Source organism: Mercenaria mercenaria, chromosome 18, assembly GCF_021730395.1.
Source record: "Mercenaria mercenaria strain notata chromosome 18, MADL_Memer_1, whole genome shotgun sequence".
Taxonomy (NCBI): domain Eukaryota; kingdom Metazoa; phylum Mollusca; class Bivalvia; order Venerida; family Veneridae; genus Mercenaria; species Mercenaria mercenaria.
In genome coordinates, this window is record NC_069378.1 from 41,186,439 (window position 1) to 41,319,386 (window position 132,948).

Here is a 132,948-nt window from a genome sequence, read left to right on the forward strand (position 1 = left end):
AGAGAAAAAATAAGAAAAGCTACAAATCGGGATATGTATACTGAAATTTATAAGCCAATTACTGAAAAAATAGAAAGTCAAAAAGAACAATTATCAAGTCAGTTAAAAGCATTACCTGGAATAAAACAACAATTAGCGTTACTTCCAAAAAGTATATCAGAAGATCTGACACAAGGTATTGCTGAATTAACTAAAGGAATGCAAGATGAATCTAAAAAGCAACAAGTTTTAAAACCGACTCCCTATACACCAATAGATTGGGGAGATGAACCTGTCGGATGGGTTCCTCAAGATGAACTTAAAAGATTAGAAGATTACGGAAGAGAAAAGATGGGAATAACTGAAACATCTGATGATACAACTGAAGAATTTGGGGCAAATTTAGATATAAATATCGATAAAGATATAATATCAAAATATGAATTGCCCACATTATCAGAGTTAGCAATAAGCAAAGATAAAAACGATTGGATAAAAACAAGAAAAGAGGTTACCAAGAAATTAAAGGGCTTTACTTATGATATAAATAAATATAGTAAAGAAAAACCAGATGAAATAGTTGAATTTACAAATGCAGAACCTATGGCTGCAGGTGAGTATGTTTCGGAGTTAGAATTATACAGAGAAAATTTTAAAAGATATGGTGAACGCTTATCAAAATTGATTAATGACTCAGAGGTATTTGGAAAAGGAATAAGATATCATAACCCATATAAAGTTTTACCAAATGGACAATATGGTAATTTAATTATTAACTTAAATAAACTTTATGGTCAAAACAAATTAATTGCTAAGGATAGAATAACTGGAAAAGAAGTCATTAACACTAAAGTTGATGATGATTTAATTGATTTAATTAATAAAAGATATAACAATAATAAAAAACATTCAATTCATTCAAGAAAAATATTTAAAGAATTAACAGAAAAGTCAGGATTACCTATCAATAAAAGATCTATGAAATTTAAAAAAGTAATTAGGGGACAAGGTTATGACGTTTGTCCATGTAATCCAAAAGAATTGGTTAATGACTTAGAGTTAATTTGTGGTTCAATTAATGCTGGAAATAATAATGAAGAACTAAAAAATGAAGGTATTAGAATAATTGATGAACTATTAAAAATGAAAACATTGTTACCAGAACAACATGAAAAGTTATATAAAAATTATTTTTCTTGAATTTAAACTTTAATAATTATATAAATGGAACAAAAAATAGTATTAAGTTCTGAAACAGTTAAAGATAATAAAAATACTCCGAGTGATTTTACAATCAGATTTAGTCGTTCTTTAATTTTAGTTAAAAATAAAACTTACGTTGTTGGTTTGGATAGTATTAACACTATGACCTACTCTTGGCATAATATTAGTGATGAATATGACAATAAAAGAATTCGTTATCATAATGGTAAGGATTGGAAAGATATTATATTTACAAATGGTTCTTACAGTTACACAGATATTAATAATTATATTAGGGAAACATTAAATAAGTAATGATGATTTTGAATTTAATAAATCAGAAATTGCTCCAATAAGTTTGGAATTTGATTTAAGTAGTTTTAAGATTTTGATTTCAATTACAGATAATTTTAAGTTGGATTTGGAAATATCAAATTTCCATACATTGCTTGGATTTGAGAAAAAAAATGGAAAATACTGCATGGGAACTAAAACACCAAATATAACTAACTCTGTGGATACAATTTACATTCATTGTGATCTTATTGATAATTCACTTGTTGATGGTAATTTCAGTGATATTATCTATGCTTTAAGTACTGCAGATTTAACAAGAGCTTATCCATTTACAAAAGAACCACAAAGAGTTGGATATTCTGAAATTAATAAATATATTATAAATTCAATTAGAATATATATTACAGATGTATTTGGTAGAATAATTAATTTTAATGAGGTTGAAACAAGTTTTACACTAATTTTAAAAGAAATTAATTAAAACTAAAGTTTTAAAACTTTTATTATGAAATTATAAATTTTAGTTTTATATAATGTACAAGAAAGTTTATGACAAAAATAAAGGAATATTTATTTATGTTGATGCTCACACAGGAGAAGAAATCATACACGGGACAGGTATCTTTGACACTTTAACGAAATTGCTTTCAAGCGGAGTTGCATCTTCAATTAGCACAGCTGGAAAAAAAGCTTTGGAAACAGCAGGAAAAGCAGCACTTGAAAGTGGAACAAAAAAGGTTGGAACAGAAGTTGGAAATTTAGCTGCAGCTAAAATTGTTGAAAAACTTAAAAAGAAACCTGCTCCAGCAGTTGGTAATTTAATTGCTAAGGAATTACAAGAAAAGAATAATAGTAAAAATAATGATAATGAGGAGGATATTCATATGAGAATAAATAGAATATTGTCAGGATCTGGAACTTTAGCTCGTGCTGGAACTTCAGCTCAACAAAAACGTATTAACAGATTAATTTATAAAAAATAAAATAAAAACTAAAGTTTTAACTTTAATAAAAAATAAAATAAAAAATAAAATAAAAACTAAAATAAAAAATAAAGTTTTAACTTTAATAAAAAAATAAAATAATATATAATATATACATGTTTAGAACAAAAGAATATTGTGAAAGATACGAACTAACTCCTATTCAATTAGATACAGCTTTAATATCTGTCTTGGGAAATAATGTTAAGCAACAAAAAAACGGATATCATTTTACAATTAATGATAGAAGCTCATATTTTGATTGGTTTAATGGTTATTTTGAAGTAAGTTTTAAAGAAAATAAGCTTGCTAATGGTAATAATTACGGTGATGGAGATCAAATTGCTCTAATTAATAATGCAGCTTCATTAATTGATCAATTAGTGGTTAAACAAAATGGAAAAATTGTTTATGATTGTAATAATTTATACAAAGTAATAAATGTAAAGAGTTTGGTTGAACTATCTGAAGATTATGCAAAATCAACTGGAACAAATGAGTTTATTTATTTAGATACTACTGCTACTGCTGCCGCTGATAATAATTCGGGTTTTGCTTCTAGGAAGTTATTAATCCAAGGTGGTAATGAGGTAAATGCTAAAATTCCATTAAATAATTATTCATTTTTTCAGGGTTTAGAAACTAATATTTTACCTCCAAGTCAAATTCAAATAACACTGCAGCTGACAGATGATGATGAATTAATTTTAGAGCTAATGTGCTGATCCAGGTAGGGTAATTGTAACAAAATTAATTCTATGGGTTCCACGTTTAATTTTTAATGAATTTGGGTTTGATCTAATTACTACTGAAAGATTTAAAAAAGCAAGATGTCATACCTTGGGGAAATGGTGACGCAATCACTGATACACGACAGACGAACATAACTTTTAGAATAACAGCTGGTGTAACAAAACCACAACATGTATTTGTTTATTTACAACGACCTGATAAAAGTAATGCACAAAGACAGAATCCACATTTATTAGATACATTTAAAGTTGATGCAGCAGATGATAATGTTTGTATTTTGAGCTCTTGTCGTCTTGAAGTTGGTAATGGTGTTTTTTATCCAGAAACAGAATACACAAGTATATCAAGAATATATGATGATGTAATTAATTATTATTATAAACAAAATAATAAGACTACCGGAAGTCTGCTAAATAGATCAAATTTTCAAAGTTTGTTTGGATTTGTTCATTTTAACTTGGAATATAAAAAGGAAGTAACTACAGATGACCCTAAGCATATTACATTAAGAGCTAAATTAAATATTCCACCAGCAGCCAATATTCGTGTTTACGCAATTGTATTGTATGAAGAAACAGTTGAAATAAATACTATTGGAAATGAACTGTTATTGTTTAAATAAAAAAAAATATAAATTATATAATGTCATCAAATTATATTGAATATAAAGTTAACCTTACAGATGGACAAAAGAAAAATTTAGGCCCGAGCCTACAACAACAAAACTCCATATAATTTTAGATTAAAACAATGAACAATTACATGGAAACTTCCCTTTACTATTAACAAAAACACAAATTAATCAAATTAAAAAAGCTGTTGCAAATAAGAAGGGATTAGAAATTACAATTTCAAAGAAACAAATGTCCAGTCAAGGTCAAAATGGTGGATTTTTAGGAGCTTTGGCTGGTTTGTTAGGAAAAACAATTCTTCCAATGGCAGCAAAAATAGCTCCAAAAATATTAGCCCCTTTAGGCATTGGAGCCCTTTCTGGACTAGCCAGTACTGGTGTTAGTAAAATACTTGGAAATGGTATGATTTCGGTAGCTAATGAAAAGAGAAATATGATATCACCATATCTTACACCTAATCAAAGAAAGCAACTAGTAGGATCTGGAGTGATTAAATTAACACAAAAACAAAAACAAGACGGTGGGTTTTTAGGTATGTTGGCTGCTAGTCTAGGAATACCTTTGATTACATCTTTGTTAAGTGGAAAAGGTCTACAGATTGATTCACAACGAAGACCTTACAGACGAATTCCTATAGTAAAAAAAAAATAAAATTTATAAACAAACCAATATCTAACTTTGAAATTGAACAATGGGTAAAACAATTAAAAATTAAAAACTTTAGGGGTGTATTTAGTAGAAATAATTTATTAAAATTAAAAGAAAAGGACGAGTGTGGAATTATAAATTTGGATGACTCTGTTGGTCCTGGAACACATTGGGTTTGTTACTTAAATAATATGTATTTCGATCCATTTGGACTTCCTCCACCAAAAGAAGTAATTCAGTATATACCAAATGTAAAATACAACAATGTTCAATATCAAGACAAAACAAGTATGCTTTGCGGATATTATTGTTTATTTTTCATTAAAATGTTACAAGACAGAGTACCGTTGTATGATTTATTGTATAAAATACTAAAAATTAATAATCAAAGAGTAAATGAACAAACTATTATAAATTATTTTAACCAATAAGGACATTTATTTAACTGGAATAATTAATATAATGGGAATATTCAATAATATAAATGAAAAAGTAAATAAAATAGAAAGATGGACGTCAGTCCCTGAGAGCTGGAAGCTCACACAAATTAAAAGAAAACCTCCATTGTTTTTAACATGTTATACCCAAGATACTGATAGTGGATTATTTCAATGGAAAACTGTAAATGCTAGTCCTGGTTTAGTTCAAAATGGTAATAATGTAAGAATTAATTTTAATTGCATCTTAATTATTCTTGTTGATGCAATTAAATTAGATAAAGGAGAAGCTAAATTACAACTAAAAAATAAAGAAAATGTAATTCTTCAAAGTTATAATGTAAAAAATAACAGAAAAAATGAATCTATTTCTATTAATTATGCAAATGAATTTAAAATAAATGATGTTATTTATATTAATTCTTTAAACGTTATGAATATTCAGTTAACAATTTATGGTTCTATAATTTAAGTTTTAATTTAAGTTTTAATTTAAGAGTTAATTTAAGTTTTAATTTAAGAATAAGCTAATGTATCAATACCATTATCAAGAATATATCTTTTATCGTCATAACATGATAAAGATGTTTTATTTATAACATAACTGGAAAGATTGTGTTTATTAGAACGAATAACTTTTAAAGGTGTGATTACTTTGGGTTGAATTAAACAAAGTATCTTTATAATTTTTATGAACTATTTTGTTTTCTTAACAACAAGTTTTTTAATTCCTTTACATTTTTTAATATTAACTTCGTTTTCTAATAAATATGAATACATTTTACTTCTTAATCCGACAAATTCAACAATGGGAATGCCGGCAAGCTTCATCTTTAAATTTTCCAATTACTTTTTTATTATTATAAAAATAAAATTTGAATTACTATCGTAATCACTATTATCAAATAAATCTTTGTTTCCTTATAAAAATCCTCATATGCATCTTTGGTTTTTATTTCATAACATAATGAATCAGTGTCAGTAAACAATAATTTACAATTACCCTCGTACTTTTCCTTAATGTAATTATAATGAAAATCATACATTAAATATTTTGATAAATCTAGAATACACATTCCAACATAACAAGGTCTGTTTAATAACAAACTTTCTTTTATTCTATGAATACCAAAAAGGTTAGAGTTAAACAAACGTTGAACTAACAAATGAAGTTTGGCTATGTATTTTAATAAAATATTTTCATCATGTGTTTAATTTAATATTAACCCTCTTACGTAAATTCTCCATCGTCTTAAACCCAAATACAGAATTGTTCATTAACTTAAAAAAGTCCTTTTCAAATGAATTTTTTGCTTTAGATCTTTTTTGAGTATTAAAATCAATATACTTTTTTAACCAAGGACTTTCGTCAAAAGTTAATATTTTATGTATTTTTGTTACTTTTAACCCTAATTGTGTATATAGTTCAAGATTTTTATAATGAACTACATAATTTTGTTTTTTCTTAAAGTTGGAAGTAATTTTTTTACATTACTTTTTCCTATTTCAAATTCTGTTTTAATAGGGAATCGATCTTACCGATTTTCGTCGCGAATCCCACTACGGTAACATACGAGGGTATCCAAACAACACATACTATCCAAATAAAAAAATATGGAGTTCCGGTTTAGACCATGGGTGTGCGACGACCCCGATGAAATTCGGGATATCACGGTCTTCGTAAATGTTAATAAGCGTCCGTCAGATCAGTAGGCGAAACGCAATATCCGCACAATAAGATGTCTGCGACCCGAAAGAATATTCAAAGTAAGCTGTTAATTTTGTTGCGTCAGAAGCTAATCAGCCGGTAACGTGACTACACTGATATAATTTGTAATACAAACATGCTTTATTCAATACTGAGTAGCATTTTTAAACGGCGACATTTTGAACATTTTTATAGCGAGCTCGAAGAGCAGGCCCGAAGGGCCTGCTCGAGAATCGAGCTTTACGGTAACGCAAGTATACTTCCACACTTGGTGATGGATTTGAAAAGTTTCGTCGGAAGTTCTTAAAAAGCGCACCCTAACGGATAGGTGCTCACAGGAAGTACTTCTTTCCGGAGTGAATACAGAACTTCATTCAATTGCTAAAAAATATTCATCACTTAACAATAATGAAAGAATGCTTTCCAGTTGTTTGAAAAAAAATATTATTTTCATTTAAAAGATCAAGCATCGGCCAGAAAATGGTTAAAATGTCATTAATAAGCAGAAAGAAACGGGAACGCGGTAATGACGTCACCGTGACACCGGCTTCCCATAATTTTTGCAACGTATGATATTCACTGTTACAGGTATGGTGACACTAAATGTAGACTTTTCAAGTGAATGGGTTCTCCTGAATTCTTGTGAGTAGGGAATAGTTTCTGTGTGACAAATAAATGAGGCATAACATTTTTAGCTAAATCCGATTTCTTTGAGCACGCTTTGAGGCTTTGCCTTATTTCATATTATTTAGAGTGAGAGGGATACACGTTACACTGTAAATACCGAACATGAGCAATAATTATTTTATTAAAGCAATTTATTACGTTTTTGTGATCTAAATTGATTATATATGTTGAAAAACTAGTGCATGCCAAAAATAATTAAAATTAAAACATATTTATGCTTTTATTTTTTATAAAAAAGAAAACTGCCGATCTGGCTCATCTCCGTGAACAGACTGGTAAATACCAAACATGAGCGATTATTGTTTTATTTAAGCAGTATTGTATGTTTACTTTATTTAGACTAATTATTAATGCTAAAATACTAATGCAAACCAAAAATAATTGAAATTAAACCATATATATGCTTTTATTTTTTATAAAAAATAAAACTAACGATCTGACACATGTCCGTGTACAGACCAGTAAATACCAAACATGAGCGATTATTTTTTTATTTAAGCAGTTTTTCATGTTTTCTTTATTTAGACTAATTATTAATGCTAAAATACAAATGCATACCAAAAATAATTGAAATTAAACCAGATATATGCTTTTATTTTTTATAAAAAATAAAACTGCCGATCTGGCTCATGTCCGTGTACAGACCAGTAAATACCAAACATGAGCGATTATTTTTTTATTTAAGCAGTTTTTCATTTTTCTTTATTTAGACTAATTATTAATGCTAAAATACTAATGCATACCAAAAATAATTGAAATTAAACCAGATATATGCTTTTATTTTTTATAAAAAATAAAACTGCCGATCTGGCTCATGTCCGTGTACAGACCAGTAAATACCAAACATGAGCGATTATTTTTTTATTTAAGCAGTATTTCATGTTTTCTTTATTTAGACTAATTATTAATGCTAAAATACTAATGCAAACCAAAAATATTTAAAATCCAAACATAATTATGGTTTTAATTTATATAAAATAGAAAACTGAGAATCTGATTCATGTCCGTGAACAGATCGGTAAATACCAAACATGAGTGATATTTTTTTCTATTAAACTGACGATCTGACACATGTCCGTGTACAGACTTGTAAATTCCAAACATGAGATTATTATTTTATTTAAACTGTATTTCATGTTTTCTTTACTTAGATTAGGTAGTGCTTTTAATATATATATATATAATAGAAAACTGACGATCTGCCTCATGTTCGTGACTGGTAAATACCAAACATGAGCGATTACTACTAAACTAAAGCAATACTTTATATGTTTGTGAAATGATTATAAAGAATAAGAAACAAATACAAACCCAAAATGTACAACATTTAGCATGTTTTAGGGCAATTACTGGTGATTTGAATTGAATAATAATGCTGAAATACTAGTGCATGTCATTTTTCATGTAGGGATATTAAATTAATTATTTAATTACGACTTTTAGTTTATAGGAAATAGAGAACTTATCTAAACTATAAAACTTGCTATATTTTCAGTGTTCACAAACATGACCCGTTTACTGAAATGAAAACACCGTACATGACATGAGTAAGTATGACCAGCCGCTGGTTTCACACATTGAAAATGTAGGATTTCTCATTTCAAAATAATACTGATTAATGAATTATATTGCGAAGTAGATTTTTCTACGGAAGTATCGGCTTGATATTTACATCAAATTCTAAATGAAATATTGTGTTTAATCCAATTACCCGTGTAACTGCTAGTGCTAATTGGATTATAACACCTTTCGAAATTTCTTAATCAGACACATGCCGTCCGTGTTTGAGGTCAAATTTGTTACCGGTAATCATTTTTGATAGGGCTGATTGGATTATAAAACATATTTTAATTGCAGTTGATTGAGAAACTAATTCCCTAGCGGTTAACTTTGATTAAAAATAGTGACAAGCGGCTCATTTGATGTAATTTTTCACATTACGTTGGTTTGTTTTTAAGTAATACATAATTGCAATCGCTCAATTAAATGGTAAGTATATATTTCGTCTTCGTTATGAATTTGCCTTCCAGTTCTGGAAATGATAGATCATTCTTTCAAAATGCCTAAATATCCTTGTTATGTGTGTTCGGATAATTGTGATGACTTCTGTATCTACTGTGAGGTAAGTTAATTAGTTTGGTTTTTTTTGTTTTTTTTTAATTGTGATTTTTGATATCTTGCTATATGTACTTGATGCGCGTTAAAACATTGATAAAAACACAAACGGGAATGTTGAAGCTTCTGAAGTTTATTAAAGAGCTAATAGGATTATTTCAATACAAAAGCATTGCTGAATTTATATTATTACACGCATAAAACATAAAATTAATGATATTTGGTGATATACACTAACAGTGTTCTGTCTTTTTGAATGCTTTCAACACCTCATGCTTGAATATCTTCATTCCTCCTTGTCTATTTCCTGGATGTACTAAGTCCAAATCATTATGTCTCGGATAGATCAGTCTTTTACCAATTTGCACAAAATCACGTGCAAAATATTTCTTTAACTTTTTGTTCACAGATCTTCTGTATACGTTGAACAATTTGTGATTTAAACCAGTCCACTTTGGAAAATTTCCTCTCTCCACTATACTTGCAACAAATACGCGTTCCACTCCACAGTTATACAGTTCTTCTACAATGTTGATAATATTCAGATATATATCATGGGGGTTGCATGAATCTGTGATATCGTTCCCTCCTAGATTGATGAAGACATATCTGAAATGTAAGAAAAATAAAATGTAAGAGACGTTTTAATATAAGTACATATATATACTGAATTGAATAGAACAGTTTTTTATTCGTTTTATATATATTTAGATATATGATTAACACATTTTAATACAAGTACATATATATACTGAATTGAATAGAACAGTTTTATTATTCGTTTTATATATATTTAGATGTATGATATATGATTAACACTTTAAATAATTTGGTAAATAATACACAGTGTACTATTAATTAATTGATTAGTTTGTCCTTTATACATGCAATATCAGTTCCTCGGTATTTATACTGATATTGGTACGTTTATATTATTATTTGTGACTCTTCATTGACTTTGAGGACACAAAGTTGTATATACACTTATTGTAAATAAAGTCATGTAGAAACGGCATGTAGAAACGGCTAACTTACCTCGGTTTGTATGTCTTTAAGCTCTCAAACATCCCCTCGAACTTTCTGTTTGTTGCCATTCCAGGAACACCAAAGAACATATGAGGTTTACTAATTTCTAATTTACCATGTGTGAAATATTTCAATCTGGAAATATAGCTATCACCGAAGACTGCGTAATGACACATGTGGAATTATTTCTGTGATGATTTGGCAAAAATTCTCTCTTTTAAATGAAATATAAGTCAAGACATTGTTTACTCCAGTGTGTCAGCTCTGATTAATTGTCATAAGACAGCGTGTTGTTTATTGCACCTATACGCCGTGTCAAATTATCGATACGACAAGGCACTTAAAGACTGTTTACACGGGTTGTATTTAATTAGCAAACTATTATTTAATTAAACAATTCACATCGAAATAGTTTTTAAATTCGTATTTACAAGAATGTCGTAAACTGCCGGCAATCTAAAATGAAATATGTGACTATATTTATATTATTTAACTGTAGACAATTTTTTGTTATTTCATTGACTTATCAAAATAGCCGTAAATCAAATATATATTTACCGATTGAATTTTTCGCGCAGTCACGAACCTTTAATGTTTTACAGGCCTCAGCAAATGGTCTTCCAAAGTTGGTGAAAGCTGCTGAGCGCGAGAAAATGTTCATCAAAAATGTTCCATTTGACATCACCTTGCATACAGAGTTCACGAATCATGCTCAAGACCAGAATGCTAATACACTTCTCACATACTTTCACGCAAACGACAAAGCCGCACTTCACAGCACTCCAGATGGTGATTGCTTCTTTAACTCAGTTTCAACTTTGATAAATGGTGACGAAAGTCGTAGTACAGAACTCAGATACAGATGTTGTCTAGAAATGGTTCTCAAGAAATCGCAGATTATGTTACACTCTCAGTATAAACGATTGACTGTTCTCTGTCCTACAATTGAACAAGATTGTATCAACTGTGCGCGCCCGGGTACAAACTCGTCAATGCACATGTTTATCGCAATGTCACGTCTACTAAATCTCCCCATAAAAGTACTCTATCCAGCAGTCAACGGTACCAAGAATTATAACTTCAGAGTGATGAATACACTATTGAGACCACCATTCGCAGATCCTGAGAAGGGGACATTACATCTTATGTGGACAAGTATAAGATTACCAGTAAGTCCACCAACCACAAGTAACCCTTGGAATCCTAACCACATAGTTCCTTTGGTTGAAAATGTAGCAAAGGGTCCGGTACATCAAATGCGTGATTTCTTCAGTATGAAAGATGACGTAAAACAAGAACCTGTACCTTCAATCGCCTCTTCGACGAAGTATCGTCATCTCATCCATGAAATCATTGACGATACTGAAACTGAAAAAATGGAACCAACAACACGTGAAAAAATTCCTAGAAACAGAACAAGAAATCAACAAAACAAAAAAACTAGAAAAGTAGCTTCTAAGAACCACTGGACAGCAAAGTAGGTGATAAAAAATTCAAACCGTATTTCAGCGACAGGCTACTACCGGTGTTAAAATCACAAGTGATCGAGCCGTGTAATAAAGGCAAAATAGAACGCGGTTGGACTAACAACAATTGCGAGTCCGCAAATCACATTTTGAAGTCCGCCACAGGCTGGAAGCAGACAGACCTTCCCAAATTTATTAACTTATTTAATGACATTGTGAAGGAGAAAACTTAGAGAGATGCCGTGCGATATGCGGTAGAGGGGACTTCAGACTTCACGATACATTTACGCATCACCAAACAGATATAGACAAATGGTCAAACATGTCCGAAGAAACTAGGAGCAACAGGGAGAAAAAGTTTCTCTCGGACAAAGGAAGGTCTCATCCGAAAATGGTGACATCAACAAATGGAAACCGGACAGTACTGAACACTCCTAATGCGGGGAAGAAGCCAAACCAAACAAAACGAAAAAGATCAGAAAGGTCCCGTACACCGTCAGCAAAGCGAGTGTTGTTAGCCTAAAAATGTACCACAAAAACAAAATAGTATGTTATTGCTCATGTTTGGTATTTGCTATATTTACAAGTCATGTTTGGTATTTACAATATTTACAAGTCATGTTCGTTGCCATATACAAAGTGTTGTTAACTTAAAAAATATAAATACATTGTACATTGTTAATGAATTTCTACCACAAAACAAAATAGTATGTTATATCTCATGTTTGGTATTTACAATACTTACAAGTCATGTTTGGTATTTACAATACTTACAAGTCATGTTCGTTGGCATAAACAAAATAGTATGTTATATCCCATGTTTGGTATTTGCTACATTTACAAGTCAACAGATTGTTGTTAAATTAAAAAATGTAAATACATTGTACATCAGTTTCTACCACAAAAACAAAATAGTATGTTATATCTCATGTTTGGTATTTACAATACTTACAAGTCATGTTTGGTATTTGCTATATTTACAAGTCATGTTTGGTATTTGCTATATTTACAAGTCATGTTTGGTATTTACAAGTCATGTTCGTTGGCATAAACAGATTGTTGTTAACTTAAAAAATGAAAATACATTGCACATTGTTAATCAATTTCAACCACAAAAACAAAATAGTATGTTATATCTCATGTTTGGTATTTGCTATATTTACAAGTCAACAGATTGTTGTTAAATTAAAAAATGTAAATACATTGTACATCAGTTTCTACCACACAAACAAAATAGTATGTTATATCTCATGTTTGGTATTTGCTATATTTACAAGTCATGTTTGGTATTTACTATATTCACAAGTCATGTTTGGTATTTACACGTCATGTTCGTTAGCATAAACAGAGTGTTGTTAGCTTAAAAATGTAAATACACTGTACATTGTTGAAATATGAAATATGTTTTCAAGTTAAAAAAATACTAAAAAAATGAAAAAAAAAAAAATAAATAAAAAAAAAAAAAAAAAAATGAAAAAAAAAAAATAAAAAAGAAAAACAAAAAGAAAAAAAAAAGAAAAAAATACGGGCCATGGTGAGAGTTCCTCCTCGTGGTGTGGCCTGGATATTACATTTTGCATTGTATTTCGTACATGAAAGAAATAAAAGTAAAATGTAATAACTGAACGCTCTCATAATACATTCTGTCTGGCTGTTAAACCTGTTTTTTTTTTTTTCGTATATCTCTGTCTTTACACGGCAACCTGCAATAATCCTATAGAAAATGTGTGCAGAAATCTTTATTAATAAGTAAATTAATTGCAGACAAAAACAATACATTAATCATCGGTGGTCTTGAATCTAATATATTTTATCATTATTATTTAATAGCGCTTTTTGCTCATGTTCGGTATTTACAAGTCAGTTCACGAACATGAATCATGTTCGTTGGCATAAATCAGATAGCCTATACTGTATTCTATATACCTTAATATGATTGAATTTAATACATTTTTGGCATGTACACGTTTTTTAATATTAATAATCATTTTAAACCAAAAACAAATAATATATTGGTTTAATAGAAAAAATATCACTCATGTTTGGTATTTACCAATCTGTTCACGGACATGATTCAGATTCTCAGTTTTCTATTTTATATAAATTAAAACCATAATTATGATTGGATTTTAAATATTTTTGGTTTGCATTAGTATTTTAGCATAAATAATTACTCTAAACAAAGAAAACATGAAATACTGCTTAAATAAAAAAATAATCGCCCATGTTTGGTATTTACCAGTCTGTTCACGGACATGAGCCAGATCGGCAGTTTTCTTTTTTATAAAAAATAAAAGCATAAATATGTTTTAATTTTATTTATTTTTTGCATGCACTAGTTTTTCAGCATATATAATCAATTTAGATCACAAAAACATAATAAATTGCTTTAATAAAATAATTATCGCTCATGTTCGGTGTTTACCAGTCATGTCCGCGGACATGACTCATGTTCGGTATTTAGACATACCCCTGTTACACTGGCTCCGACATTTTGAAAATATGAGGAAACAAAAACATTCTCCAACGAGTTCTTCAGCTCGGGGAATGAGAGAATAGATTCACCTTTGTGTCGCTTTTCAGATCGTATTTTAATTCCTTTCCGGTACTTTAGTTTCTTTGAACTTCTCTGTTTCTAAACCTATATTGAATTTTTAAAATTAAAAAATCCGTGGTTTTACTTGCAGGCATGACTGATTAATGGAATTATTTTACTTTTATATAGAATATGGACGGCACTCCAGTACAGCATGTGCATGGTTGGACCTGTTGACATTTTTAGAAACGTGAGTAACTAACTTCCCATTGTATAATAATAATGTAAACAAACACCCCACCCATAAAAAGCATAGAAATTCCTTATTTTTTACATTTTTGTTTATTCATCAATTTGAAATGGGCCTTCTAGATTATTTTTTTCTTAAGGTTCGTTGCATGTATACACAGTAATTAAGTTGAGCTTATGATTCTGCCGATAAGCAGTGCTCGGCCTAAGTAAGTATAGGGAATCGGATCGGCTTATAAAAAAAAATATAGATTTTAAACAGGCTAGTAACATTGCCTGATCGAGCTTTCGACATAAAAACTAACATTTTTTGAAAAATAGTAAAGATATTTCTTTCAAACTTGGTTCATCTGTTCATATGACACAAATAAATATATATAAAAATAAAAATATCTTGGTTGCCTTCAGTTTTGGTAGAATTATTTCCCCTTTTCAGATTTTTATGATGCATAATTTTTGAAGTCCAAAAAAGTTATGTGTTAATGCATTACATTAATATGCTATTGGCGTTTGTTTCGTATATTCCACACTCATTTGACACCGTGCAAATTGTCAACAGTCGGGATAGCGTTGATAAGCGCAACTTGGCGCAGACATGCAATTCGGCTCGATCTTTCTTTGGAATATATGTAATACTGTTTACATGTCATACTGATACAACCACATTTTAAAATAAATTTGTATTGATACGTCCACATTTTAAGATAAAGTCATATCTGATCCCTAACAAGTTCGTAATTACAAAAATACAGCCCTTATCTGGAGTTCTGAAGCTTGCTCGATTGTTGATCAGAATCATGTCTGTAAAATTATGAAGGAATTGAATTCAAACTGTTCCATAAATGCAAGAATTTAAGAGTTAGTCAGAACCATAATCATGCAGAAGATGTAATTACTTTCCAGGGTTTTTTTGGGGCCGTTTTTATAGCCGTTATTTGGCTATATTCCCAATGCCAAAAAGTATGTGTTTTTCCCAAAATGAGTGCAAAAATTACCAATCTACATTCTGAAAAAAAATTCATCAAAATTGCACAAATATTGACCAAATTATAGACAATTTTGTGGTGGAAGTATGTTAAATAGGTTGTACAATGTGAAACAAGTGTATGAGAAAGTGCTTAAACACATCTTTACTATATCCTATGGGACTAAATATTTCCCAATTTGGAACATTTATGCGTCAAAATTCCTAATTTTGGGGGTATAGGCTATGTTCCCAAATTAGCTAGAAAAAACCCTGCTTTCACAAATCACGGGGCTCAAATTTTGGACTCGCTAAATGCAAGTCAATTTCATGGAATGCAAGTTAAGATAAAAATTTCACACAGTTTATTTTGCAAATACAAATAATAGTCAAAATTGTTGCGGTTTTTGTTAATGTTTGTAGATTCGCTTTTATTTGAGGATAACAGAAAAACACAACATCTTTTTTGGTTAGCCATTTTTTGTTGAATGGATTACTGATTATAAAGAAATGTAGAGGTCTATCTTATAATTAAATCTAGAACGCAGGCTATTTTACTAATTTGTACATGTATACAGTTGAATCACTATTTATAATATTAGGTACGAAAATTTGCCTTGCCGTAGTTTCAGCCAGTAGTTAAGTTACGCCATCAATGATGCATTCCGAATTACTTTGAAGGTCATTTTGAGTTATTATAACGCACAAAATTGTACGCCAAGGAAAACCGTGCAAACAATATTGATGTTCTAGCATGATTTTTTAGGATATTCTAACATTCTTAATTGAAAGTCTAAATTTGCAAGTAGATTTCAGATTTAGCAACAAGAAAAAAAAGCTACATGCTAAAATTTGCAGTATGTTGGTCAAAAAAGTTAAATTTGAGCTCTGCAAATGCAAACTGAAGCCGCTCACATTACTTTTTGGTCCGATGCATTCAGTTCCTGTTCTCCTAGGAATCCCTAGTCGAGCATGTCCCAAACAATAATAATGAGCCATGCCATGAGAAAACCAACATAGTGGGTTTGCAACCAGCATGGATCCAGACCAGCCTGTGCATCCGCACAGTCTGGTCAGGCTCCATGCTGTTCGCTTTCAAAGCCTATTGGAATTAGAGAAACTGTTAACGAACAGCATGGATTCTGACCAGACTGCGCGGATGCGCAGGCTGGTCTGGATCCATGCTGGTCGCAAACCCACTATGTTGGTTTTCTCATGGCACGGCTCATATGATGAAGTATTTTGAGGGTATGAGCTAGACCAGTTGTTTTATGGTTCAAAATTCAGCTTTAAGTTCAGGCATGTGAAATTGGTGTCAGGCTTGGAAAATTTTCTATCTGGTTGCCAGCATGGGTTAGTTCAAATCTGAATTTTGTACACTGCACACATACTCAAATACGTTTAAAGTTATACGTTTATGAATCATGACCGTCAGATACCAATAAACAATTGTAGCATTTTGTCGGCTCCTGTGTTCATACTAAACTGAGGAAGGCAGAACAGATTCTTCTAGCTGCTTTACCAGTCTGTTTTTGCCTTTTAATGATACCAAGCAAAGTGAAGGTCATAGACCACCAAGTCAAAAAGGTACCTGGAATTCACTGGTTAAGTAATGTTTGGCTGTTCTGGCTGGTCAGTCGTGTAAACAAACCTACTCATACAGTGGCTTTTTCTTTTTTCAAAACTGAAATTTTTAACCGCATTTACTTCGTTTCATTATACATTTTGACAAAATTTGCTACTGTTTTATTTTCATTAAAAAAAGTTTTATTTAACAAATTTCTCCCGCCATGCCAATGATATAATTGGGGTCATCTTATTGGCATGAAATTTGAAAAAACTGCGAAAAGGATGTTAGCCCTTAGACCTTTGAAATTTCAAAACAGCTGGTTGTCCATGTTTTCTTAATTTGCTCACTTTTCACTATTTTCAGGCATCTTGGTCTATTATACAGAGTATTGTTGTACTGCTCCAAAGTGCTTGTTGACAGACTGAAACCACTTGCTTGCGGCTCATAAGGTATTTCTATCTTTCTGTTTCTTTATTATATAGTTGCAGCTATGGGAAGCAGTTTTAATCATTCAAAAAGCATGATCAGATATACTGTATACAAATTAGTATTTGTGTGAACAGATTTTTGCGATTGAGTCAGTGCATAGAATCAAATACCAAGGAAATTAGGCGTAAAAAAAAAATTGTCTGTATCCTGACCTACCATAAATTTTTGGCCCGACCCTAAATGGACGGTCCGTCCGCCTTTGTCTTTGAGAACATTTTTTTCAACTTTTTGACAAAAAGTTGCAAAACTGCACTTTTTATGCTTTAAACATGGACAGTGATGTTATAAATCAACTTACTGATGCTCTAGAGGCATAACCCCACTATTTGTATTCATTTTTTGACACAAAAATAATTTCCAAAAAGTCTCCCTAAAAATAATTTTAAAAAATCCAAAGAAAAAGTTTTTCCGACCTACCTACCCTAAATTTTTTTTAGCATTTTCCCGGAAACAAATTTTTTTTTTAGACAGTAAAGACTCCATTTCATTTTCTTGATGATAAAGCATTTCTGGACAAAACCATAAAATATATACATGCATGTATGCAAATTTAAACAATTATTAGCTGGATCACCTGTCACAGGGTGACAACATGAGTTGATGTCCGTCATGTGCCAACAATTTGTAAAAAATCTTCTTCAGAACCACTGGGCAGATTTACACCAAACTTCACAGAATGATCATGGGGTGGTCCTCTTTCAAAATTACCCATAGAATTTAATTCCATATAGAACTCACCGAAAAGAAAAACTTTGAAAATGATTTCTTGTCAGAAATTGTTAGCCGGCAGGGCTTTTCATCCTTATATGACAGAGGCCTATATTCGGCCACTTCCCAATAAAAAAATATTGCATTTTTTCCATGCAAGGTAACATTTGCCAAAAATCACATCAACAAATGGTTTAATTTTATTTACATTTTAGTGTTACCTGAGGAAGCGGTTCTCAGATATTGATTTTTTTAGCTCACATGTCAATAGTGACAAGGTGAGCTTTTGTGATATCACGGTGTCCGGCGTCCATCCGTGCGTCGGTAAACTTTTGCTTGTGACCACCCTATAGGTCACATTTTTCATGGGATCTTTATGAAAGTTGGTTGGGGTCTCTTTTTATCAATTTACAATATTTGATTTCTGTTTTACAGGTTCACTTCTTGAGAGCAGGCAGCTACAAAATGGAAGGTCAACAAATCCAGTATGCTTGAAAAGCAAGAAAGAAACACCAGAAAATATAAAAAGACAGAAGAACAAGGGAACTTTAATAAAAAAACAAAACTTTTAAGGATAGGAATTCAGGATTTACTTAGAAACTAAATTTATTTTGAGAACAGCAGTGTTTGACTAAGCTCTGTTACTTTAAGAGATAATGTATTATCACATTGGTTTTGTTATTGTCGAGCCCGCTTGCAGAAGCGAAGACATAGTTGTCCAAATGTCTATTCGGTGTATGTGCGTGCGTGCGTCCAAATTTTTTTGTCCGGACCATAATTTGGACATGCATGGAGCAATCTTGTTTATATATGGTATGAATGTTAACCTCAGTGAGACGGAGTGTCATGCGCAAGCCCCAGGTTCCTTTCTCAAAGGTCAAGATCACACTTACAGGTCAAAGGTCAAATTCAAAAATGACTTTGTCCGGAGCATTTCTTCTTCATGCATGGAGGGATTTTGATGTAACTTGGCACAATTGTTCCCCATCATGAGATGGAGTGTCGTGCGCAAGAACCAGGTCCCTAGGTCTAAGGTCAAGGTCACACTTAGAGGTCAAAGGATACAAGAATGACAACTTTGTCTGGAGCATTTCTTCTTCATGCATGGAGGGACTTTGATGTAACTTGGCACAAATGTTCACCACCATGAGACGGAGTGTCATGCGGAAGAACCAGGTCCCTAGGTCTAAGGTCAAGGTCACACTTAGAGGTCAAAGGATACAAGAATGACAACTTTGTCTGGAGCATTTCTTCTTCATGCATGGAGGGACTTTGATGTATCTTGGCACAAATGTTCACCACCATGAGACGGAGTGTCATGCGGAAGAACCAGGTCCCTAGGTCTAAGGTCAAGGTCACACTTAGAGGTCAAAAGTCAGATACAAGAATGACTTTGTCTGGAGCATTTCTTTTTGATGCATTGAGGGATTTTGATTTAACTTGGCACAATTGTTCATCATCATGCGACGGAGTGTCATGCATAAGGTCCTAGAATTACTTCCCTTTGTTGTTACTATAAATAGCTTACATTTGTAACTTTTTTATTACTGGTCGTAGGGAAAAATCAAGACCACTTTTCTGTAGTACAACATGCATGTTACATCCAATTTTCAGGTGTATTTTGACCTATCTCTGCTGGTGCGGATTTTTGTGTGGACTTGTAATTTTTTTTTTTTTTTTTTTTTTTTTTTTTTTTTTTTTTTTTCTTAATTTTACGTTCCTTTGTTGTTACTGTAAATAACTTATATTGTAACTTTTTGCAATCTCTTTTATTTGGCATAAATGTTTGCCTCAATGAGACAAGGAGTGTCATGCACACCTCCCAGTCCTTTTGACAGCTGGCGGGCTTGACATAGTGCCCGTGGGCATCTAGTTCTCATATTTTTCATGAGATTTTAAAGACAATGTTCTGTTATACCCCCATGTAGTAAGCTTGTCTGTCTTTCAGTAAGTAGGTTTTCATGGCTTCCAGATGATAACTCATGAAAAGCTTGACCGATTTAAATATTTTTTGGTACATAGCTACAGGTCAAGTTCGACTTTGGGGTCAGTAGGTCAAAGGTCAAGATAACTTGCAAACGCTTTGGCCTGGGATCATAGCTTTTGTAACCCAGGTGTAACATGATAAAATACAGGTTGTTTGAATTTGAGGTCAATAGATCAAAGGTCAAGGTCACAGTGACCTTGAACAGTTGAACTGTTTCCGAATGATAACTTTGGACCTTGAGCCTAGAATGATAAAGTTTGGTACACAGGTGTCACATCATGAAATACAGGTCAAGTTTTACTTTGAGGTCAGTAGGTCAAGGTCACAATAAGGCAAAACAGTGAAATGTTTTTCAGATTATAACTTGAGAATGCTTGAGCCTAGGATCATGAAAATTGTTAGGGAGGTTAATTATGACCAGCAGGTGACCCCTAATGATGTTGAGGTCAGTAGGTCACAGGTCAAGGTCACACTGACCCGGTTCTTTAAAATGATGCATGGAGGGGCACCTGGGTTCCTCCACCATTAAAACTGGAAAGTCGCCATATGACCTATCCTGTGTTGCTGTGATGTTAAGTTCAACAAAATAAATAACGGTTCTTTAAAACGGTTTTTGGACAATAACTTCAGGATGCTTGGGATGAGAAACACAAAATTAAGTACAAGGTTTGTCTTAACCAGCAGATTACCTGTATTGATTTAGAGTTCCAAAGGTCAGGATGACCCGGAACATTTAAACCTTTTCCATACAATAACTTGAGAACACTTAGGCGGAGGATCATGAAACTATGGAGATTGAATTTGAGGTCATTAGGTCATAGCTCAAGAAAATGCTGCTTTGATATTGGCTTAGTTCTGTGATAAGGCCATATTGTAGGGGTATGATTCGTCACTCCTGTGACAACTCTAGCGTTTAGCTCACCTGAGCACAAAGTGCTCAAGGTAAGTTTTGTGATCACCCTGTGTCCGTCCGTCGTCAACAGTTTGACTGTTAACACATTTTGACCTAATCTTTATGAAACTTGGTCAGAATGTTACCCTCAATAAAATCTTGGACACATTTGATGTTGGGTTATCTTGGATCAAAAACTAGGTCACCAAGTCAAATCAAAGGAAAAGCTTGTTAACACCGTAGAGGTCACATTTAAGACTATATCTTTATGAAACTTGGTCAGAATGTTAATCTTGATGATCTCAAGGACCATTCTGAATCTGGGTTATGTAGGGTCAAAAACTAGGTCACTAGGACAAATCAAAGGAAAAGCTAGTTTACACTCTAGAAGCCAAATTTATGACCATATCTTAATGAAACTTGGTCAAAATGTTAATCTTAATGATCCATAGATCAGATTCAAATCTGGGTCAAGTGGGGTCAAAAACTAGGTCACCAGGTTAAATAAAGGGAAAAGCTTGTTAACGCTCTAGAGGTCACAATTTTGGCCCAATCATAATGAAACTTGGTCAAAATGTTACCCTCAATAAAATATTGGACAAGTTTGATATTGGGTCGTCTAGGGTCAAAAACTAGGTCACCAGGTCAAATAAAAGGAAAAGCTTGTTAACACTGTAGTGGCCACATTTATGACCATATCTTAATGAAACTTTGTCAGAATTTTAATCTTGATGATCTACAGGCCAATTTAAATCTAGTGTAGGTGGGATTAAAAATTAGGTCACTAGGTCAAATCAAAGGAACAGCTTGTTAACACTCCAGAGGCCACATTTATGACTGCATCTTCATGAAACTTAATTGATGATCTTTCAGTCAAGTTTGAATCTGGGTCATGTGGGGTCAAAAACTAGGTCACCAAGTCAAATCAAAGGAAAAGCTAGTTAACTCTTTAGAGGCTACATTTATGATTATATCTTAATGTAACTTGGTCAGAATGTTGATCTTGATGATCTTTATGTCAATATGTCAGGTGAGTGATACAGGACCATCATGGCCCCTCTTGTTTATTTGTTCTTGTTGTAAGAGAAATTGTACATTTTAGAATACAGATTACAGCAAGTCACATTTTCTTTATTTTGACAATAGTTATTTCAAAGCCTGACAAAAGCATCCAGTACTGTTATTAAAAGTTGTTATTCACAGTTCAGCTATATTTCATGTATGGATAAAACAAGTTATGTGATCTGTGATCATTATAAATGTGTATACAGATAAAACTTAAACATGTGAACAGTTTATTTAATAAATAAAGTGTAATGCAAGTCTTTGTGATGTGTATATAAAAACAAAATTAGGATTTGTTTTACGAGTAATTTCAGAATTACAATTAACACAAATAGAAAAAAACAAGCCTGCACAAGAAGGCTAATATGTCTCCCTAGACTGAGCTCTTAACCTGCCGTGGTGCAAATAGATTGTTAATGTGTGTCTGTCTGTTAAGTCTTGTTAACAGTGAGTTGCAATCTAGTAAACTTTTCAGTTTGTAGATTTTTTAGCTCACCCGAAGCACAGTGTGAGCTGTTGTGATCACCTTAAGTCTGTCATTGTGCTTCTCAACAATTTGCCTGTTATTAAACACCCTAGTAGACAGTTTTTGGTTGCGGGTTCATCCCGCTACCAAAGTTAAGTGTATTTCTGACAATCATGTAGCATCTTTAATTTGATTCCAAATCACATCCAAAGGAATTTGTTCATGTGCTACACAAAGTAGTCCCATTCATCAACAATGCGGATGAATTATCAATAATCAAGCAGTTCTAATGATCTTCTAACCATTAAACACTAGCCATTTAGATTATATAAGATCAGTCAATGATATGGTATTCCAGCCCATGGTTACATCACTGACCTCCAGCTGTTCATGTAAGGTCAGGCAGAGTTTATCTTAGATATGAGGCACATTAGTATTTGTTTCTTATACATGTATATTTATAGACTGGCATTTAAAATGAAAATAACTCTACCAAAACCCGCAACCATCAGACATCTCAAGGTTTTGATTTTAAATGTTAAAGGGATGAGTTGAAGTCTGATCGATTCCCGATTGAGGCAGTGCCTTATTTCATATTATTTTTACTATAATCAGAAAGCCATTGATCTGGTATTTTAATTTTTTCTGGAGCTAAAGGATAATCGTTGGGGGTTTTTTATGTAATTCTTTTGGAAAATTCAAGATCACATTCGACTATAAAGTTAGTTTTACCTTTTGCAATTAATTTTTTAAAATTTGTTTTTTCTGATATAAATTTAAAGTTTCCAGAGGGCAAAGGTTGACACATAGCCCAACCTTAAAGGTTTATTGGGGGTCGAGGTACATAATGTATTTGCTTTCTTCTTTTGAATTTAATCTTTCAATATTTATTGTTTGCTTTACTGTATCTGTTTGAAATAAACTTATTCCCCTCTCAGTCCTTTCAATAAAAAGATACATATCAATAATCAGTTATTAATCTAACTTAATTCCAGTCATTTTTAACATTGCATCCCAAGCAAAACCCCAGGACTACTAAATAATGACAAGGATCTAATTTTGGTAGTACTCTAAAACATGGTTTTCTAAAATTTTCGAATGTATCAGCTAAAAGAAATCGTCAGTTTTTAAATATAGATCATGATTTTCTCCCATTGTTTTATTTTAAATTTTTTCCAGATATTTTTAGAAATGTTCGTATTCATTATCAAAATATTAGTTTCATTTAAAATTGAATAAAACTCTTCTTTAGAAGGTAATTCTGTTTTCTTTGAATTTTTTAAATGAATCCATGTAAACATATGGATAAACACCTTTTTTGTTTTTAATAATTCTATGTAATCAAATTCTTGAGATAAGTATTTAAAATTTTGGAATATTTTTTACTAAGTTATCCAAGATTGAGGGCATAAATTGGAATGAACAATAAAGACCAAGTCAGAAATCATAAATGCCATATATCTTTCCATAAATTTTTAGAATAAAATTAATTTCTTTTTATAATTTCCCTATTTGTTGCATAATAAAATGACCGTCATAACCTCTTAAATTATGAAAAATAACAGGAATTTTATGTGTTAGTTTAAAATTAATAATTACATTCTGAGTTTAGCACTTCCTCTGAATTTTCCTGTTATATACAGTGATCTCTTACTTTGATTGAATCTTCTATATATTCTTTTTCACAAATATACAAAACTTTTGTTTTTTAAAATTCACTTTCATCTTTTTTAAAAATTCTTAGTTCTTTGTTAAAGTTAACACTAAATATTTCTTTACAATATTCCTCTTCCTCAAACATTTTTTTTTAGTAAACTTATAAACTGCATTAGGGCCTCTATAAATCTGGGTTGGTTAGTATATTTATCGTCATAACAACAAACAACTTTATACCGTAACCACAATCTATAAAGATTTTTGATATGGTTCAGTAATGAAGATTTAGTTTTGATGGTAAAGCATTAAAACTTTTTTAGTTATTGATTCCAAAATCACATAAATTACAAGGAAATGCTAAACCTTTATGATAATTTTTAAATTGTACTATTACTTCCCTCTTTGCATTTTTACACCTTGGGGACCATTAATAGCTAAACAATTTGGTATGTGTTTTATTAAATATCCTTTCTTTAGTAAAAAGTTGTAAGCAACTTTTACAAAAATTTTTCTATGTTGGTCTTTGGTTTTTTTAGCTTAATCTTTTAAAGTTTTTTACCAAACATATTTTTTGACGGGTCCCTGGGATTTACAGCATCATCATTATTTTATCATTTATTTTATCATTATTTTAGCAACATGTCACGTGTTCTTCGTTTTGATATTTTGAATTACAAGGAAAATACATTTTTTTTCATACCCAAAATATATAAATGATTTTTTTTTAAAATTTCCCTATTTTAGGTATTGATTTAATGTAAAGAAATTTTTAATTTCCCCGTAAAATTAAAGACTTTTATAGATTTTTAATTTTGAAATTTTTGGGGGGTTTTTTTTTAAACAGAAATTTTGAAGCTAAATGACCCCACTAAAACATTCGTTATCACTTCTTTATATTTATTAATCCTTTCATTAAATTTTTGTAAGGGGTTTTGGAATTCTAAATAACTTGAAGCACCCAAATGGACTATACTTAATCTATTTAATAATGATATAACTGACTCTATTCCCCCACCATTTCCTTCAAAAACCCAATTCCCAATTTTTTATATTTCTCAAAACTTGATGAAAAAGTTTTTTTTATTTCCCTTTGTGTTAAAAATTTTCTAAACCCTTTTTGTTTGAAAATAAGCGATTTATATATTGTACATTTTATCCATTTTTGCAAAAGTTATTTTTAAAAAACAACGTTTATTTTATCCCTTTTTTAAATTTTTAAAGGGTTCAGTTTAAGTTTTTCATAAGAGTCGTTTATTTTTAAAATAAATTGATTCTTTGGACTTGTCTATATGAAATTTTTTAATTTCAAATTCTTATAATATTGTTTGTAGATCTCTCGTTTTTCCTCTATATATATATTTAGAAAAAAATCTTCAAAACAAAAAAGGATTAAAAAAAAAAATTTAAAAAAAATAAAAAAAAATAATAAAATAAATAAAGTTTTAAATTATCTTTTAAAAAGAAATAAAATATTTTAAATTTAAACTTTTCCATTAACTTTTGATATCCACATTTTTCCCCCGGTTTTTTCCCTTCCAACACATTTTTATTAACCCAGCATTAATACCAAATTCTTTAGATGCTTGTAAGTGCTTCTATATATTTTTTCTTCATTAGAACACAATCGGTTACAATAACTTTTTTAGGATTGTTTCGATAATTATTTGGTCTGGGACAATCACATAATCTTTTAGCATTTTCTTTTTCATTAAAAACAACCCAGTTCCCTTCAAATAAAGTTCTTTTTTCGAAAAAGGGTCTAAACATTTTTTTAATTTCAAACGGTTTTTATATCTCGCTAACTATTTACAAATTTTGATTTAAAAATTTCTTCTTTTAAGAACTTTCTTATAGAATTTTTTTGTCTGGATTTATTATTTCTCCTAAAGTGCAGATAATTTTTACATAACATTTCCCATCACCTTTCATTAACCATCTTAAAAATAATTTTCTTATAAAAAAAAACTTAAAAAAAAGCCCCTAATGAAATTTTATTGATTTGAGAAATTTGTTTAATTATCTATATCTTTTGAATAAGATTTTAAATCATTTTTTCAAATTTTTATCAACTGTTAAAATTTTAATATTTTTTTGAGACATTCGTTTTAAAACCCTTCTTCGGAATTTTTTGTATTTTTTTTTTAAAAAATCTAAACCCAAAATTTTTTTTCTTCCGTTTTGTTTTCTTTTTTGAAGTCTTTTAAAAAATATTTCTGGATCGGTTTTAACATAAACAAATCCATCAGTTGGGTTTTTTTCCATATGGTTTATAATATGATCAGTTAAGAAAAGATTGTATACTGCCCACTCGGGGTCATTTATAAACACCATTGTCGTGATGTTGTTTTGTAAAAACGTTACTGTTAAGTTAAATAACAACGTTCAAGGACAGAAACACCATCAAACTGTTTAGCAGAAGATAACATTTTTATATGACTGTTTAAAGTGTTAGCTGAAAAGGAAATAAAAATTTGGAAGGTTCTTGAGCAGCAAGTTCAAAAAAGGTTATATGAATTATAATCAGAGTCAGAGGCTTTGTCTCCGAAGGGCGTAGCCCTGTCCATAACATATTTGCCATTCGTGAATTGGTCTGGAATTATATAAAATTAGGATTATATTCTTTAAATAATATCTAAAAACGTACTTTTTCCTGATGCAATATACCTTCAACTGATATAATTTTTCTCATTTATATAAAATACTTATAGAAAAAATCTTTAATTAAGTTAATATAACCTTCTTCTTTTTTACTTTTATATCCGTTAAGTTTAAATTCCTTCATGTGCATTTCAAGAGGTGTTGAATAATTTTTTTCTTTCTGCATTTCTAATAGTATTGTAAAAATATCCTGAATAACTTTTTTCTCTTCTTCTTTATTTACTTTTCCGATATGTGCTTTTGTTATAAGTTGTTTTATTTTGTGATGATGTGCTTTTAAAATAAATTTCTTGTCGTCAAGTTTTAGTCTGTTAGTAAATATGGTAATTACTGATGGAACAGCACCAGCAACTGCTACAAATATAGGAATAGCTGGAACAAGTGCTAATGCAGCTGAACAACCAAAGACACCTGCTGTAATATATAATCCGGTACTTACTCTCCCACAAAATTTATAACTTTTTCTGTAAGCAGCAGCTAGTTTAGTTAAGTGAATAATTAATTGATCTATTGTTTCTATTCCATTATTATTAGAAATTAGATTTTTATTGCTCATTTATATAATTAAACTTTTTATTTCTAAATTAAATTTGTTCAAGATCGCTAAACGGAACCCAACTATTAAATTTTTCGCTATAACCCTTCCATTTTACTAAAGCTTGTTTTTTCTTATAGTCTCGTCTAATAACTTTTTCTATTCTAAAAACTTCTTGTGTAGTAGGTAAAAGTTCTTGTCCGTAAAATGAACCTTGAATTATTTCATCATTTAAATCTTTAATAGTGTATGTTCTGGGATTTGTATTATTAATTTTATAAATTATAAATATTTCCTCTGTCCAGTTTGGTGTATATCCTTTTTCAAAATGTCTTTTAAGTTTGCTTAAACGAACTCGATCACCAATTTTAAATTTTGCTTTACTCTTTGGTATTTTTAAATCACCATATAAATTAAAGTAAACAGTACCTTTATTTAAGTTTTTACTAGCTTCGGTTGATGCCATTTTTATACTAGAATGTTTTGTTTTGTTATATTTATCAACCATATCCTGCAAATTATCTAAATAAGTATAAGTATTATTTGCTGTAAAATATTTCCACATTATTCTTTTTAAACTTCTATTAAATCTTTCTATTACTACAGCCTTTCCTTCATTAAATGTATGGTACATATTAATCTTATTTTTATTCAAAAATGATTCAAACTTTTTATTATAAAATTCTTTTCCTTCATCTACCCATAAATTTTGTGGAATCCTTGCAGTCTTCGGGGACTTTTGTCCCTGAATTCTATCTTTTAAAATTATTTTTTCAAATGCTTCAGTAACAGATTCTCCAGTTTTATTCTTTAATGGAATAACCCAAGCATATTTACTGAATATATCAATAACGGTTAACAAGTACTTTACTCCTTTATTATATTTTGAAAAAGCTTGCATGTCAACTAAATCAGCTGACCAAGTATCATCAATATCATGAACAATCACTCTTCGTTTCCTAAATTTTCTTTTAATTGGTTTGTGTAATTCTTCTGCTAATTCATCGCTCCATGTGATTCCGGGGGTATACTCTACCTCCTTTTCCCGTTTTTTGACTTTTGTTTTTGTCTGGGCGTTAAGCCCATAGGGAACTGTTGTTCCTGTCCCAGCCCAAGTTTGTATTTCGTTTTAATTACAGGTTTTACAACTAAATGTTTTGCAATCTTTTCTCCAAATGTTTTTGATTTAGTTTTATTTAAGTTGGAAAGCATTTGCTTATCACATGTACCCTTTTTTACATCACTGTCATAGCAAAAGTCATGGTCCATACATACTGCATCCAGTTCATTGAAAGGAGGTCCATTATCTAAAGGATTTCCTGGTCCACAATAGTTATATCCTGGAAGTGTTAAACCTTTTTTAGGTAATAAAGGTAACATTGCTTTGTGAATATCTAAATTACCTGCTGTGATAGTACTTTTAACAAACTTTGATTTCATTTTCCCACAAGATGCGCAGGTAGCCATTAACATTCTTTTCCCATTTTTTGCTGTAACATAGTGAGGATTTATATTATCAGTAAATTTTCTTTCTTTCAAACAATATATTTTATTCTGTAAACTCATCTTATATTATATATGTTTAAATTTAACTTTAAAACTTTTTAGTATGTTTGAAATCTGTGGTTTTTAAAGTATTTAAATTGTCCGGCATTAGTCGGTTTTTTAGAAGTGGTCAAAAGGCCAAGTGGGGTCAAAAACGCTCGCTTCGGTAGTTCTAATACTACTTACATAAAATTGTTACGGATTACTTTATCTTTTATCAAGTTTTGTAAACTTGCACACCAAAATACATGGACTAATCCATGTTTTGCATATATATTTTAGACGGTCTTACACTTTGTTTTTATTATATATAATAGGGGTAGATTAATCCATCTTTTTATCAATATGTGCATCGCACGTAGTTTTTGAAATGTGCAAGAAGAAATGATGGATTAATCCATGTCTGCGAACTGGTTTTCACTACATGAAATAGTTACGGATTACTTTATCTTTTATGAAGTTTTGTAACTTGCACACCAAAATGCATGGATTAATCCATGTTTTGCATATATATTTTAGATGGTCTTACAATTTGTTTTCATTATGTATAATAGGGGTGGATTAATTCATCTTTTTATCAATATGTGCATCGCATGTAGAAGTTTGTGAAATGTGCAAGAAGAAATGATGGATTAATCCATGTCCGCGAACTGGTTTTCACTACATGAAATTGTTACGGATTACTTTATCTTTTATCAAGTTTTGTAAACTTGCACACCAAAATACATGGATTAATCCATGTTTTGCATATATATTTTAGACGGTCTTACAATTTGTTTTCATTATATATAATAGGGATGGATTAATCCATCTTTTTATCAATACTTGCATCGCGTGTAGAAGTTTTGGAAAAGTGCATGAAGAAAAGATGGATTAATCCATGCCGAAGAACAGGTTTTCATAATAATTTATCAAGTTTTGAAAACATGCACTAAGAATGCATGGATTAATCCATGTCTTTGATTATATAATTTAGACGGTCTTAGAATGTTTTCTCATTGCATATGATAGGGACGGATTAATCCATCTTTTCATCAATATCTGCATCGTATGTAGAAGTTTTGGAAAAGTGTAACAGGTTTTTCACAATTTGAAGAAAATAATTTATCTTTATCAAGGAAAAAAGGATGGATTAATCCATGCTTTTGACTCTACATATGAGATAGTCCGCTAATGCGTTTTCCACTACAAATATTGGGATGGATTAATCCGTCTATTTCTATATAACATTGCTTGTAGAAACATGTAAACATGCGCGAAGGAAGGAGGAACGAAATGGAGATGGATTAATCCATTCTTTATATTTTTTATCAATATTTGCATTTATATGTGCTAGTTTTCAAACATGTACACAATATAGATGGATTAATCCATGTCTTACATTCCCTGCATTAGATAGGGATCCATTAATTCGTCATTTCCTACTATCAATATCAGCAATAATTTGTAGATGATTCGAAAACATGCAAAATAAATGCATGGATTAATCCATGTTTTTTATATATATATCATACCAGGTTTATATTACCATGATTATGACATATATCAACAGTCCAAATGAAAGGATGGATTAATCCATGTTTTATAATGAACATAAAGTGTAATATTTCTTCAAAGTATGGAATTCATTTGGACTGAATAATGGATTAATCCATTCATTATCAGTAATGAAATCTGAATTCGCAGATGAATTAAACCATGATAAATTGGAAATTATAGCTTCTTTTATTCGGAGTTTTGCCAATGCATGGATTAATCCATGTCACAAATTCCGCGTTTTTTTGCAAAGTTGACAATTTCCAAAATAGTCCTCCGATATTTGGTCAAAATAAAGACACTCTAAACGGCGTATACTACCCCCAAACAGGGATTTTTTTGTCAAATCCCTTTTTATAAAATCATCAAAAAAAAAATAAAAATAAATAAATATAGTTTTGATACAATGAGTGATAACTCTTACAAGTTTGATTATCTTAGGATCCAAGTTCCATTAAAACAAAAATAAAACACTACTGATAAAAACATATGGAAAATGTGTAATCTGAAAAACAGTATTTGCAAAAGTATTGACCAAATAGTTATTTTGTTAAGTATATACCTTTATACATCCTTGTTTATTTTTGTGTATTGGATACAAGAAGAGGTATTATCTATTCCGATAAGACGAGAGGCATAATGCAAAACTAGTTTACAGTCCTACAGCTTTAGACTTCATATACGACCATTTGACTAGGAACATCTGTGATTTAAGAGGTGAAGACTGATAAAATATATTGATTGAAATTATAAATCTAGTTTGCGTTATCAGTGCATAAACGCATTTTGTAAGATATTTTCGCCAGATTGCACGGGAATAAAAATATGGTAAGCACATTCATTTTAAACAGTTTTGAACAAATGTAGGGAACATTCTTATTACTTAGATATACTATGTGATATATTTCTGATCAGTACTTGTGTTTAACGTTTTTAAAAAGACCGCGGTCAAATTCGATCGTCTTGTAGATTGGAACCTATATTGAAAGTATTTTCAGTATCTTTCAATCTTGTGTAAATAGAAAAGTAAATAAATTCTTTTATCTACATGTAACAAGTAACCTTTTATACCGAATTATCTTTTATTCCCTTAATATCAGGGATATTTTCATATTGGGTCACAAACAAATTGATTGAAAATATTCTGAACAAATAACTTCATTGATCACACACGTTCAATACAATTTTTTCACTTTGTCGTACGTAATGCATCCAGCATTTAGATAATTTCTCAATAAAATTGCGAGTTGTACAGTTACAAAGACTACCATTTTTTTTAAAGGGCACTCTTTCTAGCAAAGTATGGTTTGTTTAGGGTCTATGCAAATATTTGATGTATGTGAATTAAAAAAAAAAAGACACAAAAAAACACTAAGACTTATAATCAGATATATAGAAAAAATAAAACCAGATTACGTTATCTTGTGATTTGATGATATGGGTTACGTAAAGTATTATTACGAGAAAACATTTCGATGATACCACCTGTTTTAGAAAAAAATCAATTGATAGAAAATAAAATGTCCACCACCAAATAAGCTTTTCTTTAAACTTTCTAGCTTGCATTGTACATGAGACTAGATTAATGGGATCCTTTCATTTGGGGAATTAAAAAAACGTTCCAAAATCAGTATGGTTACACCTACGATTATTAAGTATTATGATGTTCCGTTAGAGCCATCGCCTACTCCCTAGGAATAGAAAACGCAATGGTACGACGATGCGATGGTAAAGCGCGACAGTACGATGGCAAAGAGCGACAGTACTATGTGGTGGCACGACAGTACGATGGCGAAGCGCGACATTAGGATGGTGACAGTCCATCGCACTGTCGCGCTTTGCCATCGTACTGTTATGCTTCGCCATCGTACTGTCTCACTTCACAATCGTAGTGTCACAAGCGTTCTGACGCGCTTCGCCTTCGTACTGTCGCGCTTCGCCATCGCATCTTCGCGTTTAACCATCCTACTGGCGCCTTTCTGGCAAGCATGCGTAAAACAGTTCACTTAGTCGGCAAGATGTCAGACGGAGTTCGTGCTTTAGATTAACTTACTAATGATCTTGTTTAATGTAGAATCTTGTTTAATGTAAATATACAAAAATCTGTTGTTTACTGGTGTTTTTGTTTTTATAATGAATGGGGTTAGTAGAAATAAATAAGGACGGTCGGGTTAGCGAAAACAAACAACTGTATTCTACACCTTATCAACACTTTTGTATAAAATGCACTAGCTTTAAACAAGAGTTTATTGTTTTACTATTTAAACTGACAATAAATATTTTTAACGTTTCATGGCTTGAAATATAAGAGCTGATTAAAGAAAATCTCACAAAATGAATAACTACATGTAAATACATTATTATTATTTTTTGTAGGGATAACGCATGTTTTTCTTTTTATAACGTCTTCAGAGTCCCGAGGGATTGGTTGGTACCCGAGTCCGTAGGATTCTGAAGACGTTATAATACGAAATGAAGCATAAAACGCGAAAAAAAAAACAACTAATAAATGAATACATTCTCTCTCAACGTCATTATTCCAAGAAACGAACGGGAGCGTCTGCGTTGTTTTTTCACGTTGACGTCATTTCCATTTTTGTCATCCGTTTTGGGCCGTAATGCGTTTACGCTTTTCCATGAAACGTGCATATATCAAAAGGTGTTATAACAACACGTGAGCGCGGGAATCTCTCTGTAAACACGTTTTCTCTGTTGTAAAAGCACCCCCGAAAAGTGACAAGAACAGAATTTTTATGCTAGAATATTCATAGAGAGGTTATTTTTAATACTATATTTTGTTTATAAATAACACACTTCCGGTTACTATTTTTATTATACCTCAAGTAAACAAAGTAAAATAGACATAGGACAACGGTATTATTTTTGCATACTTCATTTCTAACAATATAAAGTTCTTTTTTTTAATATCATCCTTCCAGATTATATCATTTGAGTGACACCCTGCCAGATGATTTTCATTTGAATAACATTGACAGGTGATAGTCATTTGAATAGCAGTTGTCGGGTGTATGTAAGTTCAATAATACCCGTGCGAAAAGCGTTGTTGTTATTTGATTATTGGACCGAGCAAAGATTACTATCAAATAAAGTTTAATTAAAATCGGCTTACATATAAACAGAGATGCGAGGATGAAGCGCGACAGTACGATGGAGAAGCGCGATAGTACGATGGTCTGTCACCAGTGTACTGTCGTGCTTCACCATCGTACTGTAATGTTATTACCATCGTACTGTCGCGCTTCGCTATCATACCGCCGTACCTTCGCTCTTCGAGTTCGTAGGGAGCAGGCGCTGTCCCAAACGGAAAACCGTTAAGTATATTGCAATTCTGCCGGCAAATGTTTTAATGTCATCAACCATAAAGAATTCTCTAAAAGCTTTTAAGTAGGAAATGTATATACACTTAAAGAAGCTAAAATGGGCAAATATGCTCTGTTCATCGACTCAATATTGCAAAAATAAACAAACAAACTGCAGGTTACTAGACGTTATATAAGGATAATCTGGAAAGTAGATCCCTCGGAAGCACCGAGAACAATGCAAACAGTGAAAATTGCAGACTCGGTTTGATTGAGTCTGTGATTGTGCAACTGGATTTGTAAACGCCTTGTTATATTTGTTCCACTGAGACGGAAACTATGGTTACGGATGGCTGTGCTGGTTAAGAAAAGTGTTAATGATAGTCTGAAACCGAAGATCGTTAAACTTGATTTTGTTACAGCAGAAACTACTTAGACTTCATTTTTGATTTAAGATAATACTGATTTTTTTTCTTTTACAAATGAACGAAAGTAAATTTCAAAACTTCAAATTCTATAATACAAATATAGGAAGGTTTTCAACACTTTTTTCAATTATATTTGGTGTTTCGTCATGAAAGCGCATCTAGCTTTACATGTAAGCGGACTTTTGGATTATCTTAAATTCTTAGACTATGAGAGTCATTTTCTTCACCTTATAGAAGCGAGATACAAAGTCTGTATACGCAGCTGAAGTCGCCTCCTGCTTTCAAAATTGATAAATTCACAAAAATGATTAGAAATTGCTCTTATGAACCAATGGGGAAAACAAATCAATAATACAATCTGCCGTCCTATTTTTAGCTCTTTATTGGGATTTATATCAAATCTAGTATTTGTTACAATAAGATAATTATCATTGAAATACAAAAAGCAATATAAATGTATGGTTCAAAGTGTTCAAATGTATTTCTGAGCACCTCTCGAGACTAAGCGAAGTGTTAAGTCACTTAACAATTGAAATTATTTGTAATATGGACGCATTGGCCAATAGGGCTAAGACTCTTACGGGGGTGAAGGCCCCGGGTTCAATTCTTGGCTACTCCCATTGCGGTGTGTCCTTGGGCAAAGCATTTTATCACAATTGCCTCTGTCGACTCAGCTATAACTGGGTATCAGCAAATTGCTGGTGGTTAGGTACAATTGGTTTTAATTGTTCTTAAAATATGGGCGTTCAAAAGCTCTATAGAGCTTATGTTTACTGTTTGATAAAGCGACGGTAAATAGAATTTACCTTTACAAATACCTGTATGTTAGTCCACGTAACTGTAAAACGTTAGTCTAATTCCGCGTTTTAGGAATTTAAAGAGAAACAATATACATAACGAAAACTGACACAAAACATATCATCGTTAATGATCTCATTATTTTTTAATCCAATTTTGTAGGCCTCAAACGGCATAACGAAAGACCATCAATGCCATCAAAATGGTGGCTATCAAGAGGAAAATAAAACAGAAAGTAAAGACGCATACAAATGGGACACATTTGAAGACAGAAACGACAATAGCGAGTCCTCTAAAGGTGGCAGGCGGTGGGAAGCCATCCATAAAGTATCTAAAGTGATTTTTCTGGTTATCTTATTTCTGTGTGTGTTAGGTACTGCTATTTTGAATAAAAGTACAGTTTTCCTTCTAGTGTCCAATATCTCACCACCGAATGCCGCTCGAAATACGTCACTCAAGACTTCAGGGTACCATTTTCGATATGAAACGTCTGGTAAGAATAATTTATGGCTAGCTATTGGATTGAACATGTACTTACTAACTACAAATGTATTACGAAACATTGACTCTATTATGTCATGAGGTTTAAAGTGTAAAGTTAGTGTGACACTGTTATTACATAGATTCATAAAAATCATAATACATAAAGTTTATTAAGCTAGTCTGTCAACGCTTTTAAACATTGTGTGATAAGTAAATTTTCTTTAAGTGATAATATTTTACTTGTATTATTTTAGAAACTGGTGTCAATTATATATGGGCGCTTGTCTTGATAGTGATATCTCCTTACATCTTCGTTGCAATATCAAGTACCTGGTCATTAATATGCAAGAGGAATGAAGTATTCAAAGAGAATAAACAAGATAAACAAGAAGATAAACAAGCTGAACGAGATAAACAAAAAAAGGCTAAACCTAGTGATTTAAAACCTTTCGTTGTCGTAAGCAATCATAATTTTTTCAGTACGCACGCTCATCCGTGAGATTATTGATAACATATTATAAAATTTGTGATAGCAATTTTGCATTCTTTTGTTACTACATTTTGCTACACGTTCATGCATGCATAGTGGAATTTTAATCTCTGTTGATCATGTTAGTTAAAAGGCACTTATTCTGAAAATTGTTTCTTATTTTGCAGACTTTCCTAGTTGAGACAGTGCATTCAGTTGGACTTAGTCTTCTTGTATTTGCACTTTTACCAAACTTAGATCCAGTTGCAGGAGGACCATTGTTTTGCTTGAACATCGTAGTTATTCCATCTTTCCTTGGACTTATAGGGACTGGTACATAATTATACACTTTGAAATACCATAAAATTTCAACAAGGTTATTCTTTAAATTTTCATCGACAAGAAGAATATGATATACCATAATTATTTTGTTAGATTCAACATATCATGTTCTCTGTACTTGGTGACTATGCAATTTAGTCTAAACTTACTATAACGATCAGCCACTATACGTCCATTTCCATTGCACTTGCAGAGTAACTAAATTCAAATTTATTTCTTTAGCAGGGAATGATTGTCGATCAAGCTGGAAGATTATTCGGCTTTCAAAGTATATTGTTTGCGGTGCTTCAAGCATTACCTCAATGGCTTTCTGGACCTACTATATATATAAAATGGATAGCGACTTGAAGGGCGACAAGCAAGGCCTGATTACTATATCTGTCTTTGCACCTTTGTTAATATCAGTGGTTTCATGGAAAAACTTTATTCCAAGGGTACATGCATAATTATCTTTTTTCTTTGTCTTTTTACCCTATATATGTCCTATTGACATTATCAAGATTTTACAAGAAGTATACAAATAACAATTATTTTGTGAAATAAAATTGCAAATTTTACAATTCTCGAGCACAGAAACATTTGTCTAAACTGTTAGAGTTTTGTATGACTTGTATGTTATCGTCGGTGTAAAAACTTACAATACAAAATTTACTTGCAAGTTATTTATTGCCGTTTTCATTCAGTAAATATGATATTATTCTTCTGACTTAATCATTTTCTCATATCCCATACTGGAGTTTTGTAAAACGACATAGGTCAGTCGCCCGTCCGCTTAGCTCAATAGGTAAGAGCGTTGGTCTACGGATCTTGGGGTCGCGAGTTCGATCCTCGGGCGGGGCGTATGTTCTCCGTGACTATTTGATAAACGACATTGTGTCTGATATCATTAGTCCTCCACCTCTGATTCATGTGGGGAAGTTGGCAGTTACTTGCGGAGAACAAGTTTGTATTGGTACAGAATCCAGGAACACTGGTTAGGTTAACTGCCCGCCGTTACATGACTGAAATACTGTTGAAAAACGGCGTTAAACCCAAAACAAACAAACAAACATAGGTCAGTCTAATGGATTATTTTCAATATCTTATATTTTTACCTTAATAATGCTTCTTTTAAATTAATACTTCCGCACTAATGTAAATTAATACCATTTTTTTTTATATTACAGCAGAACGACTTTGTGACGAATTTGTTAAAACAGATGCATAAGGTTCGTACAAAATTAAACGCCATCGTCAGCTTAGGGAAAATCTTAGTGACATTATGCATGGTGTCACTTCTCTATGGAAGCGGTTGCAATAATGGATTAAAGTGCATCAAAGCCCTGTACGGCTTTACTTTGTCGAACGAGAATATAACAGAGGCAAGCAACAGTACAGCACTACTGAACAATGCGTCAACTGGTACAGCCTGTGCCGTGTTAGAATCTGCATTGCTGGGACCTACAACTCTCGTCGTAAACTCAATCAGCGGATCGTGTTCAGGGAATATGCCCTTTTATATTGCCGCCGTAAATATTTTATCAGGCTTCTTATGTTTCAGGTACAGTTATTGTTTTTTTTCTAATCGTTCATTTACATGTTTATTAGAATACACGATTTGCATCATGAAGGTCATAAGAAACTAGGTGGGACCATTTAGTCTCATACGACCGGAAGAGTGTTGGCGTTTGTCTTTCATAAAGTAATTCCATTCTTCAATCTCGTTTAACGTAGCGCTATTAAACAGTTACATATAGATATATCTGTTACTTCTATGAACACTGGCTGCTACTTTACAGGTGTTGTGTTGCCGCCAACAAAATACTGGTACAACTTCAGAGCTTTTCGTTGCCATTAGTATTGTCGACACCAGTGACCGTAGTTTTTATGTTAACCTTATTTTCGAAAAGTGTAAGTACATTTTTCACATAAAAACTTTGATAGTTTGGTATAACATAAACTAATGTCACCACCTTTTCCCTCTCTGTAGTATTCTTGACAAACATTGAAAACGTTGAGGAAAGAACTTTATCCCCCATCCACCATCATAAAAAATAAAGAATACAAGTTCATCAGACCATTTTACTGAGTATTTAAGTAATGCATCAGGTTAGAATAAAGGCACTTCTAAATATGTATTATAGCTACAGGAAAGACCTTCCACCCTGAATAACAATCCGATTTGCTTTAATTTGTTCATGTATTGTAGGTTTACCTTCAAATTATCACACTTCAGGTGCTTCTTACATATTTTTGTGGCGTTACCGTGGCCCCATTTATTCGGAAAATTTAAAATACGCCTTGTTCTAGGTAAAGAGAATGTAACCAATGCAGCGAATAAATGCCCACCCGTGGATTAATTGAGAAAAGAGAATATCATCTTTAATGTGCGAATGTCTTAAATCATAACATCTAAAAATTAAGAGCGTGGTCCCATACTTTTGTATCGGATTTGATGATTATGTTACAGTGACTGTCATTAAACGTTTAACTTTTATTAAAATCTGTATTGTATTTTTATCTTCCATAACGTGTCAGCAGAACTGTGATTTTCCGTTAAACTCCAGTGATTAAACTTTCATGACATAAAAAGAATTCAAGTCGCGCTTGCAAATAAATATAAGCTAACGAACCTATCTTTTTAATGTCATGGTCGTTTAGTTTTAAAACATGCATGACATTTCGTTGTATTAAAAGAAATGATATTATGATTTTATATTTTTTTTTATTTCAGGACATACAAATATCAGACACATGTATTTTGCCGTTTGCAAAGTGGTCAGGGGGTATAGCATATGACTCGTCTCTTATAGCTGCAAGCATTCTAGGATATATTGCCATGGTTCTGTTGACGAATCATATATGGATACAAAGTCAAGATAGAATGGAAAATGGACATAGGTAAATTCATTATTATTCATAATTCTTATTCTAGTCACGATATCATTATGACTTTATACGACAGATTAAACAAAACAATGTCATTTCTTTGACAACTCTGACCAATGTTATCTTTTAATTTTAATTACAAGTTACAATCTTAAAACCAATTGCATTGCCTGTAGTTTTAATAATGAGCAATAATGAAATCAATTTTGAAATACACGTATTTAACCTTTACTTCTTGTAACAAAAAGCAGAAATCATTCCTTTGTGCATATTTGTTACTCTGGCATTGCCCAATTTATATAATAAAATTTGATAGAATTATGATATGTATTATCCTGAAAATTACAGAATATTCATTGCACCTCTGTATTGCGGAGTGTTACTTGACCAGTCGCTCATTCTAAATAGAAGACGAACAGAAAATTGCACCGAATTAGAGGAAGAAGAAAATAAGGCATATACATTTTATTTTACTTAATGTCACAAAGTAAATCCCAAGTAGAGTAATATATTGTGGAAATACCCTCGTTTGAAAAAAATATGATACAGTTACCAGTTCTTGTTTGTAGACCGTATATATACTTCTCAGATGAGAAAACATGTCTCTGTTCTCACTCAAGCTTACTGTTTTGACAAGTTCGTAGGCCTCTTCCTCCAGTTTGCATGGATTCGTTTGTCAGCTATCACAATTGCAGTCTGTAAGCACCGTGTGGCGGTAATAGATACTTTCACTCGGTGTTGTTGTATATTCTGGTTCATTGGTTTATTTAATCCATTCAAACTATATGTAGAAGAAAAACATGGATTTATGGCGCCAGCAACCTCTGCCGTTATTAGCTACATCTGAAACTACTTTCAAAATGTACTTTCTTCGATTAGTATTACACAACATAACTGTTAAAGTCTCAATTACTGTTCTACATTATTTATCTAGATAAAAGTTTCCATGTATTTACTCTAATACCCAAATCACACACTAATTTCTTCACAAATCAATAGAATCATGAAACCTTTCTGCAACATTAATTAACATGTGCTGTATCAGTTCAGGTTCTTTTTTAACATGGTCAGGATTTAACCGTTTTTCGAATGTATAGTCATTCGTACGTCAGTACTATGAAATTAAAACTTGTTTTTAGATAATGGTTTTTTGATTTCTTTTTATAAATTTACGTTAGTGATCTCTCAAACATTTTGTGTAATATTAATATCATCATATTGCATATGCAATACGGCTCTTATATTTAATTACGAAGTAAATGTAGTAATTTATTTTGAATTTCCAGCCACAAAATGTGCATGAACAAATCAGGCCAAAATCGCACAAATCTATGATCTTTTATATCTTGAAAAAAATCAAAACTAGCAATATGGTATAGGTTTTTAACATGAAGATGACTATTATTTGTGTTATCGCCTCATTCAAGCCAGATATGAAATAAATCAATGGGTTATCTAGTACCTGAATACCTTTATAAGATATATGTTGTATAACGCTGTTTCAGGATAAACAAAACGCTGGTAAAGGACAGACAACAAAGATATATGTATGCGCCACAATGTGGCACGAGACGGTCAACGAAATGACACAGTTACTGAAATCTTTATTTAGGTAAAACTGTTGCTTGTTATAATTATGTATATAAATCCCTCAGAAACTATACTGAACCAAAAAGAAAACCTATGCAATATCTTGTATGTACATGAACGTTTGCTCACTTTCTATGGATAATTATTTAATATTTAACTGATCAAGGAAGTTAAATTAAATTTGAATTCTTAATAATCATAATAATACTGTTTTTGTTTCATCGATTATCTGACTTTCAGTGTATGCCTTTAATATTTATTAATGCTAAAGTCAGCCTTCTCGGTGAATTTACGTACCTTTAGATGATGTTTATAATATGACGGCTAACACATTGAAGAAGTTCATTTGAGCAAGTGCGTTGACAGTTACATGATTACCCGTGTGTCAAGCTACATGTGGATGAGCATCATAGAAACCGCCCCCCCCCCCCCCCCCCCAAAAAAAAAAAAAAAAAAAAAACAGTGGGGCACTGCCTTAGAACGGACAGTGGCAAAACCACCACTGGGGAGTTTAAACCGGTTTATGATATATGTCTCAATTGGTTAAATATTAGCTGCTTGGGCACGTTTCCGGCATTTGAGATGTTTGGACGTCCTAAAAGTGATTGGTATTTGATATTTGTGTGTCAAGCTACACGTGGATGGGCATCATATTAAACAACAAGGGCATAACATTGCTTCAGTTGAATGGCTTCAGCATTGAAAATGTCATTTACAGGCCTCAAGTACTTTTCGACATAGGATATCACTTAAGAAAATTACCCTACCCCCTTTAATCCGGTGCTTCTAGCAAAAGCCGCTGCAAACCATTCGCCTCTACAGCTGTATTTACTAGGCGGTCATTGTGCCCCTGAACGCAGTTTCATCGGAAAACATGACCATGTCCAAATCCCGACGACGCAAATGATGGTGTATAAGTGTCCAACGTGAAAACATGTCTGACGGACTGGTTGGTATAGTTTGCGAATAAACCTTACCTAGTATAGACGTCAACGTACTGCTATGGTCTATCTGACCCAGAAAGACTACACATACGTGAGTTCATACGGTGTTCATACTCTGATATCAACCAAGCGTCCTACTAACGTCATTTACAGGATTTTTCCCTTGCAGCATTCCTATGGATTCATTTTGCCCGGCTTCTGTTAATCGAGGAATTGTTGATACTTCAGATTTCAGTTGTGAATAATTATATACATACAATATTCTCTCTCTACAGCGGCCCTCTGAACAACAATTCCCTCCTTGCAACAATACTTACTACCTTCTCTAAAATATGCTTATTGTTCTATTTATTTTACATCTCTACAACAACTCCCTTCGGTCAACAACCAATTTTTCCGTCTACCAAAGGGCGTTGTTGTAGTGAGGCAGCACTGTATATGTATCATAGACGTTTACGTACAAACATCTAATGTTAAAATTTTATTTGACCTATTTTAAAATTTGAAACATGCTAGTTTTAACATCAATATAAGATAAGTCGGTTGGTATTTCAATATGAATTCCATTATCTCGATGTTTTCCTTAACATTTAGATTAGACGAAGAAGTTCATGAACTTTGGTGCGAAGAGAAAATGTACCCAGACTCGGATCGCTTCAAGTTTGAAGGTAATACTTATCACTGAAATGTTAGCGTAATGTCTCATTTTTTACGGTTTACTGTTAGGACAGCTGTGTTATAAATGTACCCCTGTAATATTTCGAAATATATTGCACACTACTGCTATTTTCTCAGAGCAATAAGCTTAAAACGAGAAGAGGTAAATGCATAAATTTGGTTAAAACTCCAAAAAGTGATACATTATAAAATTATTTATCACCTTATGCTGCATCGTTTATCAAAATTGATGCCGTCACAATATTTACTTTGGGTAAACATGAGAATAAAATGACGTTGCTTAGTACATGTAATTACACATTTTATGACATCATATTGTATTATTTGCCCCAATGAGTAAATAAACGAAACCGGTTGGCAAATATTTTAAATAAACCATGTAATGTTATTTATTTTTTCTTTATAATTAACTTGCTTCGGCACAGATTTTTACATTCATATACATAGTAGAATGAACCGAACTGTAAAAATGAACCAGAGTAGAAACAACTATATTCAATAATGTCATGCTATTTAAACATCAAAGCTGCATACGTTTAATGTATTTTAATGATCATGCATGGATCTTAGATCATACAGTAAGTCTCCCTTCATAATTTGTTTTTGAAAATTATAATGTTTTATACATTCGGATATAAAAACAGGGAAGAACATCCAACAGGGAAATCCACGTTCCAAAAACGCAGCCTCCCCAATGGCGTACACGATCAACACACACAGGCACGCGCACACGCACGCACGCACACACGCAAACACACACACACACACACAAGGACAAAACAAACAAATACAGGAACACAGTGGGGCACTGCCTTGGAACGGTCAGTGGCAAAACCACCACAAGGGAGTTTAAACCGGTTTATGATATATGTCTTAGTTGGTTAAATATTAGCTGCCTTGGCACCTTTCCGACATTTGAGATGTTTGGACGTCCTAAAAAGGGTTTGGCATTTGATATTTGTGAAACTATTGGTACGAAACAAGAAAATAATGCACTTCTGAAAGATGGTCAGTAGATGGGTTCCCCATGCCGATTGTTTTATTGCTTTGGACGTTATAACATCTCATAACGTTATTTTTCTGTTTTTATAAAATCTATATTATGCAAACATTATCCATTATACAAATGAAGAATAAACTGACAGTATAAAATTCCGTCCGTTTTTAAGTGCACAATCAGTGAGGACACGGGTTGCCAAATCAGTTTTAGTAATATGTAAATAGAATCTAGAATCAAATGTGGTTGAGATTTTAAAAGCTTAGATAGAAAATAAAATGAGTATATTAATCTTGTAATACATTACAACTTGGTTGACCTAACTAAGGGCGAAATGTTGTCAGTTTTACTTAAGGCAATCAAAAACAAACCATTTAACTCGTCTCAATGTCATTAAAAACTTAAGGCCAGCATTTTTTTTTATTTTTCTATTTACGGGAGTGACGACTGTAATGTTTGATAAAAGCAAATAAAAATGAAAATCATTTTCTGTACTTTTATTAATTTTCATTTTATCCGCCGACTCCGTATTTTCATGAAAGTCAAAAATATTTTTTTACAGTATGGTTTATAGAGCCATTTGTTAATTGCACTCAATAGACGCTTACTATACCGGTTCCGGGTACCTGTATTGATTTTACTAGAAATGTATTTTCGAAGCCTGGATACAAATTTCGCTGAAAATGGCGTAAGAAAAGGAAACGCATGATTATTTCAAACTGAAAATTGTTAATTATATTACAAGACGTAATGAGGATTCATTTATTCAACGGTTAAATCTGGAAACATGTGTTACTGACATTGTTAACAGCCTAATCCCGGAAAACATACTGGTCACAAATGTATATGCGGACGAATCTGCCGTAGCTGCCAGCACAAAGATTTACATCCTGAAAAGTTTTGGGTTTGTTGTTGTTTTTTTTCTTTTACTTTCATTGTTCTTAATAAGAGCGTGTTTAATGAGGTAAAATATAATATATTTATGATAGAAGAATGCATTATCTTTCGGATATGTCCAGGAGTACAGATCCGTGCTTGAAGAAAAATATTGTATAGTGTATTTGGTGCACATTTTTATGGAACATGTAAACATTTAAGAAGGCTGATACCTATGAAATGTTTTGATTCAAGTTTCAGGTGAATATTAATTAATCTTAAATGATATTTTATTTGCAACAAAATTAAAGGTTATGAGTAAATAACATGCAAAATCCGGTAAAATGATGTCTGTACTCCTAGACAATCCCTTAAAAATACAGGCTTGTCGAAGAGATCCGTACTCAGACACTTTCGTGACTTAAGTGCTGGTAAAATTTCAAATGGAAACTGTATTTAGTGTAGGCAAGGCTTGACCAACGTGTTTTCCTTCTGAATTAAAATTACATACAGGATATGAGGTACATCTAATCCATCTTTTATTATAAATTTTATAGCAACTGTTTATTATATCGATTTTCTAGAGAAGAGAAATTTTCGGTAAATTATTCATTTTTTTTCTGAACAGATGCAGGACTGTTAAGGTGAAATAATTAGCGACAGACCATGATGTACAAGGAGAGAAAGATGAAAATAATAATGTATTTGACGTTTTGATGATTGCTTCAAGAGAATATGATTATTATCCCACTTTACGGTTAGTAAACCCATAGTTTATTCAGTTTATATTAGGTTTGCTTTCAGCATCTGTCTGTGTCCGCTTTATTTCTATAATCCATCTCTTAAAATTTTCATTGTCCGATTTTAATGCAAAGCCAGAAGATTGAATCAGTGATTTATACTCAACTAAGATGTATATATAGCTGGCTCGTCCCACTCATTTAAAATTTTGTCTTTGACATACTCACCTGTTTGACAAAAAGAAGACAGCTACCAGTATAAAGATAGAACAGCTTTTTAATGATAGAGTTGATATCGATTGGAAAACATAAATGTACTTGTAATTTTTGGATTTATTTATGTCATGAAATATCTTTAAACAGGGACGTAATCAGAAGGATAAATTGTTTAATGAAGTTGTCGGTTGGTTGAAAGAGAATTCCTGGGGTTTACTACCCATCAAGCAAACACAAATACGTTGCCAGTTCCTTAACAGATTTCATCCGGTATATGAACCCGTTTGGAACGGACAGACTTCAGCAGAGGGACATTAAAATACTGGATGATTTGAAACATTTAACTGGGTACAGACATCTCAAAGAGCAGACAGGTAAAAATATAATATCAGTAGAAAAAATAAGTTGTTGCTATTGATTTATTGCTGAGGTCAAACTAACAGATCAAGAACATACTGGTTTTTCCACATGGTAGATATGTAACTATCTACTTCTTTATGAATGATCAGTATTAAATGGGTACATAAAGTTTCTAATAAAATGTATCTTTAATAATATTTTTTTTATTAATATCTAACATATTAAGAATGCAGTATAAAGTATAATCCATGCAATAGTGATGTGATGTTATATAGAAGTATAGCTGTACATGATACCCCTATAGAAATGATAGAATTCAATATTTCTGTTTTGAAACTTGATCTGGAGACTGTTGTAATAGGATGTCACATCTGTCATGTTTCCGAAACCATTTATTCATGTTTTTTAAAAAAAAACAAATTGACAGCTTTGCAAGCAAAACATTGCATATGTCATAGAAAATACTTGAATGAATGGTAGAAGTATTTTAAGTGTGGTACATACAATGTAATATTCTTAATTGAATGAATAAATATTTAATGTTGCATTTTAAAAGTCTTTACATATTGCAGAACTCCAGAACATTGTTGATGCTCTGGTGGTGGACGTACGCAAATATCTCATATTTTGACTGGAATGAAAAAACGCCAAGGAAAATCATGGTAAGTCGGAACCAATTAGAGGTTTCCACGACAATTGGACATTGAAGACAATTGAAGCTGGGGAGGATACTGATAGGCAGTATAGGGCATTAGATAGGGTATTAAATGAATGTACAATATACCAGATGGTTGACCTTGTCAAGTTTTAGTCTTCAGATAAGGAGGATAGAAAAATATGGCTCAACAATTTATCGGTATCTTGTAGTGTTAAACTTTATACATACACATATGGTAGTAACCTTGGTAATGTAATCATAATTTGGAAGATAAAAGCCATACTAGAAGACTGGAAGCCCAGTGAAAATGTAAGAATTATCATTTTGGTTAGAGACAGTATCATGACATTCTCCACAAGAAGAATGAGGAGATACTTTGTTGAAAAATACACCAAAAACTTCAAATTGCAACCAGCTATATAGAGAAACATGTATCAGTTTCTTACAAAAGCCCTTTGAGTATACACCAAATGATGGTCAAGAAGATGCTATTGATGACAGACTTGTGAAGTACTTGCTTATAACAGAGGACTGTAAACTTATGTTTAATCTTAGGACGTACAATGGAAGGCCAAGTGATTCCAAGAATAAACCTTTTTGAGATGGTCTTTGTAAACTATTGGAAGAAAATACAACTGTTCATGCGAGAAGACTAAGTAATATACAGTATCTCCCTTTCGCGATATCTGTTGAAGACTTGAGAGATAAAGTATTAGAGAAGTTACCACCAGGTACTCCATCCCCATCTCTTTCCTGGATAAGGCTGAATTTTCAACCAAGAAACCCATACCAGAAATTAGCTGCAAATTATACAGGAATGTCTAGATGACAAGGCTAACGTACATGTGGGCGAACCAGGCCACCCTGTGTCTACAGGGGTCCGATCTTATCATGTTGGTTTTGTTGCAAATGATGGTAAGATAGTTGCTTTGGAACATGACTTCCATTTGGCTGACGTTGTACCTTCAGTTTGTTTTCACGTTGACATCGAAGAGTCAGTGTGTGATAGCTTTTACAGAAGGACTTTAAATTCAGTGAAAGATAAAGTGTTCGAAGCTTCATCAACTCTTTAGCATAGTACAGAGACTGCGAAGATTATAAGGAGACATTACAGTGACAATGATGTCAATTCAAACCTCCCAATTATATGTAGATACACAGATAGTGGTCCAGATCACAGAACTACATACCAATAAGTATAGTTGTGCAGTCTCTTGTAGTTCATTGTTCTAGATTTGGATATGATTGTTGCAGTCAGGATTGCTCCTGCACAGAGCTATCATAACCCGGCCAAGCCTGTGATGAGCACACTTGACTTAGCTTTGCAAAATGTCTCACTGGAGAGGTCTAAAATGAATGCTGAGTTTGAATTGCAGGCAAAGTCATAAACTCCCTAAAAGCAATAAGAAATGCTGGTGTGAGAAACCCCGCATGAAAACAAGCCGTTATATCCTCCATGGAGTCAACCCTTTCCCTAATAAAAGGACGCTTTCGGAAATTAAGATGGACTGGAGAGCATATCTTGGTCCACATTTCTGCAGCAACTGAATAAATTCAAGATTTGAGCAACCTCAATATAGCCATTGATCCGTCAGTGAGACTGAAAGATAACAAAACTTGGAAATCACCATTACTACAGGCATTTCTAGTCAGCCATGGAAGAAAGAGACACTATATGTTTCAGGTGTAAAAATTCTCAATGAGTACCATCAGTTTAAGGTACATCCAAGAGTCCAGCTTTACAGTAAGTGCTACATAGGAAGAGTTCTTAATATTCTGATTTTTTGTCAAATCTATTTTAAAGTATCAAATACTTCCAAAGTAAGCTCTCGTTTTCATTTTGTTTGCTAACACTTCAATGATTAAGAAAACTTTGAAACAGATCATGTTCACATGATATTTAAACCGAACCACAAACTTTAACTTGTTATCTATTAAAAGCTGATTTCAAGGTCTGCTCTAAAGAGTTCTATTAGTCTTGATTGGAATGATTTGTTTCTTGTCTCCACAGCTGAAAAATGTTCATCCGAGACCTGTGGGTATTGTGTAATCAATCCACCAAGAATTCAAGACAACTTGTTCAAGGACCTTCACTTTGTCCCTGATCCAGATGTTGAGTTTGACCAAATTTATGGCACTAAAACAAACGACTCTGTCCGTCCGAGCGCTTAAGAAAAGGAACAGAAGTCTGATAGGGAATAGCAGTTCGAGAACATTTTCAAGTTGGTTGTTGGTTAGTTTCTACTTAAAAAATGAGTACAATTAAATTTGGTTAAGGTATTTTATCCAATATTATTTAAGGTTCCGTAAGGCTTTAGATTTTATATTAAAAACAAATGATAAAGCTGTCAAAAAAGATGTTATGATGATTTAGAAAGGCACTACTTGAAATACTGCACATGAACATATACGGTGAGTTAGAGCTGTAATGGGGGGTACTCATAAATAGTTCATCAATAAAATATTATACTATGTTAATCAATATTCAAACTTCTGGCAAGAATTAAAGAAAGCAATTAATGAAAATATGATTTGACATGAAATTAAAATATTTTGTGTTCGTAATAAATAATATTGCAACCACATTATGAACAAAGGAATTATGAGCCTTTAAAATATGTCGAATATATTTGTCAGGCTTTTAAACAGTATTGGCAAAGAATAACTTGCTTTAAAATGCTTAGAAAATATTTAAAATGTTTACTTTATACTTGTGAGCTTTGAGTAATTTATCGCAATACACGTTTCAAACAATATTTAACACATGCTTTCAGGAAGAGTGAGAGGATTTGTTAGTAATACGTGAAAAGACTGTAGTAAAACTAGGGTTCTGTATAGTGCAGCAGAACCGTCAGCATCTGAATCTCATTCAGTAACTCGAGTAGAGGAGGAGTTGATCTACATATGTGATGATCCCCTATTTCATGCTGGAATCTACAAAGATAAGATTATTGTTAAAGAGGGTCTTACATGCAGTTCTCCAATAGAGGCATCCTATTATGCAGGTATATTTTTCTTTCAACCTTTTAACCATTTATGTTTTACAAAGCTAATGGTATAGTAGTGCTGCAAACATGGGAATTTATTTAAAGTGGATGTTATCCATTTGCCTGTCAGCAGCATCTTGATTTGATTTTGTTCAAACTTCTACTACAAACTACTGTCAAGAACACAAAACTATGGCATAATGTAGAGGAAGACATTAGAATTACTATTTAATATTTGCATTTGCTTACATTTGATATTGCTTTCTCAATGAAAAAAAAATGACATAAACTTTGAGGCATAGCCATTTAAGTTATGGCAGTTTTCCAGTCATAATTATTGAGGAAGATCGGGTTTCCTCCAGATATTTCTTCAGACACCAGATAAGAACCACCTATCTTCACTCAGCCACCAGTTAGCTTGCTTCATTTAATATTTGAAAGCATCGATTCTTAAAAGGAGTTCAACTGTAAGAAATCAAAAGCAAACAACTGAAAATAAAACACACATCTTAATAGTTCTGGTCCATTAGTTTAATACGTAACATGTAGTTTCTATTAATAAAAATCTCTTAAACAGGAAAGACAGTGCAGTTTGATGATGTATGCTTCTACTGTGGTGAAGTTGACAACTGCGAGATCAAAAGACTTCAGAAACAATATGGAATTGTGTGGCCTATTTGTGCTGCATGTAAGGCAGTTGAGCCTGTGAAAACCAGAAATGCAATTAAAACAAAAAAGCGAAAGTGACAATTTGATATCATGCACTTCAGTGAAACTTAATGTCTTATAAATGAGACTCAAGACATTTTTTGTGATGCTGTTCGGCAGAATCTTTTGCGTGCTCATTGTGAAGTTGTACAGTTTTATAGTGTCAATTTAAATGTTGAAAAACTAAAGATATTACATTTTGAGCCCAATGTTTTACAGAATCATTGTCAGATAAAGTTTAGACAGAAACACAGTGTGAAGTGGTAGAAGTGAAATTTAAATGTTGAAAAATGAAGATGTTTCGTTGTGAGCCTTATGTTTTACAGAATCAGTGTCATATAATGTTTAGACAGAAACACAGTGTGAAGTGGTAGAATTGAAATTTAAATGTTGAAAAATGAAGATGTTACGTTGTGAGCCTTATGTTTTACAGATTCAGTGTCAAATTATGTTTAGACAGAAACACAGTGTGAAGTGGTAGAAGTGAAATTTATGTTAAAACTGACGATGTTACTTTTTCATGTTTGTGAGTCTGTAATATGTTTTCCAGAATAAGTGTAAAAAGTGCACTTTAATAGTAAAATTAAATGTTGAAAAACTGAAGATGTTACTTTTGGAACTTTAATATGTTTTATAGAATCAGTGTGTTAGGTACACTTTAATAGTGAAATTTTATGTTGAAAAACTGAAGATGTGTGAAATCTATTTCATTAATGAAATCAAAGTTTTTATCTGTGAAATTATTGTGAAAAAATCAATTGTGAAAAACTGGAGACCCCTCACCCTTTGTAGGCTTGGGACTGTCTAGGTGTTAGTAGGTGCGAGTACATATTAAATAGCTAAATAACACTACACTACGCTACACTATACACCAGGCGTGTTTAGTCTCTATTTTATTTCTATACAAATAAAAAGCATCGTGCATACAAGTTACACATTAAACTAACACTTTACTAAATGTGATATGGTACCTGATAGTTCAGAATAGTTTATTTATGATCAAAATCTTTATTGTCTATGATTTACAAAAAAAAAACCCAAACCCTTTTTGTTGTTTTATTTCTATCTTTTTAATCAGCTCAAAATTGTGATTTTTATTTTTATTCTTATTTGCCCTCCCCCCCCCCCCCCCCCCCCCACCCCACACACCCCAGAAAATAACAAAATGCTATCCTTAGTTATATTTTTATTTTTACATAGCGATGATAAACACCTTTGAACTGTATTACTTTCGTAGAAATATTTCGTATGGTTCATTTACTATGCCTCACTCTTGAAATATAGACATTGCTTACAACTTATATTGAAATCATTACAGGCGTATATCAACAAATAAAACAGTTGTACGTTGGAAGAAGCGGAAACTAGTTTGCTAATACTAGTGGCATATAGAAATATAGCATTGCTATTGCCAAAACGTATAAGCATACAAAGTTCTTTGCATAGATAAAAATGATGTCGATGTTTATGACTACTGAGGAATTGACGATTTCAATATGTCACTTAATTTACAGCACACATACTGTTTGATGATGCATTTGAGACTAAAGACGGTACAAGCCGGGAGAACAGTTACGTAAAGGACCTTATCAAAACTATTGGTGTTGTCTACGAGTAAGATTCATTTTAGTTTTTATACATATAAACACCATATCAAAGGGATCCTATAATGTTAACAATTTAATAGCTTCGGGTTAAGAAGACACCAAGCTTTTTAAGACTCGAATACGCTTACTGAATGATTATGTTGTTGCATCAAGTTATTCAAAAACCTTACATATGTATTATAAATTATCATGTCGTCTCGAGTTCACTCCACAAAAATCCGGTTTGTGCCTCGAAAACAGTAAAATCAAATATATGGGTGCATTTCGCTTCGAGTCGATCCGAGGAAAGACTAACATAAATCGTTTAATTTAGAAGGCGAAGTTCCTAAACGGCAAATGGCCGACTCGTCGCCACTTTGAAAATCGTTCTGTGATGGCGTAGTATGGGTTTTCTGCGCTGGTCTGTATTCACGACCACGAGCTACTTATATATATAAATATCACAAATGAAACGTGTACACGTTCGTACAATACTCCCCGTATATCATGTATCGTACATCTACTATCGTGCTTGAAAAGTTCATCGATCGGTTATCGTATGCTTCGTTTTCGTATATCGTTCGTGGTGAGAACGTTGAGTGTAACAACTATGACAGCGTTGCGACTGCTGTGACTTTATCTCCATAAACTCAGCCTTTATGAGTTAAAACCCAAAATAACAAATTTGAATGACTTTGTTTTTGAATGCAGATATCAGTATGGTTCAAACAGAAAAATGAAAAAGTATCCTGTATCAAAATGCAAAACACCATATGGAGGTAGAATAAAGTGGAAGTTTCCGTGTGACAATAATCGGCTGATAATACACTTGAAAGATAAAGAAAAAATCCGACAGAGGAAGCGTTGGAGTCAAGTAATATTTGAATACATTACTTTCAGTTTTAACCAGAGAATATAGCGTAAGCTTTTCCTTTTTTTTGTACTCGAATTTTACTTTACAATTAAACCAAAATCCTTCTTATCAATTTAGCATAAATTTTAGAGACAAAATATATTGTGCAATGCAAAATTTGCTTTAAGGGTTTTCTGTCATATCCATGAAAATTGGAATCGATATCATTGTCCTCTAAAATTAATAAACATGCTTATACAGGAATGGGTGTTTGTAATTTTGTTTCAGTAGACATAAAAAATACTTTACCTAGTCTTGTTTGATGTCAGTATTTTTTTATTAGATCCCACTTTTGTTTATGTTCTGTTTTGATGGCATGTACGTGAACATACATACTTACATTTTATTCAGGTAATGTACATGTACTACCTGCTTTCATACAAGATGATTAGAAACAAAGAATCAGCTGAAAATACTTTCATTCTTGCTTTGGATGGAGATGTCGACTTCAAGCCTACTGCTTTGAGTCTTCTTATTGATAGAATGAAGCGTAATCGCAATGTTGCAGCTGCTTGTGGAAGAATACTTCCGGTTGGAACTGGTGAGGCTGCTTTGCTTTTTCACCTTGAAGTAGGTAATATAAGTGTTAGTATTTATTTATTTTGTTGGATTTAACGTCGCACCGACACGTAAGTGTTAGTGTTTACCTAACTCATGCTATACAAGCAAGTACATATATGTGCTTGCTTGTTCACACTTGTTGAAATTTAATGACATGTGATAAATATAAAATATGTTGGATTTGGTATGAAAGTCTTACTAGAATATCAAGTATATAAATATCGATGACACATGTAGCAAGTTGCTGATTGAATAACCATAAACTAAACAAAATAAACATTTTTCGCAGTTTAATAGGTTATAAAGATTTTAGAAAACATATGCCCCTTTCATATGTAAGTACCTTACACCGTGCTTTCACTCAGTGTTGTTATATTTTCGAGTCAATGAGATCATGGAGAACATTTAGCTTTATTATGACAGTACTCTACCTAAGCCGGTGGTATGGGGCGTCTTGGGTTTTGCACATTTCATAAATTCTGATGAACAAACTCAGTTTAAGCTGGTCTGCTATTATTTTGCTTGGTTAGTACTATATTTCCAAATGATAGTTTCACAAATTTTATTATAATTACTTAATATTAAAAGGTCCTATGGTCTGGTACCAAAAGTTTGAATACGCTGTCAGCCACTGGCTACAAAAGGCCACGGAACATACCATAGGATGCGTGCTGTGCAGTCCTGGTTGTTTCAGCCTCTTTAGGGCTTCACATCTAACTGAAAATAAAGTTCTGAAACGATATACTACAGCACCTACAGATGCCAGACATTATATCCAATATGATCAAGGTATAAATCAGTTTCCATCGGTTTGAATGTGTAACTTACAATTGTACTTTTTTTTCAAAAATCATCGGGATTTCGACTTTTTGAATATTTATGTTGAACTGTGCACCGGATTTACGAGAAGTTATAGAATAATTCAGTCTAATCTTAAGGCTACAACTGTTGAGAATAATGGTAATAAGTGAAGGCAATACTCTGAATAAGTACCTCATTATCATTCATTGAATTAAAAATTTAACAGGATGTACTAAATTACGATTTTGTTAAATCAGTATGTATTAAAATGACAGAATGAAAGAAGGCGTAGATCTTTCGGATCAAGTTTGATCCCCGAGCGCGGCGTTTGTTCTCCGTGACAATTTGATGAAAGACATTATGCCTGATATCATTCGTCTTCCACCTCTGATTCATGTGGGGAAGTTGGTAGTTACTTGTGAAGAACAGGTTTGTACTGATACAGAATCGAGAAACACTAGGTTAACTGCCCATTTCACTGCTTTGTTTGAACATAATTATTCGTCACACGGTAGAATGACTTAAATATGATTCAGGTGAAGACAGGTGGCTATGTACATTACTTCTTCAGAGAGGTTTTAGAGTTGAATACTGCGCAGCTTCAGATGCGTACACTTTTGCTCCAGAAGGTAACTTATAGTAAAAAATAATACAATTTACCAATCTATCGATTTTGGTTACCTATGCCTTTGTACTATGTTTCGATTGCGTTGGTTAATTAAAAGTCAGATCATTTTAAATATTGCATTGTTGAATTTTAATTAAAATAAATCATAACAATGTCTTGACTGCAAAGCCCTATATCTAACTTAGTTGAAATATATGTTGTTTATTTAACTGTTTTGCGATCTCTTGGTTAACGATGGTGCTTTTTAAATTTCCCAGAATTACTTAAAATAAACATTATAAGCTCATACATGTATTTGTATAAAAGTTGGTCTTAAATTAGTTTACTTTTAGATGTGAGTCAAACGAAGTTTCCAAACAATTTCTGTGCGCTAAAACGTTGTTTGCACTGTTTGACACAATACTCAGATTTGGACCAATTAGTTTATTTTATACTAAATTGTTTTAGCTCGATTGTGATGAAAGTTTCAAGCTTATTTGAACCACTGTCGAGTCCGCTTCCTGGAAAAACCGGTACTGGTGTCATATGAGAAGTCATGGTCGTGACCCCAGTGGGGCTCGAACCCACGGCCCCTGAATTGAGCGGCCGACACCGTATCCACTAAACCACCGCTCCCTGGACCAATTAATTGAATTTAATAAGGCAACTCGGCGAAATATTTTTGCCTTCCAAAAATTATGAGTGAGATGTGAAAGGGACCAGCTATATTCTTCCTTTGATGGTTATCATGATCGCGAGAACATAATCAGAATTTTTAGATATAATGTGCATCAAGGGATATGAACTAAAGACATAAAAGTTATTTTTCCCATACGTAAGATCTGCGAGGATACAAGTTCGCAATATAGATTATTAAAGATCAGGAAAACTTCAAGGAAAAAATCGCCATCAAAACAAAACTCATTATAGCAATGTACCAAGCAGTACAGACAAAAACATATATTCTTCTTAAAAAAGGCGATTTGCGCATTAATATTCTTGAAATTTAAACAATATGCGATTTGTGCTGCACAACATATATCAAAACCCACATATTTTAATATATTTATATATATTTAATGTTAAATATTCTTGTTTAGGATTCTATGAGTTCTACAACCAGCGACGACGTTGGACACCTTCAACAATGGCTAATATTCTCGATCTTTTACTAGATTATAAAAATGTCACCAAGAACAACGATGATATCTCTGTAATTTATGTAGCTTACCAAATGCTTTTGATGATATCATCAATCTTGACGCCTGGAACAATATTTTTGATGATAACAGGAGCTTTGAATATGGCATATCCGTCTCTTTCGTTGTACTGGGCTTTGGTTTTGAATGTGCTACCTGTTGCTGTATTTGTTGTGTTCTGCTTTGTGGCTAAGCCAAATGTCCAGGTAAAGTAAGATATAAAAATACATAAAAATACATTCCATAATGAGAGGGGTGATCCACTGATACGTGGACTTTACTTCTTTTCTTCAATCATATTATTTAGAATTTACTCCTTCGAAAATTGTACAAAATATATTTCATATGTTATATACCAAGCAAAAAAAAATGTCTCGAACAATACTATTCCTGTCGTCATTTTAACTAAAAAGAAGAAGAAGAAAAAAAAAAACAAGAGCTATCAGTGGACAGCGCGCTCGACTATTCTCAGCGCTTGATAGCATAATATAAGCTATGAGTAAAACTTTAACATTACAGTATGCATATTCTAAGTTGAAATGGGGCCATAATTTAGTCAAAATGATTGATAGAGTTGCCTCCTCCCTTTTACAGATTGGGGTCATGATGGTAAACAAGTATGCAAAATATGAAAGCAATATCTCAATGGACTTTGAAAATATTTGGGGTGGTACGCAAACTTTAACATTACAATAAGCATATTTTAAGTCGAAAAGGGGCCATAATTCAGTCAAAATGCTTGATAGAGTTGCCTCCTCCTTTTTACAGACTGGGGTCATGATAGTAAACAAGTATGCAAAATATCAAAGCAATATCTCAATGGACTTTGAAAATATTTTGGGTGGTACGCAAACTTTAACATTTGTGTGACGCTAACGCTTACGCTCACGCCGACGCCGGGGCGGGTAGGATAGCTCCCCTTTTCTCCGAATAGTCGAGCTAAAAATGAAGCGGGGCAGGTAAAAATGGTTTTATTCTAGAGAAGTATTTTATCTAGTTTCTACTTTATAAGTCTACGTAATTTTCGGTAACACCTTGTTCTAAGAATGATAAGACACTGATTTTGCACGTTTCTTCCAAGTCCAAGATGATTCCCAAGAAATCAGTCTTTATTAGGTACAATATAAGAACTCATGCAGACATCATTAAATATTATGTTTTGTTACCTGATTAAGGGCTGTTTTCTTGTTCCATTCAAGGAAAGAAACTTTTTTTTTGGTTCACGCCAATACAATGTTTCGTTCAGTCGCTTCCTCTATATTGTCATGTATTGTCGTTAATGTAGTTGCGTCCGGATCACACAATGAAATGTGTTACAAAAGTCGCAGCGCGCATGCGAACGCGACATAAAGACATGTCCTAAATAAAACTACAGTACTTAACAGACTTTCTGCTTACTACATTTTGTTAATTCTAATGCTTGTGTGTTTATTACTGTACCTATGATAAACAGCTAGCATATGCAGCAATACTATCAACGATTTACTCTCTGGTGATGATGTTGGTGATCGTTGGGCTTTTAAAACAGGCTGCGGACAACGGATTCTGTTCAGTTACAACAGTGTTTCTTTGTTTTGTTGTTGGAGTGTTTGTCTTGGCAGCCTTTATTCACCCCCAGGTACCTGTTTGAAAAGTTACTTGAGTTTATCTGTTTTTATTTAAGTCCTTAGACGTCTGAGTATAACGAAGTATTTCTATATTTTACAACGGAAATTCGTATATTTCATCTATGTTTATGATAAAAGAGTATGTACTGAGGCTCCGTTTAATACATACCATACTATCTAATGCAGTAGTTTATTAATGATTAATTGATAATAACTTTGTTAAATGAATCTGATAGAATTCTATGAGCGTTTGCCTGTTTGTTTATACACCGTTAAACTAAAACAAACCATAATTTAGGAGTTTTGGTGTATTCTACATGGATTCCTGTATTTCTTGGCTATTCCGTCAATGTCGATGCTGTTAATGTTATATTCACTCTGCAACCTACATGTCGTTTCATGGGGCACCCGGGAATCCCCAAAACCAGTCACAGGTATGAATCCGTTACTTAAGTTACGTGTTTATAACACCGAAGTGTCTGAAATAAAAAAAAATCAGATCTAAAAGTAAATGCTGTATTTATGTTTGACAACACCTGTCATTTCTAAGCTAAGTTAACTTTATAGTTTGGATATCTGCGACACTTGACGAAGTATAAATGGAATAAATTAAATAATAGTCAATATTGTGCAAGTGATTCGGCATTCGTTGCACTGATCATTTTTGTTAGGAAGTCAGTTTTACTACTGCAAACATGCTAATGCAATTAATACAAGAATCTAGACTTTATACTTGATTGGATGTGTACTATAGTTTAAAGAAAGACTATATACCGGTTTGGTTATCATTTCTCTTGTATATCCTTAGCTCAGATTATAAAAATGTGTAAACCTCAGAATAACTAAACATCTTAATAGAGACTTAAGTTATTTATTATTGCTTTTATATGTCCGTTTTTAAGTTACTTCAGACACGATTATCAAATGTTAGCAAAAACACCATTTGACACATATCATTATGCTTCGTTTCAGGACAAGAGTCAGCAGAATTGTCATCAGCATCCGAACCAAAAGGCATGGCGCAATTTTTCACGGAACATTTTGGATTAGCCCGGGAATCAGAATATATGTTTTCTTTTGGTAATCTCTTTAGGTCAGTATTGTTGAAGATAACCAAATTAGAAAGATTATTTAGAGTAGAATTTATTCAAAAGTCAAATAAATAAAGACCAAAACGACGGGATTATTGTAATTATGTCTTTTACTGTTAAAACGAAAGGCAAGTGACCAACACAATTTCGGAAAATTTCATATAAAGTATATTGACAGAGGCATCATTATAGATACCTTTTTCATTATTGTCTTGAAAATTTGTAATGGGAAAATCTTTTAAAAGAGTGATCGCCAAATTGTCCTATTGACGTAATTTCATCTAGTAGTTCCTTCTCATATTCCTTGCAGTACTGTGCGACTGAGTTCATTTATTGATATACCGTTGTCATATTACGAACCAAATGTAAACCGTTGCCATTTTCTAAGAGCACAACAACAAGAAATAAATGTTAAAAACGAAATATTTTTACTTGAGTGAGTCAAGGTAATTGTATTTATTATCTTTTTGTAACAATATAGGGAATTTTGATATGGCATTGTGGTTAGTCAAATATTTGTTTGGGTATATTAATATAATATGTGAACAATGCAGTCAGTAAGTTATTGATTTGATCAGCAACTTAAAAAACGACCGACGTCATATTGTAAACAGCTTTAATTTACTATATTAGGTGCATTTGTTGTCCTGATGACAGACAGGACAGAAATGATGCGAAATTTCACGCTATACTTAACCGGTTAGATGGACTTGAAAAGTCGTCTGTTAGAGAAGATGAAAACCAGCCCAAAACCGATCAACAAACGCAGGAACATGGAAACAATAGTAACACTGGTACCAAAGAAGCAGATTGATTAATATTATCTTTGCATCCTCAAATATCATTTGTTGCTTCCATCATCATAAAATTATATCTTAATCATAGTTGCCTAGCCTTGCTTATATTACCTGTTTGTTGCAAAACTCTTATCGTAGTAAATATGAAATAGCATAATAAAGCTATACAGTATCTTTATTATGTAGGTATAATTTCGTTTGCTTCTAGGAATTTCACTTGCATACATTTATGAATTTTATGATTTAAAGAGTGTTAAATCGTGTAGTTCCGCATTTTTGCTTTTTTTATGCTTTTGCATATATATGCAGTTGATTATTTTATTCACCCAATAATATGATAATCTATTAAATTAAATATTACTCCTCTAAGGCACGTGAGGCTTACTGTATACATCTATAATTCAACGTGCACGACAGCATAATTGATAGACACACTAAATTTGGATCCAGATTGACGGACCCGGCATACGCTGCATCTGAAATCCTGCAGTCATGTATTTTATCTAAAGACCTAAATATTGTTTTTGAAATTCAGCAACTGACTGTATAACTGAGAGTCAAAATGTTCTTGCTTGAATGTTATCCAGATTCATCCCGTCAGCTGTATTTGCAAACCTGCTGTCACCTCAATTACTGGGTATTACGTACATACTGTTTTTGAGTAAGATTTTTGTATTTACTTTAACAGGAGCAGATCAAACGATTTCTTCGAAAAGTTTCCATAATGAAGACGACATGTCTTGGAAGAAGATGAAGCTAAGTGATGAGGAGACGCTGTTTTGGGAGGAATTAATTTTACAATATCTGTCTCCTTTGTCGGAAGACAAGGAAAAACAAAGGAAGATCCAGTCAGATTTGAAAGAGCTCAGGTAATCAAAATGGAATAACATATCTTAATGCAATATAGTCATTATGTTGATAAAAATGCGAAATTGTAAAAAAGTTAAAGAAAGATTTCGAATTTGTTATGATGGCAATATATATGGTTAACCCACATTAATAACCTTTAACAAATCAACTTATATCTAATGAAAAATTCTTTATTGATTCGACCAGCTGTAAAAAGACAACATTATGCAATAATCATCTATAGACAGAATTATTATTTTAATCGTCTTATATAAGAATATTTTCTACTGTTTTATATTTGATATAGAAACAAAGTGTGTCTGTTTTTCCTGTTGGTAAATGCGTTATTCGTGACCATCGTATTCAGCTTACAACAAGTCAATGTAGAGTCTGAAGGTACACTTTCAACAGAATTACCGTGTTCAAATGGAACTGATGGAGGATCGTTTGAACCAATCAGTATGGCATTCACAGCTATCTTTGGAATTCTTTTGGTAATTATTTATCATCCTAGACTAAAGAATAAAAAAATCTACTCCTTCCGATCATATTGTTTATTATGGAGCCTATCGTCTTAATTCTTTCTCTTCGTTTGTAATTAATTGAAGTATGTATTCATTACACCTTAACGTTATGGTGTTTATCGGTGCTTTGTTAAAAAATAAAAGAAGTGGAAAACCATAGGTCGCCCAAGGGTCGGTCGGCTAAAGCCAAGCATTTTGAAAATCTTGACCGCATTGAGCTATATCAAGATGTCATACTATCCTTTATGTCAATTACTTGTGGGGTCGAAAAATAGTTCAATAGCTGAACAAAAAAATACTTTAAAAAATTTTGAATATCAAGAAGGATGCAAATGCAAAGTAGACGTCTTTATTCAAGACATTAGTCATTTAGAATTGATTCGCAAACGAAAATTATTCCAAAATTATCATATAAAATTAATGACTAATATCATCAAATGGATCATATCTGATGGCTTCAGCTAACTTGTATGATAGTTTATGTATAATTTTAGGTAGCAATTGCTGTATTTGCATGATGCGAACAGTCATAGCTATAACAGAAATGATCTGATATTGATTTGAGTATTCTAGAGAGGCCTTTTTTCGTGAAAATGATCACCTGAAATAGGTCACATGTATAAATGGTCAGTAGGCTAGTTTCTGAAAGTCCTGTCCTTTCGATTTCGTAACCCAGACTACGTTGTTTTAAAATAAAAGAAATTATCAAATGGATCTGGATATATTTGATTCAATATCATTGAATGATTGTTATCATAAAATCACCAAGAGGGCGTAGAGTGATCTATTTCTATTTAGATGATCCAGTTTGTGTGTATGATTTTTCACCGAATGTCAACGTTTCTACAAATATGTTCGATTACCAGCTTGAAAAGAAGAGAAATGAGACAGGATAGAAGGAAACAAGTTAAAACTGTAAAGGTAATCACGCGTTACAAATATTTATACATCACATTTGTAGCCCAGCTCTGTCAGTATACGAGTTATATGACCCAGGGAAGTGGTTACGCCTTAATTGTCTTTAACAATGAAATGGATCCAATCGCTAAGGTGACTATGTCTTAGACTAGCTGACAAACGATGTAGAATTTTCTTTGTTTAAGCGTATAGCTGGTGAGACCATGTATCTCATATATAGAATTTTCCTCTGGCTACCTTGCATAAATAATTCGTTTACCAATGGTCCGTAAATGATTTCAGTTATGGGCTAGATAATGTCAGGGATCAGGCTAATCACCAAATGTTTTAAACTAACAATCTTCAATTACTAATAGTTAGCTCAAACTCCTACAGGCTAGAGACTCTATACTTGACTGGTCTTTTAGTTGAAGTTCCTGTCAGCCAATGTTTTTGAATCAACAACATACGAGTACTATCGTATAGATGCTCAGTCTCTGTCCTCTTAATTGAAGTTACAACTCTATATGATCACCCTGACTCCTGGATGGCCAGCGTTTACATGCTATCATATGTAGCATTCAACTACCATATATGTATATCTCCTATGGCTTGGCTGTACTTCGCTAATAACGCTGTACCGTATACAAGCTGGACTCTCCTACTATCTCAGTAGATTAAAAAACACTGGGTCTCTCTCTCAGCTTTCCGATGCTCAGCCTATATTTGCTATCGTCTACAGCATTCAACTACCATTAAGGTAAAACTCTTTTCACCAAAATTCAAGAAAATAGACCAAAACCAAAATTCTAAGACATAAAAATGTTGAAAAATGAGGTAACGATTTTCAGAGTAGGCCTTGCACAATCCATTTGTGGTAACATCTATGCACATGTTCCTGAAAACCGGAACTTTCTACTCTAAGGATAGATCATTCATTCTGGTGATTAAAAGTCACTCTCGCGCGGGATAAATTGTATATTTGTTAAAAATATAAATTAACAGGGTTATATTAAACGGTTATATACGGTTAATTTAAAACAATTAATGTATATATGGATATTTAATTAATTTTCTTTGTTTAAGCGTATAGCTGGTGAGACCATGTATCTCATATATAGAATTTTCCTCTGGCTACCTTGCATAAATAATTCGTTTACCAATGATCCGTAAATGATTTCAGTTATGGGCTAGATAATGTCAGGGATCAGGCTAATCACCAAATGTTTTAAACTAACAATCTTCAATTACTAATAGTTAGCTCAAACTCCTACAGGCTAGAGACTCTATACTTGACTGGTCTTTTAGTTGAAGTTCCTGTCAGCCAATGTTTTTGAATCAACAACATACGAGTACTATCGCATAGATGCTCGGTCTCTGTCCTCTTAATTGAAGTTACAACTCTATATGATCACCCTGACTCCTGGATGGCCAGCGTTTACATGCTATCATATGTAGCATTCAACTACCATATATGTATATCTCCTATGGCTTGGCTGTACTTCGCTAATAACGCTGTACCGTATACAAGCTGGACTCTCCTACTATCTCAGTAGATTAAAAAACACTGGGTCTCTCCGATGCTCAGCCTATATTTGCTATCGTCTACAGCATTCAACTACCATTAAGGTAAAACTCTTTTCACCAAAATTCAAGAAAATAGACCAAAACCAAAATTCTAAGACATAAAAATGTTGAAAAATGAGGTAACGATTTTCGGAGTAGGCCTTGCACAATCCATTTGTGGTAACATCTATGCACATGTTCCTGAAAACCGGAACTTTCTACTCTAAGGATAGATCATTCATTCTGGTGATTAAAAGTCACTCTCGCGCGGGATAAATTGTATATTTGTTAAAAATATAAATTAACAGGGTTATATTAAACGGTTATATATGGTTAATTTATACAATTAATGTATGTATGGATATTTAATTAATAATATAGAGGAAAAAACCAAACCATTAACATTTTTATTATGCTAGTATAACGTCATTAGCGTATAAGCGCTTTTTAGAACTGGTGTAATTTAAAAAGCATAAAACATAAATAAAACTCTAAACACCGAATGCAAACTTTTAAGTTCAAAGAAAACTCATACAGTCAATTTACTAGTTTCTGTGAAAACAATGTATCCGTGGTATTCTCTTTTCAGTCTAACACTGATAAAGTTCAGTAATGCTGGAGAAATGAAGTGCATAATTGTTAGATAAGAGCGCTGGCCGTATAACTAGAAATATTGTTGAAATTCTGCAACTCTTCTTTAGTCTATGAACTTCATACGTGTTGCAATAACTTCCTTATCAAGGTACTGGGACAAATTATTAGTTGAATACTCATTGTGTCTTCTTTAATCGCTTGATACAGAATGATCTCTGTCATCCTTCTACCTATTTATACCTTAGCAGACGTAAGCGCTGATTAATGCTATTTATAGAACATGTTCTGATTGGTCCATATATACATAGTATTTTATAACGAGTATTTGCTCTATCCAATATCTGGTTCCCATTAACTATTGTATATGACATAATGTGTGGTGTGATGTTGGGATCCAGCTATCGACATAATGACCCCAAATCAGCCACAAATGACCCAAATTCTATCATTAACAGCAATGCAACAATAATTACAGCAATGATAGCATGAAAAGGGAGTCGAGCACTATCTGTGCTTATGTGTTACGTTATCAATGAATCAGATACAAATTATTCTGACAAGCTCCAATTTCAGTTTACTTTTGTTTCTAATTCAAGCAGAGACTTTTTGACAGTAGAACACTTATACTCGTTTATATTCTACAAATTTTGTTTATTTAGATAGATAATATTTAGAATAAAATCTCGAAACATTTTCCTGTTGAGTATAAGCATTTACAATTATTATTTCAGAGAGATTATGAAAATGTCAGTACTAAAGATGAATTACCAAATGCCGAGAGCATTTTCGATTCTGAAAAGTCGGATGATATGGAACCTGTAACAGAATCAACAGTCGAACCTCGACGAAAATATAGACGGAATCGGCAGTTATTCAGGCATAGCCTAAGGTTATATTTGAATGTGCTTAGAATAACCTTACCACCCTCTTACGCATGAATTATGACCATGCAGATGTCCAGTCAAAACCTGTTGAAATCTTATATTCTCATATCAAAATAAAGAGGGTTTCCTAATTTGATTTACTGCAAAAGTTTTTAATCGGGCAGACGGCACTTAGCCATTAGCACCAAGTAGCACTCATTTTGTGACTTTGCTTCAGGATTTCCCAGTAGTAACTATCAATTCTTATTGATTTAATCGTTTTTTTTGTGTTTTATAACATCAAAATTTAATGTTCTTTTTCTGTATTTATGTGCATAAGGATAGTCGTATGATGAACTTCACAATTATTGTCATGGACGTTCATGTGATGTTTTGCTACAACATATTTAGTATGACGTTTCCCATTTATTATTGTAATGTCTAAACGTCAATGCATTGATTCAGAATTTAAATACTTGAAGATATGTTTAACATGGAAAGCGCTTGAAGTAAAATAAATGAAAATAACAGAAAAATACTCGGAAGTCTACCGCTGCTATTTCCAAGTAATTGAACTTGCATAAAGTTCATACCTGCAAAAAGATTTCAACTGACTGTAACTATATAAAAATATTCAAGACAGAAATATTAATATATATCTTTTCATTGTAAAGAAATGTCTTAATACAACAATATCTAGCTAATGAAAATAATTTTGTCTCCTACCACACAGTGGTTTGGGAGAAATATTGATTTACTATTGTCTGTGTGTCTGATAGTCTGTCTGTCACAAAGCTTTTCCGCACTCTAAGTCGAACATTTCTCATCCGATTTTCACCAAACTTAAACAACACGTGTTTGACCATAAGAACTTTGCAAAGTTCTATATCAAAACATATCGGCTCAGTCAATTTTGAATTATGACCCTTGAATTACTGACTGGATCAGTTGGTCTATACCATCTATTGACCATCTAGACAATTTTTCATAGGAACCATTCATCTGAACAATCCAGACAAACAGGTAGTTGTGGGAGACATGCGCTTTTCTCAAAAGCATCTCTAGTCGTTTAGTTTGATTTAACTTATTCAAGGGAAAATAGATAAATTCAAGAAAAAGTTTCAAATATTTTCATTCAGACATTAAATGGGATTGGAAAGAACGATGAATTACATTTGGCCGATAAATAAAGTATTTCTGAATAAAACTGGCATGCGAATGCATATTGCAAATTGTTTTTTTTTTTGTTGTTTTTTTTATTATTACACACGAAATATAATTTTATGATGCTCATACAATATCTTCCTAGAGTGCAGTATTCATTCGTCGTGCCGATACTGTCACTGGTGTTTTATCTTTTATTATAAGCCGAATTGTAGAGGACTAGAAGTTATTACCTTTTCCGGTGACCACTAAAACATAACTTTTTGTTTCAAGGAAATGGTGATGATAAACACGCAAAGATACCACTTATCTACAACAATCTCGCATCGGGAAATCAGAATACCGCTTAAATAATGATACATAGTTTCAGAGGATTAGTAAACACTCGCATTGTTGCACTGTGACTTGGGATAGAAAATATTGGACAATTGATCGATATGATTCTTCCTAAGTATTATGTATCATTACACCGAAACAAATTTCTAATGGTGCTACGGAAATTTTCATCCACGGGGCTATGGTAAAACATAACCCCAAACACCGGATGGCAATGCGGCAAAAGCGATGTTTTACTAATTCTCATAACTATCTTACATTACTCAACCGGTAAATTTAAATTCAATTTTCCGATGCGAGAATTAAGAAAGGAATGAGAAAATTAGACGATAATTATAGCCCTAAAAACCTCGCGAGGATTGTTAAATCTCGCTTGTATATATGTTTTTGGACAAGGCGAGAATGCGATACTTAAAATCATTTTTTCTCATTCTTAAGGTTTCATCTTCTTTAGAGTAATAACCAATGACAATTATTATGTATCTACACATTGGCTATAAAACAAAAGCGGTATAATTCTTTTTGTCCTTATGTCACACGGAATTGTACTTTTACACATGGATAATTTGAAATACTAGTGGATACTACGTTCGCTTTTAACAGAAATATATTGTACAATGTAGCAAATCACGATTTTATACATTTTTTTTAGAAATTATCATATTTACCAGTAAAAATTTGTAATTATAAACATTTATATAAAGTGATGGAAGAAATCCTGTAGAAAAAGACTTTGGGACAACATCAGCCTACATTTAGCCAGTATACAAGTATATCTTAGTCCCTAATTACGTCTAAAATCCGAATGAATAAATAACTTTTTAATAAGGTAATGCCATTGAATTATGCATGCAGAATTTAATATCAACAGAGTAGTGACTAACGTCTTCTGTAAGACACTTGTACATGTGTTTATACACTGATTGCAATTTTGATTTTCGTTGTTTTGATATTCTATTGCTTGGAAGTATATAATGATTGCAATTTTAATTCCCGTTGTTTTCATATTCTAGAACTTGGAAGTATTTACTGTTTGCAGTTTTAATTTCCGTTGTTTTCATATTCTAGAACTTGGAAGTATTTACTGTTTGCAGTTTTAATTTCCGTTGTTTTCATATTCTAGAACTTGGAAGTATTTACTGTTTGCAGTTTTAATTTCCGTTGTTTTCATATTCTAGAACTTGGAAGTATTTACTGTTTGCAGTTTTAATTTCCGTTGGTTTGATATTCTTGTGCTTGGAAGTTTATACTTATTATATATTAAGTTCCGCTGTTTTAATATTCTATTACTTTGAAGTGTATGCTAATTGTAGTATCAATTTCCGTTGTTTTGTAGTGCTCTTTATGCGGACATATCAGCAAACAATTCCAAAACCACTTCACTAGAGACGATATTTGCAGAAAGGCATTCTACAGAAGCATAGACCAAGGCGGAATAGCAAATAGGAAGTTCAGTGTTTGAGAAGACATATTGATTGCAAAGATGATGAAATAGATAATGAAATACAGAAAGATTAAAGTACGATGTTTCATCAAAAATTGAATAACATGTGAAAAAAATCTTATATTTATATCTTGTGTCATTATACATGTATTTCAATTTATTTTATGTTAAGCAGAATCTAGATCTTTTTTTTTTGTTTCACTCAAATAGTTTAATTGATTCATTAATGCAAATGCCAGATATTTATGTTTTACGGAAATAACAGGAGAATTACTTCATACTGTTCAATAACTGTTACTTTGAAATTGTTCAATAGGAAAAGAAAGGTCGGACGTCTATCACTTGTTCATACATTTCGAGCACTAATTTATGCAAATGTGAGCATTTTGGTAGGCATTTACTTATCTAAATTACAAATACTCTTTTATATATAGAAAACAATAAAATCAAATTTATTACAATACTATGGTCATTAAGTAAAAACAATGTATTTGACAAGGAAATGAGTTACAAAAATGTATATGTTTACTTAATCTTAACATAAAGGCAAGATGAGTAATTGCGTTTATGTACAAATGAACGATGGCTTTGCTATTTGGACCTTAATATTACGAGGGTCCTGCAAAATGTTATGTCACTAATGGGCTTCCTTAGTTTTATCCAAGGTATTTCTAAACGCTTCATTGCACTTGAATGGTGTGTCCAATAGCTGTCCTGCTATTGTAGGTGAAAGATATAGCCAGCTGTACAGGTATATTAGAAGGCAGTGTGCAAACAATTCTGAAAAAGCGTTTTGACCTGAGAAAGCGTTGCGCTAGGTGGGTACCTTATGTGCTCATAGAAGAGCAAAAGAAACAACGCCTTATATGTGCCCGGGGAACTTTTGAAAACATACAAAGGCTGTGATAGTCAGGCTATTTCTAACTTGCTAACAGGTGACAAAACCTTGGTGCACATGTTTGAGCCACAAAGAAGTGCTGATAATTAGCAAAGGAAGCTAAGATAAAAAACGCCCCTGTTTTGCCAAAATGAACCGTAAGTTCGTAAAAGATGTTGTACGCAATTTTCCTCAATTCTAGCGGGCCATTCGTTCAAGTGCCTTGTCCATCTGGTCATACAGTCACTGGACGATTCTACAAGAACTCTGTACTGAAGAAAGTGAAAATGTTTTACAGTTAGAAACGTCCAAGGAAATGATGGTCAGAAGTCCATCTTATACACGACAACGCCTCCTCTCATGAGTGCGAGGTTGTTAAGACTTTTTTTTAGGTTTTTGAAAAGGTGGAAGTTGTAAACTATCCGCCTTATTCACCTGACCTGTGTCCCTGTGACATTCTGTATTTCCAAGGCTTTAGAAAATGTTTTCTGGAAACAAATATAAGTCAGTCCAGACGTTCTCTTTGCCGCGCCATTTATCAGTGTCTCAAACAGATACCAAAAGAAGACTATTTATCTGTTTTTTAACAATTTGGTAAAAAGCTTACAAAAATGTGTTTTCGGTACACATTGTAGGTTTGCTAATGAAAACGAAGCACTTAAGAAATTCAAACCCAATGTCAGAACTTTTTGCAGGACCCTCGTAGTTCGAGTATATACAGAATAAATTAAAAAAATAAATATGGCGTCCAGTTAGGGAAAAGGTCTTTTAAAACAGACACAAAATGAAAAGCATGACAATTTGACTATGAAAAATAAAAAACATTCGTTGTTTCTTCTTTTCAACATTTTACCATCGATTTTACTGCCATAATCTCGATATCGTAATAGCATGTTTTCAGATTTTACTAGTTTTATTACAAAATTCTAGTAAAAGGATGGACACTACCCTTTTGTGGGCGGTGCTTCTAATACCGCCAAGATTAGTAAATATGTAACACATCAGTTAATTAGCTAGTCTGTGCAGTGCATTCAAACGCTATTTGGTCTAAAATTCCATCCCGTTTGTAGCTTTTCACGCAATGTATTGTATTTTGATACCATTATATATTTTGATACCATTTAAGACAAAATTTCATTCCATCCATTTTAGCATAAAACGATACGCCAAAAAACTTGTTGCGATGCACCGAAATGTGAAACCGTCCGACATGATATGGTGCCATGTAGCTCAATGTGAAGATGTTCGACGCAACCCGAGTTCGTGCAGTGTTAAATGAGATGAGACAGTGTCTAATGCATATTGAAACAGCGTTGTTTGATAATAGGCAATGTATTAATTCTTGAACTCATCGATGTGGGTTCGAGCCTCACTCAGGGCGTTGACTTCTTCATGTGAGGAAGCCATCCAGCTGGCTTACGGAAGGTCGGTAGTTTTACCAAGGTGCCTGCTCGTAATGAAATAATGCTGGAAAGTCGATAATGACCTATCATGTGTCTGTGCGACGTTAAATCCAAAAAAAAATATTGATCCATGCAACACAATGTGAAACCGTCAAACACAACTTCTATACGTGCAAAGCAAAACGGAGTGACTCACTGCAACTTGATGTCGTCTAATGCATATTGAAACCGTTTTATGTAAAACCAAGCGGCGAATAAGTCATAGTGATCGTTCGAGAAAAAGTTCTAGTTATCGTTCGAGAAAAAAGTTCTGCATGGTGTTTATAGACCAGTGTGGATTTGTTTTTCCAAATCACCTCACATGTCTATAAACCCCTCGTAGACATATTCCGAGATAACTGACTTACCTACGTGCTCCTTTGTTTTAAGTAGTCCAGGCTGGTTTTGAGTTTGTAAAACGTTTGTTTTAAGTACGTAAAATTGAAACAAATATATAAACATAGGGAAAAAGCCAAAATGGTCGGGTACAAAAATCATTATAGGTTAGCAATGTTTGTATTATCTAAACACATTCATTCATAATACGGATTCATCAGGATATGACACAGAAATCATTTTATCATATTTTTTAACACCTTTGAAATGGCTGTAAGTTTATTTATTTTCTTAATTAGGTACGTTGTCGTATATAGGTACATGTATTTATATAGATCTATCATTGCATAAAACAAGATTGTCTGAGTCATTTGAATACCCCAAGCTCTTGTATGTTTTAGTAAAATTATCTGATAAGTACATTTCCCAAACAAGGTACATTACTTTGACTGGGGAATATATCTGGGTACTGTAAGAACAACAGAAAATTACAAACGTTTGGATAACACTGTTTATAAACCTTGACAACGTAAGATAATAATAAATAAACAGATACTGAAAATTGTGTTCCCTTCAATTTGTTCTTGTATTACTCCCCGTAAGGCACAACCCTGAATGAGGTAATATACTATATTTACATTAGAAAAGACGAAATGTTTCAATATTTTGTCGTATAAGAAAAACTATTGTTCATACTTTCAATAAAGATTAATCATGATGACAGATGACAGGTTTTAAATGTAAACAATGCATGTTGCGTTAAACATCTTCACATTGGACTGCATTGCATCAAGTTTTTCTACATCGCTCTTTATTACACAAAGCGGTCTCAATACACATTAGACGGCGTCTAGTTGTAGTAAAGTCATTTCATTTAACCTGCAGGTACTCATTTTGTGTTAAAGGGCTTCCCATTGAGTTGCATAATATGTTTTGTTGGATAATTTCATATTACGTTGCATCGCAACAAGTTTTTCAATGCATCGTTTCATGTTTAACTGAGCAACATGAAGTTTTATGTTAAATGGTTTCAAAATATAATGCTTGAATCCAAATTTATTGGACGGGAGTTTTAAACTATAGACTTCGTGGAAATGCACTGCACTGACTGACTTGTGAATGGTTATTTATTTACATATTGACTAATTTTGGCGATAAACGCCGCCCATACCATTTTTCGATGTTCTTTCTGTACAATCGAGCTTAAGTTCACAGTTTTAACTTCGATCATTAAAACTAGTCCTTTTCTTCTCTTGTATCTCAAGCTCACAGTGTATGAAATAATTCTAAACGTTAGAAATAAATTCGTTCTACATCCTAACATAGAAGAACCCTACAAATATTTAATCGCCTTGTCGGCGCAGAATTACTCTTTTTGGTAATAAGTAACGGAACATTCAGCTAGGCGAAGGGCCGTTTAAACTTAAAATTAAATTTTTCTGCGTTTAGACGAGTGATGAAACTGGAACAGCTGTACATGTTTCAAAGAAATCTTAACTTAATGTCACTTTATCCATTAAGAAACTTGTTTTCAGATCTTTTGCATTATCTTGCTTGAAAACTAAGTTGTACCTATGTAATTTATGCACGCGATGCATCAATAAGATACTGTTGAAACTAGAATGTTTAAAAATTTGTTAAAAGAGAGTTCGATGTTACATGATTTAATGATTTAACCGAAATTTAGAAAACAATAATTGTATGATGAAAGTTTAAAAAAAAAAAAAAAAACATCTCCCGCCTGATATTTTTTCACGTTTGTAAACGGTTCAAGATGCCTTTAGAAAAATACAGCGGTTGCCATAAATTGCTTAATAAACGGAGACGGATGTTACTGTTTATTAAATATTGTGTTTATTTATACTTTGAAAAGAACTTTACAGAATATTCTCATCAAAACCATTCAAGCCGTTAACAATTGCGCTATGAGTTATTTAAACATGAATAACAAAATATTGATAAAGCCTAGACAAGATATAAAAGTTGGAAAATCAGTGAAGGATAACATATTGGTTTACACTTTTAAAAGTGTTGTGAAACGAAAGCAGATTTAAACAGACATTTTAAAGTTGATAATGTATCGGCATATCTAATTTTGTTGGGAAAAGAATTCCATAGTCTGTGATTTTGAATGCAAAAGAACAAGTGCCATGCATTGACAGTTGCTTTTTAATCATTTGTTTATCATCGCAAGTGCCTTTTAATTTGATATTACGTACTCGAACACAAGTGGTAATTCATGTCTAAAACTTAATCTAATCGATGCATTCAAAAACTAAACAGTTAGGCCTAAGTGTCTATAAATCCGAACATTTAGTTATGAAGCGTATAACATTCATTGTTGTTGCAATTTGTTCTTAATGCTTTGAAAAACACTCGTTTACGAGAATTAACTTGAAAGAAGTCCAACAGAAGTATGTTTTTGAAAGGCGGTGAAATATAAGCAGCTTTATCATGATTTGTGTATGAAAATGATAGTTAAAATTTTAATGTGAATTTAGAAATCGGTGTATGCAGTTATGTAAAAAAGAACAATGATTTATATGATAAAAATATCATGATTTTTTATTGCCCTACGAGTAAAACAGTAAACAGCATTTTTACAGCACCGTAAGGCTAAATGGGTTGATACTTTCGATATACTTTGAAATTCCCTTTAATCCTAGAGCAAATAAAATAAAATAAAAAATATTAAATCAGTCTAATTAAGCATAAATGGGAAGAACGATGAGGAGTTTATCGTGTTTTCGTGCAGTTCCTGTGTATCAAAGGTTTATTAGTTTGTTTAGATCTGTTCATAGCAATTATGATAAATTCCTTGAAATTGGTCATTGAACATATACCGTAACATTTGCCTTCTTTATACCAGTGCAACGTGAAAAGAAAAAGTGATCAAAGGATCATATAACCTTAGTAGACGATAATATCTTGAACTTTTGCGTCAATGTTTATATTACGTCACAGTTATAACATGTCGTCAGCAATGTTTTTAAAAAAGAATTAGTGTTATAATTATATGATTTGAAAACTATCTTTGATTTGCTTTGTATTTTAAATATTGCATTCGATCACTATAACGATTACACAATCTTATCCATATCGATGTAAAAGTACAGTTCCTTTGATTATTTCGTATTTTCTTGCAAATTGATTTGTATAATTTGCATAATAATCGTTTGAAATCCGACCATTTCTATAATATGTGCGTGCGTATGTGTGTGCGTGGTTGCATATGTGTTTTAATTTAATGATGCTTTCACCCGTTCACTTGTTCGAACTTAATTTTAGTAAGTAACATACAATTTCCAAATATTACTAGAAAGGGTAAAATAATTACTTCAAATGAATTGTTTACGTCCGATTTTCTGGGAGAACATTAGTTTTACTTATGGATTACACTTAGTCTAGCAACCTTCCGGTAGAAATAATATCTTGACATGAAAAACAAAATAAGACATCATCAAAACTCCTGTAGCGTTTAAAGGACAGTAAATCTGATAGTGTTATAAAGTTAATACTTTTTCTACATCAACAACTTACGAACCAGATACACAGTCCTGAGTGAAGTAAATTAATTACAAAAGAAAACTGTACTTTGAAATGCATTTAATACCATAAGACAAGTATTATTAGGCAATGCCTTTACAGTACTTGTTGTGTGTACATTTTATCATTTTGTTTGCAATGTCACATCTATATATTACATGAAAATACAGAAAAAGTTGTTATCACGCTTTTAACTGCGATTGGACGGAAAATCTCAATTTTAGCGTCTACAAAGCTGGGTTTGCGAAACTAAGAATGAATGCATTTAACCGAATTCTAACCGGCATATTTAATCGTTTAATTTTTTACTCGTATTGTTTGGTCAATCCGCAAGTAACTGGCAGCAGAGATGATAGAATAAATAATAGATATATCTAATATCGCCAAAAAATTAGTTCGCCTCAATCCATGCTAAAATGTCTAGGTCTTTTATGGTAAGCGGACAGTATCAAAAAATACATCAACTTAATTGTCAAATGCACGAGACTCTATGTTTATAAAAAAGGAACTGACCTTACAGCATACAACACGCATAAATTATTTCAGTTACACCCAGGTATTTAAAATAGCTGATCTTAAAATTGCTGTTTTACAAAATTAAAAACAGTAGAGCTGACGCGAAGTTGCTCTGTTGTTTGTTTAAATTTTTCTTCAAGAGATTAAAAACAACACTTACGGAAGCTTCGAGGTGTTTTTATCTCGAGGCTACGAGTAGCTTACGAGGGAACAAGGTTGTGTACCGTTAGTTCAAAATAGTTTATATATCAAGTACACAAGATAACAAGAGGATCATCATAACCCTTGATCGCTCACCTGAGTAATATGAGCTACATGTATTACATGTCAAACTGATGCTAAAATATTAAGAAAGTAGGTCAGTAGGTCACATTCATGGTAACTGAAAGTAAGTTTTACAATCAGTGTGCAAAACTGTACATATACACGTCACCCAAATTTCAAGGATAAGAAATTAGGTCAGAAGGGCAAGTTTATGGTCACTTTAAGTCAGTTTTTAGACTGATGTGCAAAACTGTATATGTCACCACAATTTGAAAGCTGTATCTTAAAAAACAAGAATGTAGGTCAGATGGTCAAATTCATGTTCATTGAAAGTAAGTTCAAAACTGTCCATGTCATCCAAATGATCTTAAAAAAAAACAAGAACGTAAGACAGTAGATCACATTCATGGTTACTGAAAGTCACTTAAGATCGGTATGCAAAACTGTACATGTAATCCAAATTTCAGGGCTGTATCTTTAAAGAAAGAAAGCAGGTAAGTATAATTTTATTTGAAGTATTTCCTCGATACAATTATTATAAAATATTACCAAAAGAGCAAATACTTCGAAACTCTTAATTATCCCTACCCGCAAGTAAAGTTGATTTTTGATGTACATGCTTTTTATCTCATAAAGATTAGTGACTTTCCTGTATGAGCGTCTTCAGGCTATTTGAATTATATAACCTGATTCTGTATAACTAAATACCGTGTACAAAAACACGTATTATCTTTCTTATCATTTTACTGCTTAGCAATTTCACTGCACACAAAGTATTAGGCTAGCCACTATTCTGATAATAAATTTTACTCTTTTGAAATTTGTTTTTTAGATAGTTTGTTTCAGAGAACTGATGGTAATATTAACATGTACAGAATAAAGGATATAGACTACATTCGCAATTTAAAAAAAATAAATAAATAAAAAAGTAATATATATTCCCCTGGAGCTAGTCTAACAGTATCAGTTCAAAAAGATGGGCAATTTTGGAAGTAATTAAAAGACTGAAAATTTGTTGGATCACTGAACACACAGGGTATTCTATCATATCCAAATACTTCAAAGTCTAAATCAAATGCCTGTTGTATTAAGTATACTGATGATTTAGGAAGTGAACTCAAAGCTTGTACAAGCGCTGCTTGTCGACTGTTCTGCAAGTCCTCTGAATCACTCCCGTCATAAGCATTCTTTAGAGCTGATTCAAACTGTTTTCTTGTTACGTTACGTACCTCCTCATTTTAAAACTGATGATTCCTCGGCTCTGAAGCCTGCTCCAAACTTTGAACAAAGCACATCCAAATGGCACTTCACATTCAGCTACAATTCTTTACTGAGTAAACACCCAACCGGCGGAGACTTTACTTACATCTAATTTGGCGTCTTTTTTAAAATCATCAAATTTAGTTTTATCTGAAAGTTTACATTCATCAACAATACACATTTTATCTTTAATTGCATCATATTTCCCAATGTAATCGAATGAGACATTACATGCTAAGCAATTCAAATGCACATCTAAACATGGTGTTGATAAAACATTATGCAAGGTATAACTAAGATTTTCCGAGAATGTTACGTCATAACCACACTTAACATCACTTTTTCTTCGTTTTTTTCACTATCTGTTTCCCATCTGATTTCCAGTAGTAGATATTTGGTGGACAGAATTTATCAAGCCATCAAGAAAACAGTTTACTATAAGGGTCCCTCACAATTATAACACTTTTTGTATGGCTAAAAACTTCAACAATGTTTGTCAAGTTTTTAACCTCCAATGACCGAAACCCTCCTTTCTCAATGTACCTTCCCCAACCCAATATTTGTTGCATTAGAAACATTTCGCCTACCTCCGGCTAATTCGTTTCCAGAATGTACTCCCAGTCTTTTCGATTGTGCAGAAAGGCATACGTTTATTTTCCACATACTTTAAATTATTTGCTACGCCATTTTGTATACATCTTTCATCAGTATGAATCTTCTCAACTTTAGAACATGCTTTCTGAAGATGTCCATTTTCCTAAAAGGTATGACAAAGTATATCAATTAAATATTACTGAAAAAATATACAAAGAAGTCGACGAAACGTTTATCGCCCACTACAAAAGATAATAGGTAAGGGGATATTTCTCAGAATCACGGAGCACCAAAAAAAAAAAAAAAAAACACAGCCCCAGAGCCACGCATTTACATAGTAGGCCCACAATAAAAAGGAGTTGTAATGGAAAAATATTTCAGACGGGTTGCTTCAAACATCCAACAAGTACATATAAAATTATGCTAAATATTGATGTAGGGGAAGAAATGGCAAGGGGCGAAATGGGGTCGTGGGTGGTGGAGGGGGGAATACGAAGGGGAAAGTTGAAAGGACGAATATACAAGGGATTGCCATGTTCTTTAAAAAAAGATGCACTGTACAACGCAAACCACAGTAGCGCAGACATTCATGTACCAAAGATAAATACACAACTACGATCAACTAAATAACATAGAAAAACAAACAAGCAACACATAAGAAAACAGTAAGGCTCCGTTATAGACTCACAAGCATACAAACGCACCCACACACGTAGGAAAAACATCCTTAGGCATTAAAACTTAACTGAGATATTCTTTAATCTCTTGCTCAACTTTACATATACAGAAATAGGCTAACATTGTCGTTGTAATAAGATTTAATATATGGTTTATGTTTATATATAAGTAAAGGAGACATTGAACATGTTACCTGAGCGATCGACCTTTTGCTGGAAGTATTATCATTTTCCTTTGCGACTTCACTGGTCCCAGCAATTTCAGAGTCCTCCTTTCTTGTAAAATCACCATGTTTGAGACTTGGGAAAAGCAAAGTTGGCGTAAAGATAAAAGTACTTATAAGTGAATCTGCCAAACCAGAAAAGAATATAAATAGACAATTGTCAATATACCCGGTATTGTTGTCACGTTAACGTACAGTCTTCCCTTCAAGGATTTGTACCTGTCAACATTGTTGCCTCTTACTTCACAGCATATTCTTCTATTATATGATTCTTAATTATTTCTGGCATTAATGCCTCCTTAAAGTAAAAGTTTTTCCTCAAATGTTCGTATATATGTATACTCGACACTGTTTTCCCCCTAAACAGTCTTTCTCTGATATGTATACCCAACATTGTTACCCGCTATTTTAACCGTTTTTCTCTTATCTTTATACCTGTCATTGTTTCCCACGAAACGTAACGGCCTCCCCTCATCTTTATACCCGACATTGTTACTCCCGAAACGAAGTAGGCTTTCCCTGATATGTAAAAGCAACATCGAAACCCAAATCCTAACGGCCTTTCCCTCTTGTGAATACCCGACATTGTTACACATTAACGTTATGTGTAAACCCAACGTTGTTACCCCGGAAACGTAACGGCCTTTTCCTCATGTATATACCCGACATTGTTACCCCCTAAACGTTCCAATCTTTTCCTGAAATGTAAACCGAACATTGTAACCACGGAAACGTAGCGGTCTTTCCCACATCTGTATACACAACAGTGTTACCCACTAAACGTCATTACCGTTCCCTGATATGCACAACCGACATTGTTAACAATGTCTTTCTTTCATCTGTATACCCGACATTGCAACCCTTCAAACGAAACAATCTTTCTCAGAGTCTGATGAATACCCTTAAGATTGTCGCCCTTTAAACGTAACAGACTTTCTCTCATCTGTATTTCCGATATTGTTACTCCCTGATTTATGGACAGATTTATCATTTCTTACATAACGTTTCTGTACATGTGAAAAACACAATCATGTTTATCTGTACGTGTGAAAACACGATCTTATTTATGTACTTACGTGCGGACTGAAAAAGGCTAGACTTTATATCCATTACTGAAGAGTGAAGTGATGAGCAAAATACAGTTTTATTTCGACCCGCCTCGGCGGGACAATATTATGGTAGGAATTTTTATATGAAATCTACGAAAAAGTAAAAAAAAATCTTGGTTGTGGAGAAACGAAACTTTGTTAAAACGTTCCCGCAAAGAAATAATTGTTTGAGTCAAACCAGCAGCTGTGCTTGATTGTAATTTGAATACACCCTCTCAAGACCTCTCTGTCCCTGTCTCTTTGTTTCTTTGTCTCTTTCTTTCTGGCGGGCTCAAAATCCGTAGGTGAACGCTTAACCACTGAGCTATCATGGCACACGATTCGAATTTCAGTGACGTTTAACAGTGTTCAGGACATGGTACAGAATGAATGAGTATAAACTCTGTGGAGATTATGTCATGTAATGATTAATTTTGCTGATAAATTGTTTGCTTTGGGTTAAACGCAGTTTATCAACAGTATTTCAGTTATTATTACGGTAGTTAATTAACCTAGCCAATGTTCCTAGATTCTGTACCAGTATAGATTTGTTCTCCGCAATAAATGCCTACTTCCCTACATTAAGCAGAGGTGGAGGAGGAATGATTTCAGATAAAATGTCTTTTATCAAATCTTTACGGAGAACATACTCCTCCTAGATCTGCGCCCTACTGAGCTATGCGGGTGGGCAGTATTTTAACTGTCTTTGTTATAAAGCCCACGCGGATATTGTACATTGCTGTAACATTTTGAGAGCATCTTTTGTATATCTAGGGGATGAAGGTCTGTCACCAAGTTTTAGAAAACTTATCAGGAGTAAGGCGTTTGTTAATAAATTTGTACTATATCGCAGGAAACCTTGTTACATGTAATAAACAACTTTAACCAAAGAAATATACTTTCCAGCAATAAAAAAAATATAAAAAGTATAAAATATGTTAAAATATGTTAAGATAAAATTTTGAGATATTCAAGTTCATATATTGTTCGTCATTATGGGGTGCCGTTTTACTATTTTCTAGCCATTTTCTATCAACAAATCATTTTTTATATAAAAAATCAGTCGATTTTAGGATATTAATAACTATTTTTGAACGAAGAAAATGCTGTCATATTTTAAATAAAAAAATGATTTTTTTTTACATCCAAAACTGAACATTTGATATCGAAACATTTTTCTAGCCACCAGGAATTCGATTTCTTCTTAACGGAAAGGCATTTCTTGATAACAAAAAATAGTTCTATTTTTATATCAGAAAATCGAATTCTTGATGTCAAGAAATTGATCTCTGATATCAAGTCATAATTTCTTGATAACCGGAAATACGAATTATTTTTGATATCCAGCATTCGATATCTGGATATTAAGTAATCATTTTTATATATCAAGAATCCTGTTCCTTAATTGTAATCAAAAGATCGATTTCTTGATATCAAAAACTGGTTAGTATTTCTTGTTATCAAAAAATCCCGCTTTTCTAAAATAGACATGCAACTGGTGATAATGAACATGATCCTGTTCGATCCATCTATATTTAGATCGGAAAGTGCTGCATTTTTATATAAAATAGGTTTGTTTTCGTATATGAAAATTGACTGTTTGATATGTAGAAGTCGATTTTTGTTTAGAAAATCATTTAGTGATATCAAGAGATTGATTTTCTGATATATAAAATATTAATGATTTGTTGACATCATGAAATGTTTTTTCTGATATCAAAAATATAATTCTTGATATCAAGAATTCGAATTTTTGATATCAAGATGTGATTTTCTGAGATAAAAAAAATCCTAGAAAATAGTAAAATAGCGAATATGTCTGTAAATATCAGATGACAAGTTTAAGTTGATTGTTTGAACAAGTCATTTTCATTTTTTTTTTCTTAATGAATTTTGAAAAGGGTAATACTTTGCTATAAAAATGAAAACTTTATTGAAACAATATGTAAATTTTATCACTTTCGTTTTCCGCCCCAAGGTGCTCATTCGTGCATTATCACATGCACGAGTATCAGGCTAGAACCACCAGATTTGATATCTTCCTCACATGAAATAATTCTACATTAAACTTTCTCATTTTGACATAAAGGCCTTTTCGGAAACATGGTTATCGCCTGATATTACTAATGATCAGCTCCTTTTACCAACTTTTCAACAACCAGAACGTAAAGGCCGTGACTCAGGTGGTTAAGGAGGAATTATTTTATATATGTGAAAAATTCCTTGTCGTATAAACGCCGATATGACCTTGAAATTATTGGAATTGTATATGGATTGAAATTTTAATTCATAGTAACAAAAAACTTCTTCTTGGCTTGTTTTATCGCCCACCTAATTCAAATGCTTTTACAGATCAACGTATTTAAGAATCTATTGACTTAGCACATAATACTGGAATTGAAGACTTAGTTATAACTGGTGACTTTAATTTAAATACAGCCAATACTACTTCGGCTAGGAAATTACTGCTTTACGTACCCAATTTGGGCTTCCACAATGTACTGATGAGCCGACACACTTTACCTAACATTCATCATGCGTTACTGATCTTTTCTTACTTCGTAACAAAAACTCCTTCCTTCCATGTGAAGTTGGTGATCTCTTTTCAGAACAGAATATTCGTTTTCATTGTCCCATATTAGCTTTCTTTAAATTTGTGGAACTAAAATCTGCTTGATTTAAACGACATAATATTATATGGCTTTATGACAAAGACAGCTATAACGACTTTCGTCGCGAACTCTTTATTACTGACTGGAATGCTTTGTACAATCGGGATATTATTGTTAGGGTGAATAATTTTACTTCGTATCTACGCGACCTTTATGTAAGATTTATACCTAATCGAACCGTGAATATAAATCAACATGAACCTAAGTGGCTAACATATTCGATTAGATGTCTGATTCGCAAACGTAAACGCTTGTACCACCGTGCTCGTTTAACAAACCTTACTTCTGACTGGAATAAATTTCGCACATTACGCAACCACATTATATCGGATATCAAACTTGCAAAGAAACAACATTCGGACATAGCTATTGACTTTCTATTAAATAACCGTGGTAATAAGTCGTGGTGGTCAGTCATAAAAGCGTTTATGTCACCAAGCTGTACTAATTCCATACCACCGTTACAAGTTAATTCAGATATATTGCATGATGATGTTGAAAAGGCAAATGCATTCAATAACTTCTTTGTTACTAAAACATAACTAAAAGCTAACCCTCAAGTTGATCCCCAACCACCTCACTACAATGTTAGTACCCAACTATCTAACATACATTTCGAGCCTGATGAACTTGTTTCAATTTTGCAGTCGCTACCACTCGGAAAAGCCACTGGCCCTGACCTTATACAAATCGTATTCTAAGGGAAGGAGCTGATCAGTAAAGTGTTCCTTTAAGCTGTATTTTTAATAAGTCTCTCGAGGAAGGTATATTTCTTACTCAGTGGAAATTAGCCAATGTATGTCCTGTTTATAAAATGGACGACAAATCACTCATTTCAAATTAAAGATCAATTTCCCTTCTTTCTACAATGAGCAATGTTTTTGAGCGGGTTATGTATAAACATGTTTTTAACCATCTAGTAATACCAGTCTGGATTCTTACCTCAAGATTCTACAACAAACCAGTTGACATATTTATATCATAAATTTTATGAAGATGTTGACTCTGGTAAAGAATTACACGTCTAAAACTTAAAGGCCTAGATTCACTACTATATAAGTGCCCCCCCCCCCCCCCAATCCAATATACAACTCCCATCTTATCTGCTGCTTATCAGCGATTATGTAACAGTAACTGATTAGAGGGCAATTAGCACAGCAGGGACCCCAACTAGATCATGAAGATGTGTGCAGTGGAGTTGAAAGAAATTATGTTTTCTTCAGTGAATGTTGAATGATAATAATAATAATTATTATTTAGGTATTATATAGATGATAATAACATGTTTTTTAAAATATCACAATTCTCCAGACAGAATTTGAAAAAAAAAATAAATACTTGCATATTTCTTTAAGTAAGTTTCGCATTATTTCATTATTGTGAAAATAAGTTTCTGATTATTTTATTATTGTGTTTGATCAACAAATAATTTTCTTTACATAGAAATGCAAAAAAAAACAACAACTAGTATAACTTTAAAAATTATCATTTATTCATTAATTTAAAATAAATTACATTGAACATTTCCCCTTCTCACTAATTGATACACTTGTAAGGTAGACTGACTCTCCAATAAACAATGACCCTTGTTTATTGGAGCCATACTGTGATGGTCATTAGCCCCCAACAGTGCTGGTGAAGACAGAAATCCCTTGGCCCACTGCCAAAATCTAGGCCTTTAAGGCTATTGGACTGTCAAATAAAGTTATTTCCTGGTTTGAAAATTATTTGTTGAATAGATATCAGCAAGTACAACTTCATGGTAAATCATCAAGATCGGCTAAAATTGAAGTAGGAATTCCCCTGGGTTCTATTTTAGGTCCTTTGCTTTTTAAATCTATATTAACTACATTGTAGGCGGTATTCAAGCAAATATAAGACTTTTTGCTGGTGATACTAGCCTTTCGATATAAGTGAACAATCCTACTCACGCAGCAAATATCCTTAATAGTGATTTACAGAAAATAGAATTGTGGTCTGAAACATGGCTAGTTATTTTTAATGCCCAAAAGACAAAGTTTATGATTATATCTAGAAAAAACAGCAAACCATTTCATCCACCAATAGTCATGAAAGATCAGCAAATTGCTGAAGTAACTGAAGATAAACACTTCGGACTATTTCTTCCTAATAAGTGTACATGGCGTTGACATTTTAATTATATCATGGACAAAGCATGGGGTAAAGTAAATGTTCTAAGGTCACTCAAATTCAAACTTGATAGAAAGTCATAAGACACAGTTTACTTTTCTTTATAAGACCTCTCTTGGAATACAGTGATGTTGCATTTGATACTTGTTATTTATATGCAAAACAAGAATTGGACAAAATTCAGTCTGAAGAGGCAAAAATAGTGACAGGTACAACCAGATAAGTGTCACTTGAAAAGCTTTATTATGACACAGGCTGGCAAATGCTTGAAAAAAGACGTTATATTCATAAATTAACAATTTTTTACAAATTCAGCATTCTCTGGTCCCTGACTACCTAGACTCTCTTATCCCTACGAGAATTAGTGAGTCCAGATATAACTTACGTAATCCAGACTGCATCCCGCCATAGCAAGTGAAACGTCTTTGTTTTACAACTCCTTCTTTCCGTCTACCATTAGAGCCCGGAACTCATTACCTGACGGATTAAAAAACGCCCCGTCTTTGAATATATTCAAGAACCTTCTAAGTAATATAAATAGGCCACCAAAAGTCCCTTCTTACTTCTTTCTTGGACTAAGAAAACTTCAAATTCTACATACCCGCTTGCGTACCGAATGTAGCGCATTGAATGCACATCTGTTTGCTAGGAATATTGTGGATTCACCGCAATGCCAATGTGAGGAATCGAGTTTTCATTACCTTTTCTCTTGTCCTTTTTACATCGATGAAAGAAGTATTCTACTGGATGGTGTAAATTCAGTTGCTTTGAATATTGATATTACTACTAATTTATTACTCTATGGCAATTCCTACCTAACAGAGAATATAAATACACAAATATTTAAATTAGTCTGTAGGTTCATTGAGTCTTCTAAACGTTCTGAAATCAACCATCTGCCCATTCTCGTCAAGTCTTTGTGTGTCGAACTTACATTTTTCACTTTTCTGCATTTATAATCAAAAATTTTACTTGATGACATTTATGTAAAATTGACTCTATTAGTAATCTCATATACTACCCTGAATGTGTAATTGTTTCATATAGGAAAAGATCTATATAATACGAAAGACCCGTGGTGAAATTTCAACTTCACTATTTCACGATTTCTGCTTCATGATTTCACGATTTCCACTTCATGAATTCACGAATTCACGATTTCTGCTTCCTGATTTCACGATTTCCACTTCATGATTTCACGATTTCCACTTCATGAATTCACGATTTCACGAATTCACGATTTCACGAAAAAACTTCACGATTTCTTGATTTCACGATTTCATGATTTCACGATTTCTTGATTTCACGTTTTCCACTTCATGAATTCACGATTTCACGATTTCTGCTTTCTGAATTCACGATTTCCACTTCATGAATTCACGATTTCACGATTTCCACTTCATGAATTCACGATTTCACGAAAAAACTTCACGATTTCTTAATTTCACGATTTCCACTTCATGAATTCACGATTTCACGATTTCTAATCAAAAATTTTACTTCATGACATTTATGTAAAATTGACTCTATTAGTAATCTCATATACTACCCTGAATGTGTAATTGTTTCATATAGGAAAAGATCTATATAATACGAAAGACCCGTGGTGACATTTCAACTTCATTATTTCACGATTTCTGCTTCATGATTTCACGATTTCCACTTCATGAATTCACGATTTCACGAAAAAACTTCACGATTTCTTAATTTCACGATTTCCACTTCATGAATTCACGATTTCACGATTTCTAATCAAAAATTTTACTTCATGACATTTATGTAAAATTGACTCTATTAGTAATCTCATATACTACCTGAATGTGAATTGTTTCATATAGGAAAAGATTTATATAATCGAAAGACCCGTGGTGACATTTCAGCTTCATTATTTCACGATTTCTGCTTCATGATTTCACGATTTCCACTTCATGAATTCACGATTTCACGATTTCTGCTTCCTGATTTCACTATTTCCACTTCATGAATTCACGATTTCACGATTTCCACTTCATGGATTCACGATTTCACGAATTCACGATTTCACGAAAAAACTTCACGATTTCTTGATTTCACGATTTCATGATTTCACGATTTCTTGATTTCACGATTTCTGCTTCCTGAATTCACGATTTCCACTTCATGAATTTCACGATTTTCACGATTTACATTCCATTCTGAATTCACGATTCACGATTTCCACTTCATGAATTCACGATTTCACGACTTCACGAATTTCACGAATTTCACGATTTCTATTCACGATTCAGATTCACTTCATGATTTCACGATTTCACTTCACGAATTCACGATTTCCACTTGATGAATTCACGATTTACGATCACTTCACGATTTCTTGATTTCACGTTTTCCACTTCATGAATTCACGATTTCACGATTTCTGCTTCCTGAATTCACGATTTCCACTTCATGAATTCACGATTTTACGAAAAAAACTTCACAATTTCTTGAATTCACGATTTCACGATTTCCACTTCTTGAATTCACGATTTCACGATTTCCACTTCACGAATTCACGATTTCACGATTTTCACTTCACAAATTCACGATTTCCACTTCACGAATTCACGATTTCCACTTCACGAATTCATGATTTCCACTTGATGAATTCACGATTTTACGATTGTGAAATCTAGAATTCATGAAGTGGAAATTGTGAAATCGTGAATTCGTGAAGTGGAAATCGTGAAATCGTGAATTCGTGAAGTGGAAATCGCGAATTCATGAAGTGGAGATTGTGAAATCGTGAATTCAAGAAATCGTCAAATCATGAAATCGTGAAATCAAGAAATCGTGAAGTTTTTTTTCGTAAAATCGTGAATTGATGAAGTGGAAATCGTGAATTCAGGAAGCAGAAATCGTGAAATCGTGAATTCATGCAGTGGAAATCGTGAATTCAGAAAGCAGAAATCGTGAAATCATGAAATCGTGAAATCAAGAAATCGTGAAGTTTTTTCGTGAAATCGTGAATTCGTGAAATCGTGAATTCATGAAGTGGAAATCGTGAAATCGTGAATTCATGAAGTGGAAATAGTGAAATCAGGAAGCAGAAATCGTGAATTCGTGAATTCATGAAGTGGAAATCGTGAAATCATGAAGCAGAAATCGTGAAATAATGAAGTTGAAATGTCACCACGGGTCTTTCGTATTATATAGATCTTTTCCTATATGAAACAATTACACATTCAGGGTAGTATATGAGATTACTAATAGAGTCAATTTTACATAAATGTCATCAAGTAAAATTTTTGATTATAAATGTAGAAAAGTGAAAATAGTAAGTTCGACACACAAAGACTTGACGAGAATGGGCAGATGGTTGATTTCAGAACGTTTAGAAGACTCAATGAACCTACAGACTAATTTAAATATTTGTGTGTTTATATTCTCTGTTAGGTAGGAATTGCCATAGAGTAATAAATTAGTAGTAATATCAATATTCAAAGCAACTGAATTTACACCATCCAGTAGAATACTTCTTTCATCGATGTAAAAAGGACAAGAGAAAAGGTAATGAAAACTCGATTCCTCACATTGGCATTGCGGTGAATCCACAATATTCCTAGCAAACAGATGTGCATTCAATGCGCTACATTCGGTACGCAAGCGGGTATGTAGAATTTGAAGTTTTCTTAGTCCAAGAAAGAAGTAAGAAGGGACTTTTGGTGGCCTATTTATATTACTTAGAAGGTTCTTGAATATATTCAAAGACGGGGCGTTTTTTAATCCGTCAGGTAATGAGTTCCGGGCTCTAATGGTAGACGGAAAGAAGGAGTTGTAAAACAAAGACGTTTCACTTGCTATGGCGGGATGCAGTCTGGATTACGTAAGTTATATCTGGACTCACTAATTCTCGTAGGGATAAGAGAGTCTAGGTAGTCAGGGACCGGAGAATGCTGAATTTGTAAAACATTGTTAATTTATGAATATACCGTCTTTTTTCAAGCATTTGCCAGCCTGTTTCATAATAAAGCTTTTCAAGTGACACTTATCTGGTTGTACCTGTCACTATTTTTGCCTCTTCAGACTGAATTTTTTCCAATTCTTGTTTTGCATATAAATAACAAGTATCAAATGCAACATCACTGTATTCCAAGAGAGGTCTTATAAAGAAAAGTAAACTGTGTCTTATGACTTTCTATCAAGTTTGAATTTGAGTGACCTTAGAACATTTACTTTACCCCATGCTTTGTCCATGATATAATTAAAATGTCAACGCCATGTACACTTATTAGGAAGAAATAGTCCGAAGTGTTTATCTTCAGTTACTTCAGCAATTTGCTGATCTTTCATGACTATTGGTGGATGAAATGGTTTGCTGTTTTTTCTAGATATAATCATAAACTTTGTCTTTTGGGCATTAAAAATAACTAGCCATGTTTCAGACCACAATTCTATTTTCTGTAAATCACTATTAAGGATATTTGCTGCGTGAATAGGATTGTTCACTTATATCGAAAGGCTAGTATCACCAGCAAAAAGTCTTATATTTGCTTGAATATCGCCTACAATGTAGTTAATATAGATTAAAAAGCAAAGGACCTAAAATAGAACCCAGGGGAATTCCTACTTCAATTTTAGCCGATCTTGATGATTTACCATGAAGTTGTACTTGTTGATATCTATTCAACAAATAATTTTCAAATCAGGAAATAACTTTATTTGACAGTCCAATAGCCTTAAAGGCCTAGATTTTGGCAGTGGGCCAAGGGATTTCTGTCTTCACCAGCACGGTTGGGGGCTAATGACCATCACAGTATGGCTCCAATAAACAAGGGTCATTGTTTATTGGAGAGTCAGTCTACCTTACAAGTGTATCAATTAGTGAGAAGGGGAAATGTTCAATGTAATTTATTTTAAATTAATGAATAAATGATCATATTTAAAGTTATACTAGTTTTTTTTTTTTGCATTTCTATGTAAAGAAAAGTATTTGTTGATCAAACACAATAATAAAATAATCAGAAACTTATTTTCACAATAATGAAATAATGCGAAACTTACTTAAAGAAATATGCAAGTTTTTATTTTTTTCAAATTCTGTCTGGAGAATTGTGATATTTTTTAAAAAAATGTTATTATCATCTATATAATACCTAAATAATAATTATTATTATTATCATTCAACATTCACTGAAGAAAACATAATTTCTTTCAACTCCACTGCACACATCTTCATGGTCTAGTTGGGGACCCTGCTGTGCTAATTGCCCTCTAATCAGTTACTATTACATAATCGCTGATAAGCAGCAGATAAGATGGGAGTTGTATATTGGATTGGGGGGGGGGGGGGACACTTATATAGTAGTGAATCTAGGCCTTTAAGTTTTAGACGTGTAATTCTTTACCAGAGTCAACATCTTCATAAAATTTATGATATAAATATGTCAACTGGTTTGTTGTAGAATCTTGAGGTAAGAATCCAGACTGGTATTACTAGATGGTTAAAAACATGTTTATACATAACCCGCTCAAAAACATTGCTCATTGTAGAAAGAAGGGAAATTGATCTTTAATTTGAAATGAGTGATTGGTCGTCCATTTTATAAACAGGACATACATTGGCTAATTTCCACTGAGTAGGAAATATACCTTCCTCGAGAGACTTATTAAAAATACAGCTTAAAGGAACACTTTACTGATCAGCTCCTTCCCTTAGAATACGATTTGTATAAGGTCAGGGCCAGTGGCTTTTCCGAGTGGTAGCGACTGCAAAATTGAAACAAGTTCATCAGGCTCGAAATGTATGTTAGATAGTTGGGTACTAACATTGTAGTGAGGTGGTTGGGGATCAACTTGAGGGTTAGCTTTTAGTTATGTGTTAGTAACAAAGAAGTTATTGAATGCATTTGCCTTTTCAACATCATCATGCAATATATCTGAATTAACTTGTAACGGTGGTATGGAATTAGTACAGCTTGGTGACATAAACGCTTTTATGACTGACCGCCACGACTTATTACCACGGTTATATAATAGAAAGTCAATAGCTATGTCCGAATGTTGTTTCTTTGCAAGTTTGATATCCGATATAATGTGGTTTCGTAGTGTGCGAAATTTATTCCAGTCAGAAGTAAGGTTTGTTAAACGAGCACTGCGGTACAAGCGTTTACGTTTGCGAATCAGACATCTAATCGATAATGTTAGCCACTTAGGTTCATGTTGATTTATATTCACGTTTCGATTAGGTATAAATCTTACATAAAGGTCGCGTAGACACGAAGTAAAATTATTCACCCTAACAATAATATCCCGATTGTACAAAGCATTCCAGTCAGTAATAAAGAGTTCGCGACGAAAGTCGTTATAGCTGCCTTTGTCATAAAGCCATATAGTATTATGTCGTTTAAATCAAGCAGATTTTAGTTCCACAAATTTAAAGAAAACAAATATGGGACAATGAAAACGAATATTCTGCTCTAAAAAGAGATCGCCAACTTCACATGGAAGGAAGGAGTTTTTGTTACGAAGTAAGAAAAGATCAGTAACGCATGATGAATGTTAGGTAAAGTGTGTCGGCTCATCAGTACATTGTGGAAGCCCAAATTGGGTACATAAAGCAGTAATTTCCTAGCCGAAGTAGTATTGGCTGTATTTAAATTAAAGTCACCAGTTATAACTAAGTCTTCAATTCCAGTATTATCTGCTAAGTCAATAGATTCTTAAATACGTTGATCTGTAAAAGCATTTGAATTAGGTGGGCGATAAAACAAGCCAAGAAGAAGTTTTTTCTTACTATAAATTAAAATTTCAATCCATATACAATTCCAATAATTTCAAGGTCATATCGGCGTTTACACGACAAGGAATTTTTCACATATATAAAATAATTCCACCTTAACCACCTGAGTCACGGCCTTTACGTTCTGGTTGTTGAAAAGTTGGTAAAAGGAGCTAATCATTAGTAATATCAGGCGATAACCATGTTTCCGAAAAGACCTTTATGTCAAAATGAGAAAGTTCAGCTTGAATTAATGTTAGTTTTGGTAAAATACTTTGTACGTTATCATGAACAACAGACAAGTTATGTGACAAATTGAAAGACACATCGCTGTCAGTCGACTTTTCCTCATCATCGATTAAAGGACCAGGGATAGGATGAACATCTCCAGAGAGCAGTAATAAATGAAAAGTCTACGTTAAAAATATACGTGCGGCTTCTAGAGCAATAAGGCTGTTTGAAAACATGATGTTTTCTATATTCAACTCGGATATAACGAATTTTTTTCAAGGAATGCACACAAGAAGAAGTGCTTAGTAGCACCGACCTTGTGTAACTGATACTTGTACAAAATGAAAATGCATAATGTGGTCTATATAAAACCCATACTAAAATTAAAAAAATAACTTACAAATTAAATCTGAGTATTCCCACGTAATTTGGCAAGGCTGGCTTCCTACTGGTTCTGATACCAGGAGTCATGTATCTTCGGATGAAAGGAAGATGATGCTAATTCGCAAGCAATGATAAATATACAGTAGCAAGCTGCCCACTCGGCAGGTGTGTAGAAAGAAACAATGATTGAACAATACAACTGGTATAATACATATGAGATAGAAAAAAGAAGCAGTCTTAATATCGTTAGAGTGTTAGTGTACATCAAAAGAGGGTATGTCACTACACATTTTCAAATTCTGGATAAAATTTTGGATGATAATGTTATTAAAGAGGTAGTACATCAGGAATATAATTTTCAAATGTATGACTTAGACTAACAAATAGCTAAGTGTACTAATTAAACCAATTACCAATAAATAATGTAGAAGTATTGCACGTGTTTGTAGTCTAAAGTAATTATACATGTATACAGCTGTGTGCAGTTCTAGTAAGGTTTTCAACACATGAAAAGCAGCGAAAGATATTTTTATCTATCCATGATTGATAAAAGCAAAACGATGAGTATACTGGGTGAACCCATTTACAATAACTAATTAAGAAATATAGTGAGTGCTTTTATTCTAAAATAATCATACATGTAGACAGCTGTATGATGTACTAGATAGGTTTTTAACACATGATAAACAGCGTAAAACATAGATAGATCTTTATCAATACATGACTGAGAAGCAACAAGATAAGTGTAATGGTTAAACCATTAACAATGAATAATGTAGAAATATAGTGCGTGTTTGTAGTCTAATGTAGTCATACATGTATACAACTGTGTGCAGTACCAGGTAGGTTCGTAACACATGATATTTTCACCAGTGCATGATTGAGAATAGCAAGAATATAAATATACTGGTTTAACCCTTTAACAATACGTAATGTAGATATGTAGTGCATGTTTGTAGTCTAAAGTAATCATACATGTATACAACTGTGTAAAGTACTAGGTAGGTTCTTAACACATGATAAGCAGCCAAAACTTTTTTATCAATGCATGATTGAGAATAGCAAGAAGATATGTGTACTGGTTAAAGCATTTAACAATACGTAATGTAGACATATAGAGCGTGCTTGTAGTCTAAAGTAGTAATACATGTATACAACCATGTTCAGTACTAGGTAGGTTCTAAACACATGATAAGCATCGAAAAATATAAACATATTTTGTATCAATACATGATTGATAATAGCAAAAAGATAAGTGTACTGGTTAGACCCATTAACAATAAGTAATTTAGAAATAAAATGCCTGTTTGTAGTCTAATGTAGTCATACATGTATACAACTGTGTGCAGTACTAGGTAGGTTCTTAACGAATGATATTTTCATCAGTGCATGATTGAGAATAGCAAGAAGATAAATATACTGGTAAAGCCCATTAACAATAAGTAATGTAGATATGTAGTGCGTGTTTGTAGTCTAAAATAGTCATACATGGATACAACTATGTAAAGTACTATGTAGGTTCTTAACACATGATAAGCAGCGAAAACTATTTTTATGAATAGCAAGAAGATAAGTGTACTGGTTAAACCAATTCACGATAAGTAATGTAAAAATATAGTGCGTGCTTGTAGCCTAAAGTAGTCATACATGTATACAATTGGGTGCAGTACTAGATAGGTTCTTAACACATGATACGCAGCGAAAAATATTTTATCAATACATGATTGAGAATAGCGAAAAGATAAGTGTACTGGTAAACCAATTAATAATACGTAATGTAGACATATAGTGCGTGCTTGTAGTCTAAAGTAGTCATACATGTATACAGCTGTGTGCAGTACTAGGGAGGTTCTTAACATATGATAAGCAGCGAATATATAAAACATATTTTTATTAAAACATGATTGCAAATAACAAGAAGATAACTATACTGATTAAACCCATTAACAATAAATAATGTAGAACTATAATGCGTGTTTGTAGTCTAAATTAGTCATACATGTATATAACGGTGTAAAGTACTAGGTATGTTCTTAACACATGATATTTTTCAATGCATGATTGAAAATAGCAAGAAGATAAATGTACCGGTTAAACCAATTTACAATAAGTAAAGCAAAAAAAAAGTGCGTACTTTTAGTCTAAAATAGTCGTACGTGTATACACCTGTAGGTTCTTAACACATGACAGGCAGCGAAAAACGTTTTTATCAATGCATAATTGAGAATAGCAAGAAGATAAGTGTACTAGTGAAACCAGTTAACAAATACATGTAATAATAATGTAGAAATATAGTACAGGCTTGTAGTCTTAAGTACTCGTATATACATAAATGCAATTGTGTGCAGTACAATGGTTATTTATTAACTTATGATAAAACAGCGGCTAAAGAGTTCGATACCATAAAGTCAGCAATAAGCATTATACATGAGAAACAGATAAAGATAATGCTTTCATGCGTAAGATTTGTTGGGATTATCTCCCATTCTAACTGTGGTACGTTATATAAAGTCTGTAGTTGATAGGGCTACCAAACTATGCACTCTATCAAATATATACAACTTATAAATGTTATATTTTAACCAAACTTTCAATGTAGCTTATCATTTCAATAATCAAAACATTTGATACAATGCCATGTACCTTTACAAACACAATACATTTACCATATCTCAAATGTACTTAGCATTTTTAAGCTACATGGGAGGTTATCAGCTTAAACCAAAAACAATTAAATACTGTCATAGTTAATACACATACTATGCGAGGCAACCCACCAACTGACAAAAAGCGATCAAAATATGCTATCAAAAATTGCGATACAGTAGTTACTTTTGTGAACGTTCAGGTGTTAGAAAAAACCTGTGCACTTAGACAGAGTATAAACAGATTTCAGGCAGCAACAAACCAATAATTTGTGTTAATTTAATAGATTATTTATGAGATAAATGCAGGAGAAATCACGCGTTCAACTGAGCGCATCGGCATGCTATTGTACCGAGCTGGGTCAGTCGTATACATCACAACAACGATAACGCGTACAATCACTGTCTTGGCGATTCGGCAACCTCGGCGTAAGAAGAACTTTGAGGTACGGCTCAGGTAAGGATCGATAGGGATTACTACGTTTCCATCCGTGGCTAGACGTATCTACCCGCACCGTATGTATGACTGGGGTATTAACGAGATAAATTGAAAACAGACTATTCTACCTTGAACTGTGCATACCGTCAATGGTGACTAAACAATGGTTTGATATGTAAATATGCAATGTCTTCAAACGTAATCACAAATCAACATCTTATGGGTCACATGCTGAGAGAAAAAGGAATTTACAACATAAGTTGATAATTGATTTTTAGATCCATGTCTTAAGTCATGCATCTTTGTGCCAATATTGCCGATTTTTCATATGGCAGATTTTAGGCTTATCAAATCTAGCAAGTTAAGTCAAGATTAGCACCATTAGCTCAGGTTTTAACTTTCTAGTTATATCCCAGTCAAACATACGGCGCGACTACGTCTAGCCACGGATAGAAACGTAGTAATCCGTATTGATCAGTACCTGAGCCGCACCACAAAGAAGTAATCCGTATCAACACTTGGTCAAAACGTATGCAAGGCTTATCCCAAACTAGCAAGTTTCTCCAACTATTGAACATGCACAAAAGTTTGAGCGATCTGTAGCCATTTGAGCAAGACTTTAGTCCAACTTGGTTGAAACTTATTCATCCGTAGTTAAACGAACTATATTGTAGTTGTCCATACTGAAACGTACCTTGCCGTATTGATCCGTAACTGAAGAAGTTATTCTAGGTTAACCGTACTTAAACGTAGTTCGATTCAACGTAGTTCACCACAGACCCGTCCACGCGCTGGGCAAGTTGCCAGGCGTAGTAAAACTAGTTCAACGTAGTACTTATTTGAGTCCTGTAGGTTTTGTTCCCCGTTTCTCACACGTTTCCTTGTCCGCCCCAAACAGACCAATCCCCGATCGCATGCGCACTGTACCACAACGCACGGACGTGACTGTAGCTTTAGATAGAGTATGTTACTATTATAACATTATATTTTTGTTTTAAGTGAAGAAAACAGGAAATCTATTACCTGACAACCTTTTTGTGCCCCCCCCCCCCATGAGTGGTGTGGGGTGGGGGCATATAGATTTGGTCCTGTCCGTGCGTGCGTGCGTGCGTGCGTCCGTCGGTCCGAACTTCGTGACGCGCCTAGCTCAAAAAGTATTTGATATAAATTGATGAAACCCTGCATGAGTCTTTATCATGATATGAATTGCGCACCTTCTACTTTTCGTCTGGCTCTGTCCTCTATTTATAGAGTTATGGCCCATGAAATAGTCAAAAAATGCACATTTTCACCTTGTGACACGCCTAGCTCAATAAGTATTTGAAAAAGATTCATGAAACCTTGCATGAGTCTTAATCATGATATAAACTTGCGCACCATTTTTTTTTCATTTTGGTCTGCCCCCTATTTTAAGAGTTATGGCCCCTAAAATAGGCAAACATGCTCATTTTAACCCTGTGACGTGCCTAGCTCAAAAAGTATTTCATATAAACGGTTGAAAACTTGCATAAGTCTTTATTATGATATGAACTTGCACACCTTTTATTTTTTTGTCTGGCTCCGCCCCCTATTTTCAGAGATTTTTTTCCTGAAATAGTAAAAATATGTACATTTTCACCTGATTATGTGCCTAGCTCAAAAAATATTTAATGTAAATTCATGAAACCTTGCTTGAGTCTTTATCATGATTTGACCTTTCACACTTGCCATTCTTCTTGAGAATTTTTGCGCTCATTACACAGTTATGGCCCTTGAAATGAGCAAAATATATATAGTGGATTTTTTGTTTGTGATGCTCATAGCTCAAAAATATATGGCCTAGAATAATGAATCCTTTTCATAAAATATTTGTCTAGGCTAAACCCCATTAACACTACAAGCATTTGAATTATTGCCCCTTATTTGTGACAAATGTACCATTGGGGGACACATCCTGTGATATACAGACACATTCTAGTTGGGGAAAGGGATGGATCTGTTTTAGAAGAAAACATTTTGTGTAAATAGCTTTAATATCATGTTTTTAGAATATATTGAAATCTTTGCAAACCGACCGTTTTACATGCAGCCAAAGGTCTAAGTTCTCCTGGATGCCAATGAAAGTATGTAACAATTCACATTTTAGTAAATGGTGTTAATGACATTACGAATTGTAAACTGATTCATGGTGAATGTGCACCGTTTCAAAAATCTATATCTTTGCAAATACAAAAGATGTTTATACTTGAAGTTTAAAAATGATATTCGTAACTCTTCATTTTGCTACCATCGCAATTTAAATTAATTTTTTAAACCTTAGTCCTTAGGGTATTTTCCCACCCCACCCCTTTGAGCCCAAGTGTTTGTTAAACTGAAATAGTAAGAACTTAGGAAAGAAAGAAAATGGCTTTTAAAACGCTTTATATTTGGTTGCTCATTTTAAAATAGTTAAAAACATTTCAAACTTTATTAATTCATATTATCATTTTAACATTGGTTATCATTATTATTTTGTTATTATATCTTTCTGTTGTCAGGTGATATTTTCAAACCTATTTGTATTTTTCTACGTTCAAGAAGAAAAATTTTGCATTAAAAATTACGGTATTGCATAATGAAATATCACGTTTCTACTAGCAGAGTATCTGCCTCTACAAGTTCAAAGCAGTTGTAAGGTAGCAGTACTATGTTGTTGCATATGGCATATAAGTGGGTTTTATTACTAGAAGAAATGGAAGAACCTTAACCCGATTCCAACATAACGTTCTATTGATTATTTATAATCTTTAGCGACTTACAATACAGTAAAAAGTCTTTAAAAGCAATCCAAACCAAAGTCTGAAAATTAGGTATAAATGTATAAAGTAAATATGATGTTAACAAATACCCCACCCATCTACAGTAACAATCTAATTACCAAGATTTTATTCCAAGTTTTGGAATCCCGCGTCTTTAGGTGTAGTGCACGTCGCGATAAAAGAACATCAACAATGGTGAGTGTCATCGTATTTTTTGCATTTTTACAAGCAGTGTATCGAATATCAAAACCCGGGGAAAGGTAGGCGAGATATTATTTAACTTTACAGAGAACTGTAAGTTTGCTAATTCATTCTTAATTTGTGGTCGTGGTGATGTTTACCAACAAGCTCATTGTCAAATATTTACATTTTAACAGATATTAAGTAGCAAACCGAGTAGGCGTGAGACAGCTGTAATATACAATGTATTTGGAAATAAAATATGTAACGAAAATGGTTCAGGAGTAAAATTATTCACTTTTTATTGTGAGAGATAGCTTTGTCGTTAAGGAGATAGCTCTGTGTGGCATGAACAGAGATCTGTGTTCATAATTTAAACGTTTAAATATTTACTTTGGGTTGTCTTCACTTAAAATAATATAAAGTTACTGTTCCATTTGATATACATATTTATGAATTTTCAGTGTATTGTTTTTATAAAGGTTTTTCATCAGGTTATAAATGTAAATTTTGAATAGTTGTACATTCTGTTAACCCTTTTGCTCAGGTGAGTTATTGTGATCTCTCAATGTCCGTCGCAGTGTGTATATATATAATATGTATAAGTTGTGATGAGTACAGTGTTATGTTTCAATACACACATTGATCACCCAAGTGCTACTTACCAAATAATAAATGATAAAGTTGTTATTGTTTGTTTGTTTCTATTGGACACAGTATAAGTTTAAGGGAAATGCTGTATTCTACATTAATAGTTTCTTTCCGGGTACTGGATGATTACAATGCGAAATTAGTTTTAGTATTTAACGCGTTATATGGCAACGGAAAAGGTAAAACATTTTAAATTTGTAATTTTGGTCATTTTCTTTTGTCAGAAAATGGACTCGAATCCTTGTTACTGCCGTAATCCGAAAGGGCTTGAAGATGCATTAAACCACATTGAATTACTGATGGGATGTTTGTTCGATTAGTAGTAGATATTGCAATGCCGGTTGATTTTTAATATGCTAAAGCATACGTCCAAGTAAAGAACATTACAAAATTTGAACATATTTATGGTGCTCAGAAACGGTGGACTCGAATCAAAATTTTATCAAATTAGGCCATCTTAGTTTGGATGAGATACACTGTGAAGTTAGATTTTATACCAGCTTTAGAGGGACCGAGACCCTTCCAAGGATAGCTACCGCCTGGTCGTGGTGGGCGTCTACTCTCTCTACAACGGCCACTTGATGGCATCCCAGTTTTTTCTACAGTTTCGAGACTGGACCCGCAATTATCTGTTCAGGACAGACGTTGACGTCCACTCAAGAAAACAAAAATGAGTTTCCCAGGGTGGCCGCTTTGCATGGACCCTCTCTACAACGGCTACTTTGTGGGACCCACGTTTTTTCTATGGTTACGGCCTCGAAATCTACTGATGGAGGCAAAAAAGCCTTGTCAAGTGTTGCTGATCAAACCCTTCCTCGGAAACGAGACTCTTCCAAGAATAGCCATCACATTTGCTTTGTGTGTGTCCACCCTCTCTACAACGGCCGCCCGATGGCACCACAGTTTCTTTTAACTGCACCCCACAACAATGTCTCGCAGTTATTCATTATTCATTCAGGATCGAATTTGAAGCCCGCTCACGGAAAACAAGACCTTCCTCGGAATGGCCTCTATGCCGGGTCCGCATGCACGCGACCCCGTCTACAACGGCCACCTAGTAGGACCCCAGTGTCTTCTATGGTTACGGCGGCCACTCAGTCTACAGCTGGAGGCAACAAACGCGTTTTCAAGCGTTTTACCGAACACACTAGTAGACCCTTATACGGAATGAGACTCTTCCCAAGGTGGCCACTACCTGGGCATGGTGGGCGTCCATCTTCTCTACGCCGGCCTTCCAGTGGCTCCCCAGGTTCCGAAGAGGGAATGAACTATATAGGTTATCAATTAGACTTTGTTAATTTTTTAAAATTGAAAACAAAATCAAGCGACAAAACAGTTAAAATATCAAAGTTTCTACATCAGATTGTAAAATCATATCCAAGTTTATACTTGGACCAAACTGTATTATGATAATACTACAACTATTACAAATTGTATTCTTATACGAATATTCAAACTTGCCTAATTGACTTGTAGTTGTTGAACTGTCAATGACAAAACAAGAAGCAGAAAAAATATAAATCTTTCTCGAGGATATTTATTTTCAAAAGTCACTAATAATAATTCGCAATGGAGTAAAACAAATGTTTACCTAGTCACACTGGCCATAGCTTTATCAGATCAAGTGGTTCCATTTACATAAGAAGTGTTTGAACAGTTACTTGTTCCCGATAAACACTATATTTGATGCGACATTGTCAAAAACTGTAAAAAATCGCCTTCCCCCGCCGGACTGTACAGAAGTGTTTGAATAAGCGGTACAAATCTCAGCTAAATGGACATATGTGCTAAAACATAGACACATTTGCGCTCTAGGTGCACCCATTGTTTTTTTTATTCGTTATTTAACGAGTAGAAATTCCTTTAAATCATACTTACAATACCGGAAATTTGTAGTATCGGCCATATTTCTCCATCTGATCGGCGTAAAATTCACCGCTCAAACAACGTTGGAACCACTTGATCTGATAAAGATATGGCCAGTGTGCTAGTGCAGTTATACAAAAGTCAATACATTGTACTGATAATAATGCCATAAATTCTGAATTAGTACTGTCTGTTAACAGGAAATAAAAGATTAAAGCATTAGTGATAACAGTATTACGTATGGTGAATTTAATCACATTTAAGATAAGATACCGTCATAAATATGAAATAAAAATAATGCAAAGCACATTTAGTGACACAATGAAATTCAGCAGATTACTGTTGCAAATGAATTGCGTATTGAAAGCATAAACCTTGAAAATAGCTTATCCGTGATAGTAATAATGTTGGATTTGCGTGGAGTGTTGTAACCAGATGTTAGAATTTATGAAATTTTAATTAAAATTCGGTTATTTTCTTGAAGAGAGTGTCCTTTGTATTTCCTTAACTGCATTAAATAACTAAATTGTACTAAGAACATAATTATAAGATAAATATTCTTTCAATTAACAACAAAAACACTAAATCGGAAAATAATGAATTTGTTTCATAGCATGAAATAACATCAAAATAAAATTAATATACAATGCAAGCAACGGATCATCCCGGTAATGTATGATTACCTTACAATACCAGAATGTTTCAGAATTTTAAATACATGTAATTGCAATGTGCAAACATGCAGTGAACGAACGGAGTGTTTATGTCAAAAAGAAAGAAGGCGGACAATTTTGAAAGTACTCAAACGCATGCAAATTTGTAGGATCAATAGATACAAGTGGTAATCGACTGTATCCAAATGCAAGAAAGTCCAATTTAAATGCCCGTTGTATCAAGTTAACTGATGATTTAGGAAGTGATCTCAAAGCTTGTACAAGCGCTGCTTGTCGACTGTTTTGTAGGTGCTCTAAGGCACTCTCGTCATGCGCATTCGTTAGTGCAGATTCAAACTGTTGTCGTGTTATGTTTCGCACCTCACTATCTGATTTGTAAGGAAAAACTGTTTTAAAACTGATAAATCCTCGACTTTGAAGCCTGTTCCAAACTCTAAATAAAGCACAAACAAACGGTACGTCGCATCCAGCTATTTCTTCTTTCTGAGAAAACACCCAACTAGCAGCATCTTTGATTGCGTCCAATGCGGCGTCCTTTTCAAAGTCATCGAACTTGATTTTTTCTAAAAGTTTGAATACATCTAAAAGGTGAATTGTATCTTCTTTAAATGTCTCGTATTTGCCAATATAATCGAACGATAGGTTACATGGCAAACAATGCATATAGTTTGACTAAAAATGTCCATCTATACATGGTGAAGATAAAACATTATGAACAGTATGATTAACAAATTCCGTAAATGTTACGTCATATCCACACTTAGCATCAGTTTTTCTTTGTGTTTTTACTATCTGTTTTCCATTTGATCTCCAGTAGAAGGCATTTGGTGAATAAAACTTGTCAAGCCAACCAGAAAATAGTCTAGTGTAAGGATCACGCACGAATATAAAACTTATTTTATGACTAAAAGCTTCGACAATGTTTGTCCAGTTTTTACCCTTCATTGACCTATATCCCCCTTTCTCAGTGTCCGCTTCTCCCAAAGCAATATGTGTTGGGTTAGAAACATTTCTACAGCCTCCGGCTATATGCAAAATTCGTTTCCAGAAAGTACTCCCTGTCTTCTCAATTGCACAGAAAAGCATCTCTTTATTTTCCGCATACTTAAGATTATTTGCAACGTCATTTTGTACACATCTTTTGCCACTTTCATGTCCTATTATTTTCGAACACTGATTCTGTAGATATTCTCTACGTTTCATAAAGCGGGAACAATTGTCATTTACCTGAGGTAGAAAAGGTATACATATACAAAGTTTTAAGGAATCTCCGTACCTTAATCAAAGAAAACACCAAAAATTAACGCATATCAACGAAATTTTGAATGTGTACAGATCGAAGACTACATTGTCGGAAGTAGGGCATTTCTCTTGTAAAGCTGATTTTCCCACTATACTTTAGTTTAGAATAGGACAAACATTTGTAAATCGACTTTAAATTTAACATTCAACTCAAAGTCGGCGATATGCGATTAAAAAGTAAAGGTTATTTTGAATATCTTATTTCAAATCCAGTCTCGAAGCGTTGAAGATATAATATCTCTTTTGGATGATTGATTCTCACCGTCTACTTAAACAGACAATGGACATTTTTCGTGACATTGCTTGCTTTTGCTTGGAAATACGATATTTGTGAGATTTTTTAATTTCTTTTCGTATTTGAAATTGGTGTCAATACAAATAAAATCGAAAAATAGGTAGATAATGGAAATACGAAAGTTTTCAGCTTGTTGATTTTACCTAGTAATAACATTTGCACATTCTATTCGCTAGTTCACAAATAAAAATAGATTGTTGGTTCGCAGTCAAAATACAGAGATGCGACATTTTAAACTAAAGCAAGATTAGAAACATTAACTTCTTCTGCTCTTGGCTGTGAGTGTTGAAGTTTCTAGTAGAAGGTTCAGCAGCATTAAATGATTTAATACGTGAAGAAAAAGTGGTTTGTGTTCAAACTTTTAAACATTTCGTCATTGACGAATACTTTTATATTTTACTGATGAATCCAAATAATAAAAAAGCATTAATAATACCAATCTTTTATGAAAACATACGCTGACAAATTCACGATAAAACATTAGTTATTTTGATAAAAGTTTACAGCCAACAGCCTTAGTGACTGTCGACGTGATATTTAGCGCCATGTGTGCATCGAGAAATAAGCGCTTTCAACTTTGATCAAATATTTTACTTAATAACATGTTTATTACGAAATGTCACATAGTATAACTGTCCTATTAATTAACATTCTGAACTACTCAATAAACTTGGACAATATGCACTTAAATTATTGCAGACAGCTTACTATCCATAACAACAACAAAAAAAAAAAAGCGGGAAAAATGTAAGAAAATCTGTTCGAATATGTAGTCTTCCATCTTTTTTTTTCAGATATATGTCAACGATTGAGTTTCGAAGTCTACTTAATATCTGTAAGTGTTAAAACTGCTTTGAGAAATGATAAAAGTAAAATATGATAGGAAAACAATGGTCAAGGAAAAGTATAATAACTAGTAAATACTGTTTTTGCCTAAAGGGATATCGACTATTGAAAGGCTCTAGTTTCACTATATCTAATTTAGATTTCTACGCGTTACGTGCTGTTCTACATTCTGCACTTATTTTAATCACGTTGTTTTGTGTGTGATGTGGGCATGTTAACTTAAAATGAACGTAAAAATGAATATTTTGCAATTGATCATTAATTTGAATATTTCAGACGTACAATATTTACCTGATCTACTTTATCCCTACAGACATTTTTCGAACTATTTCTCGCATTCTTATTAACTAGTCCGATGATCTCTTCCATTTCATGGTTATCTATCCTTTGTGTAGCTTGGTCGAGTTCGACATTGTAAGGTTTTGAAGATGGCTCGCACAAGAATGTACTTGTAAGAAATTCTGGAGAAAAATAAAGCTGGAGTAAAGTGAAAGTCTGAAAACCTTGCGTTTTCAGAAAACCCTTTTCAGCACAAACACATTATAGATGCTAACAATAAATACTTCATTGAAACATATAAAGATCGATCGAAAACATCCATACAATAACTTATTTGGCCTTTATTATGAGCAAATATGCTGATTACTCTATAGTCGGATTTTGACACATGAATATTCAATTTATAGACTCGTCTGCCAAATAGAGGAATCAGCACGATTTTCTTTACTTTATCAAAATTATAACCGAGCTGAAAAGTAATGATTAGGGATGGTGTAGTGGCCTTTCACCCGACCGGTCGGGGTTCAATACTCTGACGGCGCCATTTTTTTCAGTTAACCTTTTTTTCAAATATACTTGATTGCGCGTTATTAATTTCATTTCATAACATTGATATTATTTTTCTCTTTTTTTATTTAATTATTATTATATTTAATACAAATCAATACCATTTCAAAGCAATTCAGCTACAATTCACGACGCTTCATCTGTAGTATCTGTTGTTTCACCGGCTTTGTCCGTGGATTCCTGAAAACATTATTCAGCTTCACTCGCTGTGTAGTGTCGGACTCTGTAGACACCTCTGAGACAGAGTCCACAGTTTTTAATAACAGGGTCATCATCTTTTTCGATGGCAATGTCACTGATGACCCGTGTTTTTTTTTGTTTTTTGTTTGTTTTTTGTTTTGTTTTGTTTTTTGACATCGCGACAGCAAGATGACCACTCTTCAGGTGTGATTTGTCCAAGTCCTTGCACTATAAGCTCCTTAACGTCGGACATTTTAAAACTGACATTGTGTCGTGCTACATTACCTGAAATGAAAAAAAAATTTAAGAACTAATATTTTTCATTTAGTGATTTGATGCTGAATAAAATCATTGTTTGGAGTTCAGATGCGAATGTATTATATTATGAGGGCTCAGTCCAAGTGATAAAATAATACGCATCTGAACGGCAAACAATGATTTTATACAAGAGCAAATCACTGAATAATATATATTAGGGGATTTATCCACGGCGCGAAGCGCCGGGGATGAAAATCCCCGAGACGGTAACGTCCGTATATTGTTATTCGTCTTTGTTGTCTGCATATACTGAGGCATTTTTTTCGATGTTTTCCGGTTCCGGTTGATGCACATGCCGCAGACTGGTTGTCTTCATGAACATCCGAGCACCCCGAATCAGTCACAGAAATTCATAAACCGCCCCAACATGCTTCTTTTACATCTTTTTTCGTAATGAAAACTGTATATGCAACTGAAAAACACTTTTAAAACAGCAAGGAAGTGTAAATGACGTCAAGTTTCTGCGAGAAGTGGAAACAAACAAAAAATATCCTAAAGCCAGTGCGAGAACGCGGTGAATTACGTCACCGTAACGGCTTCCCGTAAATTTTGCAAAGTATGATATTCGCTGTAAGAGGTATGATGACACTAAATGTAAACTTGGACCGAGGTTTCACTTTCTTTTGAGTGTTAAATATTTCTTTGTATGTTGATATATAAAAGATAAATCCCCATGCTAGGCGGTGCCTTAATTCATATTATTTCGGTTCTAATACGTTACCGAGGATCGTAAAGTATATCCTTGACGACATCCATTAAATATTTGCTTTTTTGTGTTGGTTTCTTTTCATGCCGCTTGACCCTATGGCTTTTTAATTGTGACGTCAGATAAATGATTGTTGTTTAATAACATACAGTTTTCAGCCGTCCTTGTTTAATACGATAATGGAACGTGTTAGAATGATAAATATTTAACGTTACACTGTAATGTGAAGTCAAGTATATTTATGTAAAATAGAATAATAATTATGTTTAACCTTTCCAATTTGCCCAGATCATCTCAATCGGATTGAGATATGCGCGATGGAGTGGTAATCGTACTGCCTGATGTCCGTGTTTGGCGAGTAGCTGATCAACAATGTAAACTGGGCCTGATTTTTCCTTTGATACAAAATGTAAAAGTTCTGTCATGGTCATTTCAGTGTCGAATGGCACACCATACCTTTTGTGGCAAGAATGCATTACCGCCGTTTTTGTAGACAATACATTGATCCTCTTGCGTATTATGATAGACAGCATTGTCTATAACAAGTACGGACTGTGATGGAAGGTTCGGAATAATTTTTTAGGAAACAGTTTCATAAAGTTGTCCTTGTTCATTTCGTCATGGCAGTCACCCGAGGATGATTATGCCTTGAAAACTAATTTCGCACCATTGATGAACCCATTTTCATTACCAGCATGACGAACAATCATCCTTTCGCCTGAAACATAATTATGTGGTCATTAACTAGATAAAGAAGATTTCTTATTTGAAATAGATTTTTAAAGTGCAGATTAATTTTCTCTCTACTATATTGTATCTACATACCTTTAGAAAATGGAATATTCGAGCCGATTTCGTCATCCTGCCAGCAATTAGTAACAGCATGGTGGCTGTGAACGTATGCCTCCCCACAGTAGACTATCTCATGACCTGTTTTCCTTAGCTTCTTTAACTTCTTTAGGTATCTTATCGTATCCAGCATAAATTTACTCCTTTCAGCTTCTTTTAATGATCGTTGTCAAGACATAAAATTCTTACGCCGCCAATTGTATCTAGCATGCAATAGGAACATACCGATTTGGATAGAATGCTACATATAAATCCTGAAACGTGGTAGAGTAAAAGATAACACGATGGTATTGAGAAATGACACGGGGAAAGGAAGAAAGATTAGCACTATTAGCACTGGACTACTTGGAACTACTAGACATGCGGAGGTTTATTATATTTGATGCCTTAACTAACTTATGACGGATCACATTTTAAGATACATTATACCAATTCAGTTCCTTCTTTAATCCACATGAACAATAAAAATCTTGAGACCTCATTTTCAGTACTTTAGAGCATTTTAATTATTTATTTCTATTGGGTTTAACGTTGCACCGACATAATTTTTAATGATATGAAAACCATATAAAATTATGGAAGTAAAACGTGTCTTCTTACCATGAATATATATTATATATATGAAACATATTTAGATGTTATGTTACATATAAGAAATCTGTTCTGATAAACATCACCCTCTGAAAATCCTCCGATGAAAAATGCGATTTAGCACTTACGCGTATGTAGACATTTCCTCAATGATTAAAATCTAAAACCTGGAAACTCTTAATGAAAATGGAGCATGTATAGATCTTTACAATACAATAAGCCAAAAATATAACTGCCACATCCTCATATCTTTTCTGCGGCCGTAACGTAATATTAGGTTATTTAACATTATTCCGTACAATACGGAGATATATTTGGACGAGTACCCAGATGATAAAACCATACTTGACGAGGCGCTAGGCGAGTCCAGTATGGTTTTCCCAGCTGGGTATGAGTCCAAATATATCTCGTATTGTACAAATCAATGTTAAAATACCTTTTTATTCTATATCTATTTTATTTTAGTTTAGATTAAAAATGATTCACTGAATATTATATTTTTGTCCTCTTGGTTTCAAGGCGCATAATCAAGCTCTGTACATAGAGCACCTACTTCACCCGATTTACATTCGGAACATCTCACGCGTTTCGGACTTTATCATATGTTTAACATGAGACCGTTGAACCGTCCAAATACGGAAAAAATACAGACTCTTTTGTACGCACGTGCGTCCAGTATGGTAATATATTGTTCGGTCACGTGTTGCAAATAAACGTTCAAGATTGGATAGATAAAATAGGTATAGAATTATAAAACGTATTAGAGTCTGATGGCCATTTCATGCTTCCGTATTTTTGAAAAATAGTCTGAAATGTTTATGGACTGCAGCTCTCAAATACGGAAATATCTTACATATCTTACAAAAAAAAGTCAACGCGTATACATTTAGACGTGGTGACGCCTGCGCAGGGTCCCTGACTATAAACCAATGCAAATGCGACATGCGACTTTCGTTTTCAAGTTTGGCCTGTTTACTTGTATTTTGTTTATTTCCGGTAAAAGCTGAAGGTCGTCTGACGTCATTTTTGTATTGTCAAGAAAAAAATACGCATGCCTGGCGAGATTGCATAAAAATGTGCTGGCCGTCAAAGAGCCTCGTTACCGCTAAATAGTTACCCTCGAGACCAAGAAGTCCAATCTGCACCTACAACCAGCGTAAGTATATTTTTCTTGCATAACATATTCAAGAAATCATAATAATAATAATAATAATGAAATCAATCGAGCAGCTTATTTATAACTATTTCTAATAGCAGCGTATTTAAATAAAGCACGGGAAACCAACGTCCGTAAAAGGAAAGACGTCGTGACGTTTCAAAGACAAATAACAATATTTAGTTCAGGTTTTGCTTTATCAGTTGCAGTGTAATGTTATGAAGTTTTTATAAAATAAAATGTTTTGAATCGAGAAATATCAGGAACAAAGAAAACTGTCAATGTCCTGGATTTTTATTCCGTTTCATGAAATGAAATATAAATAACTACATAAATTTTCTCGTATTACGCCATTTACACCCCGGGTTGAAACGGATGGATTTTTCCAGCACCAGTAAAAATACCGGAAATCCCCGTCTGGTATGCAAGAATGTATATCCTAAGAGTATGTTTCATTATACCAGAAATCATCAACAGAATGGAGCTACTTCATAATTTTGTAATCTTTATAATGTTTTACTTATTATTTTGTTCATGTTCTTTGTAGCAGATGTGCAGAATGTCTTTGGAAACTAAATATTCACAAGACTTAGTGTAGTACTTTTCAAATCACTTATTCAACACTTATCTATTTATCGATCTGTGCTATATTTCAAAAGGAACTGACAAAAATAAATGTTCTTCATTAGGAAATAAAATAAATATTTTGAATGATGACACGAATTAAAAAAAACAACAACAACAACAAAAACAAGATATGTTTGGTTTAAAAATTTGTTAAATTTTAAATATAAATGTCAAATAAGAAGTAATCTTCTCCTGATGTAGAACTTTTTTTAAAAAAAATTTAAATCCCTTTCATTTTTTTTCTTGCATTTAACCTTAGACTTCGAAATGATAAAAACATGTCTACGTTTTTGTTAGAGTTGTTAGCTCGACTTTTCGAAGGAAAAGTAGAGCTATTGCACTCGCCCTAGCGTCGACGTCGCCGTTGTTGATAAAATCAAATATCTATGTTCCTTACAAAGCTTTTGGCTTGAAACTTAAAATGCTTATTTTCTGTCAAAGTCTACATCAGACGAATTAATCCCCATAACTCTGGTTTGAATTTTGACAGAGATATGCACCATTTTAACGAAGATTTTTTTTTTTTTTTTGTGGTAAAAGTTTTTGATAAAGTCAAATATCTCTGTTACTCTCAAAGCTTTTGACTTGAAACATAAAATATCTATTTGCTGTTAAAATCTACAACAGAAGAAACAACTACATAACTCTGATTTGAATTTTGACAGAGTTGTGCCCCTTTTAACATAAAAGCTTTTGATTAAAATTTTTGATCATGTCAAATACCTCTGTTACTACTAAGTATCAAAACTTTTGACTTGAAATTTAATATATTTATTTACTACCAAAGTCTACATCAGGAGAAACAATCGCCATAACTTGAATTTTGCCAGACTTAAGTTTTCTTACTGGCAAATCTTTAATTTAAAGTTAAGCGCTGAGAAAAGTCAAGCGTGCTGTCTTACGGACAGCAGATCTTGTTTTAAAATATCAATCAGTATAACTAAGTTAACACGTTTTACATAAATGTTTTTATATTTTAGGTGCTTAGCTTACTTCGGAACCTCGCAAATCGAACAGAAATCATTTTGATTTATTCATTTCAGCGTAGCTTTTGTATTTTTCTTTTGGCAAAATATAGTAAAAGAGATGTAATATTTTTTATGAAAAAAAAAAACAAAGAAATAATTCACAAGACAATGACACAGATAAAGATAAATATTTGTTCATACAAAAATATATAAGTATACTGGTAATTACTTAACGATGGTCTTCAGACTGACCCTACTGTGCGCAGTATTGAGATTGCGCACGCATTTTAGGCATCCGTAAATTAAACAATATCCCAGGATTGGGTATAATTGTTATAATATGTAAACAATGAGTAATGTATTCCTGGTTGGTTTAATCAGTCCTCTTAGCTACGAGAACTGATTTAAAATTTCGTTTGTAAAACACTTTAAAATGATCTTAACAAGAAGTATCTTTAAATAAGATACACGGCCGCATTAATCAATACACATCTTAAGCTACGAAACGTGCATGCACTCTGTACTTTTACATGCGATCGGGTATTTATAAAGCAAAACAAGAAGTATTCTTTACGGTAAAATGTACATGTTTTTTTTTTTTTGTTGTTTTTTTTTAAATCTTTTACAAAACACTTTTACAAAACACATAAATAACGTCATAATTAGGCCACACCAAATTGATTACTTGATTTTTCCAGATTTTTTTTTGAAAACCGGTCTGCCCGCTTCAATTTTTGTTGACTTATTTCAAAATACCAGAGCGGATCTTTTTCACTTTGGAGCGACAGGTATTCATAAACTTTAACGCTTTAAATCATAATTGTCCATTGCACTAGGCGAACATGTTTCAGTCTCTGTATTGGTCTCAACAATTGCAACAGAACAGTATGCAAAATTGACAGCCAATACGACAGTAAGATTGTGTAAATAGATCTGGGAAAGGTCGTTATGACAGTTAGATTGTGTGAATAAATCTGGGAAAGGTCATTAGGATAAGATTTTGCGAGTCATTTTCTTCTCAAGATGAACATCAACATCTCATTATTTAAAATATCGTCATGAAATAAAAAATTGGTAATAAGAACAAAAGTTTTGCTGCGATCCTTCAAAATACACATTTATATCAGCAATACTTGGGAAGCAGTTACATGATGAACAGTTGGTATAATTCAATTCGGACTACATCCAGTGTTAACATAACTTCGATTTTAACGAGTGGTATTTTGCTTCTATAAGCTATGTAAAATGAACACAATTTTCTGGCGGAGAAAGGGTACGCACATGAAATTTGATTAGGGCAAAAGAATCCAAGAAAACATGTATTAAAGATTTATGTTTTTATTATTTTCAAGTGTAGAGTTGAAATACAATAATATTATGTATGTTACTGTTTAAAGATCATTTTTCTGAGTTGTTTAATGGGTATCATCACATTTATTTATCAAAAATAATGTGAATATAGTAATACATTAATTGTTATGACTTGCAGCATCAAAAGCATGCCTTTTATCATATTTCAACGTTAAGTGTAAAAAAACAAAGAAAAACAGAAATTGCAAAGTCAGTCATTGAATTTACAAGTGAATTGGGCCACTAGTGGATGATGGATTTTCTGGAATCTGGCAAAATTGCATTGAACGTTGACAGACACTTTAATATATAGATCATGTGTTCTTACACAGTTGAAGTGATTGCATTTTTATCCACATTTATAATGATTTCTGTTATAAAATACATGAGAGTAACATATTTCTTATTACTATGTAGTGAGAAAAAATCACAAGTGAAACACTTTGTTGATGTGGCCAGGGCACTGGTTTGGCTAAGATAAATATATAGCCAATACATTAATTTAGTTCTTTTCACTAGGCATAATAGAGAACCCGGATGCATTATGGGGACAGTTTATCATTAAACATTCAATATTTAAGGATGTTTGGTTCTTTTATGTGTTGTTAATTTTTATATGTATTGTGGCAGTGCTTGTTGATTCTTGTGACAAGGTTTTTATATTTTCTTCAAATCGCTCCTCGCCCACTTCAAAAATAGGTTAAATCCAACAAAAATATATATATATTTCGCTCGCACGCATCTAATTTCTTTGGGGGTAAATCCGATGACCAAGAAATCGTTTGGTGTGGCCTTATATTAATCACAATCTAGGAAACTTTAGCAAAAAGTAAGACTAAAAAGGAAGGGCCAAAACGTGGGAGTGGGGTGCGAAATGACCATTTTTGAAATTATCAAGGGATAAGAAATAAATAAAATGGGGTCAAGTTTACTGGGGACGAATTGACTAGTTGACACGTTACGGGAGATCACTCAGCCTTTGGTCGTAAAACGGTACCCAGGTTGTTATCAAATCGTTTTCAAAATTTGTTTTGAACTGATCAAAATACATCATCTAGAATGTTTGTTTTAGTCTATGTCATCTGATAACTACTAGACCAGACATGTTCTTACTTTATATAACATGATGTAATTCTACAATATCGTTAGTTTGAAAACCAATATTCTATTTATGCTAGCACATTTTTCTTTTAGAATGTGTATTTACAAATACTGAAATTGTTTTAATCCAGTCTATGAAATCTGCAAAAATAACCTTTTATTCCCACTTATCATGCTTATGTCGGATTCAGCGAAACCTATCATCTAGTTACGGTTTACATCAGTAGAGCATACATAATTTAGATCAAAATATCTAATTCTGTACTGTCGGGTTAATAAACCTGAATAAGTCTTATTTTTAAAGATCAAGCATTTGTTTGAAACTACACCAAACCAAATAACAGAACAAAACTTTTGAGGGTCAGTACAGATAAGTTAGCATCAAACATAAATGCAATTGAACCGTATTAAAATAGCACTGAAATCCCAAAAATCTGGCGACAAAAATAGTAATACCAACAGAATAAATTATGAAAACACTTAACTGTTTATTAAAATTAATTGTATTTATAACAATAACAATAGTGTCAGAGTTTCTGGATTAATCCTATGTTCTGAGGATGAAGAAAAATACTGTCATCGTTAATTTTTGGGCTGTAATTGCAAATATTTCTTATATATCTTCTGTCCAAATAAAGTTATGCAAAATCCTTCAAAACTAACCTCTTATACAAACATCATTACACAAAGGCATTTTGTACACAGATCAAAATGATTAATATCAATTTATAACCCTGATATAAAGCATAACACGTCGTTGGAAAAAAATATGTTTTGAATATTCTTTCACTACCCGTTGAGTCAGGTCTTTTACGAAATCAATTATTTGCTAAATACTGCTTCTGGCAAAAAACAAAAGAATAAACTACTTACTTTTTGACAAAACTGTCCAAATAAATAGAATGCATGCAAACATCAAAATCCTGAAAACCGTTTCTTTACGCATGTTGTGAGCGCTTAAAATGTCCGTCTTATAACCACAGTAAGGACACATCTGAGGTTATGTAATTATAGATCGATATGCATTATATGATAAATCATGAACTTGTTTGTTAAAAGAGATAACATGTTTTGTGCAGCTTTACATTTTCCTAATAGGCACACTCACAAACGAGCGTGTTTATCAAATAATGTATATATTTCTTAGCCTGTTTCCATTCAAAAGTTATCAAAATCGTCTATAAATATAAAAGGATATCGAAAACAATATGTTTTTAGGCTCTACAATGTATAATGATGTTCTTTATTCTACTGTGAATTTTTGAACAGACCGAAGAACCTGAGGAAACAGCGAAGGCTTTGACCTAGACGTGGTTCATTAAACTATCCTCGTGATAAAATTCCTTTGCATCTAAACTCCAAACAATGATTTCATTCAATGAGAAATGTTTTTTATATATTATTTCTTAAGGATTTTTTTACCTTGTTACCAGGGTAAATTCAGATTAGTTAAACTGTAACAATTTATTGTATTTCGTGTAATTTAAGTTTTAAGAGCTATAATTTCAAGTTCGTTTATCTCTGTCCCACAGAGTACAAGTTTTATCCAGGTTTGAAGTACATGACCCTCCAACGGTATTTTATACTGAAAGAAGGAAAATACGGATATTTAACACTTTTCAGTGTATTTCGGTTTTACTGATATCCATAGAATAAAATCTGAAAAGTAAATACCTCGGAAGCACCGAGAATAAGGCAAACAGTGAAAATTGCAGAAGTCTGGGTAGAAGATAATATTATTAATATGTGCGATAGCTTTCTAAAATAAGCTTAAAATGTGTATGTCGTGAGTCTCGTGTTTACCCGGGAACGCATTTTCTCTCATTTTTAAACACCTATGTATGATAACGGGTTTTTTACGCCTTCAGTGCCATTCTGTAATATTAGGATAATATTTTAAGCAGAATACTCAACATGGTACCCATTTTTCTTAACGTTTAAAGTAACCATGGCAACAGAGATGCTTCAAATATCTTATATCTTGTTTATCGTAATTTCTTTGAAAAAAAAAAAATTACCTGTCTTGTTTAACGCAGCTTCAAAAGATTTGATTTCTAAGGTAAGTAATGTGTTCGTGTTATTTGCTTTTATTTTAACAAATTTCAAAGCTTCAAATGCTTATAGCTGTAGTTCTCATTTGAAATTTTTATGGAAAACCCATTGTGTTTGCAGTAATCATTCTCATGAATAATGTTGAAATACAAATAAAACACTGAAGTTGAGTTCTGTCAATGCCTCTGAATTTTATATTTAGATATATAGGTTGCAAGATTCGTTTCTAAGGTAACATTAATCTAATTCAAGAAATCAACCATTTCTACTGAAATTGGAACAATTTAAGAGTATATTTTAGTATATGTGTAGCGTGCACGGTCTAGCTCAGTATATTAAATATAATATAATTTTTCCTATGGGCTTCCTTGCCGAATGATTAGAAAACAAATGATTCTTAAAATGATTGGTGAACTATAAAATAATTAATGTGAATCAATCTATCTCAATTTAACTGATGACGAGCACTCAAAATTCGTGGATGGGATCTCTTGTAGTATGACGATTCACAACAAACTATGCCTGAGGTGAATACCATACATTAAGATTTTACCTAAATACCACCAGATGTCGAGTTCCTATCGTCGTGGAACTTAAACGGAACGCAATGTTCTGAGTAAGAACCCAGACTATGATAGGAGGTCAAGAACCCGATAGTATTTGGCAATTTATTATATTATTTATTTTTCAGCGATGTTATTCAGTCGGTAGCTTGGCAGATTCTGATCACTTCGTGATGCTGCCCTGGTATTTATAACCTTTTTCCCAACTGTAATTAATGAGCGCTCAATGATAATGACAAAATCAAGCTCCTTAGTACAATGATCATCTAAGTGCGTAATTTGACTAATCTTTGTATATTTTCCATTATTAACGCCTTAATATATTGGTTTTATCGTAGTAGTAGATAGAACTTTCTCTCTTCTATGTATTCATGAAAGATTAATGTTTACTTAATTAAGTCTACTGAATTATGACGGCTCATCGGTGGGTCGAAAACGTGGTACGAATATTTTAGGTACGAATCTTAAGGTATGTGACTACTGAATCAAATCAACATAGGTATCTCGCCACATTACTCCCTCCTCCAAATTCATGCGTCCCGCATGATATATATATATATATATAACAATCGTCACACTAAACTTGATTAACATTTATAGAACAAAGTATAATATAAATATGAGACCAGTATTTTAATGTTTCAACCTGAAACACAAATATAAACTGAAGCATTTATAGTTACTGTATTCAGAAAAGTTCATTTTTCTATTACCATTGTAACATTTGTTATAAGTTAAACCTGGCTAACAAAGCCATTTCATATATTTATTTTTTTTAAGACTTTCCTCAAATTTTTTTTACAACAAATTACTTCTCTACCAGCATTTTTATGGTCATCTCACCACTCTGATTGATAGCAATATTTATATCTGTAGGCTTCACATGACCCTCGTCAACATAATCTCCTAGATTAAGATCCACCATAGCTAATGATCGGTTTGCTGGGCAAAGAAGGTTTGATTCATAATTAACCTCTCCTTCTTCAATTATAACAATCTTCTGTCTCTTCTTACTTCCTTCATCACTTCGACAGATACTAACTTCAACCTCCCTTTGTCCTGAATTTTCATCTTCATTATCTGTATTCTCATCCACTGATTTCCTATTATCTACTTTCTCCGTATCATCGGGAGCACTCACCGTATAACATTTGCTTCCGCTCTCGGTATTATAATTTGCATCACATTTTCTTCATTCTCACTTTCACTGTCCTTAAAATCCAATTCTATATCTGGGTTCTTATCCCAGTCCTCCTTGTCACTCTGCCTCCTCATTATACGTCCAGATCCGTCTACTTTGTGTACAAACTTCATATGTTTCTTAAGATACGCATACTTCATCATTACTTTGTCGCAGACTTTACATGTCCTTTCTAGTTCGTCCCTTCTATTACATTTTTCAACATGAGCTTCAATCTTCTCATTTCTCTGTATGCTTGTCTTACATACAGGACATATGGGCAAGAGTGGATTTATACAAACTGTAGTCTTTATTTTTGGCATCTTGGACTTTAAATGAGAAAAGACATAATCTTTAGCCCAAACCGGTTTCCTACGAGTTCTAGTGTTACTCTGGATGTCTGTCAAATCGTTATTTTTATCAATATCATCTGTACCGGGTAAATCTACATCTGAGTTTCTGCCAGTACTACCTTCATCATCACTATCTTTATAAAAATTGATCTCTGTTTCATCAAGTAAGATTTGGTTCTTACATTTTCTAACTCTATCACAATGAATGACTTGTGGAGCCCGATTTCGTCCACAGTCAATATTATACAGAACTTGGGATAACTTCCCAAGCACTGTATAAGGACCTCGCCAGAAGGATGTGAACTTTGATGAAGTTCCAACCTTCTTTACTGGGAAATATACATATACCTTATCCCCTATCTGAAACTGTTCGAAAGAATTTCGTTTGTCATACAATTGCTTCTGCCTATTTATTGCTTTTTCGGTGTTCTGCCTTACAATGTTATGAGCAGTTTCTAACCTTTCGCGCAACTCCCAGACCCATTCATGATCTGGTATTGGTTTGATACCTGATGGCATTTCAAATATCAAATCTAATGGTGTAGATACTTCACGACCAAGCATAAGCATATTTGGACTCATCCCAGTAGTTTCGTGTTCAGCACTTCTATACGCCATCATCACATATGGTATTTGCTCATCCCAATTTCGATGATTCTCATTTACAAATGCACTTAACATCGTCGTTAGTGTTCTATTAAACCTCTCTACCATTCCATCTGACTGAGGATGATATGGCGTTGTTCGTGTCTTTACTACACCTAAAACCTCACACATCTCCTTAAATAACTTTCCCTCAAACTGTCTGCCTTGGTCTGAGTGTATCAGTGATGGTATTCCGAACCTAGTTATAACTTCTTCTACTAAAATTCTGGCAACAGTAGCAGCTTCCATGTTTCGCATTGGAAAGCATTCTGTCCATTTAGTGAAGTAGTCAGCTATCACTAAAATATAACGATTTCCTTGTTCTGTCTCGGGCAACTCTCCAAGGATATCAATAGCTATCCTCTCCATAGGATAGCCACTCCTTACAACCTGCATTGGGGCTTGCTTGGTTTTGTTAGGTCCTTTGCGTTTCATGCATATCTCACAACCTGCAACGTACAACCGAACATCATTTTGCATGCCTGGCCAATAAAAGTTCTGTCTAATCTTTGAAAGAGTTTTTCTGATCCCTAAATGTCCGGCCGACCTTATGTCATGTGCACAGGTGAGCACTTTTCTTCTGTGACATCTTGGCACTAGTGACTGGTATCTTGATTGTTTAGTTTCTGTATCTTCCATATGTCTCACCAAAAGACCATCTTTCATTTCTAGTCTGTCAAACTGGTTCCACAAGGATTTTACAGTGTAGCCCTCTGCTCCGATTTCCTTGAAAAGAGGCTTTTCCTTTGAAGAGACCCATTCAATAACTGTACTTAGGTCGTTATCTTGTTTCTGTAACGTTTCTAGTGTATCTTCGTTTTGGTTTATCTTGCCAATGAAAGCCGCCTGATTTACAGTGATAGGAACTGTATTTGAAATCTGCATTTTCTCTGGATCAGTTAAACCACACTGCCGACATGGTATCCTACTAACGCCATCTGCGTTTCCATGCAGTCTTCCAGGTCTATGTTCTACTTTCATTTGATATGATGACAAAATCTCCATCCAGCGAGCTACCTGACCCTCGCGATTCTTGAAATTCATCAGCCATCGTAACGATCCGTGATCTGTTCTGACCAGAAATTCAAGACCATAAAGGTAGTGGCGGAAATATTTGATAAAATATACTACAGCTAACATCTCTTTCCTGGTCACACAATATTTTCGTTCCGACTTGTTAAGTGTTCTACTAGCATAGGCTATGACTCTTTCTTGTCCATAAATTTTCTGTGAAAGCACTGCTCCGATAGAATAATCACAAGCATCCGTGTCTAATATGAATGGCAAAGAGAAGTCTGGATGCGCCAATATCGGAGCTGTGATCAACTTATTTTTTAGAGTTCTGAAACTTTCTTCGCAATCTGTATCCCAAGAAAAACGAGTATTTTTCTCTGTCAATCTTACAAGAGGTCTAGCTATCTGTGAGTATCCCAAGATGAATTTCCGATAGTATCCACAAAGTCCAAGAAACGAGCGTATTTCTGTAACATTGTGAGCTGTTGGCCACTGTTTGATGCATTCGATTTTCTTTGGGTCTGTTCCTACCCCATTTTCATTAATTATGTGTCCTAAAAACTCGACTTCCTTTTTAAACAGCTGACATTTCTTGGGTTTCATTTTAAGTCCAGCTTCTTCAAACCTTTCAAAAACTTGCTGTAAATTTTTGATCATATCTTCAAAGGTTTTACCAACTACAATAATGTCATCCAAGTAAACGAGGCATATTTTCCAATGAAGACCAGCCAACACATATTCCATCAAACGTTCAAAGGTGGCAGGCGAGTTGCAGAGACCAAAAGGCATCTTGTTAAACTCGAAAAGACCCTGCCTTGATGCAAACGCCGTCTTGTGTTTATCTTCATCCGCCATCGCCACTTGCCAGTATCCAGAAGCTAGATCCAGGCACGAAAACCACGAGAATCCAGAAAGCTGATCAAGGGACTCATCAATTCTGGGGAGTGGATATGCATCCTTGATCGTGGCTTCATTTAAACGACGATAATCAATACAAAACCTTCTAGATCTGTCCTTCTTCTTTACAAGAACTATCCCACTGGCCCATGGACTAGTTGAAGGTTGTATCACGTCATCCTTTAGCATTTGGTCAATTTGTTTTTCAACCTCATCCTGCAAATGTACTGGTATCCTCCGAATCGGTTGTTTGATGGGCTGGACATTGACTGTTGGGATGTGATGCTTTATAATTCCTGTCCTACCTAAATCACTGTCAGATTTCGAAAAGATATGTGAATACCTTGTTAAATGTTCCTTGACCTTTTGTTTATTTTCGGTGGCCATCCCAGAAGTTGAACGTTCATATAGATTTTGAAGGTGCTCAGGAAGAATGTTGTTTTTATTATTGTGTGTCCCTTCTCCTTCTACCCTATCAATTTTGCATATAGTTGCGACATTAGTCCCAGGATAGAAGGTTTGTGGCTGATTCGAAAAATTAGCAATCCTTACAGGAACAATTTTATCTGCTCGAACTAGAGTTCTTGCGACCATCCCCTGTCCTAGCTCCCTGAATGTATCACTGGCTTCAATAAGACCCCATCCTATCCTTTTAATACCTGATTCAGTCACCATCCCTTTGGTTATCATCTCAGTTTCAGCAGGTATCACAACTTGTTCTGATAAGACTATCCTAAAACACCCTATCTTGCCAGAACAGAATATGTTAAATGTTTGATCATGAAGTTTCATGGTATTGCTGACAACGTCTATGCTTACAACGTGATTCTGCATGAAATCGAGGCCAAGTACTACATCTATGTCGATTTCTGCAATGATAACATCAACTTTGCAATATTTATCACCAAACAAAATGGAAATGTCCGTTTTTCCTTTGATATTCAAGTAGTTTCCACTGGCGGATACAATCCGGGAGTCAAATGGTTGAACTGGACATTGTTGATCAATGACACTCCACAACTTCTCAGAAATGATTGTCAACGTGCCCCCTGTATCGATCAGACAATCAACTGACATCCCATTAATGCTAGCTGTTACGTATAAACCAGAAGATCGCACGCTCGTCCTCTTACAACTGTGTTCGGTATTCTTATCCTTCTTTTTGTCTGTCTCAGATCTTGTTTCTGAGATGCCTGACTTAGATTGATTATATGGGTCATGTCTCATATCCTTTGGAGGAGGGTTTCTAACTGTTGGATTCGAAGGATAGTATCTTCTTGATCTATCATCATATCTGTATGGCCGAGGAGGTGGATGTCGGTATTGTCCTCGTTGAGCATTTCGTCGATCATAACCATAAGGTCTATGCATAGGCCTATTTTCAGGCTTATTATATTGTCCTTGACGTTTTAGACTATCTACACTATCTTTCAGATTTGAAACTACCTGTTTGAGATTTTCAATATCTTTTGACTGTCCCTCATTTACTGCAGTTCTAAGAATTCCTTGTTGCTTCTTTTCTGCACGATAGAATGCCTCCAGCTCCACCGCATGTCTGACGGCATCGTTTAGATCCGTAGGCCTGGCCTGTTTAATCTTGAGACGCATTTCTGAACTCACAAGAGCGTCGATGAATTGTTCCTTAGCAAGGGTCTCACGAACGTCGGCTGGGGCATTAGGATAGGCCAAGTTAGCTAGACGTCGGATATCCTGTCCCAGTTCGGCCATAGACTCTGTAGCTTTCTGCTGTCTGTCTCTCAACTGGACCCTATACAACTCAGTTTGATTTCTCGGTGAAAACCTATCTTCTAAAGCTCTTATTAATTCATGATAATTGGTGGTCTTTGAATTAAGGTTGCCAAAAACTCCCTGGGCTTGTCCTCGTAGTGATACGGATAGATACAAGCCTTTCTTGTTATCATCCCAGCCATTTAAAGTAGCACATGCATCAAAGTGTGCCTTATAATCTGTCCATGCACTTGTCCCGTCATATGTGGCTGGTTTCACCAAAGTCGTCTTACTGGAGCTTGCTACTTTTGTATCATCACTTGAATCCGAAGTTTGCTTATCCTCAATTTTTGGTGGATGGGCAACCTTTTTAATGCGCTCCGTCACAAATCTATCTGGTTTTAATGACTCTTCTTTATCTTCTGATGTAGGTGTTTCTGGTAACAGACGTCTAGGCTTCAAGGGTCCTTTATGTATCGTAGATAACCCTTCATCAGGTCTACCTGGTGGTATTATTTCAAAGACATACTTTTTATCACTCTGTATTGGGGTCGAGGTGCCAATATCACTCAAGGTCTTATCTATTTCTTGTTGTAACTTTGAAATCTCTCGTTCAAGTATTAAAATCCTATTTTGTCTTCTCAACCTCTCAACCTCTTCAACCATGGTTTCGTCGTGATGAGGCAACCCAAAAGTGTGCTCAGCCATCTTTTAGCGTGGATAAGATAGCCTATATGAAGCTATGAATATGTCCCCCGTTGGGCGCCAAATTTTGTAGCGTGCACGGTCTAGCTCAGTATATTAAATATAATACAATTTTTCCTATGGGCTTCCTTGCCGAATGATTAGAAAACAAATGATTCTTAAAATGATTGGTGAACTATAAAATAATTAATGTGAATCAATCTATCTCAATTTAACTGATGACGAGCACTCAAAATTCGTGGATGGGATCTCTTGTAGTATGACGATTCACAACAAACTATGCCTGAGGTGAATACCATACATTAAGATTTTACCTAAATACCACCAGATGTCGAGTTCCTATCGTCGTGGAACTTAAACGGAACGCAATGTTCTGAGTAAGAACCCAGACTATGATAGGAGGTCAAGAACCCGATAGTATTTGGCAATTTATTATATTATTTATTTTTCAGCGATGTTATTCAGTCGGTAGCTTGGCAGATTCTGATCACTTCGTGATGCTGCCCTGGTATTTATAACCTTTTTCCCAACTGTAATTAATGAGCGCTCAATGATAATGACAAAATCAAGCTCCTTAGTACAATGATCATCTAAGTGCGTAATTTGACTAATCTTTGTATATTTTCCATTATTAACGCCTTAATATATTGGTTTTATCGTAGTAGTAGATAGAACTTTCTCTCTTCTATGTATTCATGAAAGATTAATGTTTACTTAATTAAGTCTACTGAATTATGACGGCTCGTCGGTGGGTCGAAAACGTGGTACGAATATTTTAGGTACGAATCTTAAGGTATGTGACTACTAAATCAAATCAACATAGGTATCTCGCCACATATGTAAGTACCAAATTATCGATGGAAACGGGCAAAATAGGCATTACAACTCAAACGTTCCAATTTTTGTTTGGAAATGACAGTTGTAAATAACAATTCACCCAGCTATATTCCCAATAACATCAGTTACCATCATCTATTTTCTTACATTCCTCTTTAAAAGACGCAAAATTATGCAGAGCGAAAGACTCGTAAACCTATTTTGGCACATAATGGCTAGCTGTGGAGCTTTATTGTTGGTCAGAGCTTCCATGACAGAATCTTCTACCATTGAGACGGCCTTCACGAGTGCTTTAGTCTCTGCCTTGTAATTGATGCAGTGTTTTTCTGTGGCTGCATGTATTATTTTTCTATTGCCAGATAAGTCAGATGGGCATTGAATGAAAACTCTTGCTCCTCCATTTTTGACGACGCATGTGACTGATCCGTCCGGAGGATAGTCTTCATTGATCAAAGCATGTTTGAGACTTTCCCCGCGGTCAAGACGATGAACAGCTTGTCACACAGGCACTGAGGACAGATCATTCGCTAGTGGGTTTATTAAGTCTTCACAACCTATGGGAGTCGTTTGTATGTTCAGCTCAGTTTTGAACTCTCGGTTGAGTTTCCTTGCCTCATGGACGAAGTTGCTACGTTTGAGCCGATTTTTGGTGTAGCAATCTAGCTTGGCTTTCATGGGATGGTCTTGAAAAGACCAGAACGTCTCTGCTTGAAGCAGGATCTTTGCATGCCTCCTGTCTTGTAACGGCTGTGTGTCTGTTATCTTCTCCGTGAAGGAGATTGGTGTAGACTTTGTAGCACCTGTCTTGATCCGCAATGCTTGCTTCTGAACCTTGTCTAGAGCCGGTTGGTTAGTTTTGGCAGTAGTGGACCATGCAGAAGAGCTATATTCTAAATGGGGTCTCACTGTTCCCTGATATACTGTCTTGAGTATTTGTTCATTTGCTCCCCACGTTATTCCAGCAAGTTTGTGCATCATGGCAAGATTCCTACGAGCCTTCCCTTCTGCTTGACCATGCCACTTTAGTTCCCTACAGTTTGCCGGGTTGTAGTGATGAATATAACCAGTCTATCCCTCTGATCCGTGACATTCCGTGCAAAGCAAGGTCTAGATACATGTACACTGCTGACTAGTGTACAAATTAAACCAACTACAGCTTATGCGGTCTCAATCAAATCGAGTCTGCAATATTCACTATTAGCCGTGTCCTCGGTGCTTCAGAGGGATCTACTTTTTAGGTTTTGTTAATATATTATGTTATTATTAGGTTATTAAGTATATATCTATTTCAAGAATTTACAAGAGCAGTTGATAATTTTAGGTTTTATTTATCAATAACAACCTCACATCTTTAAACAATGTTTCAGCAAATATCTTTTTATTTACACAACAGTATGTCCTTTGATTTTTATGCCCCGAAGGTAGGCATATTAAAATCGCATTGTCCGTCCGAACGTCCGACCGTAACTTTGTAAATTCTTGCCCGGGCTGTAACTCTGCCATCAATGAAGGAATTTTGAAATAGTTTGGCATAAATATCAATCTTAATGAGACGACGTTTCATGTGTAATACTCAGACCCCTAGCTACATGGTCAAAGTCACACTTAGAAGTCAAATGTTAATAGGGCCTGTTTCTTGTCCGGTTCATAACTTTGTCATTCATCAGGAGGTTTCGAAAATACTTAGCATAAATGTTTAATGAGAGGACGTGTCTTGGGCAAGACCCAGACCCCTAGCTCGAAGGTCGAGGTCAAACTTAGAGTTCAACTGTTAACAGGATCTGTTTCTGTGTCTGGTCCATATTTCTGCCATACCTGAAGGGATTTTGAAATATCTTGGAATAAATGGTAACCATAATCAGACAATGTCCCATGCGCAAGACCCAGATCCCTTGCTCCAAGGCCAAGGTCATATTTAGAAGTCATAGGTTTATAGGACCTTTTTCGTGTCTGGTATATAACTCTGTTATCCATGAAGAGATTTTGAAACAACTCGGCATAAATGTTTAACGTAATAAGGCAATGTGTTACGCGCAAGACACAGACCCCTAGCTCCAATATCAAGTTTACACATAGAAATCAATTCGAAGGTTAATAGGGTCTGTTTCATGTCCGGCTCGTAACTCTGTCATTCATCAAAGAATTTTGAAATTACATGTACTTTGCATAGATATTCCCCATAATGACAAAACGTGTCATGCACTAGCTCTAAGGTCAAGGTCACATTTAGAGGTTATCGGTTTACATGGTGTGTTTCTTGCCCGTTCCATAACTCTTCCATCGATGAAGAGATATTACAATTACATGGCGTAAACGTTCCCTATATTAAGATGACATGTCAGACACAAGCCCAAGACCCCTCGCTTCAAGATCAAAGTCACACTTAGAAGTGAAAAGTTAACATTGTGTGTGTGTTTTTTGTACGGCCAATAACCCATTCATCAGAAATTACTTGTCACAATTCTTCCCTATGATGAGTTGGTGTGTCATGCTCAAGACCCAGACTCTAGCTCCAAGGTTAAGGTTACCTTCAGCGACCTTGTTTAATCTGGTCGCAAAATGAGTCAAACCTAAACTATTCTGGCATACTGTAGCATTCTTGGGCACACTTTGAAGGGCGTGTGTAACTAATAGTGCCAGCTCTTGTTTGAGCTTCAGTTCTAAATACTATATTTTGAGAGTTATATATACTTGTATTTTCCATATTAAATGTCAAGGTCAGTAGTGGCTATTGTCAAGTTACCTTAAAGACAGACCGCAAAATAACTGTAATCTTTTGTATTTCCATGATGGTAATTATACAGTTTTTTTGTATGGAGAAATGAAAAATAACAAGTGTTTAGTTATAATATGACAGTAACAGATATAAGGCTTAGACAATGTATTCAATTTCTAAATATATTATTCAATTAATTTGGTAGTATGTACGGTACTTCATGTATTAAGGTTACTTTAAACTATACTGAGAAGAGAATGACTGAATAAATTTGCAGATTAAGTTGTGAAAACAGGACCTAGATTGTCAATCTGTCATCTTGTAGAATAATTGTATTATGCACGTGTACCAGTATTACCAGAATTATTTGCACCAAGTTCATGTGGGAGGAAAAAGTAGACCACTGGGTATTGGTAAGTCTTTAACACTTCTAATTTCTTGAATAACGATGGATAAAAATCAATGCTGTAGCCTATAATTAACGGTTAATGCGAATACGATAATGTTACACACCGATAGCCACAAGAGAACTACAGGCAGATATAGACTTGCCAGAGTTCGCTACCGATAAAATGGTAATATCGGACTGGGAATTCATGGCATGTAATGTGGGGCTTCCAGGTTAGCCGTTTGTCAAAGGTTACTCCAAGGTATCTTTCCTCGTTTGCTTCAGTCAGCGAAGTATTTCCCATCTTGATTTTACCCGCCCTCTGCTTTGACGACAGGGAGAATAGCGTGGTGAATGATTTCTCTGTATTAATCGATATACACCTATCTTTAGCCGCCCAAGCTGAAAACTTGTTGATGGCTTCTTGCATCCTGTATGTGGCTGTAGTGGCATGTTCTTCAATACACCTTAACACCAGGTCGTCAGCATAGAGTGCAGCCTCGACTCCTTTCAGTAGATTAGACACCAGATCATTGATGAAAAGCAGGAAGAGTTTAGAGAATAGAATCCGCCTTGTGGGATACCATGACGCAACAGGAACTTCGTACTGTTGGCATGTTCTAAACTAACTCTTGCTCTCCGGTTGTAGATGTATGACTTAATCCACCTCAGCATATGGCCTACTACTCAACTCCTCATCACTTAGACGAGGTGACCATCACACCAGACTTTGACAAACGCTCTCTGCAGATAAATCAATGCTGTAAGCACGACTTTCTGCTCATGGAAGGCGTTCTCTATCTCTTGCAATAAAGTAATGGTCTGGTTCTCAGGGGAGCGGAATTGTCTAAAGCCAGCTTTGCGTTGAAAATAGGATGTTAGGTTCCGTGTACAACTTCAGGCGTGCATTCACATTTATTGGGCGATAGCTTTCAGCCTTCTTTGGATCCTTCCTTTTCTTGTGGATGGGGATCATGACTGCCTCTTTCCATATGTGTGGAAGCAGTCCTTGCGTCAAGCTGTAGTTGTAAATTTCAAGGAGTTTGCAAATTGCTGCAGTGCCCAGACGGATCAGCATTTCATTTGTGACTCCATTTGGCTCAGGAGACTTCTTGGTCTTCAACTGCCTAAGAGCTGTCTGTGGCTCATGCAGTTTAAGACTCTGCTTCATGCATTCTGGTGTCACTTGACTTGTCTGCCTTTCCCTTTTTTCTCTTCGGGCTTCCCTTTGGCGTTTCCTGTTGATGGGGATGTTGGAAACATCTTTGTAGTTAAAGGCAAAAGTGTTTGCCGCTTGTTTACCCGTCAACAGTTCACTATTCTCTTCCACAGATACCGAGCCTCTTCCTGTCTCTTCATCGACTTTTCGGAATTTGTGTTAACTTAAAAAAAAATGAATACAAATAAGGGGAGTATGCTTTTACAGCATCAGTAAGTTGATTAATAGCACCAAAGACATTGTCTAAAGAATAAAAAAGTGCTTTTTTGAATTTTTTAAAGTTGATAAAAACATTAAATTAATAATTTAGGGTAGGACAGGATACCGGAAAAACATTTTAGGCCTTACGAGAAATTTACAGAATTATGTAATTTTAAAAGCACTATATAGCTCGTCATTCTCCACAGCTTTAGCCATCTCGCTCAAGGTTGATCGAGTCTGTTTTGTTTCTCCGGCTCTTTCTCTGTACTTCCCGTTTGTGCCTGAGGAATTTGACCTTTGCTCTCTGTAGATAGAGGTTACTTTCTTTTGAAGAATTGTTTTGTGCTTCCTCCCTAGCTTCTGATAACTTGGCCTGTAGATTCTCCAACTCATTACTCCAGTAGGGCTTATAGTTCTTTCTTGCTCCCCGTGGAATGGTGCTGTAAGCAGCCTTTAGTATACTGGCGTTGAAGTCTTTGACAACCCGGTAGATTTTTCTACCTTCCACGCAAATAATGGCTGTTTTAAAATATATAGTTCAAATAAAATAATGCTCAGAATAACGAAATTTTAAGACAAAAGCTATTGATTTTGCACGGTTACTGACACGTAACGTCATTTAAGGTAACAGTGTTTTGTAGCGTTTCTGTGGTAAATTTTTCATTAATTCATTCATTATTTCCGTATTATTAAACAATTATCTATCAGATCAGACTCAGGTTAATAGCTTTTTAGGAAAAAATATACAAACACATTTAGTGTGTCGTTAACGTTGTCGTAAATGTTCCAGTTAGCTTCCGGTTGGGCATGCGCACATACAAATATTAAGGTAACCTACCTCCTTAACCAACGATTCAGCTTGATTAGCATTCTTCGGGTTATACATCATCATGATGAAGGAAATAAAAAAAGAGTCAAATGACGTAAATGACGACGATGTCAAAATCTACAGGGAAAAACATAAACGGGATAATATCATTTAGTTATAAATGAAATGTTTAAGCAAGGTCAGTGAAACCTATTTTGTAACACCCACAACAATTATAAATATAAGTATATAATAGATGATTATGAAAGACGTCATCGTCACGTGGGTCGTGTGCAAACTAGGAATGAATTCTAAAATTTATTCATGTCTTCAATATACGTATATGAAAGACATTTTTATCATTTAGGTATTAGATACGTAATAGTTTACCTCCTTTTGAAAAGCATTCAATTCCTACCACAATCATACTTTTGACTTAAATTATTCAAGGGGGCATAGGTTCAAGCTCCACTAGGACCATTTTTTCCGTATATTCCTTTTTTTTCTAGTAAGTATTTACTTTGTCAAGACTTATTATTGATTTATTGTACACAATTGGAAATTTTTTATTTAATAAGCGATTTCTCTTGCTGTTCAAAGTGAATTTACTTCTGAAACAGAAGGGGCAAAGTTAGACATCTTTGAAAATACTGAGTAACATGCGGGAAATGTTCTCTATTTTGCCTTTACTCTTTTGGAAGAACTGTAGGTAGGTGTTACTTCTGCCCCAAACCTATCTTTGAATGAAGGGACAAAATTTTAAATTGTCCCACTGTGACAGTACTCGAACTTAAATTTTCAATGTTGGAGTTAGAATTCTGTCTCACTAAATCCTTTTACTTAAGGCACCCTAGAACAAAATGATACTGACAGTTTTATTTTGTGTTTCATAATTGTTTACCAATAAGTTGACGTTCTTTCATCAAATTTAATGGTATAATGAACTCTCAGAAAACATTTCGGACAATGGCCATCAACTTGAAATTTGCCTCTGCTTGAACTTGATGAAGGATAATAAATTATACAAAACATATAAAAAACGGCACGGTAAAAGTTCTTTAAACATTGCAAAACAATGGCAACTTTAATAATATACCAAGAAAATATCATTTTTCTTAACATTTCTATTAGGCATGTACATGTATATCTACTTACATTAAGTACCTTCAAACTATTGGACTGAATTTAGGAGATTCCTTTGATATTCATTTAATCATGAATTTATCTCATACTGAAAACGAATTTATAGCCAAGGATTTATTGCACATTTAACTACCCTTGTTTACCACGGAAACTTGTTAAGAATAATATTTCACACTTTAGCATTGATGATTTATCGGTTAACCTCAAGTCCTGCTAGGTATTGACTTAGCCTTCCCAAGTATTGACATTGGACATGTTATGTCATTTTATTCGAACAAGAGCGATATCTTTTCATCTTTAGGCAAGACTTACGTTATCAAGTCATTTGATTGCAATTTAAACATTTTAAGGCAATAAGGAAAAAATGCATTAGAACAAATGCTCAATAAAAGATGTGGCAAAATTTCAATTAATTTCAACTTAGTTAAACTTGGCACGCCACCAAGTTCGATTACCAGCTATATAATGTTTTACGCTCTTGAGTAATAGACCTTGAACTAGGTGATATTGAAAAATACTAACAACTTTCGGTTCTGTTAGTATAGTATTTTAGAAGTCAAAAGTAAATTACCTTGACGGAAGTAATTTGTGACAATCTGTCACCATAATTACGAAAAATTGTTTAACTAAACTGAAAAAAAAAAACATAGAGCTACGTAATCTGAAAAATATTTATGATTATTTTTATTTTCAATATCTGCTTTTGCAAAATACATGAAAGTTTTTTCAGCAGACTCTGTTTCTGAGTAAGGTGATCATCTTCTGCAAATATTAAACAACCTGAATGAACATATAAAGTTAGAATACAATAATGAACATCTGTCAGTTTTGGATTGCATTGTAATTAAACACGGCGAAAATATCGATACTGACATCTATTACGAGCCTACTGACAGCAAAACATACCTTTTGTTCCAGTCACGCCATCCGAAACACACCAAAGTAAGTATACCATTCTCACTACCGAGTCATCTAAAACACATAATATCCGATGAATCAACACTTATGAAAAGTTTCGATGAACTGAAAAAAATACCTACAGATCCAGAAGTATCCAGACATTTTAATTACAGTCGGAATTAAAAAAAGGAAAAGAACTAAACCTTGAAGAAATATCACCAGAAGCTAACAAATCACCACAGCTAGATACCATACCATACATAAGCACATTTAACCACTTTACCCTGAAGTATTTGGAAAAATAAGACATGATTTAATTATTCTACATCGAGACTCATGGATGAAAGAAAATCTCTCAAACTTCAAAACTATTAAAAGCAAAAAACAACAACCAAATCTAACAAAGACATAAACAAACGAAAAATTTACTGAAAACAACAGAAAACCCAAAGTAAGTAAATGCAACAGTTCAAAATGTGGTCTGTGCAAGCATATTATAGAAGGAGATTCATACACATTCAGATGCGAAATGACATACAAGATGAACCAGTCAATATCCTGCGATGTGAAAAACGTAATGTATGTCATTCAGTGCCAGGGATGTCAACAAGTCTATATTGGTGAAACCTCAAATCAAATCCTCGAAACATAGTGACTTTACACAGTCAACAAACCCGCGCGCCACCACAATGGTTTTTTTACGTAAGCGAACATATTGACGTTTGTGCGGGACCTAAGTTCCCGAAATATAAAATATTTTCATTTTTCAAAGTCAGTAGAAAACAACCAGAAATGATGTTTATAAGGCATCTTAAACCTTCACTAAATAGATACGCATAAATATTATACACAGAGACGTTTTACGACGTAACGTCATTTTTATTCGTTAGAAAATTAGGCGACATTTATTTAAGAGTGATGTCTCTTGTTTCTTTTTACGACGTCAAATAACTCCATATTGTTTGTTACTCTCCTGATGATAATTTTTGAAACTGGTTTAGGAATAAATTTAAATCAGATATACAAGTTCAAATGGGTTTGGCTATTTCCTTAAACCCCTTTTTTAATGTTTCCACCCGTACCGTGGTCTTTTTCATTAATTAATATATACATGTATTATATATTCACGAGGAATGTTTTTGATTATTGCTCTTTAAAACTGTCAAAAGCAACTTTTACCTCATATTCTTTCACACAACAAATAATACTGAAAAGCATCTCAGACATAAACAAATCTTTAGAAAAAAAGTTCAAGACCTGCTCTTTAGGAGACTCAGTTCCTGCGACTAATACTTCGATTATTTATCAAAGTACAAATATATGCACTTGCCTCTTTTTTGTAAATTCGACACTTACTGCTGAAAACTGTATACTATACCTACTAAAAATCTGCCATTGAGTTACATGTACTTCACATAATGTCTGTCTATGACAATATATAAACTATCATAATTAGTTATTTTTAATCTTAAAGTATTAAAGAGGCTCAAATTGTAAATTCAATATTTCCGATAGAAATTGTAAAACATTGCCGATATTTGACGTGTTACTTTAACAGGATATGTTCTTTATCTGAAATTGTTCGTTGTATATCTACCATAATTATAACGCTTCATCGTTTATTTAGCTGCAGTGATTTTTTGAATTCTTCATTCGTTTTCAGTTTTATTTTTCCTGGGACACATAACATAAAAACTTCATTTCGAATAATCAAGTGAAAATTGTCAATAAGGTTACAGAAGAAAAATAAAAACTAAAGGCGTTTTCATCATAATTGTAACAGTTCTGATTGTGACATTGTGTCAATTTTCTTTAATATATGTTGTGTATACTTTCAACGCGCGACAATGCGAAACGTCGCACGACATACGATACAATGGGCGACAATACAACAAAACATCGCGACTTGAATGTCGCGCCTCGTGTTGCATGTCCTGTCGTACTGTCGCGTATCGCACCATGCGTCGTGCCGCACGTTGTGCGTCAACCTAAAACACGACGGACGATACACGGAATGAGTTTTACAGGATGCAATAGTATCCTTGCATTTAGGTAGTAAATAATGCTCACATAACAGCTTTCTACAGATTCTACACGACATGTTGTTTCGATTAAAACTCTAATTAGCTTCGGCCTTGAGACGGATTTTAGTGACACTACATTCTTTTATTTCCAAATAAAGAAATGTGTAAACAGCGTAATCTGCCGGTTCGGAAGCATTATAAAAACGTAGAAAGTCTGTCTTGATAATACATTTGATAAATGATTACTGGCTTTTTTAAGTAGAAAAACAGTGGACACTTACTAATGAAAAGATGCAGTTCTTGATATCAATTCTCTAGTATTGAAGTTAAAGTTGTATTTACTTAAACATTCTCGTATAATTTATGTCATTTGCATATAGAAAGTGTGAGTACCATTTATTTGACCCGATAGCTATATAGATTAGACAAATATGTATACTATCAAAAATCGTCTCTAATAAGATAAAAACTTAGGGAGACATACCACTTTTGAATACCATTTTTGTAATAACATTATATTCTATGTATAGACAAATGCTGAACTACCACAACTCTGGAGAGTACACACATCTCCAAGAAGAAGACATGTTTGGTCTTATCATATAATTTTGCAAATATAATTAATCACTTTAGAGAAACAGTCTTTGTTCAACAAACGAATTTTATTTCTTTTCAATATAATTTTTTGAACATTCTATAAACGTTCCACATTGTTTTAAAACTGTAGGTCAAGGTGAAAATGAAAACATTTATTTTTTATTTGACAAAAACGCAGCCGACCCAAATCGTAACTCCAAGAACGCTGACATGCACAAGACCAACACACACACGCACGCGCTCACGCGCGCACGCACGCACGCACATACACACGCACGCACTCAAGCGAATACGCGAGCACAGCATATCACACAAATACAAAGCAAACATTATAAAATACCCTCAATAAGCAACTATACTAAATATTTTGAACGGTTTGCTTACTGCATAATAATTGATTAATTGGAATTAATTCACACAATCAATACTTGGAAATATTTGAATTAGTATTACTACTGTTTTAATCGCTATAGCATATTAAGTTTTAAACATTAAATCTTCATTAGCTGGTTATGTTGCTTCAAGTTTTTAGAGAGAAAAAACATCCTAAAGGATTGTAACAATTGAAATGGGCATCAAACCACGTATATTGTAAAAAGGTCACAGACTAACACGGGTATACCCAGTCGTCTTTGTATTATACCTTCATATGATACGAGTATAAAGTGCGAATAAATGTAAAATATAAATAACTCACTCTAACTTTGGACTCGGTTTTTAGTTATTATAGAAAGGTTTAAAAATTGGCTTGTACTTTTCTTACTGTAGACTTTACGATCTCGTCAAAGTTCACTGGCTACTATAGACGGGGTTATTTTCGCGTATGCTATATTTGGCGATTTTAAGGTTAGCAGCCAGATTCACGATGTTAAGAATTCGCGAACTGTGAGTGTTTGTGATTAAGGACATGCAGACAGACTAATATTCACGACAATTTTGAATTAGAATATTTGTGAATATTAGCGCAAAATAAAAACATCGTGAATATATTCCAATCTACAGTATCCAGCTATTTCTAGTACAATGCAGTGATCTATTTTTTTTAGGCAATTGTACTTTTGAACAATTAGATGGTTAACAGAAATGGTTGTTCATCTTCTAAAATGTGCAGTTATATCCAAAGGAGATTATCTATGCCGAACACTGCAAACCAACACAATTACCACAAAAATAGGATTGTTTTAAATAAACCTGGCCGTCGCTATCGACCATACACACTGAGTAAAGTTTCTAACAGACCACTAATTATGATTAAGGTTATATTCAAAAACATTTTCAAGATATCAGGTCTTTTTACTCAATTTCAATGAACTTTGCAACAAAGATTAAATATATCCTGAGCAGTTGCCTGCATAGTACCTGGTGTTGGCAGAATATCAGACTTCAGAAGACTACTCCCACGATGCTAATGCATTACTCACCCAATGGAATTTTCAGCACCAAAAACTGTCTGAAATAAAGTCTAAGCACTAAAGCAAATATTTAGTTTGCATTAAAAACCTTTATTGCATGTAGTTTCTATGTACATTATACGAAGTTTCATTCTAATTTTCATATAAAGAGGTGGTAATTTGAAAAATTTACAAAAAGCTTCAGTAAAAAGTCTCGGTAATGTTACTAATGTATTAACTGATTGTTTAATTATATCAATAGAAATTGCAATTGTTTATAACAGACATTTGGTTTTGAGGGTTTATTTTATACTTTTGGTACAATGAGTGATAGCTCTTACAAGTTTGATTATCTTACATGTAAGTTAAAACACTACTGATAAAAACATATGGAAAATGTATAGACTCAAAAAAAGTATTTGCAAAAGTATTGGCCAAATAGTTATTTTGTTATGTATATATCTTTATACATCCTTGTACTGGATACAAGAAGAGGTATTATCTATTCCGATAATTCACTACTAGATGCACATACCATTAAACATGGTTTAAAACCCTGTAAAATATC

General features: G+C 33.5%; 4 protein-coding genes and 2 long non-coding RNA genes across 10 annotated transcripts; 3 read left to right on the plus strand and 3 right to left on the minus strand.

The window, feature by feature from the left end:
* Positions 1-9,640: 9,640 nt before the first annotated feature.
* On the minus strand, positions 9,641-10,895 carry LOC128550852 (uncharacterized). Its single transcript, XM_053530771.1, has 2 exons — positions 10,478-10,895; positions 9,641-10,051 (listed from the first exon to the last, which is right to left on the minus strand). Exons 1-2 carry the CDS (start codon positions 10,642-10,644, stop codon positions 9,676-9,678), a joined length of 543 nt encoding a protein of 180 aa, XP_053386746.1. The 5' UTR covers positions 10,645-10,895; the 3' UTR covers positions 9,641-9,675.
* A 3,538-nt stretch (positions 10,896-14,433) lies between these two features.
* On the plus strand, positions 14,434-22,651 carry LOC128550853 (uncharacterized). Of its 3 annotated transcripts, none has more exons than XR_008368518.1 (4): positions 14,434-14,539; positions 14,660-14,720; positions 17,617-17,702; positions 18,886-22,651. It is a non-coding gene; the product is annotated as an uncharacterized LOC128550853 (long non-coding RNA). The 3 variants fall into 3 exon arrangements; XR_008368517.1 differs by lacking the exon at positions 14,434-14,539 and having other exon boundaries at positions 14,560-14,720; positions 18,886-19,626; positions 19,792-22,651; XR_008368516.1 differs by lacking the exon at positions 14,434-14,539 and having other exon boundaries at positions 14,564-14,720.
* Positions 22,652-31,546: 8,895 nt separating this feature from the next.
* On the plus strand, positions 31,547-74,028 carry LOC123539518 (chitin synthase chs-2-like). Of its 3 annotated transcripts, none has more exons than XM_053530770.1 (26): positions 31,547-31,618; positions 35,499-35,829; positions 36,074-36,276; positions 36,477-36,621; positions 36,853-37,064; positions 37,800-38,170; positions 38,409-38,520; positions 39,344-39,510; positions 39,847-39,952; positions 41,004-41,110; positions 42,627-42,700; positions 51,767-51,866; positions 52,550-52,712; positions 53,103-53,292; positions 53,901-54,101; positions 54,650-54,742; positions 55,821-56,125; positions 57,373-57,537; positions 57,825-57,960; positions 58,499-58,619; positions 59,251-59,411; positions 60,103-60,283; positions 60,571-60,757; positions 61,586-61,708; positions 64,576-64,733; positions 67,544-74,028. In XM_053530770.1, exons 1-26 carry the CDS (start codon positions 31,616-31,618, stop codon positions 67,629-67,631), a joined length of 4,203 nt encoding a protein of 1,400 aa, XP_053386745.1. In that variant the 5' UTR covers positions 31,547-31,615; the 3' UTR covers positions 67,632-74,028. The 3 variants fall into 3 exon arrangements, with proteins under 3 accessions (XP_053386745.1, XP_053386743.1, XP_053386744.1); XM_053530768.1 differs by having other exon boundaries at positions 37,797-38,170; positions 67,544-74,027; XM_053530769.1 differs by having other exon boundaries at positions 36,856-37,064; positions 37,797-38,170; positions 67,544-74,027.
* On the plus strand, positions 46,572-51,344 carry LOC123539520 (uncharacterized). The gene is made up of 4 exons (XR_006683995.2): positions 46,572-48,301; positions 48,569-48,790; positions 49,332-49,562; positions 50,122-51,344. It is a non-coding gene; the product is annotated as an uncharacterized LOC123539520 (long non-coding RNA).
* Positions 74,029-98,865: 24,837 nt separating the features above from the next.
* LOC123539519 (carbohydrate sulfotransferase 9-like) lies at positions 98,866-112,189 on the minus strand. Its single transcript, XM_045324173.2, has 3 exons — positions 111,893-112,189; positions 102,619-102,788; positions 98,866-101,111 (listed from the first exon to the last, which is right to left on the minus strand). Exons 1-3 carry the CDS (start codon positions 112,011-112,013, stop codon positions 100,557-100,559), a joined length of 846 nt encoding a protein of 281 aa, XP_045180108.2. The 5' UTR covers positions 112,014-112,189; the 3' UTR covers positions 98,866-100,556.
* Positions 99,972-100,547, minus strand: LOC128550552 (uncharacterized). Its single transcript, XM_053529793.1, has one exon. It carries the CDS (start codon positions 100,545-100,547, stop codon positions 99,972-99,974), a length of 576 nt encoding a protein of 191 aa, XP_053385768.1.
* Positions 112,190-132,948: the final 20,759 nt, after the last annotated feature.

Bases quoted from the DNA above. Each gene is read 5' to 3' on its own strand.
- LOC128550852 (XM_053530771.1), bottom strand. From the start codon at position 10,644: ATGTGTCATTACGCAGTCTTCGGTGATAGCTATATTTCCAGATTGAAA. The intron at 10,052-10,477 runs GTAAGTTAGCCG...CTTACATTTCAG, and splicing joins TTAAAGACATACAAACCGAG to ATATGTCTTCATCAATCTAG.
- LOC123539518 (XM_053530768.1), top strand. The intron at 53,293-53,900 runs GTGAGGCTGCTT...TAATATTAAAAG, and splicing joins AATACTTCCGGTTGGAACTG to GTCCTATGGTCTGGTACCAA. The intron at 54,743-55,820 runs GTAACTTATAGT...ATTCTTGTTTAG, and splicing joins GTACACTTTTGCTCCAGAAG to GATTCTATGAGTTCTACAAC.
- LOC128550552 (XM_053529793.1), bottom strand. From the start codon at position 100,547: ATGCATTGTTTGCCATGTAACCTATCGTTCGATTATATTGGCAAATAC.
- LOC123539519 (XM_045324173.2), bottom strand. From the start codon at position 112,013: ATGTGTCCTTACTGTGGTTATAAGACGGACATTTTAAGCGCTCACAAC. The intron at 102,789-111,892 runs GTAAGTAGTTTA...ATTTTTCTCCAG, and splicing joins TTGGACAGTTTTGTCAAAAA to AATTTCTTACAAGTACATTC. The intron at 101,112-102,618 runs GTAAATATTGTA...TTTCTACCTCAG, and splicing joins GTAGGGATAAAGTAGATCAG to GTAAATGACAATTGTTCCCG.